The sequence below is a fragment of the Caretta caretta genome, chromosome 24 (genome assembly GCF_965140235.1).
Source record: "Caretta caretta isolate rCarCar2 chromosome 24, rCarCar1.hap1, whole genome shotgun sequence".
NCBI lineage: Eukaryota > Metazoa > Chordata > Testudines > Cheloniidae > Caretta > Caretta caretta.
Window position 1 is genome coordinate 15,953,672 of NC_134229.1, and position 137,636 is coordinate 16,091,307.

Here is a 137,636-nt window from a genome sequence, read left to right on the forward strand (position 1 = left end):
TGCACTTGTCCTTGTTGAAACTCATCAGATTTCTTTTGGCCCAATCCTCCAATTTGTCTAGGTCCCTCTGTATCCTATCCCTACCCTCCAATGTATCTACCACTCCTCCCAGATTAGTGTTATCTGCAAACTTGCTGAGGGTGCAATCCACACCATCCTCCAGATCATTTATGAAGATATTGAACAAAACCGGCCCCAGGACCGACCTTTGGGGCACTCTGCTTGATGCTGGCTGCCAACTGGATATGGAGCCATTGATCACTACCCGTTGAGCCCAACAATCTAGCCAGCTTTATATCCATCATCTTATAGTCCATTCATCCAGCCCATATTTCTTTAACTTGCTGGCAAGAATACTGTGGGAGACAGTGTCAAAAGCTTTGCTAAAGTCAAGAAACAACACGTCCACTGCTTTCCCTTCATCCCCAGAACCAGTTATCTCGTCATAGAAGGCAATTAGATTAGTCAGGCATGACTTGCCCTTGGTGAATCCATGCTGACTGTTCCTGATCACTTTCCTCTCATCTAAGTGCTTCAGAATTGATTCCTTGAGGACCTGCTCCATGATTTTTCCGGGGACTGAGGTGAGGCTGACTGGCCTATAGTTCCCAGGATCCTCCTTCTTCCCTTTTGTAAAGATGGGCACTACATTAGCCTTTTTCCGGTTGTCCGGGACTTCCCCCGATTGCCATGAGTTTTCAAAGATAATGGACAATGGCTCCGCAATCACATCCGCCAACTCCTTTAGCACTCTCGGATGCAACGCATCCGGCCCCATGGACTTGTGCTCATCCAGCTTTTCTAAATAGTCCCAAACCACTTCTTTCTCCACAGAGGACTGGTCTCCTCCTCCCCATGCTGTGCTGCCCAGTGCAGTATTCTGGGAGCTGACCTTGTTCGTGAAGACAGAGGCAAAAAAAGCATTGAGAACATTAGCTTTTTCCACATCCTCTGTCACTAGGTTGCCTCCCTCATTCAGTAAGGGGCCCACACCTTCCTTGACTTTCTTCTTGTTGCCAACATACCTGAAGAAACCCTTCTTGTTACTCTTAACATCTCTTGCTAGCTGCAACTCCAGATGTGATTTGGCATTCCTGATTTCACCTGCATGCCCGAGCAATATTTTTATACTCATCTCTGGTCATTTGTCCAATCTTCCACTTCTTGTAAGCTTCTTTTTTGTGTTTAAGATCAGCAAGGATTTCACTGTTAAGCCAAGCTTGTCGCCTGCCATATTTACTATTCTTTCTACACATCGGGATGGTTTGTCCCTGTAACCTCAATAAGGATTCTTTAAAATACAGCCAGCTCTCCTGGACTCCTTTCCCCCTCATGTTATTCTCCCAGGGGATCTTGCCCATCAGTTCCCTGAGGGAGTCAAAGTCTGCTTTTCTGAAGTCCAGCGTCCGTATTCTACTGCTTTCCTTTCCTCCTTGTGTCAGGATCCTGAACTCTACCATCTCATGGTCACTGCCTCCCAGGTTCCCATCCACTTTTGCTTCCCCTATTAATTCTTCCCGGTTTGTGAGCAGCAGGTCAAGAAGAGCTCTGCCCCTGGTTGGTTCCTCCAGCACTTGCACCAGGAAATTGTCCCCTACATTTTCCAAAAACTTCCTGGATTGTCTGTGCACCACTGTATTGCTGTATTGCTCTCCCGGCAGATATCAGGGTGATTGAAGTCTCCCATGAGAACAAGGGCATGCGATCTAGTAGCTTCTGCGAGTTACCTGGAGTATTGCGTCGTTTTGGTCCTCCCACCACAGAAGAGAAGTGGATAAATTGGAGAGAGGCCAGTGGAAGGCAACAAAAATGATCAGGGGGCTAGGGCACATGACTTAAAAGGAGAGGCTGAGGGAACTGGGGTTATTTAGTCTGCAGAAGAGTGAGGGGGGATTTGATAGCAGCCTTCAATTACCTGAAGGGAGGTTCCAAAGAGGATGGAGCTCGGCTGTTCTCAGTGGTGGCAGATGATAGAACAAGGAGCAATGGTCTCAAGTTGCAGTGCGGAGGTCTAGGTTGAATATTAGGAAAAACTTTTTCACTAGGAGGGCGGTGAAGGTCAGGCTTGACAAAGCCCTGGCTGAGATGATTTAGTTGGGGATTGGTCCTGCCTTGAGCAGGGGATTGGACTAGATACCTCCTGAGGTCTCTTCCAATCCTAATCCTCTATGATTCCATGGTCAATGCCGAATGGTGAAGGCATAAGGCTGCAGGGTTAGGTACTACCGCATAATTCGAGGGTTTGTCTCCTTTGCTGTTTGTAGCCACTTCAGAGATGAGTGGTCAGTTACTAGTACGAAGGGGCCGCCTACATGATAATATAGTAAGGCATCCATGGCCCACTTGACGGCCAGTACTTCCTTCTCAACCACCATATAATTTCGCTCTCGGGGGAACAGTTTACGGCTGATATATAATATAGGGTGTTCTTCCCCATTTACCTCCTGTGAAAGGACTGCCCCCAGGCCCACCTCCAATGCATCGGTCTGTAGCAGGAACTCCCTGTCAAAGTCAGGGCTGAAAAGCACCAGTTCATGCCTCTTGCCAGCCAATTTTGCATTTCTTGGGGTTGGTCATCAGCCCGGCATCCCACAGGGCCCATAGGACAGCGGTGACCTGGTTGAGGTGGTCCTCCCAACAGTGGCTATAAATTATCACGTCGTCAAGGTACGCAGCCGCAAAGGATTGTGTGGCTGTAGGACCCGGTCCATCAACCTCTGGAAGGTGGCTGGTGCCCCATGAAGACCTAAAGGCATTCGGGTGAATTAATACCACCTGGTGGGGGTAGCAAAGGCAGTTTTCTCTCGAGAGCTCAGACTTAGGGGGAGTTGCCAATACCCCTTTGTGAGGTCCAGGGTACTGATGTACTGTGCATCCCCCAGGCACTCTAGTAGTACATCAATCTGCGGCATTGGGTAGGCCTCACATTTTGAAATATTACTGACCCTCCTAAAGTCAATGCAGAAGCAGACCGTCCCACCTGGTTTTGGGACCAAGACGATGGGGCTGCGCCAGTCACTTTGCGATTTCTCAATTACCCCGATGAACTGGAGGTTGGTCCTGGTAGAAATCACCAGGGTCGGAGACCTCCTGGACTATGTCAGGGGGGACTGGGTGGATCCCCGTGCGCTTGGTCGGCATATGGGGCTCTCCACCCTTCCGACCCCGCTGCACTTACACCAGGGGGATGCCTTGTCACCCATTTCTCTCGTCTTCCTGCAGGGGGCCCTGCGAGAGGGTGTTCCCCACCCACCCCTTACCCTGGGCCCTCCAGACCTTTTTATTCAGCCCCTGTTCCATGACCAGCACCACCCCCGGCCTCCCCGCTCCCACACTCCAAGCCGGCTGCGCACCCTGCAGCCGGTTTGGTTCCGGACCGTGCCCAGAGACAAACTGCACATGCTCATGCTCCACACTCTGCATTTCCTCACCCTCGTGTCCCGCCCCGATACCAAATTGCGGGACTATTTACCACCTGTCAAGAGTGAGGAGCCCCGCTGGGCCAGCCTTTATTCCACCTTGGTCCCACGGCCTGCCAGGGCCAGCTTCTATTCCACCTTCATGGAGCCATGAGCACGGGTGTCCACCTGGCGCGGTTCACCCCCATTCCCGAGGCCTGCCCCTTCTGCGTCGTGAGGGAGACCCTGGCGCAATCCTATCTTCAATGTGCCTGCTTGCAGCCCCTATTCGGGCTCAGTGGTTTGAACATTGGCCTGCTAAACCCAGGGTTGCAAGTTCAATCCTTGAGGGGGCCATTTAGGGATCTGGGGCAAAAATTGGGGATTGGCCCTGCTTTGAGCAGTGGGTTGGACTAGATGACCTCCTGAGGTCTCTTCCAACCCTCATATTCTATGATTTGATTCTATGAACCTCTTCCTGGCCCTGGCCAAAGTCACCATCTACAATACCAGCAGGAAGATGCTGGACAAGGGAGTGCTCCGTGACTGTGTGGCCTATTTCCATTCCTCCCTGGTCTCATACATCTGGGCAGAGTTCCTCTGGGTGGCATCCTCTGGCTCCCTTGAGAGCTTTGAGGAGCAGTGGGTGCTGTCCAGGGTTCTCTGCTTGGTGTACCCCTCTGTACCCCTAGTTTTGAACCTATGACTTTCACTCCTGTCCCTGTTATTCCTTAGTTGTCCCCCGTCTTTATTTGGTTCCTGGGTCCAGTGGTCCCTCCTGCTAGGCTGGGGGAGGGGCCTCTAGAAGTCCCAGGATTTCCAATAAGGCCTCACTACAGTTACTGATTGCAGAATACAGTAAATCTGTTGCAAAAAAGTGGTTTATAGCATCAAATGAACCAACCACTATCAGAACTCAATGCAACTATAGTCCACACGCCCCAGGCTAGTCTAAGCAGTGTCAGTAATTCCCAGACACCTGGCCAACCCTAAGCTCAGCCTCAACAAGCAAGTCAGCGTATAAACTCTGCAGCAGTAGCTCAAACTGCAGCTCAGGAATAAAACAAAAATGTGACAGGAGCAATTTAAGAATTTAGTCTCCAGTTGGGGTTTAACAGCCAGATGCTTCCAAACCCTCCCAGGGTACAACTTTTATTATTATTTGCACCAGGGCAGCACCTACTGAGATATGGGTCCCATTGTGCCAGGCGCGGGACAGACCCAGACTGAGATCAGGGCTCCCATTGTATGGGGCATCGTGCAGACCCCATCTGAGATCTGGGACCCGATTGTGCCGAGCTCTGCACAGATCCTGCCAATATCAGGGACCCCATTGTGCCCGCTGCTGCACAGGACCCTGACAGAGATCAAGGACCAACCACATTGCACAGGTCTTGACTCAGATCAGGGTCCTTGCTGGGTGTTGCACAGACGCAGAGTGAGGTTCAAAAGGGATTTTTCTTAATGCCAGGTGTGACACTCTGTACCTCAGAGCAGCACCCTGGAACCCTCATATTCACCTCTGACATATCATTGTGATGTGTTTTGTACACAGTCTGCCTTGTGAGGTATCTTTTTTAAAACTCTTGCTCCGTTGAACATTAATCTCCTGTTGGATTATATGTGCTATCATTGTATGTGAAGTTGTGAAGTATTGCTGGATGTGTTACTGAAATATGTTGTGAGGTTGGGGACACCCACAACCAGCCTTTCAGGCACAACAATGGAGTAGCCGGACAGTGGTTCATGGCTCATCAACACCCACCAAGGAAAGAATCCACTATCCCAGAGACTGTATGCAATGGAGACTTCTCAGAGAGATCACGTAAGCAATGGAAACTGCTTGACCCATGGGGACTGACTGACTCCCATGTAGCAGCATAGATCTTTTCAGTAAGCTGCAAGAAACTATAAAGAGGGGAAGAGAATCATCACTTGGCCTCACTCCCCCCACTACTCAACACTTGGAAACATGTCTGGTGGACAAAGATTTTGAACTGGGCAGGTGGTCCCAAGCTGGAGGAGAGTCCCAGCCTACGTATTCTGACAGGCTTCAGAGTAGCAGCTGTGTTAGTCTGTATCCACAAAAAGAAAAGGAGTACTTGTGGCACCTTAGAGACTAACAAATTTATTTGATCATAAGCTTTTGTGAGCTACAGCTCACTTCATCGGATGCATTCAGTGGAAAATACAGTGGGGAGATTTATATACACAGAGAACATGAAACAATGGGTGTTACCATACAGACTGTAACAAGAGTGATCAGGTAAGGTGAGCTATTACCAGCAGGAGAGCGGGGGGGAAAAACTTTTGTAGTGATAATCAAGGTGGGCCATTTCCAGCAGTTGACAAGAACATGTGAGGAACGGGGGTTGGGGGGGAAAGGGCGGAATAAACATGGGGAAATTGTTTTACTTTGTGTAATGACACATCCACTCCCAGTCTTTATTCAAGCCTAAATTAATTGTATTCAGTTTGCAAATTAATTCCAATTCAGCAGTCTCTCGTTGGAGTCTGTTTTTGAAGTTTTTTTGTTGAAGAATTGCCATTTTTGGGTCTGTAATTGAGTGACCAAAGAGATTGAAGTGTTCTCCTACTGGTTTTTGAATGTTATAATTCTTGACATCTGATTTGTGTCCATTTATTCTTTTACGTAGAGACTGTCCAGTTTGGCCAATGTACATGGCAGAGGGGCATTGCTGGCACATGATGCCACATTGGTAGATTTGCAGGTGAACGAGCCTCTGATAGTGTGGCTGATGTGATTAGTGAAAAACTTTTTCACTAGGAGGGTAGCCTTCAGCAGGTGGGTATTGTAGTTGTAAGAACGCTTGATAGAGATCTTGTAGGTGTTTGTCTCTGTCTGAGGGGTTGGAGCAAATGCGGCTGCATCGTAGAGCTTGGCTGTAGACAATGGATCATGTGGTGTGGTCTGGATGAAAGCTGGAGGCATGCAGGTAGGCATAGCGGTCAGTAGGTTTCCGGTATAGGGTGGTGTTTATGTGACCATAGCTTATTAGCACCGTAGTGTCCAGGAAGTGGATCTCTTGTGTGGACTGGTCCAGGCTGAGGTTGATGGTGGGATGGAAATTGTTGAAATCATGGTGGAATTCCTCAAGGGCTTCTTTTCCATGGGTCCAGATGATGAAGATGTCATCAGTGTAGCACAAGTATAGTAGGGGCATGAGGGGACGAGAGCTGAAGAAACGTTGTTCTAAGTCAGCCATAAAAGCGTTGGCATCCTGTGCGGCCATGTGGGTACGCATAGCAGTGCTGCTGATTTGAAGGTATACATTGTCCCCAAATGTGAAATAGTTATGGGTGAGGACAAAGTCACAAAGTTCAGCCACCAGGTTTGCCGTGACATTATCGCGGATAGTGTTCTTGACAGCTTGTAATCCATCTTTGTGTGGAATGTTTGTGTAGAGGGCTTCTACATCCATACTGGCCAGGAGGGTGTTTTCAGGAAGATCACTGAGGGATTGTAATTTCCTCAGGAAGTCAGTGGTGTCTCGAAGGTAGCTGGGAGTGCTGGTAGCATAGGGCCTGAGGAGGGAATCTACATAGCCAGACAATCCTGCTGTCAGGGTGCCAATGTCTGAGATGATGGGGCATCCAGGATTTCTAGGTTTATGGATCTTGGGTAGCAGATAGAATACCCCAGGTCGGGGTTCTAGGGGTGTGTCTGTGCAGATTTGTTCTTGTGCTTTTCCAGGGAGTTTCTTGAGCAAATGCTGTAGTTTCTTTTGGTAACTCTCAGTGGGATCAGAGGGTAATGGCTTGTAGAAAGTGGTGTTGGAGAGCTGCCGAGCAGCCTCTTGTTCATATTCCGACCTATTCATGATGACAACAGCACCTCCTTTGTCAGCCTTTTTGATTATGATGTCAGAGTTGTTTCTGAGGCTGTGGATGGCGTTGTGTTCTGCACGGCTGAGGTTATGGGGCAAGTGATGCTGCTTTTCCACAATTTCAGCCCGTGCACGTCGGCGGAAGCACTCTCTGTAGAAGTCCATTCTGTTGTTTCGACCTCCAGGAGGAGTCCACCCAGAATCCTTCTTTTTGTAGTGTTGGTAGGAAGGTCTCAGTGGGTTAGTATGTTGTTCAGAGCTTTGTTGGAAATATTCCTTGAGTCGGAGAAGTCGAAAATAGGATTCTAGGTCACCACAGAACTGTATCATGTTCGTGGGGATGGAGGGGCAGAGGGAGAGGCCCCGAGATGATACAGCTTCTTCTGCTGGGCTGAGAGTATAGTTGGATAGATTAACAATATTGCTGGGTGGGTTGAGGGAACCATTGTTGTGGCCTCTTGTGGCATGTAGTAGTTTAGATAGTTTAGTGTCCTTTTTCTTTTGTAGAGAAGCAAAGTGTGTGTTGTAAATGGCTTGTCTAGTTTTTGTAAAGTCCAGCCGCGAGGAAGTTTGTGTGGAAGGTTGGTTTTTTACGAGAGTTTCCAGTTTTGAGAGCTCATTCTTAATTTTTCCCTGTTTGCTGTAGAGGATGTTGATCAGGTGGTTCCGCCGTTTCTTTGAGAGCGTGTGGCACAAGCTGTCAGCATAGTCTATGTGGTATGTAGATTGTAATGGATTTTTTACCTTCAGTCCTTTTGGTCCATCTGTTTGCATTTGGAAAGGAAGATGATGTCTGTCTGTAACTGTACAAGTTTTTTCATGAAGTTGATAGCTTTCCACTCCATATGGCTAAATGGAGCTGCAGCTAGCGAGAGATGTTAAGAGTAACAAGAAGGGTTTCTTCTGGTATGTTGGCAACAAGAAGAAAGCCAAAGAAAGTGTGGGCCCCTTAATGAATGAGGGAGGCAACCTAGTGACAGAGGATGTGGAAAAAGCTAATGTACTCAATGCTTTGTTTGCCTCTGTCTTCACGAACAAGGTCAGCTCCCAGACTGCTGCGCTGGGCATCACAACATGGGGAATAGATGGCCAGCCCTCTGTGGAGAAAGAGGTGGTTAGGGACTATTTAGAAAAGCTGGACGTGCACAAGTCCATGGGGCTGGACGAGTTGCATCCGAGAGTGCTAAAGGAATTGGCGGCTGTGATTGCAGAGCCATTGGCCATTATCTTTGAAAACTCGTGGCGAACGGGGGAAGTCCCGGATGACTGGAAAAAGGCTAATGTAGTGCCAATCTTTAAAAAAGGGAAGAAGGAGGATCCTGGGAAACTACAGGTCAGTCAGCCTCACCTCAGTCCGCGGAAAAATCATGGAGCAGGTCCTCAAAGAATCAATCCTGAAGCACTTACATGAGAGGAAAGTGATCAGGAACAGTCAGCATGGATTCACCAAGGGAAGGTCATGCCTGACTAATCTAATCGCCTTCTATGATGAGATTACTGGTTCTGGGGATGAAGGGAAAGCAGTGGATGTATTGTTTCTTGACTTTAGCAAAGCTTTTGACACGGTCTCCCACAGTATTCTTGTCAGCAAGTTAAAGAAGTACGGGCTGGATGAATGCACTATAAGATGGGTAGAAAGTTGGCTAGATTGTCGGGCTCAACGGGTAGTTATCAATGGCTCCATGTCTAGTTGGCAGCCGGTATCAAGTGGAGTGCCCCAAGGGTCGGTCCTGGGGCCGGTTTTGTTCAATATCTTCATAAATGATCTGGAGGATGGTGTGGATTGCACTCTCAGCAAATTTGCAGATGATACTAAACTGGGAGCAGTGGTAGATACGCTGGAGGACAGGGGTAGCATACAGAGGGACCTAGACAAATTGGAGGATTGGGCCAAAAGAAATCTGATGAGGTTCAATAAGGATAAGTGCAGGGTCTTGCACTTAGGACGGAAGCACCCAATGCACAGCTACAGACTAGGGACCGAATGGCTAGGCAGCAGTTCTGCAGAAAAGGACCTAGGGGTGACAGTGGACGAGAAGCTGGATAGGAGTCAGCAGTGTGCCCTTGTTGCCAAGAAGGCCAGTGGCATTTTGGGATGTATAAGTAGGGGCATAGCGAGCAGATCGAGGGACGTGATCGTCCCCCTCTATTCGACATTGGTGAGGCCTCATCTGGAGTACTGTGTCCAGTTTTGGGCCCCAAACTACAAGAAGGATGTGGATAAATTGGAGAGAGTCCAGAGAAGGGCAACAAAAATGATTAGGGGTCTGGAACACATGACTTATGAGGAGAGGCTGAGGGAACTGGGATTGTTTAGCCTGCAGAAGAGAAGAATGAGGGGGGATTTGATAGCTGCTTTCAACTACCTGAGAGGTGGTTCCAGGGAGGATGGTTCTAGACTATTCTCAGTGGTAGAAGAGGACAGGACAAGGAGTAATGGTCTCAAGTTGAAGTGGGGGAGGTTTAGGTTGGATAGTAGGAAAAACTTTTTCACTAGGAGGGTGGTGAAACACTGGAATGCGTTACCTAGGGAGGTGGTAGAATCTCCTTCCTTAGAAGTTTTAAGGTCAGGCTTGACAAAGCCCTGGCTGGGATGATTTAATTGGGGATTGGTCCTGCTTTGAGCAGGGGGTTGAACTAGATGACCTTCTGAGGTCCCTTCCAACTCTGATATTCTATCATGCTATGATTCTAAATTCAGTGCCTTGCATAATGACAGGCTTCAGAGTAGCAGCCGTGTTAGTCTGTATCCGCAAAAAGAAAAGGAGGACTTGTGGAACTTTAGAGACTAACAAATTTAGTTGAGCATAAGCTTTCGTGAGCTACAGCTGACTTCATCGGATGCATACGGTGGAAAATAAAGTGGGGAGATTTATATTTTCCACTGAATGCATCCGATGATGTCAGCTGTAGCTCACGAAAGCTTATGCTCAAATATATTTGTTCGTCTCTAAGGTGCCAGAAGTCCTCCTTTTCTTTCAGCCTACGTATTGAGGACCTGTTTGTACCATCTGTTGGGGGAGACACCGCTTGATTCAAATCCTGTTTAGTTTGTCCAGGGTAAACTGCAAGTTTATTTTTGTTGCTTAAGTAACCACCTCCGATCTCTACGCTTGCCATTTATAATCACTTAAAATCTTTCTTTGCGTAGGTAATAAACCTCTTCTATATTTTACCTAAAACAATGTGTTTTGGTTGAAATGCTTGGAAAATCTGCTCAGGTTACAAAGGGTGGTGCACGTCCAGTTTCCTTTGTAGAAGTGGTGAACTGGGTAATGAACTCACACTTGCCAGGCTTCTGACCAGGGCAAGACCATACAGCTGTGAGGAGCAAGGCTGGGAAGCTGGGGGTGGGGGAGCTGCTGGAACCTCGCTATTGTTGGTTCATGAGTGGCTGGGAGAAGCATTCATGGAACTCGGTTGGGTATTTCCCTGCCTATGGACGGCTGTGACAGTGCAGTGCCTATCAGAGGTGTATAGCTTGACATCAGCGTCACAGTGGGAGAGGCAGCCTAGGCTGGTGGGAAATAGGGGCTCAGCAGCCCCACACTTCATGTTGCACACCGGGGACCTCATCACCGTAATATCTTGTAGGGAACCATCTTCTGTTGTGGAGGGAGAGAAGCTTTTGCGCGGCTGTTGGATGGACGCCAAGCTAAACAGCTTCAAATGCCAGTCCCTCGCCTGTGTTTCTATGCAAGAATTAAGGTCATCCAGAGTTTTGTTTACTGACTGAGAGCCAGGCCCGTTTCCTGGCTTTCTCCCATTTCTGGGAAAGGGGGAGCTCAGCTGGCAGCAGGAGAGTGAGTTTGTGTGTGTGTGTGTGTGTCCCCGGGAAAAAAAAAGGGGGGGGGGGTGAGAAAGCCTGGATTTGTGCTGGAAATGGCCCACCTTGATTATCATGCACATTGTAGGGAGAGTGGTCACTTTGGATGAGCTATTACCAGCAGGAGAGTGAGTTTGTGTGTGGGGGGGTGGGGGGGTGAGAAAACCTGGATTTGTGCTGGAAATGGCCCAACTTGATGATCGCTTTAGATAAGCTATTACCAGCAGGACAGTGGGGTGGGAGGAGGTATTGTTTCATGATCTCTGTGTGTATATAATGTCTGCTGCAGTTTCCACGGTATGCATCCGATGAAGTGAGCTGTAGCTCACGAAAGCTCATGCTCAAATAAATTGGTTAGTCTCTAAGGTGCCACAAGTACTCCTTTTCTTCTTCCAACCCTGATATTCTATGATCAACTCCCAGTCTTTTTTCAGGCCTAATTTCATGGTGTCCAGTTTGCAAATGAACTCCAGTTCTGCAGTTTCTTGTTGGATTCTGTTTCTGAAGTTTGTTTGTTGAAGAATTGCCACTTTTAAGTCTGTTATTGAGTGTCCAGGGAGGTTGAAGTGTTCTCCAACTGGGTTTTGAATGTTATAATTCTTGATGTCGGATTTGTGTCCATTTATTCTTTTGCGTAGAGATTGTCCGGTCTGGCCAATGTACATGGCAGAGGGGCATTGGATGTTTTCAAGATCAGATTAGACAAACCCCTGCCAGGGATGGTCTAGATAATACTTAGTCCTGCCATGGGTGCAGGGGACTGGACTAGATGACCTCTTGAGGTCCCTCCAGTCCTACGATTCTATGATTCTATGGCTGAGAATCAGCCCAGTGCCTGATTGCCTCAGGTCTTCCAAAGCAGGAGACAGAGTGCCAGGGGTCCAATTCCCCATGTTTCTCTTTGTGCACCGGACCCGGGGTGGGGGCAGAGAATTCAGGGTTTCAGGTCTATCCTCTACTTGGAAGAAGGCTGAGGAAGGGGTTACCAGGTTGCTCTGGGGAGAAGAGAAGAGGACCTCCAATTGCTGAGAACAGAATGATTCACTCTGCTGCTGTGGATAGATGTAACCCTCCTGCCAGTCAGAGTTGGCAGAAAAAAGGGCTGGGCTCAGTATCGAGGGGTTCCTTTTCAACAATACAACACAAAAATGGCTCGAGTCCCCACCCAGTGACCTGGGACAATTACACACCACCCCCTGGGCGCCTTTAAGAGGCAATACTTCCCCACTCGCAAGCACAGAGTCTGAGTGTAGCAAAGAAACTTTTAATAAAAGGAGGGAAGTAACTTGACATTAATTTGGGAAAACACCACAAACAGAGTTCATGCACATAAACCATGAGCAAAAGACCCACCTCCAAGTGGGTTGGCCGGTGTCCTTTTCCTTCACGTTCAGCAACCCAAAAGTCCCTTCAGCCTGCCTGTCCCTTCTCTGCACCCCACTCACAGTTGCTGTCCTTGGTCAGTGCAGCCCCAGAGTTCAGAGGTGCATCTGCAGAGTTCACCTCCCACCCAGGGGCTAGGGTAAAGAGGCCCCTTTCTCACTCTGCTGCCCAGGCACTCACTCACCACTCCTCTCCACTGGCTGCCCTGCTGGATGCAACATCTTCAGCAGAGACGTCCTTAGGATTTATGGGGCCCTATGCAGTATTGTTAAACTGGTGCCCCTATGCCCGACGGCAGCCCGGGCTCACAGCCCAGGGGGGAGAGACAAGGCAGTAAAGGATACCGAGCCACCCGGCCCGCCTCATGGCAGCGAAGAGTCACAGTTCCCCGCAGAGACCCCCGTACCCTCTCCCTCATGCAGAATGTGCGTTGGACTAGATGACCTGCTGAGATCCCTTCCAACCCTCATATTCTATTATTTGATTCTATGAACCTCTTCCAGGCCCTGGCCAAAGGCACCATCTACAATATCAGCAGAAGGATGCTAGATGAGGAGGTGCTCCGTATCAGTGTGGCTTATTTCCTTTCCTCCCTGGTCTCATACATCTGGGCAGAGTTCCTCTGAGTGGCATCTGCAAGCTCCCTTGACAACTTTGAGGAGCAGTGGGCACTGTCCGGGGTTCTCTGCTTGGTGTACCCCTCTGTACCCCTAGTTTTGAACCTATGACTTTCACTCCTGTCCCTGTTATTCCTTAGCTGTCCCCCGTCTTCATTTGGTTCCTGGGTCCAGTGGTCCTTCCTGCTAGGCTGGGGGAGGGGCCTTTAGAAGTCCCAGGATTTCCAATATGGCCTCACTACAGTTACTGATTGCAGAACACAGTAAATCTGTTGCAAAAAAGTGGTTTATAGCATCATATGAACCAACCACTGTCAGAGCTCAATGCAACTACAGTCCACATGCCCCAGTTTAGTCTAAGCAGTGTCAGTGATTCCCAGACACTTGGCCAGTCCTAAGCTCAGCCTCAACAAGCAAATCCGTGTATAAACTCTGCAGCAGTAGCTCAAACTGCAGCTCAGGAATAAAACAAAAATGTGACAGGAGCAATTTAAGAATTTACTCTCCGGTTGGGGTTTAACAGCCAGATGCTTCCAAACCCTCCCAGGGTACAACTTTTATTATTATTTGCACCAGAGCAGCGCCTACTGAGATATGGGTCCCATTGTGCCAGGCGCGGGAAAGACCCAGACTGAAATCAGGGCTCCCATTGTATTGGGCATCATGCAGTCGCCATCCAAGATCTGGGACCCTATTGTGCCAAGCTCTGCACAGATCCTGCCCATATCAGGGCCCCCATTGTGCCGGCTGCTGCACGGGACCCTGGCAGAGATCAAGGACCCAACCACATTACACAGGCCTTGACATAGATCAGCGTCATAGAATCATAGAATCATAGAATATCAGGGTTGGAAGGGACCTCAGGAGGTCATCTAGTCCAACCCCCTGCTCAAAGCAGGACCGATCCTCAACTAAATCATCCCAGCCAGGGCTTTTGTTAATCCTGATCTTAAATACTTCTAAGGAAGGAGATTCCACCACCTCCCTAGGTAACGCGTTCCAGTGTTTCACCACCTTCCTAGTGAAAAAGTTTTTCCTAACATCCAACCTAAACCTCCCGCACTGCAACTTGAGATCATTGCTCCTCGTTCTGTCATCAGCTACCACTGAGAACAGTCTAGATCCATCCTCTTTGGAACCCCCTTTCAGGTAGTTGAAAGCAGCTATCAAATCCCCCCTCATTCTTCTCTTCTGCAGACTAAACAATCCGAGTTCCCTCAGCCTCTCCTCATAAGTCATGTGTTCCAGTCCCCTCATAATTTTTGTTGCCCTCCGCTGGACTCTTTCCAATTTTTCCACATCCTTCTTGTAGTGTGGGGCCCAAAACTGGACACAGATGAGGCCTCACCAATGTCGAATAGAGGGGAATGATCACATCCCTCGATCTGCTGGCAATGCCCCTACTTACACATCCCAAAATGCCATTGGCCTTCTTGGCAACAACGGCACACTGTTGAATCATATCCAGCTTCTCGTCCACTGTAACCCCTAGGTCCTTTTCTGCAGATATGTGCTATCATTGTATGTGAAGTTGTTAAGTATTGCTGGATGTGTTACTGAAATATGTTGTGAGGTTGGGAACACCCAGAATCAGCCTTTCAGGCACAACAATGATGTTGCCGGACAGCAGTTCATGGCTCGTCAACACCCACCAAGGAAAGAATCCACTATCCCAGAGACTGTATGCAGTGGAGACTTCTCAAAGAGCTCACGTAAGCAATGGAGACTGCTTGACCTATGGGGACTGACTGACCCCCATGTAGCAGCATAGATCTTTTCAGCAAGCTTCAAGAAACTATAAAGAAGGGAAGATACATCATCACTTGGCCTCACTCCCCCCACTACTCAACACTTGGAAACATGTCTGGTGGACAAAGATTTTGAACTGCGGGGGTGGTCCCAAGCTGGAGGAGAGTCCCAGCCTACGTATTGACGACCTGTTTGTACCATCTTTCAGGGGGAGACGTGCACCGACGCATTCGGCTCTGTGAATATGAGCCCTTCCTAAGGAGATTGGAGAGCACACTGGGTGTGCGGGAGCCGACCTGCTCTTACCTGCTGTCATGGGCGGTGGGTGAAACTGTCACTCGGGGATGTTAGTTCCCCAGCCCACCTGTGGCCCCGCCCATACTCCACTCCTGCTCCGCCCCAGACACCACTTCACCCGGCAGGCTGGGGCACATACCCCAGTCACATGAGGGGAATCTCTGGGGGTGGAGGCGCTTATCTGATGCACAGTGACATAGGAACCCTTTGGACATATAGTTGCTCTGTGTGTGTGTGTGTGTGTGTGTGTGTGTGTGTGTGTGTGTGTGTGTGTGTGTGTGTGTGTGTGTGTGTGTTGGAGGAGACAAGCCCTTCTCTGTGTGTGTGTTCCTTCAAACTCAAGACACGTGGGGCGGGGGAGTTACTCAGTCTCGTGGTTGTGTCCATGCCAGCCGGCAGTCATGGGAGCTCTGCTCACGCATGTTTCCTGTGAGTCTTAGGTTGCACCTGCATGGAGTAGCGCAGTGGAAAGTGTCTCCACTACTTTGTATGAAGACCGTGTGTGCCTCAGTTTCCCATATGTGCTGCGCTGGCCCCTAGGGGCTGGAAAAGGGCTGTTTTCTCTCGCGCAGGCTGCCACCCAGAGGATCCCTGGCTGTCTCGATTTGGGGCCAGTGTCACTGGCGAGTCCATGAAGACAATGGCAAAGCCAACCTGCCGGGACATTTCTGACCTAGCAACTAATGCCCAGGGTGACCCCCCCTTGCAGGAAGCCAGCTGGAGGAGCGGGAGCCAAGGGCGGACACACTTGGCCCAGGCTGTAGCTTCCGGCTCTCTGGGCTGACCGAGGATTGGCCATGCTGGGTGTAGCCACCTGAGAAACCCGCCTGCCCTTCCCCCACCAGCTGGGAGCCCCAGCTCATGCTGGGGGGGCAGTGCCCCTTTGGGGGTTCACGTCTCCCTCAGGTGCCCGTCTCAAGTGGAGTCGCTGGAGGGAGGGGGCTGGAGGTGCTGAGGTTCGGTCCCAGGAGATGGTGAAGCCGCGTGCCTTCCCCGGTGACAGAGCGAGACCTTAATGGGGGCTGGCCCGCTGTAGGGTGGATGGGTTCTGGTCCAGCCCAGGCAAAGCGCCACGGGCCGGGTCAATGTCCAGACCTGACCATCCCCCCCTGGGGAATGAGCTCAGACTCACACAGCCCCTGGCTGCCCTGTGGGGCTGGACTCCTGAGTCTGCCCAGCCTGGGGGGTAGGAGGTCCCAGAATAGGCCACAGGTTGCCCCCCGGCACACAGAGCGAAAAACTGGACCAAGAACACTTGTGGGTCAAAATTTAGATTTCTGTTTAGATAGATAAGATAGATAGAGGGAGAGAGTGCATGCGGATAGATAGATACATAGATATTTAAATGATGGCTTCAACCATTTGGCAACGGGGACATTTTGGGTTCAAATGGTGGGTGTTCCATTAAAAATATGTTTCCAAAAACTTAAATAAATGGCGGGAGAGCCAGGATCTTCTTAATCCTTCCCCCCACCGCCGTTGGCCAAACACAAAAATGATGGGGGGGTTGACCCAAGGAGCAGAAGGAGAGCAGGACAGGGTGTGTGGGGAGGGGGCATGTTAGCCGACGGCCAAGGATGTTTGGTGAGGTGCCAGCTATGCCCGTTTATACCATCCGTGACTTTAACCGCTAGGACGCACTGTCCCTTCGCGGCGGGCAGCCCGGGCTAGGCTGACGGATGCCCCAAGGTCCTAACCACCCGTGACTTTAACTGCTAGAGCTCAGAGCTCCTTCGCAGCGGGCAGTCAATACTGACTGACAGGTGCCCCAATGGCAGCACTAAGAGCCTCTCCACACCCGTGACTTTAACTGCTAGAGCTCAGAGCTCCTTCGCAGCGGGCAGCCAGGATTGACTGACAGGTGCCCCAAGAGTTTGCCCCGTGGAGGCGGCACAACTCAACGCTAGGCTCTTAGTACTCTCACCTAATGGCCAGGCTTTAGAGCCAAAACGGCTGAGGTTCTTTAATTGTGATGGCTGCTTTACAGTAAACCAGAGAAAACAAGTCAGGCTTATGCATAAATGGTTACCAAATTTATTAAGCTAGATTCTAATCATGTGGTTACAAAATTGCTAGGGCCTACTTATTTAAATGTAGAGATGTTACACACACAAACAAGTTACAAAACTGAAGCCACAATCCCAAAGAAAGAAAACCAAGTATAGAGTTCTATTTCAAAATATGTGTACACTAAAGATAGGAGATCAGGTGTGGGTGCTTCTTACCCTCCTTGCATCTCTCGATTCCAGCGGTGCCAGGCCAGGATCGGTCACTCAATTCCGCGGAAAGACGAATAAGGGACAAGGCGTAGGGACCCTCTTAGCTGCAGAAGCCTTGGGAGGCTGTCACTTATCTGACCAGCAGATAGATAGTGAAAAGCACTCAAAAATCATGGTGCTGTAGGTCCCCTACTTATACCTCTGTACTCCTTTATTCTCTTTCTCCTTTCTTATGCCAAATTGAGGCTGGTCTGTCGGGGTGACGCCAGCTTTTGCAAGAGTAGTTTACACTTGCAAGGGAGAGAAACAATAAGTTTCGACTACTGGACATTTCTTTTATCAGGGTAAATATTTTCCCACCTAGGATGTTGGTGTGTGTGCATCACGCTACTTAGTAGGGGCTAAGAGCCATGTCTGTCACAGGGCCTCTGCCTGCTGTGAGCTTAATTGTCGTATCTGTTCCCAGAGGCACATTGTAGCAGCACACCTGTGCTTCAAAGGCTGTGCTGGAATATATGTTAAGTGCCCTGTTCCTGCTTCCTCCTGTGTTTCCAGCAATGCTGGTCTGGGGGGGGAGGGGCTGGCTGTCTGGCTACAGGGCAGCCTGGGAGATTTGGGGAGCGGGACAAGGGGAGAGGAGGAGATTTGGGGAGCGGGACAGGGGCAGCGAGGGAAATTTGGGGAGGGGGGCAGCGCGGGAGATTTGGGGAGTGGGACGGGGGGCAGCGCGGGAGATTTGGGGAGTGGGATGTGGGCAGCGCGGGAGATTTGGGGAGGAAATGCTGGCAGAAGTGGGGGCAGAAGGCTGGAGCCCGGAGCGAGGGCAATGGGCACCCGAACCAGGAGCTGCTTGAAGCGGATGCCATGTAAACGCCTGGCCTGGGGCTGAAACCACAGAACGGGCCCAGAAGTGCGAGTTGCCAGCGCATGGAGTGCAAGGCAAGGTGGGGGGCTGCGTTGGTGGGGAAGAGCCGTTGTGAGTCAAGCCAAGGGGCGGGAGGGGTCTGTGTAACCCCCATTGGAGGACTCGAGCGGGGCTTGGCCTGTGTTAGGCCCATGCAGTGCTATGGTAATGGGGCAGGGGAGCCAGGAGTCCACCCTGCCCCCTGAGGAGGGAGAGTTGGGTTTGTGCAGAGGTGGGGAGCCAGGACCCGGGACCCGCTCTCGAGCCCCAGGACCCCCCACCTGACACGGGGAGCTGGGGTCTCTGGAGAGCCCATTGCGGGGGTTGGTTCAACGGGGCCGTTGGCAGGTCGTGTTTGTGCTTGGCAGGACGGGGACCAGGGAGGGAGTGTGAACAACGGGACACTTGTTTTGCGGGAGGGGGAGGTTTAGTTGCCTGGCTGACACCAAGCCCCTGATGTCCAGATGTCCGGGCTCCCCGTTTGCACGGGAACCGAGGTGGTTTGGAAAACCTGGGAGAAAACGGGACCCGAAACTGGGACCAAGGGGTCCTTTTCGACGTAAAAAAGAAAAGTCAGGTGAGAGTTTTCAAACTTTTTTCATTTGTTTAAAAAAAAGGGAAGTTTTAAAAAGCCCCAAATCACCAACTTTCAACCCACCCCCCTCCCCTCCAGACTTGTTTTTCTTTCTGTTTTTTTTTGTTTTTTCACTGTCCCTCCCCCCACCAAAAAAAAAAAAAAAAGAGGCGGGAAAAGCAGGAATCGGAATATTTGTGGCTCAGGTTTTTGTTTTCCGGTTAAAAACCAGCAGGTTTCCGTATTTTGAACGTGGCAGGAGAATATTCGCTGCCTTTCTTCCCGATTTCTAACCAAAACCTCGAATGTTTTTGTTTTAGTGGAACCCAAAAATCGTTTTCGAAAATGGCATTTTTGCATTACTCCTGATTTACACCAGGGTGAGTGAGGGGGAATCGGGCCCATTGACTCCAGTGGAGTTACTGCTGACTTAAACCGTGGGGGGAAATGGCATCTTGACACACACGGAATGACTCTGGATTTACATCACACAAGGGGAATTGGCCCTATTGACCCCCTGGAGTTACTCCAGATTTACACCAGGGTGAGTGAGGTGGAATCATCCCCATTGAGTCCAAGGGAGTTCTTCCTGCTTTACACCAGAGGGAGGGGGAATCAGCCCCTTGACACTCATGGAGTTACTCCTGATTTACATCAGAGAGGAGACTTGCCCCCCACGAGTCATTCCTGATTTACACCAGGGGCCGGGAGGGGAGTCTGGTTCGAAGGCGGGTGGGCCAGCACGCCAGCCGGGACAAACCACTAAGACTCAGGCCCACGGTTTTGCTCAGGTCCCTTTATTTGCTGTGGTTCCCGGCTGCCAGCCCCACATGCTGGGCTGTGCCGGGCTCGTTAACCAGCGCAGAGCCCAGGGCAGAGCCTGCCGGTGCGTGTGCCATGGTGAGGGGGGCGCTGTCATGGCTTTGCCTGCGCAGGTCAATGGGCGACGCCGGGAGGATTCTGGCCCGGGCCCTCTCCCGTTCCCGGCTGCTGCTCCGTGATCAGGGCCATGTAGACCTCAGCTGCGGCAGCCGCCAACTGGAAAGACTTGCAGGCCGGTGATAGAGCCCGGAGCGCCTCTTCCAGGTGCCCGGCGGCTGCTGCCAGGGCATTCCTAGCCCGGCGCCCTGTGAGGGCGTCAGGCAGGTAGTCGCCCAGGCTCTGCATCACGCCAGTCCCGGAGAAGGGGCCGTTCTCGGGGGGCCCTGCAGCCGTTTCCCCAGCTGGGCCCCCAGGGGCGACACAAGCAGACACAGCCCTGGCGATCTCCTCACTGCTCCGGCGCAGGGCGTCCATCGGCAGGCGCAGCACTGGGGAGGCCTCCGCCTCCCGCAGAGCCGCCTCCAGCCGCTCGGGGAGGCCGGCGTTCCGCAGCAGCACGGCCACCACGGGGCCACCCACACTGCCGAAGATCCCCAGGGTGGCCTGGTGGAAGTCCCGGACGATGGCCCCCTTCTCCTGCAGCGAGGTGTGGGGGGAGGCCATGCGGGCGTACAGGTCCCGGCTGGTGTTCTTCTGCACGTGTCTGTCCGTCTGCTCCGCCGTGGCGTGCATCTCCTGCGCTGCCCGCAGCAGGTGCTCCAGGTTCTCCCCCACGTCGACGTCGCCCCCCACCGGTTCCAGGGACACGCTGGTGTCAAGGTGCTGGGTGAGGATGCGGAGCAGCATGCGGGTGGCCGAGATGCATCCTTGCAGGGAGTCGAGCAGCGACTGGCTGGCGCGCACGAGCCTCTCCCTTTCGCTCTCTGTGCCGGAGAACAGGGAGAGCATCGCGACGCTGGGAAACAAAGCAGAGAACGCCGGTGAGGGGGTGAAAGAGTTTCCAGGATCCCCAGCGCAAGGACAAGGGGATGTGTGATGGAACCGATAGGGAGCCCCTGTGAAATGGAGTAGAAGGAATGCTGTTTCACAACAACCCTGGGATTTGCCTGTAGAACTCACTGCCTCATGATCTCGCTGATGCCAAGAGCCCAGCAAGACCCAGAAAGGGATCTGACATTGATATGGCTAATGAGGAGAGCCAGAATGACATTAGAAAATAAATTTTTTTGTTAAGTTTGATAAGATTGAACAGTCTCATGCTCCAGGGCATGACCCCACCTCTAACGGCTGTCAGGCAGGAACTGTCCCTGCTGTCAGAATCTCTCTAACCTGCTACTGTGGGGTTCTCTGAAGCATCTGGTACCATCACTATCAGAGACAGGACACAGTCAAAGGGCCTCTGGGCTGAGCCAGTCTGACCAGTCCGACAATCCTAGTTGCGCAAAATAAAATGTCGCCCAACTGCTCTTCCTGATTTCAACGCACTGAAAGTGCCCAGACAAAGCCAGGAAGGCCCAAGACCTCACAAGAAAGCCAGTGGTTTTTGGATCTCCAGCTCAGGCATGTTTTGAGCAAGTTTCAGCACAAGAGAGGAAAGAACAAAGCACCACAAACTTGCCACAGCGAGATGTTTTCCGCCACTCGAAAACGCTGGGGGCCGATTCCCAAAGCACCCAGCAGCGTCATCTTCGCCATGGAAAGAAGGGTCCTGACCTTCAGAGGTATTTCGGCTCCTAACTCCCTTTGGAATCACCAGAAAGGAGGAGCCAAAATCCCTTTAAGCTGACAGCTGCGCAGGCTGAGTTTGGTGATGGGGGGAGCCTCTTGTATCTTTGTTGTGACAGTTCTGTCTTCTGTCCCCAGTGCCTGGAGTCCCAGGGGGATGGGGAACTCCCAGTTACCCCGGCTTGTGGCCCCTGCCCCGGTGTGGAAAACCGCAGGGCAGGGCAGCCCCAGGAAGCCCAGACACCAAGAACCACTAGGCCCAGCCCCACCTGGATTCTTTCTTAAAATCTCCTGGTTTTCAGCCTTCTCATGTGTTTTCCTTAACCTCAGGCAGCAAGGGGCTGCCCAGAGCCAGGGAAGGAGCTGGAGCAGGCCCCACTATACCAGGAGTCCAGTGGGTCCGGCACTGGGCTAGGAGTCAGAGCGGCTGGGTTCTCTTGCCAGTTCTAACACATGGACATTGGGGAAACCCCTTCCTTTCTCTGCTGACCTGCCTGGCCTTTGTCTATCTTGTCTGGACTGCGACCCATTCAGAGCAGGGCCAGTCTCTCACTGTGTCTGGGCAGCAGCCGGCACGAGGGGGCCCTGATCTCAGCTGGGGTAGGGCCGGTCTCTCGCTGTGTGTCTGGGCAGCGCCTGGCACAACAGGGCCCTGATCTCAGCTAGGGCAGGGACGGTCTCTCGCTCTTGACTAAGAATTGGGAATCTCATGGATGGGTCTCTCTGGACTACATTTATTTTTAAAAAAAAAACAAAAATCTAAGAGTGCGTTCAATTAAAGAAACCTGGCTGTCCCTCCTTCCCAGGGTGACTGCCCCACCCGGCAGAGGCCAGCGGTAGTGATGGTGAGGTACAGGGGCACTGCTGGGCTAGAGGGGGGGTGCAAAGCCTGTCAGTGAGTTACCCACTTTGCGGCTGACGTGGGCCCCGAGAGAGCGACGCTGCGAACCGGAGGCCGCGGGCCATTGGGGTGAAGCCCGGGGAGGGCGTGTGGAAACGACAGGGGAGTCTCTGGTACCTCGATACTGAAATAAAAGCCCCGTGGAACGGCCGGTGTCTGGTCTGACTCAGGCTGGGGGGCTAAAAATTGCTGTGTAGACATCTGGGCCAGGCTGGAGCCCGGGCCCTGGGACCTGTCCGCCTAGGCACAGTCCCCGCACTCGGGCTCCAGTCCAAGCCTGCACGTCTACACGGCGAGTTTGCAGCCCGGCAGGCCAGCCGCGGGTGTTTAATTGCAGTGCAGACATACCCGCAAGGGCCTCCACTGCACCCAGGGGGAGGGGGCGGAGGGGGGGGTTCCGGCCCTCCGCAGCCGGCTCCGAGCCTGGGGGAGGGGGCGTTGGGGGAGGGGGCGCCGGCCCTCCGCAGCCGGCTCCCAGCCTGAGGGAGGGGGCGTTGGGGGGGGGGCGCCGGCCCTCCGCAGCCGGCTCCCAGCCTGGGGGAGGGGGCGTTGGGGGGGGGGGGCGCCGGCCCTCCGCAGCCGGCTCCCAGCCTGGGGGAGGGGGCGTTGGGGGGGGGGGGCGCCGGCCCTCCGCAGCCGGCTCCCAGCCTGGGGGAGGGGGCGTTGGGGGGGGGGGGGGCGCCGGCCCTCCGCTGCCGGCTCCGAGCCGGGGGAGGGGGTGATTGGGGGGGGGTGGGCGCCGGCCCTCCGCATCCGGCTCCGAGCCGGGAGAGGGGGTGTTGGGGGGGGTGGGCGCCGGCCCTCCGCTGCCGGCTCCGAACTGGGGGACCCCAGAAAGGGGCCGGGGGCTCTCACCTGTAGCGGCGCGGCGCGTCTGCTGGCCCGGCAGGCGGAGGAGCGGTTTGCGCCCCGCTCTCCGGCTCTCCTTATAAAGCTCCCGCTCGGCCGGAAAGTGAAAGTTGGCCCAAGCAGCCCGGGCTCGCTGGCTCCAGACCTGATTTATCTCCTGGAGCCCCCCCTACTCCCCCACCCCGTGACTGAGGCGAAACCAGGACTTGGAAACCAGCCAGACGCGGTTTCCTGGAAACCACGTGGGGAACTGGAAGCCAGCAGGCCCCCCCACAACAACCCAGCACCCCCCCAACCCAACACCCCCATCCAGCGATTGGCTGCCTTAGCGGTCCTCAGCTTTTCCATCTTCCAGCAGCCTCCTGCTAGCCGGGAGATCCCGCTCCGCCCCTACCCCCCCCCCCCCCCCCCGAGCAGGAGGCAGCTGGAGTGGGGGTCCCCGGGGTCAGTGGCCCCCCCCAGCAGTCAGGAACCTGGGTTTCTGCAGTGAGGAGTTAGGTGCTTATGAACAATCCCATCACCCCCCGCCCCTGAATCCCTTCAGAAAGCCGGCCCTTGTCTCCACCAGTAGCCCCACCAGTGGGTCGTGCGGCCAAGGGACAGCACCGTGCTCCCCCCGGTTTGGCCAATGTGCTTTGCAGTGGCTGGCGGTTGCACTCCTGGGGCTACCCTCGGGGCGTCCTCAGCGGCAGAGGGGGAAGGTCAGGGCGAGGAGGGTTGTCCCCAGCCCCTTATTCCCAGCAAAGGCCGGCCTGCAGGACAGGAGAGGAGGGTGAGGGGCCTTTATTGCCACCCTGGTTATTCTGGACAGTGGCCAACACCCCTGGTTGGGGAATTAGCATCTTCCTCACCTTGGGATATGCCTATTCCTCACATCCCCCTGCTCCAGGCAAGTGCCACCCCGAGAAAGGGAGATCGGGGGAGGGGGGGCAAATGGCAAACAGGACATCAGGAAACTGGGAGGGCTCAGAGAAGAGCGATGGGGGCTGGAAAACCTTCCTGAGAGCCAGAGACTGAAGGAGCCCGATCTACTGAGTTTCTCCCAGAGAAGGTGCAGATGGGACGAGATTCCTGACGATCAATATGTCTGTGGGGAGGAGGTTTTGGGGAGCGAGCAGAGGCTGTTTAACCTAGCAGACAAGGGCAGAGCCCGAGCCCACAGCTGCGGGATGAAGTCAGACAAATTCAGACTGGAAATAAGGGGCAGATTTTCTCCCGAGAGGGGAATTAACCCTGGGAATGAGTACCCCAGCAATGGGGCAGAGTCTCCATCCCTCTGAGTCTTTCCATTGAGATTGGGCATCTCTCAAAAACTCTCCTCTAGCTTCAACCCTCAGATATGGGCTTTATGACACTCTGTACCTCAAAGTAGCACCATGGAACCCCCATATTCACCACTGTCATATAATTTTGATATTGTAGTGGTTCCTCACTCTTGTGTGGGGAGGGAGGCTGCTGGGCCTCACTACAGGCAGACAATAATCAGTAGTCTATGGGGAAACTCTGGCACTCGGGGCAGGACACAGCCACAAACAGTCTTTAGCCCACAGCCTTCTGGCTGGTGTAAGCCAACAAGACAGCACTGGCCTTTGGGCCAAAAGGTGGGGGTTCAGCCATCACCCCAGGGGTGAGGTCAGTGGCAGAGGGGTAGAGGAACCCAGGCCCACCCTACTCTACCAGGTCCCAGCCCAAAACCCTCATAGCTTCAGCACCAAGCTCCCCAGTTCTCCTTTAATATTTCCCGTCCCGCCCCGGGACTGAGGAAGGTGGGGCACATTTAGCTCCACCCACCAGGGGGAATGTAGTTGTCCCTCACGCTCCAGTTTGGAGGGAGGCCACGCTGCCTCACTCCAGGTATGTTGTGTACAAAGTCTGCCTTGTGAGGTATCATTGTAAAAGCCTTGATCTGTTGAACATTAATATCCTTTTGGGTTGTATGTGCTAGCCTTGTATGGGGAGCTATGAAGTATTGCTATGTGTGTGTTACTGACATACATTGTGAGGTTGGGAACACCCTCAACTAGCCTTTTAGTGGCAAGAGAAGGAGTAGCCGTCAATAGGTAGATGGTCATTAAGGGCTCATCAACACCCAACCCACTATCCAAGAGACTCCTTGAAAGAGACACGTAGGCAATGGAAACTGATTGACCAATGGGGATTCCCTGACCTCCATATTACAGCAAGGCTCTTTCTAGCATCTTGGAGAAGGTATAAAAGAGGGAGAGTGACATCATCACTTGCCCCCCACCCCCCAATCTCAACACAGGGAAGATTGTCTGGGTAAGACAAAGACTTGGAACTAGGGAGATTGGTTCCAGGCTGGAAGTGAGTCCCAGTCTGTGTACTGAGGAACTGTCACCTGCTTGGACCATCTGCAAGGGTGAGACAGTCCTTGATTTAACTCTTACTTAGATTAAAAGTTTAGGATTTCGAATGGGTGTTTACCTTTTATTTTCTTAAGGTAACACCCTCTGACCTTTTACCTACCACTTATCATCATTTAAAATCGATCTTTCTGTAGTTAATAAATCCGTTTTGTATTTTACCTAAATCAGTGCGTTTTGATTTAAGTGCTTGGGAAATCTCAGCTCAATTTACAAAGGTTGGTATGTGCCCAGTCCACCCTGAGGTAGTGGTGAACTACTTAAGGAGCCGGCATTACCCAAGGGGGCCTTGAGCAGTGTAAGATGGTACAGTTCTGGGGTGTAGGGCTGGAGCTGGGGGCAATTGGCTGGAGCCTCCCTGTTGTTGGTTCACGAGTGGCTGGGAGACCATTCATGGATCCCAGCCGGGTGTGTCCCCGGGGCCTGTGGATGCTCTGCAACTGCAGCCCCTGTCAGGGGGTTGTAGTTTGACATCAGCATCCCAGGGTGAGAGGCAGCCCAGGCTGGTGACTTTGAAGGGCTCAGTGGCCCCATAGCGCAGTTTGCACCCCCAGGAACCTGTCACAGGCCTGAAATCTACAAAGGGGTGGAGTTAAGGGAGCTCTAGCTCCGCTCCCAAATCAGGGCTGCAGGGAGTCAGAGAGAGGTGAAGGTGACTTCCCTACAGTCATGCCGTGACCTGGGAAGTCCTGACTCCCAGCCTCCCTGCTCTAAGCCCTTGACCCCACTCCCCTTCCCGAGCGGATGATGGAACCCAGGAGTCCTGACTCTGAGTCTGCCCCCTTTCACCTCTCTCCCTGCACTGTCCAGTTCTGCGATGGGAGAAGCCTGGGGCCTCCCTCCAGGGAGGATGGATGGACTCCGAGTTGCGCTGGTGGAAGCAATTCCCCCGGCCAAGGCCAACTGCAGGCGCTTGCAGCCAGGGACTGCCTGGGGCTCGCTGGCTCATGGATTGATTAAATCCTGGATCTTTCCGCCCCTGGTGACTGAGAAGAAAATCAGGACTTGGAAACCAGCCAGACTCGGCTTCCTGGAAACCACATGGGGAACTGAAAATCAGAAGGCACTAAGCAACCAGCTGAGCCCCAGTAGCAGCCCCTTTAAGGACAATGTGACGTCTGCTAGCAGCGTGCTCCTGACCATAGCTGGGCTCCGGGAATGTGGGGAGGCTGACTGGGAAAGTGAAAGCAAGGATCCGCTCTCCTATAAAGGTGAGAGTCCCTGCTCCGCTGTGCACAGAGCGGCCGGGGAGCTGCAGCATCACAGCGAAGGGATCCTCTCTGGAGAGCCCAGGCTGCTGCCCGCGGAGCTGAGTTGATCTGCCCAGGCGAACGGCTCGTCAACTTCCCAGGCGCCCAGCGGGCAGGTAACTCGCCCCACCGGACAGGGCAGAGGAGACACGCATGGGAGCAGGGGTAGTGCCCTGAGAGCCCCCCGGATCGCTAGGTGAACTGAGCCCCTTCTAACAATGGGGGTTTCATGCAGCCCCTGGCAAGGTGCCAGTCCCCCACAGGCTGTTGGAGGGGGGGGTGTCCCGACTGTAACCGATGGGGCGGGGAGTTGTGCTTTCCAAGGGGGGACCCTGGTGAGCTGCAACTCTAGGAAGGACCCAGGTGTCCTGGTGGTTCCAGCCTCCTGTGAGCCCCCCAGAGGATGCTGTGGCTAGGCAGGCAACAGCCACCCTGGGCTGGGGAAACTGGTGAATAGCGAGTAGGAGCCAGGAGGTGGGATCCCCTCCAGATAGCCGAGAGACCCTGACTGGAGACTGCACCCAGCTCTGGGGAGGAGGTGAAAAATGAAACTATTCCCAGGTGCCCCTTGAAGCTGCCCAGCTGCGCACAGCTCCAGCCCTGGCATTTTGTGCAAATTACTTCATGGGCTAATTTGCAGACAGCCAGAAACTGCAGCTTCTGACCCACGGCCGGGTACCCCGGGCAGCAGAGGGGAGGGAGCAAGTCATGCAACTGCCAAGAACTGGGAAACTCCATGGCTGGGGCAGGGGGTGGCCGGGTAGATGGGGCATGCTGCCGCGCTTCTGGGGTGGATGGACTCGGGGTGCTGGGGCGGGGGGCTGGGACAGAGGTCTGGGGAATGTGGGGAGGTAACGTGCGGGAGGAGAATTGAGGGTGTCTGGGGCAGTAGCTGGGACACTGCTGAGGTGAGGGGCATCTCTGGCAATTTAGGCTCTGTTGGGGAGTGGGGCTGAGAGTCCCGAACTTACTTGGGCAGATTCTCCCTCTCGCAGCCGAGGCTCTGGCTGGCTCCTCGCTGCACTTTCCTCCTAAGGCCACGTGGTTTGGTAAGATGGGGAGCTTTTCGGGGCGGGGGCCCACTGGCCAAGTCCTTCTGCCCTAGAACCTCCAAGGTGTTTAGGCGCAGAACTCCCACGGGTTGACGGGGAATTAGGCACCTAAAGACCTTTGGGGATCGGAGCCCTGGAGACTTTTTTGTTGTAATGGCAGCTGAGTCTCTGCACTAGTTAAGTCTGTGATTCGGGGGGGGGGGGCGCAGTGGGGAGCGCTGGCTAACGCCTCCGTCTTCTTCCTGTCCTGGCAGCTCTCTCAAGAATGTCCTGGAGCGATATCCTGTACCCTGGCAACCCAGAGCGGCGGGAGACGGTGGTGCGGTTACACCAGGAGCTGATCAACTGCATAGAGCTCAATTTTGATACCACCAACGAGCTGATTGGAGCCTTAAACGAACACTGTCATTGCAAGTTGCACCCCATTAAGATGAACATGAAGGGCACCATCCGGGACAACTGCAACTTGCTCCTCTCAGCCATCAAGTCCATCCAAGACATTCTGCAGGCCATCGACGCAAGGTTGAAGAGCAACCTGGAGCCAGATCTCTACCGAAAGCTTCACGATTTCCAGGAGACAGATGCCAAGAAGATGCAGATTCTGCGCTCTGTGGCCACGGTGGTGAGCGGGCTCACTGGGACAGTGGCCATGGGGATCTTCATCAAGCTGGCGTTATCGCAGGTGGTGAGCAGAGTCCTGAGCCAAACGACCATGATCTTGGCCAAGGTTGGTGCCTCTGTGATCGGCGCCGTGGCTGGCATGTTACTGGGCATGGGTGTCGACCTGATTCTCAGCGCGATCCTGGGTGCCATAGAGAGAGACCAACTGGAAGAGAAGATTCAGGAGCTCAAGGCTCTGGTGAGCGAGTTCAAGCCAGCCTCCAAGGAGTATAACAAAACCATCCTGAAGACCATCTGCATGCTGTCATAGCCGGAGGAGAATCAGCTGCTCAGATGACTCCAGACCAAGCTGCAAGTTACCATTTCTTGTAAAAATAAGGCTGTAGGGATCAGATCCCATCTAGCTTGACATAGCCCAGCACCATTAAAGCAGGAACAATAAATGATTCTAGCTCTTACGCAGTGCTTTTCATTAGTAGAGCTCAAAGCGCGTCAGGCTTCATTAATGTCTTTATCCTCCCACCACGTCTGGGGATAGGACAGGGCTATTACCCCCGTTCTACAGATGGAGAAACTGAAGCCCAGAAATTCAAAGCACTTAACTTCCATTGATTTCAGAGCAATTGGCTCAGGCTCTCTGCAGACTCAGGCAACATCACTGATTTCAAGGGAAGCTAGGTGCCTAAAGTGACTTGCCCCAACCCATACAAGAAATCTGTAGTGTAGTAGAGAATTGCCTGAGTTTCCCAAGTCACAGACAAGTGCCCAACAACCACTGGGCCATCCTTCCCCTCTAGCTGGTGTTTTTCATCTGTAGATCTCCAAGCGCCTCAGTATCAATACCCCGATTGTACATGAGGGAAACTGAGTCACAGACAGGGACTCAGCCAGCAGGCCAGGAATAGCCCCTGGAATAAGATCAAAATAATCCATTTAGACTTTCCCCTGTCAAAACCAACACGTCCCCACCAAACATTTTGATTTTGACTAAACAGCCTTTTCCAACAGAAAACTTTTCTATCAAAAGCTTTATGGCTAGCTCTGTGCCCAGCCCAGGCTGGAGAACCTACCTCAGGGTTTTCTGCTCCAGCCCAGATCTGGGAGTTGAGCTAGAGCGGAGCTCAAAGGTACAATAACTTCCCCAACATTTGCTAGGGTTTGTCAGGTGTTTAAATTCAGGGTCTCTTCTCTGAATCCGAGACTAGATAGGAGGGGGGATTCCGGGACCATAGTGAGCTGAGACACTCCGGCCTAGGGAACCAGATGGAAAATGTTACGGTCCTAAAGGGCAGTAAACCCATTCTAGAGCAGGGGGGGTCTCCAACTCTTTTTGGGTGGGCCCACTTTGAAAATATTTCAGTTGTGACAACCCCACTCCACCCCCACAAAGTGACAGCAAATCACTGGACATACTCAGAGACAGGGCCATCCTTAGGCACACACAGCATATGCGCTGCATAGGGCACCCCAAAATTTGGGGCACCATCCTCGCTGGCTGCTGCATGGGCTCCTCTCTGGCCACCCTCCAACATTGGGCCAGTGGGTTTCTCCCCTCCCCTCCACCCACTCACTCCTCAGCCAGCCTGAGGGCTGGGGCTGGGACAGGGCATCACGGGGCCAGGAGCAAAATTTGCATGTGAGTGAGCAGGGGGAGCCAGGCAAGGCTGGGAGCAGAACCAGGGGGATACCTGGAGGCTGGGAAGAGAGTGGGGGGAGCTGAGCTGCGGGGGTAGAGCTGGGAACGGGACTTCAAGAGTGGGGGGAGGCAGAGGTGGAACTGAGCTGGGGATGACTGGGGGGAGCTGGGCCAGGGGCAGGGGAAGGGGGAAGGGGGCAGGCAAGGCTGGGAACAGAATGGGGGGACACCTGGAGGCTGGGCAGAGTAGGGGGTGAGCCGAGCTTGGGGGCGGGGGGTAGAGCTGGGCACGGGACTTCGGGGAGTGTCAAGCGGAAGAGGAACTGGGCTGGGAAGGGAAAAGAGTGAGGCGGGGCAGGGCGGGGCGGGGGGATTCTTTGTCTGGCTCAGTGAGCGAGCAGTGAATGCACTTGGGCCTTCTGGGGAGCAGGGTGGTGGCCCTGGGGGAGCAGCTGTTCCGAGCAGCCCCCCACTGTACCTGCCCCTCTTCTGCCCACGTGACCTGCCCCACCGGCAACTCCCTGCAATCTCTCTGCTAGTCTCCTTTCCACTCCACCTCCCTCTGCTCTGAAGTTTAAGCCCAGACGCTGAGGATCCCCTTTGGACCCTTTCCTCTCCCTTCCCCAGCACGGATCAGCAGCAGACAAGGGCTGGGAGGAGGGAGCGGGACACACACCACCAGGCTGGGTGGGAGGGAAAGTTAAGGGTGGTGTTTGCTTTTCCTGCCCCATCACAATAGTCCAGGGCCAACAGGAGGAAACTGACTCTCAGACAATGGGAGGAAGGGGACGTATCTGGAGCAGAAAAGCAGCAATCGAGACCTTTTGCATGAAGCATATTCCAGTTACATTATATTCACACTCATTTCATAAAATCATCGAGATTTGCAACGTCACAGGGGCTGCTGGGCATAAGGGGGTGGGGGTACTGGGCAGGGGGGCGCTGTGGCGGGGCAGGCTGGCAGCGCAGGGCTGGGTTGGGGGCACAGGTGAGAGGGAAGAGCAGGGTTGGGGTGAAGGCGGCACAGTGTTTAATAAAGTGCTCGTGGCAAGTTTCCAACATTGAGCGTTATGTTTGTGTTGCTAAGAGCAAGTTGGGCACAGGGGCAGCAGTTTACTAATCTTGTGTCGGGCCCCATAAATCCTAAGATCGGCCCTGGGTACAAGAACACATCGGCCCCTCGTAAGATAAGGACTGGATGACAGGACAGTGGGTGAGGAGGTTTTGTTTGAACTAGCTGGTGCCAGGAGAAGGGTGGTAATTAACAACATCTGGAGTGTGATACGTAACTCGATTGTATCAATATAGAAAAGGAGAAGTCCTGGAGGGGCATCTTTGAACTGGCTGAGGGGACAGTGTCCTGGTGCCCAGTCTGAGCCTTTACCTTGTGATGGGCACACATGTGTTCGTGTCCCTGTGACCCACTGGACAGGGCACTAGTCTGTGCTTTGCTGACAGTAAACGCGGCTGAGCACCTTTGCCACCGAACCGAGCCTGTGGGCTCTTTATGAATAACACCCAGGCCTGCGGAATCGGGAGCTTCCTTCCCTCCTCGTGCTGCCGACACAGGAATTCCAGGAACAGCGGCGCTGAGCAGCCGTAAGAAATTTAAATCCCTGAACCACTCTCCACAGCCCCTGAACCAATCTCCGCAGCCCCTGAACCAATCTCCGCAGTCCCTGAACCACTCTCCACAGCCCCTGAACCAATCTCCGCAGCCCCTGAACCACTCTCCGCAGTCCCTGAACCACTCTCCGCAGCCCCTTAAGCATGCTCCACGCCCCTGAACCATGCTCCGCGCCCCTGAACCACGCTCCACGCCCCTTAACCACGCTCCGCAGCCCCTGAACCACGCTCCGCAGCCCCTGAACCACTCTCCGCAGCCCCTTAACCACTCTCCACAGTCCCTGAACCACTCTCCACAGCCCCTTAACCACTCTCCACAGCCCCTGAACCACGCTCCACAGCCCCTGAACCACGCTCCGCAGCCCCTTAACCACTCTCCACAGCCCCTGAACCACGCTCCACAGCCCCTGAACCACGCTCCACGCCCCTTAACCACGCTCCGCAGCCCCTTAACCACTCTCCGCAGCCCCTTAACCACTCTCCGCAGTCCCTTAACCAATCTCCGCAGCCCCTGAACCACGCTCCGCAGCCCCTGAACCACTCTCCACAGCCCCTTAAGCATGCTCCGCGCCCCTGAACCACGCTCCGCAGCCCCTGAACCACGCTCCGCAGCCCCTGAACCACGCTCCACGCCCCTGAACCACGCTCCGCAGCCCCTGAACCACGCTCCGCGCCCCTTAACCACGCTCCGCAGCCCCTTAACCACGCTCCGCAGCCCCTGAACCACGCTCCACAGCCCCTGAACCACTCTCCTCAGCCCCTTAACCACTCTCCGCAGCCCCTTAACCACTCTCCGCAGTCCCTTAACCAATCTCTGCAGCCCCTGAACCACGCTCCGCAGCCCCTGAACCACTCTCCACAGCCCCTTAAGCATGCTCCGCGCCCCTGAACCACGCTCCACAGCCCCTGAACAACGCTCCGCAGCCCCTGAACCACGCTCCACGCCCCTGAACCACGCTCCGCAGCCCCTGAACCACGCTCCGCGCCCCTTAACCACGCTCCGCAGCCCCTGAACCACGCTCCGCAGCCCCTTAACCACTCTCCGCAGCCCCTTAAGCATGCTCCACGCCCCTGAACCATGCTCCGCGCCCCTGAACCACGCTCCACGCCCCTTAACCACGCTCCACAGCCCCTGAACCACGCTCCGCAGCCCCTGAACCACGCTCCGCAGCCCCTGAACCACGCTCCGCGCCCCTGAACCACTCTCCGCAGCCCCTTAACCACGCTCCGCAGCCCCTGAACCACGCTCCGCAGCACCTTAACCACGCTCCGCAGCCCCTGAACCACGCTCCACACCCCTTAACCACGCTCCGCAGCCCCTTAACCACTCTCCGCAGCCCCTGAACCACGCTCCACAGCACCTTAACCACGCTCCGCAGCCCCTGAACCACGCTCCATGCCCCTTAACCACTCTCCGCAGCCCCTTAACCACTCTCCGCAGCCCCTGAACCACGCTCCACAGCACCTTAACCACGCTCCGCAGCCCCTGAACCACTCTCCGCAGCCCCTGAACCACGCTCTGCGCCCCTGAACCACGCTCCGCGCCCCTTAACCACGCTCCACAGCCCCTTAACCACGCTCCGCAGCCCCTGAACCACGCTCCACGCCCCTTAACCACGCTCCGCAGCCCCTGAACCACGCTCCGCAGCCCCTGAACCACGCTCCGCAGCCCCTGAACCACGCTCCACAGCCCCTGAACCACACTCCGCAGCCCCTGAACCACGCTCCGCGCCCCTTAACCACGCTCCGCAGCCCCTGAACCACTCTCCGCAGTCCCTTAACCACGCTCCGCAGCCCCTGAACCACGCTCCGCAGCCCCTGAACCACTCTCCGCAGTCCCTGAACCACGCTCCGCAGCCCCTGAACCACGCTCCACAGCCCCTTAACCACTCTCCGCAGTCCCTGAACCATGCTCCGCAGCCCCTGAACCACGCTCCACGCCCCTTAACCACGCTCCGCAGCCCCTTAACCACTCTCCGCAGCCCCTGAACCACGCTCCACGCCCCTTAACCACGCTCCGCAGCCCCTTAACCACTCTCCGCAGCCCCTGAACCACGCTCCACAGCACCTTAACCACGCTCCGCAGCCCCTGAACCACGCTCCATGCCCCTTAACCACTCTCCGCAGCCCCTTAACCACTCTCCGCAGCCCCTGAACCACGCTCCACAGCACCTTAACCACGCTCCGCAGCCCCTTAACCACTCTCCGCAGCCCCTGAACCACGCTCCACGCCCCTTAACCACGCTCCGCAGCCCCTTAACCACTCTCCGCAGCCCCTGAACCACGCTCCACAGCACCTTAACCACGCTCCGCAGCCCCTGAACCACGCTCCATGCCCCTTAACCACTCTCCGCAGCCCCTTAACCACTCTCCGCAGCCCCTGAACCACGCTCCACAGCACCTTAACCACGCTCCGCAGCCCCTGAACCACTCTCCGCAGCCCCTGAACCACGCTCTGCGCCCCTGAACCACGCTCCGCGCCCCTTAACCACGCTCCACAGCCCCTTAACCACGCTCCGCAGCCCCTGAACCACGCTCCACGCCCCTTAACCACGCTCCGCAGCCCCTTAACCACTCTCCGCAGCCCCTGAACCACGCTCCGCAGCCCCTGAACCACGCTCCGCAGCCCCTGAACCACGCTCCACAGCCCCTGAACCACACTCCGCAGCCCCTGAACCACGCTCCGCGCCCCTTAACCACGCTCCGCAGCCCCTGAACCACTCTCCGCAGTCCCTTAACCACGCTCCGCAGCCCCTGAACCACGCTCCGCAGCCCCTGAACCACTCTCCGCAGTCCCTGAACCACGCTCCGCAGCCCCTGAACCACGCTCCACAGCCCCTTAACCACTCTCCGCAGTCCCTGAACCATGCTCCGCAGCCCCTGAACCACGCTCCACGCCCCTTAACCACGCTCCGCAGCCCCTTAACCACTCTCCGCAGCCCCTGAACCACGCTCCACGCCCCTTAACCACGCTCCGCAGCCCCTTAACCACTCTCCGCAGCCCCTGAACCACGCTCCACAGCACCTTAACCACGCTCCGCAGACCCTGAACCACGCTCCACAGCCCCTGAACCACGCTCCACAGCACCTTAACCACGCTCCGCAGCCCCTGAACCACGCTCCGCAGCACCTTAACCACGCTCCGCGCCCCTGAACCACTCTCCGCAGCCCCTGAACCACGCTCTGCGCCCCTGAACCACGCTCCGCGCCCCTGAACCACGCTCCGCAGCCCCTGAACCACGCTCCGCAGCCCCGTCCCACCGCTAGGAAATGAGAGTGGAATGGCAGCGACACCAGAGCTATGGGGATGGCAGAGTTTAATTAATTGCACACCCCCAGCCCCCCATCGGCTCTGCCCCCCAAGTCCCACTGCTGCTCCTCCTGCATTTCTGGGGGGGGTCTTCTCCCCTCTCCCCCTCCCCTCCCCAAACACTCCTCTGCCTCCTGCGGGGAGGGGGAGAGAGCTGCCTGTCTCCCGCAGCAGCTCTGATTGGCTGCCCTTCCCCAGGAGGTGGGGCAGTGGGTATTTCTGATGGAGCAACAGTGACTCCTGGTGGCCAGTCTGGGTAACGTTTCCTTCAATAGCACAGCAGTGGCACCTGGTGGCTAATTAGGGTAATGCACAGAGTGTATTTACTAGGTGGAACAGCAGGGACTGTGCATTGCATGTTACTGCTGCTTCATTAAGTAATAAAATCTGAATGTAGAGCGGGAGCGCTGGGAGCCAGGACTCCTGGTTTCCACTGTGAGCTCGATGTCTGCAGCTGTTGTGCAATCTTGAGCAAGTCACTTATTTTCTCTGTGCTGTGAAAGGGGGAATCCTGCTCCTTTGAGGTCTGTGGCACAAATCCCGCCAGCTCCACTGGGAGCAGCGCTGTGCCCGAGGGGGCTGACAGGGTTAATTCGTATGTAGAAAGCTCTGTGGTGAAAGGCTCAGGAGGGAAGAGTTCATTATTAGGCAGGAATTATGGGGCTGTGGGAGCAAGACAAACAGTTCACAAGACGGTGAGAAATCGGGTGTGAGGAGATGGGACCTTAATTTTGTCTTATGATTGAAGAACAAACCTGAGTACGCGACCGGGAGATTCTTCCCCTGAGACTCAGGCCGGTTTCTGTGATTCCCGGACCAGACTGGATTCTCTCCAAGGTCCGATCCCGACCTCATCCCCCGGGGATCCGAGCACTCTCCGGTCGGGTGCTAACTGAGGTGACGGACGTCTGTCACGTTGATTCGGTGCCTCTCATCCTCTCTCTGCGCTGTGCGTGCAGTGGGGTGGTTTGTTCTGGGAGGTGTCACAGGCTGGCCGACCCTTTGAGGCAAGCCAAGCTCAGCCTGGCCTGTGAGCTGGCAGCTAGCCCCCAGCTGGTGGTGATAGGGCGACTTAATGATAATTAGTGACCCCAGCTGGGCCAGGGCCAGGAGGAGATGATACAAGGGATGGGGAACCAGTTAGGGGCAGACCCAGGGGGGAGGAGTGGGAGCCCTGGGGTCTGAAGTCCATGAGAGAGGCAGGTACCAGAGGGAGCTCTCTGCTGGCTTCTGCTGGAGGGCAAAGGGACTGAGTGAGGCCGTAGCTCGTTTACATATCAAGTGTGGATGGTTTGGGGACACTGGGGTTAAATGTAGCTACTTTTTATACTTGGGCTGATACTCTGGAGAGTTCCCTGGTGGGAACCAGCTGGGCAAAGCCTGAACAGTGACTGGGTTCAGGGTCTACGTTCACCTAAAGACTCTGGTGCAGGCTCCCTGTCCGAGCTGCTGAAATCATCCTAAGAGCCCCAGAACGGCGGAGCGATGGCAGCGTTAGGTTTAAGGTCCAACGGACGTGTCCCCGCACACGTGCCCCCACTTCTGACCTCATCAGAGCAGGACGGGGGTTGAGCCCCAGGGACCCTGATTCTCCTGCAGCCACAGACTGTGAGCGAGGGGCTGGGAGGCAGAACAAACTGGATCAGCCGCTCAGGGGCCAATTGGTCGGGGCTGTGACAGATGCGCCCTGAGACAGTAGCTGGGGAAGGTGTTGAACTGTAAACGTTTGTCCCAGCTCACCCCGTCCTTCCTCTTCCCTCTGCCAGCAAAGTTCTTCTGTTGAACCCTCTGTTGACTGTGCTGGCGAGTGGGTGCAGATTTGCCCAGCAAAGGTGCCCCGAGGGGATACAGGTTCCCAGACTACTGGGTGGGGGCTCGAGTCACTGTGAAGGAACTGCAGAGAATCCCCAAAGGTAAAGACCAGACCCTTGTTGCTGGTGTCACGGGGTCACCAGGCGATGCTCTGGAACTACTCCATACGAAGCCAGTCAGGACTCTGGGGGAGCCTCCTCTCTGTGAGCAGACTGTCCCCAGGGCAAGACACTCACACAGCTTTGACCTTCCTGGGGCTGACCTCGGAGTATTCAGCATCCCCTTCCACACCGTGCGCTTCCCACAGCGAGTCCACACAGGCCGGGTCCTGGGGAAGCCAGAGGGGCCTACACCCCAATTCCACAGTCAGGCGTGACTCTCAGCCAGCCAGTAAAACAGAAGGTTTTTTAGACGACAGGAACATGGTCTAAAACAGAGCTTGTAGGTGCAGAGAACAGGACCCCTCAGTCAGGTCCATCTTGCGGGGCAGGGAGGCCAGCGCCCCATCTGGGCCTCCCTCCTTTTCCCCAGCCAGCTCCAAAACTGAAACTCTCCAGCCCCTCCTCCGGCCTTTGTCCCTTTTCCGGGCCAGGAGGCCACCTGATCTCTTTGTTCTCCAACACCTTCAGTTGGCACCTCTGCAGAGGAGGGGCCCAGGCCATCAGTTGCCAGGAGACAGGGTGTCAGCCATTCTCTATGCAGACACCATCACACTGGCCCTTTAGGGCTCTGCGACAATCGCACCCTTATCCCCCCACCTAGATACTTAAGAAATGCATAGGGGAAACTGAGGCACCCACCCAGTATTCAGCGAAAACATTAAGAACATTCCCACTTCATCACAGCTGGTGACACTGCTGCTTCAGGGTTTCGCTTCTTCTCCTCCCAAACACCCTACGGATGCATTCCTCCCCCCCTTGTTAAACTCCCCAATTAGTAAAAAGAAAAGGAGTACTTGTGGCACCTTAGAGACTAACCAATTTATTTGAGCATGAGCTTTCGTGAGCCCAATTAGTGACACTCAGAGGGAAGAGCTCCTGTCTAGTCAGAGCAATGCCCTTAAACCATGGGCCTTTAGCAGTGGTGAAATTCAGAGACACAGGCTCTTAGTCCAGATTAAATGCAGGTTTATTATAATTGAAATATTAAATCATTTCTACAAGACAAGAGGGGCCCGTTCTGGAGGTGTGAAAGGATAGCAGAACTGGACTGCTAATCATTATGAAAACAAAAGCAACAAATGAATGGGTTATTGAGGAAAGGCGGAGATTGACACGCTGGCTATTGACTGAGGAATAGATATGGCCAAACCAGCCTCAGTGTATCCGAGTCTCCAACTGCTCAAATGAAATTGTTCAATATGGGAAACTGCTGAAAAATTCACAATACCATTTGATTGCATCACTGTGTTTGTGACCAATAATGCCATGTACCTGGGGAAAACTTAGGATTGAGGTTTGAAACCTTTGTTTTAAAATGTTGTACACCTTACATGAATGGCACATTTGCTTAACGTTGTGGGAGATCTGTGGCAACAGATACTTTTGAAAGTTAAGGAATTAGTTGTGGTTATACAATGTGCTTTCAGTGCCTGCCCTGCAAGAAAAGCCTGGTTCTGCAAGTTTCTAATGGAAAGAGGGAAAAGTCCTTCTGTCCCACCAACCCCACAAGAACTAGCTGGAACAGCTGGTTCAGTGTTTCTCTTTATCACAGTGAACACACTGAGGATCCAGTTTCATTTTTTACAGAGGAGAATGGTCACAGAAGCAGTTCAAGTGTTCAAGAGAGTGTTGATCTTTGCCAATCCGCAGCAGTCACTGAAGAACTCCCGGCTCTAAAAGAGTTTCCACCTTGAATCAGGAACACGCTTCCAGCTTATGAAGAGCCCACAGTTCATGAGCTTGCCTTGTGGGCAGAGACCTGCTCTGAAACTTGCCAGCACCCAACGGCAAAACCAACACTCTTGGAAAGCTCAAACAAGGAAAAGTCAGACACGGTCACTGATTGAACCTTCCGCTTTTGCCAACCTGGTGCTGCTGTCTTCACGGCATGCTGTGTATGTGAGTCAAATCAAGTCAAATACCTTGACATTTGCGAGACCACAGTATTTGGAAATAGACCCCTGCTTGAAGAGAACATTGCAGCACAGACAGAATGTCGGTCTTACTGGGAGCAGTTCAAGAATTGAGGAACGAGGACGTTTTGCCGCTTTTGCAGATCCAGGCTAACACGGCTACCCCTCTGAGGCTTGACTTCCTGTTCTGGAGAAGCACGAAGGATACATTTCCAGCTCTGCCAGAAGTTGCCCTGCGATGCTTAGCAGTACCTGGCTACAGAACGCTCCTTCTTGTCTTATACAAATGTGCTTGGGGACAACAGACGCCGCATAAAAAATAACACTTTACCAACCTGTAACTTGTTACACGGTTGCAAAAGGGCCTTTACTAAAAAGAATCCGTTATTTTTGTTATATAGTTTTCGCTCTTTTTGTTTGAAAAATGATTGCACGGTATGCATCTATCACTTCAAAATCGTTTACCTTGACAAGGAAATGAAAGCTGTTGCATGAACATTGTTTCGTGTAAATGTGACACTGGAATACTTTATTGTTAAATTGTTACACGTTTTGTTGCCGTGACCGTACCCTGATTTTGTACCTTTTTACCATGACTGTTCTGTGAATTTTGCCTAATTTTACCATGACAAAAATCCTATCCATAACTATTATCGATCTTACAGCAGCACCAGGGGCTCCCAGTTACACACTCATGCTCACAGAGTTATAGATTGTAAGGCCAGGAGGGACCCTTGTGGTCCTCTGGTGGGACCTGCTGTTTATCACAGGTCAGAGAGTCACAGGTCAGTGCCCCACGGTGCTCAGTGCGATACAAACCCATAACACAGGGAGATGATCCATGTCCCGTAGAGGTTACAGAAACAAAACAACAGGTGGGTACTGTGACAGTGCACCCCATATTCTGCACACGGGAGCAGAATTCACACCCGGAAGAGCAAAAGTGTTTAGCTCTCAAAACAGGCATCACATGCCTAACCGCTGAGAGGCCCGGAGGGTTTATAGCCGCGATTTGGAGATCATGGGGCAGGGGTGCCGGAACAGGGAGGGCCGGTGGCCGTGGCGCTCCCTCTTTTTACCGGCTATAAGGATGAGCAATGGGAGCGGGTGGTTTTGTAGGGATCTTGGGGGGAAGAGGCAGTGTGGGAGCGGAGCCTGGGGGGAAGGGGTGGTGTGAGGTCAGGGGCTTGTGGAGAAGGGGCACGTTTGGGGCAGGGCCTCAAGGGAAGGGGGTGGTGTGGGGGGCCTCAGGGAAAGGGGCAGTGCGAGGGCAGGGGCTCAGGGGGAAGAGGTGTTGGGAGGGTGGGGCCACAGTTCAGGCACCAGTGGGGGCCCCCCCGGTTAGGAAGCTTCCGCAGCACCTGTGTGAGGTGGATGTTTCAGCTGTTGCCGGCACCCAGTGCCGAGAGGCTGAACAACAGCTTGAGTGGTTCGTTACCCGGTGTGCTACACCCAATAATCACAACGGGGCGGAGAAGCAGAAAAGTTTATTTGCAGCTGCAAAAAGGTACAGGGAGAATAAAATCTCAGATCCTGCACACAGAGCAGGAAGTTACACAGGCTTTTATACATCCTTTTTCCCAGCATACTTATCCAATAGAAAGCTGCCCCAAGTTTCCATATAGCCAGCCAATCCAGTTCCCAGCTAGTTCCCTGATTCTCTGTATCATTTGTTAAACTATACATAAAGCTGCTTTATTCAGCATTGTTCTTCCCTATCTCCCCTGTTTGGCCTTGCTTAGTTTCAGGCAGTCTGACTCTGCAACATACTGTTGCAGATTCTCAGCATAACTGCTGTGTGTGCCTCCAGACGGGGGGGCCAAAGACACTTGGGCCTAGTACGCAGAGCTGCTGCGAGTGCCTCCAGGCAGGAGGGGGGCCAAGGACACCTGGGCCTAGTGAGAGGGGGCTTCATCGACACTCGTGGTCTTCCATCCCCTCGAGTTACCTAGTGGCCATGCCCCAGTGTCCCCAACACAGCCGTCAGACATAACACCCAGGTCCTGAGTTCAAATCCACCCCAGGGCTGAGCTCCGAAAAGAAACAGGAAGCTACACGAGCAGTAATTCTTCTGCTCTGCTCACCCGTGTCAGAGCGACAACGTGCCTGGCCTGCCTCAGGATTTCACGTTAACACCCCCCTTTTCCTCGAATGCAGACAAAGCCCTCGCTTTCTCCGAAAGCCCTGAAGTGTGTGTGTCCCTGCTGCGTGGGGTGAGTGCTGCTGTGTGTGTGTGTGTGTGTGTGTGTCCCTGCTGCGTGGGGTGAGTGCTGCTGTGTGTGTGTGTGTGTGTGTGTGTGTGTGTCCCTGCTGCGTGGGGTGAGTACTGCTGTGTGTGTGTGTGTGTGTGTGTGTGTCCCTGCTGCGTGGGGTGAGTACTGCTGTGTGTGTGTGTGTGTCCCTGCTGTGTGGGGTGAGTGCTGCTGTGTGTGTGTGTGTGTCCCTGCTGCGTGGGGTGAGTGCTGCTGTGTGTGTGTGTGTCCCCCTGCTGCGAGGGGTGAGTGCTGCTCTGTGTGTGTGTGTGTGTGTGTGTGTGTGTGTGTGTCCCTGCTGTGTGGAATGAGTGCTGCTCTGTGTGTGTGTGTGTGTGTGTGTGTGTGTCCCTGCTGTGTGGGGTGAGTGCTGCTCTATGGGTGTGTGTGTGTGTGTGTGTGTGTCCCTGCTGTGTGGAATGAGTGCTGCTCTGTGGGTGTGTGTGTGTGTGGGTGTGTGTCCCTGCTGTGTGGAATGAGTGCTGCTCTGTGGGTGTGTGTGTGTGTGGGTGTGTGTCCCTGCTGTGTGGGGTGAGTGCTGCTCTGTGGGGGGGGGTGTGGGTGTGTTCTCAGTACACACTCTCACCCCCTGATTCCATGGTGACATTTAGGGCTGTGTGTCCACCTGGAACTGCGCGGGGGGGGGGGGGGAGAGGGATCTAGGCCCCACTCTGCCCCTCCCCTATTACCCCCCACAGCCGGCTGGGGTGAGGCCTGGCCCTGCTTCCTCAGCCAGCTGCTGCTTTCTCTGATCAGGAGCGAGCCAGGGCCTGAGCGAGGGCCGCAGGAGAGAGCCGGGGGCCCAGCCAAAGGCAGGCAGGGGAGGCCCCCGCACAGAGAGGGGGCGGCAGGAAGAGGGGGAGCGAGGAGCCCACAGACGGTGACAGCAGCTGAGACACTGCGGACGGGACGGGGTGAGCCGTGTGCCCACAGATTGCTGCCCCTTCCCAGGGACCATCAACCCCCCCTGAGCGCAGCCCAGCCTGGGGGACGGTAAGAGATTCCCCCTGCTTGGGATTTTCCTGCCCCCCCCCCCCCCCGAATTCCCCCTGCACGCACACACCCCTTAGTGCTCTGTTGCAGTGTTGCCAATTTAGCCATATTCCAACCCCCCTGTACACTGGCACATCCCCTCTCCTGTCAGTTCCTGGGGAACACCCGGCCCCTGGGCCCCCTTCGCGCCTCCCCTGGTGTGGCTGCAGTTCGGGGCTGTGTTTGGGGCAGCTGCTAAGCCGCCCTGCAGAGGAACTCGTGCTGGGGATGGTGTCCGGCCTGCATGCATCTGCGTTTTTCACCTGCAAAAGCTGTGGCTGAAAAGACTGTGCCCGTTCCTCAGACTCTCCCTTGGCATCAGTAGAAATAGCTGGGCCGCAATGCTGGTGTCCTCTGTTCCTGTGCGCCGAGCTGGGATGGGGTCCGAGAAAGCCGTGTGCTCCCCGTCTTCCTGCCAGGCCTTTTGGACGAGCGAGAGCGGCTGCAGGGCTCCCCACGGCTCCTCTGACCTAGAGAGCAGCCAAGGGAGAAGGCTGGGTCTGCGCATGGCTCTGCCTATTCACAGATGACATATTGTCCCTGTCAGCAGCAGTGCGCTGGGCTGGCTTGAAAATCTCCCCACTCATTTCCAGGAGTTCATGGAAGCTGAGATCTTGTGAAAATTCTGTGGGGCTGTGCAGTGCTCAGATAATGGAGGCCCTGATCTCAGCCAGGATCTGTGCAGGTGACCAGCTTGGCTTAACAGTGAAATCTTTCCTGATCTTAAACACAAAAAAGAAGCTCACAAGAAGTGGAAGATTGGACAAATGACCAGGGAGGAGTACAAAAATATTTGTCGGGCATGCAGGAGTGAAATCAGGAAGGCCAAATCACACCTGGAGTTGCAGCTAGCAAGAGATGTTAAGAGTAACAAGAAGGGTTTCTTCAGGTATGTTAGCAACAAGAAGAAAGTGAAGGAAAGTGTGGGGCCCTTACTGAATGAGGGGTGCAACACAGAGACAGAGGATGTGGAAAAAGCTAATGTACTCAATGCTTTTTTTGCCTCTGTCTTCACGAACAAGGTCAGCTCCCAGACTACTGCACTGGGCAGCACAGCATGGGGAGGAGGTGACCAGCCCTCTGTGGAGAAAGAAGAGGTTCGGGACTATTCAGAAAAGCTGGACGAGCACAAGTCCATGGGGCCGGATGCGCTGCATCCGAGAGTGCTAAAGGAGTTGGCTGATGTCATTGCAGAGCCATTGGCCATTATCTTTGAAAACTCATGGCGATCGGGGGAAGTCCCGGACGACCGGAAAAAGGCTAATGTAGTGCCCATCTTTAAAAAAGGGAAGGAAGAGGATCCTGGGAACTACGGGCCAGTCAGCCTCACCTCAGTCCCCGGAAAAATCATGGAGCAGGTCCTCAAGGAATCAATTCTGAAGCACTTAGAGGAGAAGAAAGTGATCAGGAACAGTCAGCATGGATTCACCAAGGGCAAGTCATGCCTGACTAATCTAATTGCCTTCTATGACGAGATAACTGGCTCTGTGGATGAGGGGAAAGCGGTGGTCGTGTTGTTCCTTGACTTTAGCAAAGCTTTTGACACTGTCTCCCACAGTATTCTTGCCAGCAAGTTAAAGAAGTATGGGCTGGATGAATGGACTATAAGGTGGATAGAAAGTTGGCTAGATTGTCGGGCTCAACGGGTAGTGATCAATGGCTCCATGTCTAGTTGGCAGCCGGTATCAACGGGTCCGTCCTTGGGCCGGTTTTGTTCAATATCTTCGTTAATGATCTGGAGGATGGTGTGGATTGCACCCTCAGCAAGTTTGCAGATGACACTAACCTGGGAGGAGAGGTAGATACACTGGAGGGGAGGGATAGGATACAGAGGACCCTAGACAAATTAGAGGATTGGGCCAAAAGAAATCTGATTAGGTTCAACAAGGACAAGTGCAGAGTCCTGCACTTAGGACAGAAGAATCCCATGCACCGCTACAGACTAGGGACCGAATGGCTCGGCAGCAGTTCTGCAGAAAAGGACCTAGGGGTTACAGTGGACGAGAAGCTGGATATGAGTCAGCAGTGTGCCCTTGCTGCCAAGAAGGCCAATGGCATTTTGGGATGTATTAGTAGGAGCATTGCCAGCAGATCGAGGGAAGTGATTATTCCCCTCTATTCGGCACTGGTGAGGCCACATCTGGAGCACGGCGTCCAGTTTGGGGCCCCCAACTGGAGAGAGTCCAGCAGAGGGCAATGAAAATGATTAGGGGGCTGGGGCACATGACTTATGAGGAGAGGCTGAGGGAACTTGGGTTATTTAGTTTGCAGAAGAGAAGAGTGAGGGGGGATTCGATAGCAGCCTTCAACTACCTGAAGGGGGGTTCCAAAGAGGATGGAGCTCGGCTGTTCTCAGTGGTAGCTGATGAGAGGACAAGGAGTAATGGTCTCAAGTTGCAGTGGGGGAGGTCTAGATTGGATATTAGGAAACACTATTTCACTAGGAGGGTGGTGAAGCCCTGGAATGGGTTCCCTAGGGAGGTGGTGGAATCTCCATCCTTAGAGGTTTTTAAGCTCAGGCTTGACAAAGCCCTGGCTGGGATGATTTATTTGGGGTTGGTCCTGCTTTGAGCAGGGGGTTGGACTAGATGACCTCCTGAGGTCTCTTCCAATCCTAATCTTCTATGATTCTCCCATGATTGCTCTAATTATTTGGACACTGAAAGTTCCCAGAAGCAGGTAAAGCCAAACCTTACACTGGAGTCTCATTTTAATTAAGTGGCATGTTTTGTTTGCGTTTCTTTTATCCCTTCTACAATATACACTGCACCTGTCCTGGGATAATGCACATTCCTCCCACAGTTTAACTCCTATAACATTAGCCATATCAATTTTTACATATGGTGTAACTGTTTCTTTTGTGCTTACAGAGTTTTCATGTACCCTTATCAAAGTGACAGTCTGATTACTCAGAGCCACCTTAAGGCTCAGTGTTTTTAATGTTGCCTTTTTTATTTTGTGCACCTCACCCTTGCTGTTACTCCAGAGGGGCACAGCCTTTTTTAAAAAAAATTATTATTTTACTACAGCTTTTATTTGCTATTTTGTTACCACAAAACAAATCTAGAATTTCTTCCCATTCTTCTGGTTTTGACTGCCCTGCTGCAGCCATGACTTTGGTCTTTGAGAAGATGTTATAAAGCATTGAGGTAACTTAAGGGTTAAATGCTAAATACCAAAGCCAGACAACTCTAGTTACCTGTGTCTGGCAAAAAGTGTTTCTCAGTTTTGCAATTCTGAATGAAAGATTCAAATGGATTTTAGTGGTATTACTTAAAAACAAAAGAAAACCAATTCATCTTAAACCTACAAAACAAGAGTTTTACAAACCAGGAGTGTTGGTTTAGGTCCTAAACACTGCACATATTTACACAATATATTTATACTCACTCACAGATACATACATACTGTTTTCCTTAACATCCCTTACACTGCTTTAATTTTTACACAGCTGTACATAGATTACATTTGTATATATTTGGGGGCAATTAAGTTCCAATAGAAACCCTTTAAATTCTTTTAGTGAATTTGACTAAATTGTTCATAGTCACATGATTTAAATCAGATTGTCTCTTTGCCTGGATTATTTACAGACATTTCTTTGGAAAAGGGCCCACTTTCCCTTCAGAATGGCTGCAAAGAAACCAAGAATTCTCTTTCTAACACTTTTTTTAAAAAAATTTTTTTTACAACGTTCAACTGCTTAATTCTCTCCAGCCTCTGCAGAGTGAACTTCTCACTCTCTTTCCTTAAATCACTTATTTTCCAAAATGACACCTTCATCAACTCAGATTTCACTATTCCAAGTATTGTCCAGGGATGTGAATTCCCCATGCCTGTACTTACTGCTTCCCTTACTCATGACACTATGCCGCTCAGGGCTCCCACCCTGTTTTCCAATCTCTTTATTTGTTGCTTGCCTGCTTGTCCGGGCCCGTTCCTGCTTTCCTCGCTGAACTGTCCCTTCCATGGACACAGACTGTAATCAATTCTTATTTGATGAATGCTTGTTTTCTTAAATTGTTTTGCTTATTTTGTTTTTTTATTAAGTCTCTTAGGGAGTTACCCCATGCTGGTTTTGATCACAGCTATCTTGTCCCCGTTGGTAGGTGCCTGTCTTACTTTTAGAGTCGTCTATCTGCCCTCTTCTGACATTTCAATAGGGTCGTGTTGTAATTTTCTGGTGCCCTTGCGTCTGCCGCGGTTCCTCCCTAGAACATCTGGTTCGGTGATGGCCTTCCCACTTATCTTCTAACACACACATTCCTTATTCGCACTCAAAACAGGATGGATTTACACAGAGCATTTGAACGGGAACATCAAATTGCAATGCAGGAGAACAATCGTGGCATTCTTTTATTTTAAAATGCTAAACCTACAACAAAATGGTGACCCTACAGGTCTGTCACGGCCTTAAAATCAGCTTCAGACACAGATGCTGGCTGATGCAGCTCTACCAATGGCCCATTCGGCCCATTCCTTTCTGCTATTCAAAAAGGGTGGTTGGCAGAATATAATCCAATCATACACCAACACATTTAATACATGCTACATTATTATTCTTTATTCTAAATTATATAAAATACAAACATTAAATCCTACTGCTACGTGGGGCTCTGTGCAGACTCAGGCAGCATTGCTGATTTCAAGGGAATCTTGATGCCTAAAGTGACTTGCTCCAGCCCGTGCAGGACGTCTGTCGTGCAGCAGAGAATTGCTCGAGTTTCCAAGTCCTAGAGCCGTGCCCGAAAACCACTGGGCTATCCTTCCCCTCTAGCTGGTGTTTTCAATCTGTGGCTCTCCAAGCGCATCAATCTGCCCCTATTAGAGAAGGGGACACTGAGTCCCAGAAAGGGCCTCAGCCAGCAGGCAGGAATAGCACCTGAAATGAAAATGTCAGAATAATTCATTTAGACACCCCACCCCACACCTCCCCACCGAACATTTTGGTTTTGACGAAATGGCCATTTCCAACGGCCAAGAGAACCTACCTCAGGGTTTTCCGCCTCCAGCCCCGATCTGGCAGTTGAGCTAGAGCGGAGCTCAGAGGTACAGTAGTTTTCCTGATCTTTGCTAGGATTAAATTCAGGGTCTATTATCTGAAACCGAGACAAGGTAGGGGTGGGGAGGGGGGCCTATAGGACCATGGTGAGCTTCAGTGCAGAAAAGACTTGAGACACTCCGGCCTAGAGAATCAGATGGAAAATACTGTCCTAAAAGGCGGCTGGTGGTTTAAACCCATTCTAGAGCAGGGGTCCCCCTTTGAAAATATGATTACACCCCCCCCAGCAAGACGTGACAGCAAATCACTGGACATACTCACAGGAGCAGTAAATGACGCATGTCGGCGTTATCCCTGCAATCAATGGCGCTGAATCCCCTAGTGGCTTCCCTATCCTGCCCAGGCTGGAGATCAGCTCCCTCACCCAGCCTAGGGCTGCCAACTCTGACTGAAGCTATTCTGGAAAAAAATTTTACCCAACGTGACGTAATGTCATTTTCTTAAAATATCCTACTTATAATTCCCAGATCGCTTTCAATGGTTACGGGGAGATGAATGTCAATTCCAGGAGACCCCAGGCCAATCCTGGAGGGTTGGCAACCCCAACCCAGCCATATCTGTCTGGGCACTGGTTGCGCACTCCACCCCTGGTGCCTACCTGGTCTCTGGACCTGGGCTGGTAGGAGCCTGCACTGGCTTCAGCTCTGTCCCCGTCTCTCTCTGGCCTTGTGTAGCCAATGATTTTAGTTTATTGTTCATTTATTGTGTGATGTTCTGACTAGCTAACATGTTATGGCCTATATAATCATTGTATGCTAAACAGTTACATTGTAGGATTATAGAAGTCTAAGACGGATCAGCATGTAGAGGGAATAATCATGTATTAAGTATCTGAGTAAGTAGGGTCGAAACGCAAGGCCTGCAGGCTGAGGCCTGCAAAATTTTAGCTTCGCTATTTTAGGCCTTGGAGTTAAGAAATGCAGATATAAGTAAGTACGTGAAGAAAAACCCGATGCCCTAAGATGATGGGGAAAAGAAGGGTCAAGGGGTAATGAGAAAAATTTTAAATCCTAAAAATGCTGCAAAGGCATATCTGTTTCCAGCACGTGCCTTCGCCACAGAATACAGGCTGTGTGTCAATGCGAATGAGAATGAAGAGAGCCTACGCGACCTAAAGAAATCAGGCTCCCTTAAGTTTGTAGGGGACAGATAAGGGAAAACAGGGGTGACACTTTCATGTCCATTGCAGAAGGTCGCTATAGGCAGAATCACATTATAAAACCAGGATGCCCAGAGCGGGAAAATTGAGCTTGCTATGGGAATCTCCAGCAGAAACCATCCCTCTCATCAAACCGTGAGACCCATCAGACCGAAGACTATTGGAGAGGACGAGAATGTAACAATATTTGTAACTTGTGCACAGGTCTATCTAGAATTGCGATCGGCTTGGGTAATAACTTTAACAAAGCCTATAAAACAGACTAGACCTTGTACTTGCGAATGCCTGCGTGGTCTCTACCCTTGGGGTCTTTGTGTTCCGAGAGACTCTACAGCGAAAGCAAGTCGCCGAGGTGACGTTCCTTCTGTTGAGCTTGAAACCGTCCCTGCTAGATCTAAACGCACAGGGGTGCGATACATTACAAAATTCACGTGAAATGAAATAAAAGGCTACACTGGCGTGCAAACTGTCCTCCTCCGTCCCTACTTCGCGCTTCTTGCTGCTGAGTTGTAATAAAAGTGAAACCTTGTCCTCTCCTAGATGCCAACCTTGCTGCTGCTCGCGGCAGCACTGCCTTCAGAGCTGGGTGGCCAGAAAGCTGTACCCACCCCCACACCAGTTCCCCTTTTCCCCTGGCAGCATCCTTCAAATATGGTACCCCTAGGTCTCACAACCCCCCTATAATAGCCTTGCCACCCCCTTCTGGGGTTGGGAATTCCTGTTCTAGAGAAGAGATGGAAATTGCATCCCCGCTATAGAATGGGAACGGCAGAAAAAGGTTCCGACCCACCATTCAGTTCTACAGGATGGACTGACTAAAAATCATTTCTGTCAAAATCTTCTCATCACCTCTGACCCTTGTGGTCTGAACCAGGCTATCGGTGAGCCGCCAAAACCTTGGGGCTGTGTAAATCAGTCCACACATGCTGTAGGTTTCCCCTGCCCCAAGACTTTCAGGAAAAATTGACCCAGCCTAAATCAGACTGAAAAGTCCAAACTCTCTAATATTTACATGAGAAAAACTTTTTCTTCAGTGCCAGTCCCTCAAGCAGTTTCCTCTCAATCGTTTTGAAATATCTTATCTCAAGTTTGGACCTTTGCCCCCTTGACGTGTGAATTTTCTTAAGTGCCCGTCCGGCTTTTTGTTAGAGGATTGCCAAAGATTACAGATGCTGTTTACCCCGTGATTTCTTCTTCAGCAAACAGTTTTATTATCAGCTCTTTCACATGTCCTCGTAATCTCCTGGTACAGGAGAGAACCATGCGCCACTTGTTCACACTGAGCACTTCTCATCCACAGTTCTCCAAGCAGTTTACAAAATATAAGCTGCATTATCTCAATTCTGCGGGGGGGGGGGGGGAATGAGTCACAGCAAGGTAAAAGTGACTTACCTAGTCACACAGTGACTTGGAAATAGAACCCGGGAGTACTGGCTCCCAGCCCCACTTCTCTAACCATGAGACCCCACTCCCCTCCCAGAGCCAGGGAGAGAACCCAGGAGTCCTGGCTCCCAGCCCCCCTGTTCTATCCTATTGGATCCCACTCCACCCCGCCCCGGAGCGGGGCTGTGGACAGGAGCACGGCTGTTCTCAGTGGCACACCCCACACCACTTCAGAAGTTCAGGTCCTGTGGGCCCCTCAGCTCCCGTCTGCCCCACGGCTCCTTGTCTGTCCCCAGCTCCCCCTGAGGCTCCTGCTCCTCCGGCGGCTCCCCCTCGGCCGGGGCCCCCAGGTGCCTGAGCTCCTCCTGGGTGAGGGGCTGCCCGTCCCGCAGCTTGTCCCGCAGACGCCGATGCTTGCCGATACCCAGCTTGGGCAGGCCGCGGTCGAGCCCCTCCAGCAGGACGCAGGCCTTGCACAGGGTCTGGCTGGCCACATAGCCGCAGCGCTGGCAGGTGCCGCGGGACGGCATGCGGAGGTCGGAGCGCAGCAAGAGCCGTTCACCCGAGTGGCCCAGGTCAGCCACGGAGCTGGGCCGGACGGCTTCCAGATCCTTGAGCAGGGCGCGGGCGTAGCCGCGGTAGGCCTGGGGGGCGTAGACACACTCAGTGCTGAAGTAGTCCAGGCCCTGGAAGTAGGCGTAGAGGACGATCTCCTTCTCGTAGGCATGGCGCAGGGGCTTGCAGCGGGGCACGGCCCCCTCCCCCCCCGCCGGCCCCACTCCTGCCCCCCGGCGCAGCCGGCCCACGTCACCCCGCAGGAAGTTCATCAGCACCGTCTCGGCCACGTCGTCTGCATTGTGCCCTGCGGGGGGAGAGCGGAAGGGTCAGGCCGGAGCGGGCCCCCGGGTTGGACCCTGCGGTGACTCCCCCGCCCAGTACAGAGTCCCCCAAAGCAGACCCCATAGCACCCCCTCCTCCAGCACAGAGTCCCTCCAGATAAGACCCAACAATGCCCCCTTCTCCCCAGCAAAGCCCCCTCCCCGCAATTCAGACCCTACAGCTCTCCCTGCCTCCATCCCACAGGACCCCCCCCCCCACACACCCCCCACACCCCTGGGGAGATGTTGTACATGCTGAGCAGCAATCCTCCAGCTGACACCCCACCCCCAGGGCAATCCTGGCCCCCGCTCTTTCACGCCAGATGCTCCCCATGGACTCTCCTGCCCCCGTGACCATCTTGCCCCTCCCAGCAGCAGGGCACCTGGTGGCTCCCCCCCCCGACCTGTGGCGATCTTGTCGGCGCCCATCAGCAGGGCGCCCCGGTCGAGGGCCTGGCGCCGGAAGACGCCGCAGAAGGTGCAGTTGTTGCGGGGGCCGAGGTGGCGGGCGATGCGGTCCATGCTCCAGCCGTAGAGCTGGCGGTAGGAGACCACGTGCAGGGGCAGGCCGGAGCGGCGGTGGTGTCGACGCACGGCGGCCAGGGAGGCATCGCGGTAGCCGGCGATGCCCTCGTCCACGGAGAGCAGCAGCAGGCGCAGGCCGTAGCCGTGGCGCTGGTCAAGGAGCTGCAGCAGGTGGGCCAGCACCGTGGAGTCCTTGCCGCCCGAGGCGCCAATGGCCACGGTCTCGCCGGGCCGGAAGAGCCGCCCGGCCACGATGGCCCGGTGCGTCTCCTCCTCGAAGGCCGCCAGGAAGCAGGCGCGGCACAGGGCGTGGCCCGTCTTGGGGCGCCGCAGGGCAGCCGGGCTGGCGCAGCAGGCGGAGCAGGTGGCTGGCATGGCAGGGGGGCTGGGATAGATGGAATGAGGGTTAGAGGGGGAGCCCCCGGGCCAGCTCCCCAACTCACCCAGCCCCGCCCCCCGCTGCCCTCCGCCCGGCCCCCAGCCCAGCCCAGCCCCCACCATCCGCCAACTCACCCAGCCCCCCACAACCATAAACAGCCTCCCGCCTCACTCAGCCCCCCACCATCCCCCTCCAAACCACCCCACCACCCTCCGCCCAGCCCCCCAACCCCAGCCCCCCACTGCCCTCCACCCAGCCCCTAGCACAGCCCCTCCACCCGCTGCCCAGCCCCCCCCCCCACCTGCAAACCTCCACCCACCCCTCAGGCCCCCACCCCCACCAACCACCCCCTCCCCGTAGCGCCCAGCCCCAAATCTCTCCCCACACCCCGCCCCCCCAAGTACCAGCCCCGATCTCCCCGCGGGGCGCACACGCAGAGCCGGGGGGGGTCGGGGGGGTTTGACTCACCCGCTGTCGGAGCTGAAGCCTCTGCTCGTCCTGCACGGCCCTCTGGCCAACTCCCAGCATGCACCTGCCTGCCGCTCCCAGCATGCACCTGGCCACAGACTGCATCTCCCGGCATGCACCTGCCTGCCGCTCCCAGCATGCACCTGGCCACAGACTGCATCTCCCGGCATGCACCTGCCTGCCGCTCCCAGCATGCACCTGGCCACAGACTGCATCTCCCGGCATGCACCTGCCTACCGCTCCCAGCATGCACCTGGCCACAGACTGCATCTCCCAGAATGCACCTGCCTACAATTCCCAGCATGCACCTGCCCGAGACTGCACCTCCCAGCGGCCACCCGCAGAACAACAACCCCTCTCCCCATTGTTCCCTGCGCATCCCAGCCCTGCCCTCCCCGTCAGCCCTTCCTGCGCTCCCCCTGCTGCTGCCTGCCAGCCCCGGGCCATGCCCTGCAGCCCCGGCTTCTTCTGCCCTCCCAGTCCCTTGCCCCAGCACTAGGGGACGAGATGGTGCCCAGGGGCAGCCTGGGACCTGCCGGGGGAGCCAGACGTGGGGGGACCCGGCGGGGTGTCTGTCCTGCCCAGACCCCTCCCCATGGCAATCACTGCAGGCCCCAATGGCCCCGTTCAGAGCAATGGGGTGCCAGGCCACAGGCAGTGGGGCAGGGGACCCAGCAGGGGGCGCCATGCCGCAGGGAACAGGGCGGGGGTGTGCTCTGCAGGGGGTGCTGTGCTGCAGGGAGCAGGGCGGGGGGCTCAGCTGGGGTCGCCATGCTGCAGGGGGCTCAGTAGGGGTCAGTGCAGTGTTGCTCTGCAGATGTCAAACAGCTGCCCCTCCCCAGGGGTAGCTGCATTTCAGCACAGCACAATTCTAAGCACCCCATGCTGGGACATCGGGCTGGTCCTGATCCCCACGTCCCGCCCCACTGAGCCGTCCCTATATGCACAAACCGACCCTAAACTAAAGTGGCGTCTGGCCACATTCAAGCTCTGGAAGAAGCAGGCCTGGGTGGGAGATGCGGGGTGAATCTCTCGCCAACTATTTATAAGAAGCACATGTGGGACGGAGCTGTGTGTGGGAGGGGGGAGAAGAGAGTTTTCTGCGCCCTCCGGAGCTGTCTCTGGGTAGGAGCATGGGCCATGCAGGGCGGAGCTGGGATGTGGAGAGTTGCAGGGCAGGGTTTCACCTATCCAGGGAGGGGACAGAGCCACACGCCCGGCAGCATTCAGACACATGGCCTCAATTGGGACAGGATATTTCAGGGACAGGGACATGGAGACGTCGCCCAGATCAGAACAGACCCTGATCTATCCCTAGCCTGGACAGACGTGAGGGAAATGCAGCCAGCTCTGGTGCGGGGCAGCTGGGAAACAACCACATGGGGATGGCTCACTCAGCACTGAGGTGCAGCCAGCTCTGGGCGGGGTAGCAAGGGAACAGCCACACATAATGCCGCATGAGGAGGGCTTGCCCAGCGCTGAGATGCAGCCACCTCTGGGGTGGGGCAGCTGGGGAACAGCTGCATGGCAACGCTGCACAGTAATTAAGTACGGGAAGTGAAGAATATGTGAAACTCCCTGCAGCCCGCTCCCTGCTGAGTCCCCAACCCGCTCCCTGCAGCATGGTGCCCTACTGAGCCCCCACCCTGCTTCCCGCAGCACAGTGCCCCCTCTGAGCCCCCACCCTGCTCTCTGCCACACAGCACCCCAACGGGACACTGGGGTTATTAGCACTTAGTGTAGGAGGGAGTGTCCCTATCCCTGGCCAGCTGGCATCATGTCCTGCTGCCTCGTGACTCCCGCTCCCTCCCCCCCCCCACCCCGACCTGTGGAGCTGGGGCCCAGCTGCTCCGCAGCTGTTTCCTGTTGTTCCTCCATCTCCCTGGCCCAGGGCCGGCTGGCCTCTCATTTCCACCCCTCATGGCCTCAAGCTGGGGGCCTGCGTGATGGGAATCAGGATGGGGGGCTCCCTGGTCAGCTCTGGCTGGGGGGGAGGGGGATGTAGCTGCTCTCCACAGCAGCCATGGGGTGAGATCAAGTCCAGATGCCATTTTGGAGGCAACTGCCGTCAGGGGCCAGGAGAGAGATACCTGGCTACCACAGCCGGATGGGACCATCTAGTTGGACTCCCGGACCAAGGAACTGCCCCCCAAATCCTCCATCAAGCAGATCTCTTTGAGCAACACCCCGAGGGGATTTTAAACCCCACACTGCTAAAAATTCCCCTCTTATTACCCTGGATTCATCTAGCTTCAAATCCCAGCGGTTGGTGGGTGTTGCAGGTGCCCCTGGTGGCTCAAAGAGCCCGGTATTAAATATTCGTCCTCCATGTAGGTGTTCACGGACGGGGATCAGGTCCCCCCCGTAACTTTCCCTTTGTTTGGCTCAATAGATGGAGCTGCTGGTGTCTCTAGCCCGAAGATAGGGTTTCCATCCCTGAAATCATTCCCCCTGGTTTCTTCTCTGACCCCCTCCCCAACTCATCAGCAATCGGGGACACCAGGTCTGGGCCCGGTTTGCCAGCCCAGTCACCCCAGGGCCAGATCCAGAGGGAAAATAACCTCTCTGCTCCCACTCATGTGTCCCCAGTTTGTGCAGCCCAGGAGAGCCTCAGCGTCACCCCGGGAGCATCGTGTGCAGCTGCTGAACCCCCACAGCCCCCCCAATCTTTCTCAGCAGCGCTAGTTCCCAGGGTGAAGCCCCCCAGTCCATGGGTCTGGCGAACGCGCTTTGCTCCAACAAAGAGGGGATTTGCTGCAGCATTCTTTGCCAGGCCACTGCGTGCCTCAGTTTCCCCCACGTTTCGCACAGTTCCCCCGGGGTCGGGTGATGGGCGAGGAGAGAAAAAGGGGCAAGCTAGAGCTATGGGCCTGAGCAAGGGGTAAAAATCCAGACACCCTCCCCTCCCAGCTGCCCGCCCCCGCGTAGATAGTTGGTCTCGCCCCCTCCCCCGCTTTGGATGGTCTTCCCCGCTTCAGATGGCCCCTTTCCCCAGGTTGGTCTCTCCCGCCTCGCCCAGGTTGGTGTCTCCCCCTGTGGATGGTCTCTCCCCGCGCCCAGTTGGTCTCTCCGAGCCCGGCCCATGTCTGACGCGACGGCCAAGCCCCGCCCCCTCTCCCGGCCAATGGGAGCCCAGATTCCCCGGTGACGCGGGGAGTCCAGCCCCCGTCGGGGCAGGGAGGAGCGGGAGCGCGCAGCGGGCGAGTGCCCGGCCCGGCCGTCTGGAGACAGAGAGGGGGTGAGAGCCGGGCCCCGCCCCGCCCCGCGCCCCACGGGGACCCCCTCCCCCTGCCCCCCCTTCCCCTGCCCCCCACGGGGACCCCCCTCTGCTGTGCACCCTGGGGTGCCCCCCACCACTGCTTCCCCCAGCCCCGCCCCCCACGGGGACCCCCCTTCCCCTGTGCACCCGGGGTACCCTCCGCCCCTGCTCCCCCCAGCCCGCCCTGCCCCACGGGGACCCCCCATCTCTACCCCCTGATCCCCCCTCCCCTGTGCACCACAGGGTACCCACCGCCCCTGCTCCCCCGGCCCCGTGCCTCATGGGTACCCCCCCTCCCCTGTGCACCCTGGGGTACCCCCCGCCCTGTGCCCCACGGGGACGCCTCCTCTGCTGTGCACCCCGGGGTACCCTCCGCCCCTGCTCCCCCCGCCTGCCCCGCTCCCCACCGGGAGCCCCCCTCCCCTGTGCACCCTGGGATAACCCCCTGCCCTCCTCCCCCAGCCCGCCCTGCCCCCCACAGGGAGCCCCCTCCCCCATCTCCTCCGCCTCCTCCCCTGTGCACCCCAGGGTACCCCCCAAGGAGAGCCCCTTCCCCCCCTCTCCTCCCCCTACTCCCCCCTCCCCTGTGCACCCTGGGGTACACTCTGTCACTGCTCCCCCCAGCTCTCCCTGCCTCCCATGGGGAGCCCCCCTCCCCTGTGCACCCTGGGGTACCCCCCGCTCCCCCCAGCCCGCCCCGTGCCCCATAGGGAGCCCCCTCCCCTGTGCACCCTGGGGTGCAGCCCGCCCCTGCTCCACCCAGCCCATCCCACGGGGAGCCCCCTCCCCCTGTCTCCTCCCCCTACTACCCCCTCCCCTGTGCACCCCTGGGGCACCCTCCATCCCTGCTCCTCCCACCCCGCCCCGTGCCCCATGGGGAACCCCCTTCTCCTGTGCATCCCCAGGGTACCCCCCACCCCTGCTCCCCCTAGCCCGCCCCTCCCCCCATGGGGAGCCCCCCTCCCCTGTGCACCCTGGGGTACCCCGCCCCTGCTCCCCCCAGCCTGCCCCGCCCCCTCATCTTCTCCCCCTGCTGCTCCCTTCCCTGGGCACCCCTGGGGTACTCCCCCTCCTGCCCCCTATGGGGAGCGCCCATCACTGCATCCTCCCCTGTGCATCCCAGAGCATCCCCGCACCGCCCATCTCCTCCCCCTGCTGATCCCTCCCCTGTGCACCCCGGGGTACCCCTGCTCCCTACGGCCTGCCCCCCATGGGGAGCCCCCTCCCCTGTGCATGCCCAGGGTACCTCCCACCCCTGCTCCCCCCCCGCCTGTCCCCCATGGGCAGCACCTGCTCTCCCTACTCCCCCTCCTCTGTGCACCCCCAGAGTATGACCTGCCCCCCCCATGGGAATGCGCACCGTCTCCCCTGTGTACCCTCTGGGTACCCCCCACCCCTCCTGGCTACTATGGGGAGTGCCCCTCGCCTGTTCAGCCTCGGGGTATCTCCCGCCCCCTGCTCTTCCCAGCCCATCCCCCACATGGATCGTCCCCTCCCCTATGGGAGTATGGGGGGGGGCACGCTCACCCCCACCAGGGGAAGGGTGATGAGCTAGGGTGCTCCTCGAACCCCATGAGCGTAGCGTTCGGCTCTGCCCCATGGGGCTCCACATGCCAGCCCTGCCCCCGTGCCTGTTGGAGGGGCCGGATCAGCCCTTTGGGCCCCTCTGGCTGGTCTCTTGCCCCCTCCCTGCCCCCCGGGTCAGACCGCACGTCTAGGCGGTTTCTCACCCGCGCCGGGGCCCCTCCAGCCTGCTGCCCCTGTCCTCTCGGGCTGGGCAGAGAGCGCAGGTCCAGGAAGCATGGCGGTGTCTGGTGGGTGGCACTGGGGGTCTCCGGGTGGCAGGGGAGATGCTCGCCCAGCCCTTGGGGTGCTGAGCTACTAGATTTGCAGTCCTGGCACCCCTGCTTCTGACCCACTTGACCCCCACTCCCCTCTCAGAGCTAGGATGGAACCCAGAAGTCCTGGTTCCCAGTTCTCCTGCTTTAACCCACTAGATCCCACTCTCCTTCCAGAGCTGGGTCCATCTAGGTCCCAGTCCCACCCACCTAGCAGGAGGCAGTGCTGGCTGTTCCACTAGAAGCTGCCAAGCCCCTTGTTCTTTAGCAGCCTGTGGAACTCACTGCCACTGGAAATCCCTGAGGCCAGAAACGAAGTGACTCCAAACGGCCAGCGCCATGTGCACAGGGGGTTTTATTCCTTCCCGACCCAGTTTCATCCACAGACGCTGCTGGATGCCAGCAGCACGCAGTTCTGGCATCTCCCTCCCGGTGACTGCCAGGCCACGCAGGTCTGAGGAGCTCCTCAGGACTCCTGGGTTCTGTCCCCAGCTCTGGGAGGGGGAATGGGATCTAATGGCTAGGGCGGGGGCGGAGGGGAGTCAGGACGCCTGGGTTCTGTCCCTCTCGCTGGGAGGGGAGTGGGTCTGGTGGTTTAGAACGGGGACGGATGAAGCTTGAACTGTCTCAGCGTGCAGTGGGCTGGTTCTTCAGCTTGTTGGGTCGGTTTTTCAGCCTGTTGGGCCGAGATTTTTGCAGCGGAGCTTCCACTGGCCTCTGCTTTTTGCCAGCGCTTTCGGGGCGACGTCTCCCTCTGTGCGCGGCGGGGTGAGACCAGCGCTGCGCCTGGTGCTGGGGGGGCGCTCGTTGACAGGGGTGGAGGAGAGACCCCGCGATGATCGCGGGGCAGGAAAAGAGGCCCGGTAGTGAGCCGTCGCAGCGAGGACGGAGCAGCGATGGTCAGGGTGTGGAGAGGAAATGGGAGGCACCATGGGGCCGAGTCGGGAGCTGGCGGGACCCCCGGTGTTGCCGCACCACTTCCCTTAATAAAGCTGCCAGAGAGCTCAGCGCTTTATGCAAGAGGGGAAGAAGAGTTATCCCTGCCTGATGGCTGGGGAAACTGAGGCACGGAGCAGGGGAGTGGCTTGGCCTTGCTCACCCAGCTTCCCTCCCTCCCCCACATTCCGCCCCATGCCAGCACTGCCCCCCACACACTGGTCTGTCTCACCCTCCGAGCACTGGTTCTCCCTCTCCAGGGCTAGCTCAGCACTGTCGTGACCTCCCATCTCCAGCTGAGGGTCCCGGGACTCCCCCCATGCACCCCGTGGGCACCCATTCGCCGGGCGGGTGCTGTCTGGGCGTGGACCTGGCTTTGTTTCCGAAAGGGCCTGTGTCATGCTGTTGGCTTGAGCCTGGCTCGATGCCCATCTTCCAGCTGGCTCTGTGCCCTCCTGGGTGCAATCCCCATGCGGCGCCCAGCTGCCCAGGTCCCGCTGGCTGTTAATGTGCCATTGTCTGGCTACGGAGCCTGCTGGCGGCTGGCTGGAGCAGAGTCGGTGGAGCAGAATCCATCCCTGCCCTGGGGATGGATCGGGGCCGGCGCCCACTAGAGGAGAAAGGGCCCCATTCCACCCCCCTGAGCCAGCCAGTCCCCTGGCCTGGGGCCAGATTGGGGTCCAGGGGCTGGGCTGGCCTGGCCGGGGTCCTGGCTGGCCTCGCTGTGCGGAATGGTGCCAAGGGCCATGTTGTTGTTGGCTCATCCCCCTGATGTCAGGTCTGCGCACGGCCAGCGCTTGTGTAAATGCCACATTAGTGCCGGTGCATGGGGGAGTCAGCTGAGCTACCTGGGGGTGCTCAAAGAGGTCACCCATGGGGCAAAATATGGGCTAGCGAGTTAGAAGTGGTGGGGCTGGGAGCCTGGACTCCTGGGTTCTTTTCCCGGCTTTGCAAGGGGAGTGGGGTCTAGTAGTTAGATCGCGGCGGCTGGGAACTAGGACTCCTGGGTTCTATCCCTGTCTCGCATGCCCATTCCTTCCCTGCAGACTTGCAGTCCTTCCTGGGGTGGAGCCGGCTCAGGAAGGGGGGTTGAGGTGTACGAGGGGAAAGACATTGGCTTGTTTCACCTTGCGGCTTCGTTGGTATGTGGCTGAGGAGCCGGGCACAGCTGGTTCCGTACACAGACGGAGTTTGAGCAACCTTGGACTTCGATCCTTCCCTGTGTTTCTCCTCTGGGCACGTCACTGTCCCAAAACCGCAGTGTAGAACAAAGAGAGGCCGGGCTGCACCAGGACACGAAAACTTGCTGGTCCTGCCCTGGTGACGTAAATCCACCCGCAGCTCTGCGGGGTAAAGGGCTCTCCGCTTCCTGTCCGAGATTGCAGGTCACTGGGTTCCCCAGCTGCCCCACCCCAGAAGTGGCTGCATCTCAACACTGGGCGAGCCGTCCCCCTGTGACCTAGGTAACCCAGACAGGAACTGAAACGTGCCAGATCTTGCTTTCTTCCTCTAGCAGCTGGCTGATGGCTGCTGGGGGGGTGGGGTCTGTGCACATGCCTCACTCTGTGAGGAAGGGGCGTCTGGCGGGCACCCTGTGATGGGGTTTGCTGCTTTCCAAGCCTCGGGGCCCTTTAAGAGGGATGAGGAGTGACTGCCTGGCAACCCCTGGTTGTCTAAGCAACAGCACTCTGGCACTCTGGCTTGCCCAGCAACTGGGGGGGGGAGAGGGAGGGGGGGGTGCTGAGTCCACCAGGCTCTGTGCCTGCCCCCTGGGGTCCAGGCCGGGTCTCTGGGGCCCTGGCATGTCCCATGCCCACCTTGGTGTGAGAGCCCGGGTGCCCTGGCATCTCACGGTATGCAGGGCTGGGGTCCAGGTCATGACATGGAGCTGGGGGCTCAAGTAGGGGGTGCCGTGCTGCAGGGAATGGGGCAGCTGTGGGGGCTCATTTTCTTTTCCCTTAGGAAGCCCAGTTTCCCCAACCCCTGCCCCATTTCCCCTTGGACGTTTTTCTCCTTAACAACCTGGCGCAGCGGTGCTGGGGCAGTGGCCAGGTGCTGCACTCTCCCCCAGAGGTGGCTGCCTTTCAGTGCTAGGTAAAGCGGTGGGATGGAAAAAGGGGGTGGATCTTTTGTCTCAGTCCCCAGTCCACTCCCCTGCCCACCTTCCCTGTTTTATCCTTCCTGCTTCCTCTCACGCTCTCCTCCTCTTCCTCCCCCTAGGCGCACCAGGGAGCCTGGAGCCCCAAGCCAGCTGCAGGGAGTGAGAGCCGTCCCGGCGGAGCTGGCTGGGGGGCGCTTCCCATCTCGAGGTAGGTACCCTGGATTTCTCTCCCTTGGGCTGGGGGACCCCAGGCTCTGGAGCAAACTTGGGGGTTGGGACACGGGGCCTTTGCCCTGTATGGGGTACTGGCTCTGTTCCAGCCCCATGGAGGTGGGGTTGGGGAGTCCCTGGACCCCTCCTGCCCTGACGTGGGCAGAGTTTGGGCACCAGCATCAGTCCGGAATCCGGATCAGAGCAGCCAGGCCCTGGAATTTCAGAAGGCTGGTCAAGCCGGAGAAACCAGTTCCCAGACCTAGGGAGCGGGGGCAGGGGACACCATGGTGGGTGGGGGCTGGGAGCCAAGACACCTGGGTTCTATCCCTGGGTGAGGGGAGTGAGGTCAAGTGGGTAGAGCCGGGGAGGGCGGGGCTGGGAGCCAGGACGCCTGGGTTCCCTTGGTGCTGTTGGCCCTGTGGCTGGAATGATCCCCTCCCCCTAACAGCAGGAGGCCCAGGGACAAAGGGTTCCTGCGAAGTATGTGAAACATCCAGCCCCTGACACATGAAAGCAGCTGCCGCCCAGCTCCGTCAGGGCCTGGAGGCTGAGCTAGGTACAGCTGAGTCCCCGAGCACCCCACGGCCAGGACCCAACCGGGCCAGACTCAGTGCTAACCAGCGCATCCCCGTCCCAGAGCAGGGGATAGAACCCAGGAGTCCTGCCTTCCAGCCCCCCCCCCACCCCACTCCACTCCCAGAGCTGGGATAGAACCCAGGAGTCCCGGCTGGCTCCCAGCTGTCTGGCCGGGAGTGGCAGGGAACCTGTGAGGGGGGGGCGGGGGCCGGATCTGTTCCTGGAGACACTTGTTGAGTCAGGGGCTGGCTGGCTTTTGTCTTCCCTGATTTCCCAATTCCTGCCAAGCCTCCTGCAGCGACTGGCTCACACCTCAGGCAGGTGAGGTTGTGAGAGAGAGTCCAGGACGCCTGGGTTCTTCGCCAGGCACTGGGAGGTGAGTGGAGGCTCAGGGGCTAGAGCAGGGGGGCTGGGAGCCAGGACTCCTGGGTTCTATCCCTGCTCTGGGAGGGAAGAGGGTCTAGGGGGCTAGAGCAGGGGGGGCTGGGAGCCAGGACTCCTGGGTTCTATCCCCTGCTCTGAGAGGGAAGAGGGTCTAGGGGGCTAGAGCAGGGGGGCTGGGAGCCAGGACTCCTGGGTTCTCTCCCCAACTCTTGGGGAGCAGTGGGGTTGGTTTACAGATGGCACAGGGGCTCATGTACCTCCCTCCCCCAGGTCTGTCCCCAGGAGGGCGAGCCACAGCCGTCCCCGCCCGGGCCCTGCCCACCCGCCGGCCATGGCTAGATGATCCCGGCCCCGTGCCATGCTGCAGTCCCGCGGCCGGTACCTGCTGCTCCTGCTGGGGGTGCAGCTGGTGGTGATGGCGCTGCTCTACCATGAGGGCTACCGCCGGCGGGTCGCCTACTTCCTGGGCATCTTCTACAAAGGGGGGGCCCCGGCCGGGCTTGGGGGGCCGCAGGGCGCCGCCCACAACGCCTCGCTGCCCGGCGATGTCTACGCCAACCTCAGCCTCATCGCCCGGCCCCTGCTGCGTCCCGAGGAACTGCCCTACTGCCCTGAGACCTCCCCGTTCCTAGGTAAGGGGCGCCCGGAGCCCTGGGTCCTCGCCCTGGCTTCAGGAGGGGTGGGGGGGGGGGTGCTGGGGTCAGGACAGCTGGGTTCTATCCCATCTGGGAGGGGAGTGGGGTTTAGTGGGTAGAGCGGGGGGTTGGAGGCAGGACTCCTGGGTTCTCTCGCTGGCTCTGTCGGGGGAGTGGGGTCTAGTGGTGAGATCAGGGCGGCTGGGAGCCAAGGACTCCTGAGTTTTGTCCCTGGCTGTGGGAGTGGGGCAGAGATTTGGGGGCTCACACGGATTTGAAGCCTCTCTGTGGGTATGGGGGCGGCCCCCCCAGAGCTGTGAACCCCAAGTTTCCTGGGGCTCAGGCGTTTGTTCTGCCCTGCAGGGGGCCCGATCCGGGTGACCTTCCCCCCAGGGCTGACCCTGGAGGAGATTGTCCGCAAGAACCCCTATGTGAGGGCCGGGGGCAGGTACCAGCCCCCCGACTGCGACCCCCTGCACCGCACGGCCGTCGTCATCCCCCACCGCAACCGGGAACAGCACCTGCGCTATCTTCTCTACTTCCTGCACCCCTTCCTCCAGCGCCAGCAGCTCGCCTACGGCATCTACATCATCCACCAGGTGCCCCGGATGCTGGGGTCCGGGGGGGTCGGCTCTTTGGGGTTAGAGCGGGGCGGCTGGGAGCCAGGACTTCTGGGTTCTATCCCGGCCCTGGGAGAGGAGGGGGCTCTAGTGGTTAGAGCAGGGAGGCTGGGAGCCAGGACTCCTGGGTTCTATCCCAGCTTGGGGAGGGTAGTGGGGTATACAGGTTAGAGCAGGGGGTTTGGCAGCCAGGTCTCCAGGGTTTTATCCTGGCTTGGGGCAGGGGGAGGTTAGAGCAGGGGGGCTGGGAGCCCGGATTTCTGGGTTCTATCCCGGCTGGGGGGGGAGTAGTGGGGTATACAGCTTAGAGCAGGGGGGCTGGGAGCCAGGTCTCCAGGGTTCTATCCTGGCTTGGGGGCAGGGTAGTGGGGTATACAGGTTAGAGCAGGGGGGTCGGCAGCCCGGTCTCCAGAGTTTTATCCTGGCTTGGGGCGGGGGTGGGGGGATTAGTGGGTTATACAGGTTAGAGCAGGGGGGTTGGCAGCCAGGACTTCTGGGTTCTATCCTGGCTCTCGGAGGAGGGTGCGGGCTAGTGGTTAGAGCAGGGGGTTGGCGGTAACCCTCCATTGTCGTCCCACCCTCCAGGCAGGGAACTACACCTTTAACCGGGCCAAGCTGCTGAATGTGGGGTTCAAGGAGGCGATGAAAGATGAGGACTGGGACTGCATGTTCTTCCATGACGTCGACCTCATCCCCGAGGACGACCGCAACCTGTACACCTGTGACCGCTTCCCCAAGCACGCCTCCGTCGCCATGGACAAGTTCGGATACAAGTGGGTTCCCGCGCCCTCCCCCATCTCCATGCTGGGCGAAGGGTGCCCAGATAACCAGCCCGCCACGTCTTCACGCCGGGCGAGGGATCCCCTGGATAACCAGCCCCTGCACCCCACCCCAGAGGTGGCTGCCTCTCCATGCTGGGCGAGGGGTCCCTGAATAAGCACGCCCTGCCCCAGAGGTGGCTGCATCTCCATGGTGGGTGAGGGGTGCCCAGATAACCAGCCCGCCATGTCTTCAGGCCGGGCGAGGGGTGCCCTGGATAACCAGCCCCCGAGCCCCACCCCAGAGGGGCCGCATCTTGCCAGGCACGGGGTTCCCGTATAACCAGAGCTCGTGCTCCACTCCAGAGGTGGCCACTGTCTCCATGCTGAGCGAGGGGTACCTGGATAACCAGCCCCTGGTGTCCCGCCCCAGAGGGGCCACATGTCTGCGTCGGGTCCCTTTATAACCAGCCCCTGTGCCCCAGGTGGGCTGCATCTCTGGCAAGTGTGATTGACCGCCTGGATTCCCCTCCCCGCCCCATCACTGCCCATCTGGAGTGCCCCCTGCTGACGCTGCCCTCTCTTCCCGGTAGGTTGCCCTACAAGACCTACTTTGGGGGGGTGTCGGCTTTGACCCCGGAGCAGTACATGAAGATGAACGGTTTCCCCAACAACTACTGGGGCTGGGGGGGCGAAGATGATGACATCGCTGTGAGGTAGGGGGCGGGGCTGTGGGTGAGGGGGCGGGGCCGTGGGCAGCCTCACAGCCAGTCACCCCTTTGGGTTTTCCCACCCAGGGTGTGTGCGGTGGGGTGGGGTGAGGATTCTCATGTGACACCTGCTGGGCTAGCCCAGGTTTATGGGAGGGGGCCACACAGTCTCTTCTACAGGTGGGGAAACCAAGGCACGTGAGCAGCACAGCCGGGGAGAGAACCCAGGAGTCCTGGCTCCCAGCCCCTCTGCCATGAGGCTGGATGGGCCTGCGGGTGTGATGGGCGGGGCGGATGACAGGATGCCAGGCTAGATGGGCCTGTGGTTTTTAACCCTGCCTCCCCTCCCCCCAGGGTGGCGCTGAGCGGGATGCTGATCTCCCGGCCCTCCATCCAGCATGGCCGCTACCGCATGATCAAACACGGCCACGACAAGGGCAACGAGCAGAACCCCAGGAGGTGATGGGGGGAGGGGAACGGTGGGGGGGAGGGATCCGCTCAGTGGGAGAGGGGAGTGGTGTGAGGAGTTCAGGGGGATCCTGGCAGCGGGGGAGGGGAGCAGCATGGGGGGGATCCTGGCGGCGGGGGAGGGGAATGGGAATGGGGCGGGGCTTGGCGGGTGGTGGTGGGGGGTCGTGCCGGGGGAGGAGATCCGGTGAGGAATTGGGCAGCATCCCGGCAGTGGGCAGGATGGGGGGGGTGTCCTTGTCCAGCTAACCCCCGCCCCCCCCCCCCAGGTTTAACCTGCTGGCCAAGACGCGACGGACCTGGCGCCAGGATGGCATGAACACCCTGGAATACCAGCTGCTGGCCAAGGAGCGCCTGCCCCTCTACACCAACATCACCGTCGCCATCGGCACCGAGAAGGGCCTGCGCCGCCCCACGTGACCTCTCCGCCCGCAGGGGGGCCGGGACTTGGGGGGGCGTGGCTGGCCCCCATTCCCCCCGATCCACCCTGGACTGAGCAACCAAAGATGCCCAGCTGGAGGGGGTGGGGCCTTGGGCTGGAGCTGCTGGGGGGAGGGGGAGGGATTGGGCTCATGAGCTGAGGCAGGGGATGTGGGGTAGAGCGGGGCCCTGATTGGGGGGCCCCCAAGCTGGTGGGGGCCCTGTCAGGGGATGGGGCCCCTGATGCCCCTGCTGTTGGGGGAGGGAGTCAGGCCCTGACTCCCCCCAGAGCCATTCGCCAGGGCTGGTTTTTTATACAGATGTCTCTTGGGGGGGCGGGGTTTGTCTCTTGGGGGGCAGGGTTTGCTGTCCTGCCCGCAGAGGGGGCTGCCCCCCTGTGCACAGACTTTCTTATTAAAGTGCAATTTATTTTACTGCAGCCGTGTTCCCCTCCCCCCAGCCTTGTTTGTTCTTGGGCGGGAGAGGGGGCCATGGGCAGGGCCGGGCCACCTGGCTGCTGTGGGGGGCCACCGGCCACGCTGGGCCCATGGGGAAGGGGATGCATTGGCCTTGCCACAGGGCTGCCAGCACATGTGTTCCTCTGCTCTACCCCCAGGGGCTCCCCAGAAAGCCGGGCCCCCAGTGCCCAGCTCCCTCCTGCAGCAGGGGGTCCCTGGGTCTGGTCCCCATGCAGCAATGAGAGTTGCTGGAGACCCCCTCTCCCCTGGGCTGATAGGACGAGTGGGGCGGCGGGGGGGGTTGTGAGACTCTGGACCCCCTTCCCTTCCCCCACAGCCCCCATGCAGCGCATGGGGCCTGGAGTTACCTCCCCAAATGTAGAGGAGGCTCCTGGTCACGCAGCCATAGGTGTGGGGAGGGCTGTGGGGCTGGGACAGCTGGGGGCTGCGGGTGGGGATTGAGGGGAGCCCAGGGCTGGGCAGGGAAGGGCAGGGCTGGTGTAGCAGGGGCTTGCAGGTCAGGATTGAGGGGAGCCCAGGGCTGGGTTATCTAGGGGCTGTGGGTGGGGATTGAGAGGCACTGGCAGAGCCGGGGGGGGGGGGGGGGGGGGAGGAGAGGGGGGGCAGGAGATCTCAGGCCTGGGTTTTTCCGGAGGCTGCGGGTCCCCCAGTGTCACCACAACCCTAAACTGCAATTCTTTAGCAGGGCTTATTCCCTGCAGGAAGATCTGGGCCCCGGGGCCCATCACCCTGGTCTCCTGGCCTTGGGGGCAGCTTCAGAATCTCAGCCTTCAGTTAAAAAAAAATTCTGCTTCGAGCCCCCGCAAGTGGGGAGAAAAGCTGAAAACTGAATCTGCCGGGAGCTGCCGGCGTCTGCCGAGAGCCTGAGCCCAGTGCTGGGAGAGGGGGGAGCTGGCCCAGGTGTGAGCAACGCTGCCTGCGTCTGCCAAGAGCCTGAGCCTGAGCCTGGCGGCAGAGTTGGGCCAGGTCCCAGGGGCCCTGGTCCTGGGGGAGGAGGGGTGTCACGGGGTCCCATTCGGGTACTGATCTGCTGGGCCTGATCCTCAGTGAGCTCAGGAAGCCGAGACAGTTCCTGATCCTCCAGCCAGCTGCATTTCAGGGATGCCACGTGTGGCCACCCCCTCTGGGCCCCTGGTGGCCTGCCCCTGGTTGCCATCAGAGTTTCTGCAGGCCCTGTGCCCCTTCCTGGCTGGGGGTGCCTAGGAATACCCCAGCTGGTTGAAGTGCAGGGGGGTGGTGTCCCCAGCTGGGCTCAGAGAAAGCTACGTGGTGAGGCTGGCCAGGGCCCACATGCAGCCTGTTCACCTATGGCAAGGGGGCAGAGGGTAGTGGCCAAACCGGCGATAAAGCCCAGGAGTCCTGGCTCCCATTTGCCTCCCCCAGCTCTGACCACTAGACCCTACTCCCCTCCCAGAACTCGGCTAGAACCCAGGAGTCCTGGCTCCCATCTACCTCCCCCAGCTCTGACCACTAGACCCCACTCCCCTCCCAGAACTTGGCTAGAACCCAGGCAGGAGTCCTGGCTCCCGGCCCAGGGCTTTAGCCCTCCCTCTCAGCCTTGCCAGGTGGCTTATCATGTTCTCACCCCAAGGCAATGCCAAGCAGCCCAGCTGCTGGGTGGGGTCGCCTGGCCCCATGGCTGTTAAAGAGAAACATAACACAGCCTGGGAGGAGTCTCTTCAATTCTTTAGCTCTCCTGGCAGGGCAGGAGGGGGGCAGGGCAGGAGGGGGGCCTGTGCTCCACCCAGAGACGGCTGCGTGCCAACGGGGGACTAGCTGGGGAGTTTATCTGCTGCCTTTGGGGAAGGGGGATTTGAATGGCCCCACTTCGCTCACCCTACGAAGGGCTGGGTTTGGTCTGCGATCGGCGCTATCGCAGCCAACCACCAGGTGGCGCTGTTGTCCCCTGTCGCCTCCAAATCTTGAGTTCTCTTCAGGATGCCTGGGTTCTATCCCTGGCTTTGGAAAGGGAGGGGGTCTGGTGGGTTAGAGCAGAGGGGCTGGGAGCCAGGACTCCTGGGTTCTGTCCCCAGCTCTGGAAGGGGAGTGGGGTCTGGGGGGGTAGCATTGGGGATCACGCATGCATTGTTGTTGGCCTCTGTGTGCCGTACCCATGCAGTTTTCTTTCCATGTTGCAGCCGGAGCACGTGGGCGTGCTTTTGCACCTGAGCTTTTGGAGCAGAGTGTGCGGTTCGGTGCATGGGGGGGGTGCATTTTTGCACGAATCCGTGTGCATACGTGTCACAGATCCACAGGAGAACTCTGCAGCGGGCCTGGATCTGGCGGGTCCAGTCGGACTCGCTGCCATAATAGTGGGGGTGGGTGAAATGTACTTTGTGGCAGGTGGGCAAATACCCCAGGCTGCCATGATTTGCAGGAACACACGAAAGCTCCGGTCAGTTTGGCAGAAAGAGAATCTCAGCAATGCCAAGCAAGTCTGTCTGTTAAAATGAAGGTTTTCGTACTTCAAGTTAAGCGAGGGATAGAAAGAGATTTCCTGTCTATTATAACAGGCATTCCAGTGTGTATGTACATGGTTTAACCAAGTTTTGTTTTATTCTTTCAGTGGTAAAAATTGTGCCTGAGTTCCGTTTATGTAGATATCTTCACCGATCGGTTTTATGTTGGGTTTTTTTAGCAGCCTGGGGGGGATCTGTCTTTCTTGCGGGATTTGCGGGATCTAAGATTTTTGGGACGAAAATGGAAGAAATGCGGGAGCAGGTGGGATGGGAGCGGGGTTAAAAAAGGAGTCCCGCGCAGGGGTCTATCGTGTGTGTGTTGTCGGCCGCCGTGGCCCATGCGTGAATTTTTCCTTGCACGTTGCCGCGGGAGCGTGTGGGCGTGCGCTTGCCCATCCGCGTTTGGAGCTGAGCGGGCATCTCGGTGCGTGGGGGGGTGTGCATTTTTGCACGGATCCGTGTGTGTATGTGTCACAGATCCACGGGGCCAGCCCTGGGGAGGCCTCCTTCAGCGTGTCAGTCCCCCGCCCCCCTCACTGGGAGCAACCACCTGGCTTCACCACCTCCTGGGACCTAACCTTAGAGTCTTCCACACCCCTGCCTCATGCCATGAGCTCCCTGCAGCGAGTCTGCCTGATTTGGACACCGGAGGGAGACGTGTACCCCCAAAGGGAGCAATGTGCCCCAACCTCCTTAATCTGGAGTGACTCTCGGGCAGTGGTGTAAAAGCAGGAGGGTTATGAGCTTCCTGGAACCTGGAAAAAGCCCTTAGTTAACACCGAGAACAGAAAGTTAAGGCCTGGTCCATCTGCGTCAGCCCAGAGACCTCTGGCCTCTGGCTCTGACCCCTCTCGCTTCCAGCAGCCCCACACCTAACAAACCCACCAGACCCCTCCTCCACCCTTTGTTCCCCGGCTGGTCAGACCCTCCTGGCTCCAGGCTGCGGGGGGCCACCCAAGGGTATTGCTAGGTGCCAAACATCCAGGCAGTTGGCATGGCCAGTGTCTTCTCAGAGGCTCCGTGAGCGTGGGGCCCAGGCAGGTAGGTGTCAACCACACCCGGGTTTCTGCAAAGAGTAAACAACCTTTTCCCACCACCTGGGGAACCATGCACCACTGAGGGGAAACTGAGGCACAGACAACATATTCCCACAAAATATGTCGGAAAAGTGCCCTGCTGTCCCAGCCCGTTGCTGCAGCTGCATGGCTGGCGGTGCGCATTGGTAAGATAAGGCTGCGTGGGCAAGTATTTGTGCCTTTATGCAGGCAGGGAACTCAGTGGTTTGAGCATTGGCCTACTAAACCCAAGGTTGTGAGTTCAATCCTTGAGGGGGCCATTTAGGGATCTGGGACAAAAATTGGGGATTGGTCCTGCTTTGAGCAGGGGGTTGGACTAGATGATCTCCTGAGGTCCCTTCCAACCCTGATAGTCTATGACTTTGTGTGTGTGCAAACACCTGCATTTCTGTGCAGGTGTTTGTGTGGGTAGGTGTGTTGTGTTGTGCATTTGCAGAGGGGGATGTGGCATGCAGTTTTCTTGGTGCATTTGTGAAGGGGGTGTGAACATCCCTGGGGGGGGTGTTTTTGTGAGTGTGTGTGTGTATTTGCAGAGGCATCTGGGCACAAAGGTGTGTGCATTTTTGCTCTGCTTTGCACTTGTATGCATCTGTTTGTGTTGGCAGGTGCATGCATTTGTGCTTGAAGGTGTGTGCACCGATGATGTGTGTTTGCATCCATTGGGGGGGTGCGTTTTGTGCCGGAGGGGTGTGGGCATCTGGTGTGTGTGCCCTGTGCATAAGGGGGGGGTGTATTTTTGCACACCATTGTGTGTGTATTAGCTCATACACATTGTGTGTAAGTGCATCTGTGGGCATTTGTTTCTGTCCCCATACGTGTGATGCTTTTGTGCCAGGCTCCATGTGCGTGTAGCACGGGTGTGTTGCTTTCCGCACACACCAACAGGTATTTTGCACGTTCACTGGTGGCTGTACGCAACCTCACACGCACTTTAGCATTTGTCGGTGTGTGTGACGGGTGTGTTACTGCTCACACCCTTTCTCCTCCCCTCTTCCTCCTCCCCCCCCCCCCCGTGCCCCAGGCAGGGTAGGGGTCTGGGTGTGGAAGTGGCTGCAGGTTTCCGGTGACCAGGCTCAGTTCCCAAATGGGGAGGGGCTTGGACTAGGCTCTGCCTCCTCTGGGGCAGTGGGCGGGGTGGGGGGGGGAGTGCAGTTATGCAAGGTGCAGTGGCTGTGTGGGGCTGGTGCCTGGCAGAATGGGGTCTCGGGGGGGCAGTGAAGTGTGAGGATGCAGTGGGGTGCAGTGTGAGTGGAGGGATGCAGTGGAGCACTGTGCAGGGGCAGTGTGGGGGCGTGAGGTTCCATGAAGATGGGGGATGCAGTGACCGGTGCAGTGGAGAGCAGTGTATTGGAGTGGGGTGCAGTGCCCAGTGCAGTGAGGCATGGGGGTGCAGTGATAATGCAGTGTAGTGCAGTGACCAGCACGGTGGGGCGCAGTGAGGCATGGTGTGCAGCGGGGTGCGGGGGTGCAGTGCCCAGTGCAGTTAGACATGGGGTGCAGTGATGGGTGCAGTGATGCAGTGCCTAGCACAGTGGGGTGCAGTGAGGCACAGGGTGCAGTGCCCAGTACAGTGGATTGCAGTGGGCCGGGGGTGCAGAGGATTGCAGTGAGGTGAGGGGGTGCAGTGCCAGGCACAGTGGGGAGGAAGTAGTTAACGCTGTGCGGGGGGGGGGGGGGCGGGCTGTGTCCTGCGGTCTCTAGCTCTCCCCCCCCCCCCCAGCCACTTCCCTTCCTCTTTTCGAGGATTTCCCGTCCGTGCTGTCACTTGGCTCCATCCGCAGCACCCGGCCCCTCCCGCGGGTACCCCAGCGCCCAGCAGACGCCCCAGCCAGACATCTCTACACCCCAGCACCATGGGACCTCTGGGCCCCCCAGCCCTCCGCGCCCTACTGGGCTTGGCCTGGGCACTGTTGGGTGAGTCTGACCCCCCCACCCCCAGCTCCCCCAAACCTCCCCTGCATCGCAGCTCCCCCAGATCTATCCTCTCCCACTCACAGCCCCCCAGATCGATCCCTTCCCCCCCCCTCCACCCATTAACACGAGATGTCCCCCAGGACCTGCCTTTCCCCCCTACTCCCCCCTTCATCAGAAGAGCCCCCCACAGTGTCCGCCAATATCTCCCAACCCTGCCTTGGCAGAATACCATCATCCCCTATAGTGCCCCCCCACACCAATTCTCCGTCTCCCCACCCAGCTGATGCCCCCCCCAGCCCAGCCCTCCACCAATACAATCCCCAGCACCACAGCCCCGGCCGGTCTGCCCCTCCCTCCAGGAACCCCTAGACTCCCCCACCAATCAACAGCCCCCAGCACTCCAGAGGAGCATTGCCCATTGACACCCACGGGATGCTGGGGACCCCTCCAGGGCTGTGGGGGCAGGAATGGGGGTCCCAGCAGGGTCCTGTCTCCTCATCCAGCCTGCCCGCCGCTCTGCTGTGGGCTTTCCAAGCCCCTCCCCGCAGCGATACCCCTTCTGCACCCACTTCTGCTTCCCCTTTCCAAGGAGAGACTCAGCAAAAAAACAACACAAGGGGGGTGGGCAAGGCCAGGACGCCTGGGCTCTGGGAGGGGAGTGGGGTCCAGTGGTTAAAGCCGGGAGTGGGTGCTGAGAGCCAGGACTCCTGGGTTCTCTCCCTGGCTTTGGGAGGGGGGTGGGGTCTAGTGGTTAGAGTGGGGGGGGGGCGGGCCTGGGAGCCAGCTAGGAGCAGGAGTGTGTGAGGTTGGGGCAGGGAGCCTTGGCTCCTGGGTTCCACCCATGCCAGGCCTTGATCAAGTCCCTTACCCTTCTCCGTGCCTCAGTTTCCCTTGGCTGAGTGGTGTTAATGGGATGGCACAGAGGGGGGTCACAAGCTGTCTGGGTGCCCTGTGGGGCTCAGGCTCCTACTTATGGGTCTCCCCTCCCCCCACACTTCTCTGTATCCTTCCTCCTTCAATCTCCAGCCATGGCGTGCTTAAAAATACCCAGCCACGGGACTCGAGCTTCCGGCCGCCTCAGCCTGGCAAGCCCTGGTCACATTAACGCAATGGAACCCAGGAGTCCGGGCTCCCAGCCCCCTCTGCTCTAACCACTAGACTCTACTCCCTTCCCAGAGCCCTGATAGAACCCTGGAGTCCTGGGGCCTGCCCCAGGGGTTTATGGTACATGGGAGTCATTGGTACAGCACCCCAGTGGCATGGTGACCTCAGGGTATTAGACATAGTGAGCCTAAGGGGGGGACAGAGGATGGGAGATGGGCGGGGGATCCTGCTGTTCCCCCCTCCCCCTCCCCCCAGTACAAACCCAGAGCAGGGGCAGGCCTCAAGCAGAGAAACCAGAGACGTGAAACTGACCACTGGGCCCTGCAGCAGCTAGGCGAACTGACCGGAAACACATCACGTGCAGAGCTGGGGGGAGGGGTGCAATGGGGGGGCAGAGTCACTGCACAGATACCACATGGGAGCTCAGATCAGAACCCAGCCCTGCCCCCCCCCCCGCAGCAATCAGGGAGTGACTCTGGATCAACTCGGGGGGAGCCGAGATCAGAACCCAGCCCTGCCCCTCCCATTGCAGTCAGGGGTGACTCTGGATTGATCAGAACCCAGCCCTGCCCCCGCTGCCGTCAGGGGGTGACTCCGGATCGACCCCGGGGGAGCTGAGATCAGAACCCAGCCCTGCCCCTCCCATTGCAGTCAGGGGGTGACTGGATTGATCAGAACCCAGCCCTGCCCCCGTTGCAGTCAGGGAGTGACTCCGGATCGACTCCTGGGAGCTGAGATCAGAACCCAGCCCTGCTCCTCCCATTGCAGTCAGGGGGTGACTCCGGATCGACCCCTGGGAGCTGAGATCAGAACCCAGCCCTGCCCCTCCCATTGCAGTCAGGGGGTGACTGGATTGATCAGAACCCAGCCCTGCCCCCGTTGCAGTCAGGGAATGACTCCGGATCGACCCCTGGGAGCTGAGATCAGAACCCAGCCCTGCCCCTCCCATTGCAGTCAGGGGGTGACTCCGGATCGACCCCTGGGAGCTGAGATCAGAACCCAGCCCTGCCCCTCCCATTGCAGTCAGGGGGTGACTCCGGATCGACCCCGGGGGAGCTGAGCTCAGGACAGTCTCCGAGATCGGAGCTTCGGAAGTGACTTTGCCCAAGGTCTCACAGCGAAGCTGGAGCTGTGTCCATCCCAGGTGGATGTTAGCGCGGGGGGCGGGGAGGGACATTGTTATTGGATCGAGGTGCACTGGGGAGCGAGGAGCGAACCGGGGAGCCACGGGCCCCTGGAGACGGGCCCTGCGGAGCTCGACCGCTCGGCTCCACCCAGCAGCCCCTGGGTCCATAAGAGCGATTCCCTCCCTGGCCCACCTCCGCACACTAATTATCCAAGTTACACAGTAGTTCTGGGGCAGATCTGGGAAGAGAACCCAGGAGTCCTGGGTCCCAAACCCCCTGCTCTAACCACTAGCTCCCACTTCCCTCCCAGAGCTGGGGAGAGAACCCAGGAGACCTGGCCCCCAGACCCCCCTGCTCTAACCATTAGACTGAAGGTCCTTTTCTTTGTCTTGCAGGTTCTGTTAACGCACAGAGAGGTGAGGAGCCGCCCCACACCTAGGGACTGGATCTCGGGGTGCTGGGGCCTGGCCGTGCCCCCTGGCTTGAGGGGGTTTCCAGGCTTTCCAGTTTGGTTCAGTGGCTCTCAGCTGTCCCCCACACCCCCACTTTACAAATTGTTCCAGCCCCCACCCCGCACCCCATTCCTTCCCTGCCCCCCAGCTCATTTCCCTGCCCCCCTGCATCTCTACTCCCCCACCCCTCCTTGCCCCCTCCCCTAATGCCTCTAGTCCCCCACCCCCCCTACCCCCACAGCTCTTCTCTGCCCCACCACTCTGGTCTCAGCCCCCTGTTCCCCACCCCCCCTCGCCTTTTTCCTTCCCCCTGCTCCATTTTGTGCCCCCTTGCCTTCTCTCTCTGCCTCCCTCCCGCAGTCCCACACAACCCCCACCCCTCCCCTCATGGCCCCCACTCCCAACCTCCCTCTCCTTCTCTCCCTGCCCCCCCACTCTCCTTACCCTTCTCTCCCCCACCCTCCCCCTTTCCCACCCTCTCTCCTCCCCCACCATACTCCACAGATCCATTGCTCGATGCCCATCTCTCTCTCTCCCCACGCCCTCCCAGATTGCACCGGCTGCCCCGAGGTGAGTGGGGGGCTGATCGCGGGGCTGGTCATGGGGGACCTGCTGCTGACACTGTTCATCGCGCTGGCTGTCTACTTCCTGGCCGGCAAGATCCACCACCAACGGGAGAGCGCACGGGGTATGGCACTGGGGAGCGCGCCGGGGCTGGGGGGTGCACAGGGGATGGGGTTGGGGTCATACAGGGAACAGGGGGGCATCCAGGGGAGGGGGCAGCCAGGGAGTGGAGCAGGGGAAGAGTTGGGGGACAGCCAGGGTACGCGATTGGGGGTCATACAGGGAACGGAGGGCACCCAGGGGGTGGGGCAGGGAGGAATTGGGGGCAGCCAGCGGATGGGGTTGGGAGTCATAGAGGGAACAGGGGAGCACCCAGCGGATGGGGCAGGGGAGAAATTGGGGGGCAGCCAGGGGATGGGGTTGAGGGTCATACAGGGGCCGGGAATGGGGGAGCACCCAGGGGGTGGGACAGGGGAGGAATTGGGGGCAGCCAGGGCATGAGGTTGGGGAAGGATGCCGGGGCTGGGGTTGGGTGGATGCCAGGGACACCCAGGAAAAGTGGGGGGCTCCCAGCGAGAGGGGGACATCTAGGTTGAGTGGGACTGCACGGGAGGGGGGGTGTCTCTTCTGCCACCTGCTGGTGGGATTGGCCCTGCTCTTCCTGTGTCCGTCTGTCCCTGATCACCCCCCGCACGCACAGACGGACGTTTATTTCTTTCCCCCACAGGGGAGGTCAAGAAGTCCCCCAACGCTGAGATGGAGTCACCCTACCAGGTGAGCATGACCTGCTGTTTCCCCTGGCCCCAGCCCCTCACCCCCACAATGTATCACGACCGGGGTTGTCTCAGCCACGTGTCAGGGCCCCTGCACTGACCAGAGAGCCTGGGGATTTGCCCTCAGTTACAGCCACTAGCTGGCAGGGATCTCAGCTCCTGACTGATACTAATGATCCACAGCACCATCACTTACCCACCCCCCGACCCTGCACACGGGGGGGCAGGGAAAAGAGCATTAGCCCTGTTTGATATGATGGGGAAACCAAGGCACAGATTAGGATGTGATTTGAATCAGTGGCAGAGTAGGGGATAGAACCCAGGAATCCTGGCTCCCAGCCCCCCACTAACCACTAGACCCCACTGCCCTCCCAGCACTGGGGTAGAACCCAGGAATCCTGGCTCCCAGCCCCCCACTAACCACTAGACCCCACTGCCCTCCCAGCACTGGGGTAGAACCCAGGAATCCTGGCTCCCAGCCCCCACTAACCACTAGACCCCACTGCCCTCCCAGCACTGGGGTAGAACCCAGGAATCCTGGCTCCCAGGAGCCCTCTCTGACGCTCTCCGTTTCTCCTCTTGTAGGAGCTCCAGGGTCAGAGATTGGATATTTACAGTGACCTGAAGAAGTCGGGAGCCAATTATTAATGCCCCCTCTCCGTCCCACGCCCGCTCGGCACCCAAGTGGCTGGTGCCAGGGTGTCAAACTCATGCAGCCGTCACAGTTTATCTCCCTGCCACCCGCTCTGAGCACCATTCTGTGCAAACATGCAGTCCCCCTCAAATCTCCAGCATTGATCCCACCCTGCAGCTCTTCAGAGATGCATTTCCTCTCTGCTGGACTCATTTAATCTCCAGTTGAAGCATCCTGCTTGTCTCTGGATGAGCGGGTTACAAAGACCCCAGCCCTAGTCCCGGGTTGCGGTTTTGCGATCTTAACAAAGTTTTTTGGCTGGGAATTTCCTTCCTTGCTATTTTTCTCCTCACCGTTATTGGTACAATTTCAGCTTTAGCAAAGTTGTTTCTCAGGGAATTTTCTTCGTTGCTTTTCCTTCATCGAAGTTATTGGTACAATTTCAACGTTAGCAAAGTTTTTTTGCTTGGAAATTTCCTGACTTGCTCTTTTTCCGTTAAAGTTCTTGGGTTGACGTTAGCAAAGTTTTTTGGCTGGACATTCCCAAAGTTGCTTTTTGCTTTCCTGAAAGTCTTTGTCCTGTTTCTATTTTAAGGAAATTTTTAGCTCGTGAATTATCATAGTTTTTCTCTCTTCCATTCCGGTTGCCATTACTCGTCCTAGGTCAGTGTTTACGTGTTTTTGACTGGGAGGTTTCTTGGTTGCCATTTTTTCCTGGTGAAAGCTATTGGTACAATTTTCACGGTAAAGGTTTTTTGGCTGGGAATTTCTCAAACATGTTATTTTTGTTGGTGTTGAAGTGCTTGGTACGATTTCAAGTTTAATAAACCTTATTTGCTGAGAGTTTCCTCAGAGGCAGATGCATCTCAGCACCTGATGAGCCATCACCATGAGGTGTTATGTGCGGCTGTTACCCTGCTGCCCCGCCCCAGAGGTGGCTGCATCCCAGCAGTGGGTGAGTCATCCCTGTAGCTAAGATCTCTAAAGTGCTGGCTCCCCCTACACAGGAAAGGCTCCGTGTCCCATTCCCTGCACCCCTGAGCCAGCCAGACCTAAACCCTGGGGCTGGACGGCAGCCAGTGGCCCCAGAGGGGAAAGGCCCGATGTCCCATTCCCCACGCGCTGAGAGCCAGCCAGTCGCCGCCCTGGGACAGGATTGGAGCCAGTGACCCCCAGAGGGGAAAGGCCCCATGTCCCATTCCCCACGCGCTGAGAGCCAGCCAGTCACCGCCCTGGGGCGGGATTGGAGCCAGCGACCCCCAGAGGGGCACTGAGCTGCAGAGAACAGGGTGGGGGCTCAGCAGGGGGTGCCAAGGGAGTCACAATAAAGCGCGACTGGAGTCAAAGTAAACAGGCCACTTGTTTTAATAGTAAAGATGAAGAGAAGCAGTAGGGTGGCCTATAGCCCCAAACCCTTTAATGCTTGGGGCTGATGGGGGCCAGGTGGGGGCAGAAGGGGGTGTCTTCTGTTTCCTCCCCTCATCCCTGGGGGTGGCCGGGTAGCACCCCCAAAAGTCGGCCCTCCCTCAGCGTTAGCCCAGGAGCTCGCTGGCTCCCTTTCATTGCCCCCTAACGTGAGCCGCTGCCCAGCTCTGGGGTGTCCCTCTGGCAATCGGGGTGTTCCCCCCCAAAATCCAGCCCTTCCCCTGCTCAGAATGGAGCTAAATTCTGCACCCCCTGAGCTGGTCCCAGAGTCCCCCCTCCAGGGCTCAGCCCCCCCAAACGACAACCCCCCCAAAAAGGGGAATGCGAGCCCCCAAAATGACTGCCTTTGCATTCACCCCCAAACTGGGGAAAGCCCTTGGGATTGGCCATGAAACTGGGAACCCCCAGCAACCCCCAAACTGGGGCTAGGGCATGTGATTCTGTCACCAATCAGCAGGGGGCACCGGGGAGCCAAGATTCCACCTGACTGTACCCAAATCGGGGACCACATCAGACCCCCCAAGACAGTGCCCCTTAGAGGGAAAAGGCCCCTTTTCCCATTCCCCTCACCCCCACCCCCAAGCCAGCCAGCCCCCAATCTGGGGCCAGATGGGAGCCAGCACTGCCCAGAGGGGAAAGGCCCCGTATCCCATTGCCCGCCTCGGAGACCCAGCCAGTCAGCACCCTGGGGCCAGATTGGAGCCGCGTCACCTAGAGGGAAAAGGCCCCATGTCCCATGTGTTGGGGCAAGGAAGTGCTGGTATCTGCGGAGAATGTCTATCCCCCAGTGGTGAGGATGGTGTCAGAAGTGGGATCAGCTAGGTACTGAGGAGGAGGCCGGGGGGAGGGTCAGTTGACTCTTCCAGGCATGTTCATATAAATATTCTGGTCTTCTACAGAGAGAGACAAGCAAAGAGCTTCTGTTAGCAAACAGCCAGTCTGATTCGGGGTGGGGGGGGGTTCTGGCAGCGGGGCACGGGGTGGCATGGGGGGATCCAGTGAGGGAGTGGGTGAGGTGGGGCACACAGGCTGGTGGGGATCCCAGCAGCGGGAGAGGGGGTGGCGGGGGGGAACCCAGCAGCGGGGGAGGGATCGGGGGTCTCGGTCTCCGCCCCCCCCCCCCCACTCACCGCTGTTGCCGGTGGGTTTGCTGCAGCGCTTGGTGCAGTGATACACCCCGGCGATGAGGAACAGGGTGAAGACGAGGTCTCCGAGCACCACCCCGACGATGAGGGACGCCTGGATCTGGTAGCAATCCCCACACTGCCCTGCAGGAGAGCGGCTGTGAGCCCCACAACGCAGCACGGCACTGGGGACACCGGCTGCGGGGAGCGGGGTGGGGGGTGTCAGCGAGGGGCGCTGTGCCGCGGGGAGCGGGGCGGGGGGTGTCAGCGAGGGGCACTGTGCCGCGGGGAGCAGGCGGGGGCTCTGCGGGGGGCGCTGTGCCGCGGGGAGCGGGGCGGGGGCTCTGCGGGGGGCGCTGTGCCGCGGGGAGCAGGCGGGGGTGTCAGCGGGGGGCGCTGTGCCGCGGGGAGCGGGGCGGGGCTCTGTGGGAGGCGCTGTGCCGCGGGGAGCAGGGCGGGGGGGTGTCAGCGGGGGGCGCTGTGCCGCGGGGAGCAGGCGGGGGCTCTGCGGGGGGCGCTGTGCCGCGGGGAGCGGGGCGGGGGTGTCAGCGGGGGGCGCTGTGCCGCGGGGAGCAGGCGGGGGCTCTGCGGGGGGCGCTGTGCCGCGGGGAGCGGGGCGGGGGTGTCAGCGGGGGGCGCTGTGCCGCGGGGAGCGGGGCGGGGGTGTCAGCGGGGGGCGCTGTGCCGCGGGGAGCAGGCGGGGGCTCTGCGGGGGGCGCTGTGCCGCGGGGAGCGGGGCGGGGGTGTCAGCGGGGGGCGCTGTGCCGCGGGGAGCGGGGCGGGGGCTCAGCGGGGGGCGCTGTGCCGCGGGGAGCGGGGGTGTCAGCGGGGGGCGCTGTGCCGCGGGGAGCAGGCGGGGGCTCTGCGGGGGGCGCTGTGCCGCGGGGAGCGGGGCGGGGGTGTCAGCGGGGGGCGCTGTGCCGCGGGGAGCGGGGCGGGGGCTCAGCGGGGGGCGCTGTGCCGCGGGGAGCAGGCGGGGGCTCTGCGGGGGGCGCTGTGCCGCGGGGAGCAGGGTGGGGGGTGTCAGCGGGGGGCGCTGTGCCGCGGGGAGCGGGGCGGGGGCTCTGCGGGGGGCGCTGTGCTGCGGGGAGTGGGGCGAGTGGGTGTGTTTGCTGCCCCCTGCTGGAGGGGCTGAGCCCTGTGCTGGGGGGGGCTCCTCCCCCCCGCCGTCCCGCTCTCCGTGGCTCGGATCCGTCCGGCTCTCACTCACCCTGTCCCTGGGCGGAGACGGCGTCTGCTGCGGAGAGAAAGGAAACCGGCTGTGATCCAGCTCCAGCCCCCCTGCTACAAGCGTCTGCCCCTGAGCCCCCCACAACGCCCCCTTGGCCCCTGCCCCGTCCATCCAGCAACGCGGCCATTCCCTGTTGGCTTCCTTCTGCTCCGCCCCACTGCAGCCCCTCCCCCCGGCCACAGCTCCGCTGGTGCCCCTCACTCCCGACCCACAGCCCTGGGCTCCCCACCCCCCAGCTCTGACCCTCAGCCCCCCTTGCTGTACAGAGCAGTACCCGGGTTCCTTGCCCAGCTGTGGGGGGCTCTGGCTGTGGATATGTGGGGGCTAAGGGGTGGGGAATGGCCACTCTGGGGAGAGGGAGGAGCCGGGGGTGTGCACGACCCCCCCCCCCAAGGCAGCATCTGCTGGGGTTCAGCCGTGAAGAGGAAGCAAAAGTGGCATTTGAGACACTTCCCTAGGCTGGCCCTGGTCCCAGCCTGGGGATTGCACAAGGGGATGTGGCTGGAGCTGGACCGAAACTTCTTCCCCGGGGAAGATTGGCCTGACCCCCTCCCTGCTGCCCTCCCTGCTGGGGGCCAGCCTCTGTCCCCAACCCGATCCCCTCGGGTCACAGCCCGCCATGCCCACGGCTCCCCCCATCTGTTACTTAGTACAAGGGGATTGTCCCCAGAGCCTGGGAGCCTGGACTCCTGGGTTCCTCCCAAGTGTTGCCAGCAGAGAGGGTGTCTAGTGGATTAGAGCGGGGGCGGAGGAGTTAGGAGCCAGGACTCCTGGGTTCTGTCCACAGTGCTGGGAGGGAAGTGGGGTCTAGTGGATTACAGTGGACGGGGTGGGGGCTGGGAGCCAGGACTCCTGGGTTCTGTCCCCAGTGCTGGGAGGGGAGTGGGGTCTAGTGGTTTAGAGCAGTGGGGCTGGGAGCCAGGACTCCTGGGTTCCATCCCTGGCACTGGGAGGGAAGTGGGGTCTAGTGGGTTACAGTGGACAGGGCGGGGGCTGGGAGCCAGGACTCCTGGGTTCTCTCCCCAGTTGCCAGGTGGACACTCACCGATGAGGAGGCAGAGGAAGGACAGGGCAGGGCCCCACATGGTGAGCTCGCCTTGGGCAGGCCTACGGGCAGCGCAGTCAGCGCTCAGCCACTCTCCCCTCCAGCAGCGGCCCGGCGATTGCTACGTTTGTTGTGAAGTTCCCTCTAGGGCCCAGCGCCCGCCTCAATCACCCACATCCGGGGCTGGGGGCGAGGCCAAGGCAGACCATGGTAAAGGCACACAGGATGTGTGGGAGGGAAGAGCACAGGGGCTGAGTCACATTTGCCATGTGAGGCTGTTGCTATGCCCACCTCGCCCTGCTCTAACCACTAGACCCCACTCCCCTCCCAGAGCCAGGGTGAGAACCCAGGAGTCCTGGCTCCCAGACCCCACCGCTGTCACCCCAGACACCGGCTGAGGGTCTGGCCCCACTGACTCCAATGGGGCTCCGGCCGCTTGCTGCCCGCTGGCCTGTGCCCGTCTCTCCTTGCACCACGCGAGCTGAGCCCTTGTACCGGCTGGGAGCAGGTTTCCATTTACAAATCGACTTCCCCGAACGCGCCTCACTCGGCTGGCTTAGAAATTCGCTGTGACCCTTTGCCCGCGCCCTCCCCGCCCAGTCACAGACACACCCTGGCCCTGAGCAGGAGCCCTCACCCCTCGGACTCTTCTCCTGCACCACGGACAGAACCCGGCGTTTATGCACCGGTACCGCCCCTTCGCCCTTGGGCGCACCCCATGGCAAGAAAACCCCCGGCCCCACTGCGGACACAACCTAGCCCACGCAGCGCTGCTAAGAGACATGCCAGCCCTCACAACATACGTGTGCGCCCCTTTCCTCTGATCCCACACCCGGGCAGGGGGCACGGAGAGCGGCTCACAGACACTCCCCAAGGAGTGCAGGGCCCCCCAAGATCACCCCATGCCCCAATCACAGCTCTGCCAAGCTGCTTCCTTCAGCTCACCCACCTGAGGAGGGAAATTCCAAGAGGAAAGTGACTGGGAAGCCAGGAAGCGATTACTTACACTGCACATCCACGGAGACAGGCATAGACTGTCCATAGCTGATCACGTTCTGAGCCGCACAGCTGGAGCGACCGGACCGCTCCTTTGTAGCGGGGAAGGTCAGGATGCTCTCTTGGGTCTTCTGATACTGGCTGTTATCCTTGTACCACATATACTTGGTCACCGGGGGTTACTGCTGCCCACGGAGCAGTTCAGGATCACAGAGTCGCTTTCCAATATGCTCTGGGGGTTTTGAGGGTGATTCGTACCTCCTTGGGGGTGTCTGGAAAAGAATCCAGGTCGGGGGTGTGTCTCGGTGTTCGGGGGCAGGAAATAAAAAGGAGAAAGCTTCCCCAAGCGTAGCTGACCCCTGCCTGAGTCTGGAGGTCAGAGAGGGGGGATCCATCCCCGGGCATTAACGCAGTCTCAGGAAAAGTTCTAAACCCTGGATATATTTGGGGGATTTTTGTAAAAAAAACCCCCGAAACAAACCTAAAAATATGTTTGTTTTTTCAAAGTGTCACTTCCCACCCCACAAAACCAAACCAATTGTTCAGTGAAATGAATTAGCTGTCTGTGGTAAAACTTCCAAAAGATGCGGGGGGGGGGGAGCGCGAGTGCTTTTACTTTTATTCTTCAATTAAAATTCTTCTTTTAAGAACCTGATTGTTTTTTCATTGTTCCATGTCAGAGTTATGGGGTAGTCAGGTCAGTGATAGGCTACGGAGCAAATCACATGGGCCAGGGTTGACTCCCTGAGCTCACTGGGTGGTTGGATTTGAGGAGCTGGAGGCGAATCTGTGTCAGAGGGACAAAGGGGAAAGTTATTAAGGACTCCTTAATTATTTATTATTAACACTTTATTATTAGGTGGTATTAGATGTTCGGTTGCGTGTGTGTTCTCTCTGTGTGCTGCCCCAGCTCTGCGCAGAGAGCCGGCACGGCAGACCTCGAGCAAACAGCCCAATGACCACAAGATCCGTTAAGGGACGAAGGCACCAGGCCAGGTTTATTGTTCACGAAGCAGGGTAGTACCACCTGGAAGACTCTCCGAGGATACTAAGACATGGATGCCCATGACAATGGACGCAGCTCAGTCCATGGTGGGACTTTCCACTGCCCCCTTAGCTGGCCAAAGATTCTCTCTCTGAGGCTGTGCGTACCCTGGAACTTTGTCGGCAAAACTTTTGTCATTCAGGGGTGTTAAAAAACTCACACGCCCCGAACGACCAAAGTTTTACCGACAAAAAGTGGTGGCGTGAACAGTGCTTTGTGGGCAGGAGTGGCATCCCGCCGACAAAGCTGCTGCCGCTCGTTGGGGTGGAATTTTTTTGTCGGCGGCAGAGCTCTCTCCCTGCTCGCCTTTGAGTGGCAGGGCTGTAACGCCACAGCTGTGTCATTGAAAGGTGCTTAGTGTAGACAAAGTCTTGGACACATCTTTATACCCTGCTGTAAACAAGTTCCATACTGTCAGCCTGAGCTTATCTGCTAGGAGGGGTCGTGGTGTTCCCGGTATCCTGGGGGAAGGTTTTTGTACCTTCCTTGGTACCACTTAATATTGGGCTGTGGTTGCGTGAGTGCTCTGTGCCCAGCACTTCTGCAGGATCAGCCCTGTTCTTGCCACATTCTGTGAGCAGGGCCTGCCCCATACCAGGCCTCTGATACACGGGCTCACGTCTCAGGCTCTCTTCCTACTGCATTAGGTGTATTACAGTAGAGTCCCTGCCCCAGGTGAGATCGGGGCCCTGTCGGGCCAGGCGCTGCCCAGACACAGCAAGAGACAAGCCCTGCCCCAGGTGAGATCAGGGCCCTGTTTGCCGGATGCTGCCCAGACACAGCGAGAGACAGGCCCTGCCCCAAAGAGACCACAGTGGAAATAGGCAAAGGATTATTCTCCCTGATTTTCAGGTGGGGAAACTGAGGCACAGAGAGCTGGAACGACGTCCCCTGGGGCATCCGGGGGAAAAGGGAAAACATGAAATAACAAAACCCAACCCCCGACATCCCTCCTTGTGCTGCACTTGGAGTGAAAAGGGAATAAAAAACAAGTGGAAAAATGAAATTCAAAATTTGTGGGTAAAATATTTCAGGAGAAATGTGGAAAAACACCATAAAATGGAAACAACTTTGAAATTTTCCACCCAAACCGTTGTTCTGTTTTGATAGAGGCTCTGCTGAGCAGCACGGAGGATAACAACCTACTGCTTCCGCTAGGTACGGACCCATCTCCTTGAGCTCGACTGGCAGAGGTCGGTGCTGTTCTCATGCAGAAGGGGAGTTCGAGGCTGGGTGTAGCCCCAGACTTTAGCGAGAGTCGTTACCTCATTAAATGGATGGGACAGAGGAGGAGAAAATAGGAACAACCGGCCTGGATGTCCCCAGTAACGGCAGCTGCCAGAGCGGGGTCTAGTGTCTTGGGGGGCCGGGAGCCAGGACTCCTGGGTTCTGTCCCCAGCTCTGGGAGGGGAGTGGGGTCTAGTGGTTAGAGCAGGGGATTGTGGGGGCGGGGCGGACTATAAGTCTTTAGTCTGTTCCTGCAAGGAAGCCCAGGACTTTCCCTCTTACCCATCACGTTCACATTGATAAGTCACCCACGTCTTCTCCTGCTTCTTCCTGGGGTTCGAGGCGATCAGTCTCAGCCCGTAGGAGCCGTTCTCGCTGGCCCGCAGGTCACACCGCTGCAGGCTGCAATCTCTCTCCAGGTCCCCCAGGAACCTCACGTGCCCTGCAAAGGCTGGGCTGATGGCGGCGTTGTGTTTATAGAGGACGGTGTCACTGAAATCTTTCTTCTCAGGGTCATAGCCAGGGTTCAGGTACCAGGTCAGGGAGTTGATGGTCAGTTTGTTTGTCCTCCTGGGGTTCAGGAGGCAGGATTTATAGCGGCACGGGATGGACAGACAGGCCCCCATCCAAGCGATCAGGGACGCGGGCACCTTGGCGGGTTGCTGGCCACATTGACACAGGAAGCCTGGAAGCAGCAGAGTGACAGCGATGGCAGCGAGACGCAGGCTGGCCGGGTGCTTCTGGTGTTGAACTGGGACTCAGGAGATCGGGGTTTGATTCCCAGCACTAAACTCCCTGTTCAGCTCATGGTGTGACTCTGTGCCTCAGTTTCCCCATGGGCACACTGTGAAGAACCCAGGAGTCCTGGCTCCCAGCCCCCCCAGCTCTAATCACAAGACCCCACTCTCCTCCCAGAGCTGGGGATAGAACCCAGGCATCCTGGCTGCCAGCCCTCACCACCACCTGCTCTAACCACTAGACCCCCTCCCCTTCTAGGGCTGGAGAGAGAACCCAGGCGTCCTGGCTCTCAGTCCCCCTGCTCTAACTCACCAGCTCCTGCCAAAGGCAGAAGAAATAGCTGCCGGATGAGTTTGTCACGCATGGCACGGTGCAAAGGGCGTCACATTTACATAGGGGAGGCAGCTAAACGCAGGGCAACCATTGCCCACCCCACTGGGCTGGGTTCTGTTATTGCAGGTCTTGGTATAACCCCCCCCACACACACCCCGGGAGCTCACACCGGATGCCTCTAATTGGTTTGGGCGTGGGGGCTGGAAGCCAGGACTCCTGGGTTCAATCCCGGCTCTGGGTGGGGAGCAGAGTCTAGTGGTTAGAGTAGCAGAAGAGCCCAGACCTCTGAGCCCACTTGTGTATGAGGTTCTTTGATTCACCCCCCGTGCCTCAGTTTCCCCAGATGTGCAGCAGGAACCCAGATGCACGCTTGCTGTCAGGCTGTGTGCATGGCTGCAGGCCGGGCATGGCGCAGTCCAGAGTCAAAGGCCGCGGCTGCTCCTCACCTATGATCCCCCATTTAGGGGATGGGGGACAAAGAGCCCTGAGAACGCCCCTCCCCCGCTGCTGAGCAGGGCAGGGGCCAGAGCAGCTGTTTGTCCCGCGTCAAGGGCCGCTGGCTGGGCCTCGGCCGGGGTAGTTTTGTCACAGAGACGCTGCCCCTTCCTCTGGGCTTTGAGCAGACCAAGGTCGGGGGAGGACCTGGGGGAGCAGCCGCAGTGTGAGAACCGGCATTGACCATCCCTGCCCTGCCCACTGCTGCACAGCGCCCCCTAGTGCCCCCACCCTGCCCCCTACAGCACAGCGCCCCCTAGCGCCCCCACCCCGTGCCCTACAGCACAGCGCCCCCTAGCGCTCCACCCCGCAGCACAGCGCCCCCTAGCGCCCCCACCCCCAAAGTGCCAGGGAAAGTTCATGGCCCCCAAGAGGAGAGACCTATTGATTGGGGGTGGGGGGGGGGCAATCGACCAACCAGATGTGGGGAAATGGGGCACACACAGAGCCCCCCACATCTGGTCAGAGCAGCCACAGCTCCAGCCGGCTCTGAAATTAACGACAGATCCGAGAACCGGCTAGAGGCACCACTGAGGCCTTCCTGCCTCCTCTCATCACGGTCCCGCCACCTTTCAGCTTCAGCCCTCTCTTCAGCCCACCACTTACTCTCTTCAGCCCACCACCTCTCCTCCCGGTCATTTTGTGCTTTCCTGCACTCTCACATTGTCTGCCTCCACGCATTCGTCTGTGCTCTGTCAGTGTGGGAGGACAGCATGAGCTCAGAGAACATTTCATCACGAGTGCGTTTTTTTCGCCTTCTAATCTTCACTAGCCTCTGGGAAGGAGAAGATCCTGTGATCCTTGAAACACAGGCAGCTGGTGGAGAAAAAAAAAGGGACCATGGTATTTAAAAAGACACATTTTCTAGAACAGTGGCTACACTCTTTCAGGGTAAACCTTGCTGTTAACATTACATACACAGCACATGGGCTTTCGTTCCAAGGTCGCATTTTGCCTCCCCCCAGCGCGTGGCTAGCCCCTCACCTCCCGCCCCGCCCCACCATGGCTAACAGCGGGGAACATTTCTGTTCAGCCACAGGCAAACAGCCCAGCAGGAACGGGCACCTCTGAATGTCCCCTTAAGAAAAGCACCCTATTTCAACCAGGTGACCATGAATGATAGCACTCTCCTGAGGATAACACAGAGGATAACAGAGAGATAAAGAACGGATGTTATTTGAATGCCAGCAAACATACACTGCAATGCTTTGTTCTACAATGATTCCCGAGTACGTGCTACTGGCCTGGAGTGGTAAAGTGTCCTACCATGGTGGATGGAATAAAGCTGCCCTCCCCAGAAACCTTTTGCAAAGGCTTTGGGAGTACATCCAGGAGAGCCGCAAATGCCAGGGCAAATTAATCATTAAACATGTTTGCTTTTAAACCATGTATAGTATTTTAAAAGGTACACTCACCAGAGATCCCTTCTCTGCCTGGCGGGGCCGGGAGGCAGCCTTGGCTGGGTTCGGGGGGTACTGGCTCCAGGTCCAGGGTGAGAAACAGTTCCTGGCTGTCGGGAAAACTGGTTTCTCCTCTTGCTTGCTGTGAGCTATCTACAACCTCATCACCATCATCTTCCTCGTCCCCAAAACCTGCTTCCCTGTTGCTCCATCTCCATTGAAGGAGTCAAACAACACGGCTGGGGTAGTGGTGGCTGAACCCCCTAAAATGGCATGCAGCTCATCATAGAAGCGGCATGGTTTGGGCTCTGACCTGGAGCGGCCGTTTGCCTCTCTGGTTTTCTGGTAGGCTTGCCTCAGCTCCTTAAGTTTCATGCGGCACTGCTTCCGGTCCCTGTTATGGCCTCTGTCCTTCATGCCCTGGGAGATTTTGACAAATGTTTTGGCATTTCGAAAACTGGAACAGAGTTTTGATAGCACAGATTCCTCTCCCCATACAGCGATCAGATCCCGTACCTCCCGTTCAGTCCATGCTGGAGCTCTTTTGCGATTCTGGGACTCCATCATGGTCACCTCTGCTGATGGGCTCTGCATGGTCACCTGCAGCTTGCCTGTAGCCAGACAGCCAGCCCCCCCCCCTCAGACCAGCATTGCTGGAAACACAGGAGGAAGCCGGAACAGGGCATTTAACATATATTCCAGCACAGCCTTTGAAGCTGTGAAAGCACAGGTGTGCTGCTACAATGTGCCTCTGGGAACAGATACAACGATTAAGCTCACAGCAGGCAGAGGCCCTGTGACAGACATGGCTCTTAGCCCCTACTAAATAGCGTGATGCACACACACCAACATCCTAGGTGGGAAAATATTTACCCTGATAAAAGAAATGTCCAGTAGTCGAAACTTATTGTTTCTCTCCCTTGCAAGTGTAAACTACTCTTGCGAAAGCTGGCGTCACCCAGACAGACCAGCCTCAATTTGGCATAAGAAAGGAGAAAGAGAATAAAGGAGTACAGAGGTATAAGTAGGGGACCTACAGCACCATGATTTTTGAGTGCTTTTCACTATCTACCTGCTGGTCAGATAAGTGACAGCCTCCCAAGGCTTCTGCAGCTAAGAGGGTCCCTAAGCCTTGTCCCTTATTCGTCTTTCCGCGGAATTGAGTGACCGATCCTGGCTTGGCACTGCTGGAATCGAGAGATGCAAGGAGGGTAAGAAGCACCCACACCTGATCTCCTATCTTTAGTGTACACATATTTTGAAATAGAGCTCTATACTTGGTTTTCTTTCTTTGGGATTGTGGCTTTGTTTGTGTGTGTAACATCTCTACATTTAAATAAGTAGGCACGAGCAATTTTGTAACCACATGATTAGAATCTAGCTTAATAAATTTTGGTAACCATTTGTGCATAAGCCTGACTTGTTTTCTCTGGTTTACTGTAAAGCAGCCAACACAATTAAAGAACCTCAGCCGTTTTGGCTCTAAAGCCTGGCCATTAGGTGAGAGTACTAAGAGCCTAGCGTTGAGTTGTGCCGCCTCCACGGGGCAAACTCTTGGGGCACCTGTCAGTCAATCCTGGCTGCCCGCTGCGAAGGAGCTCTGAGCTCTAGCAGTTAAAGTCACGGGTGGTTAGGACCTTGGGGCATCCGTCAGCCTAGCCCGGGCTGCCCGCCGCAAATGGACAGTGCGTCCTAGCGGTTAAAGTCATGGATGATATAAACGGGCATAGCTGGCACCTCACCAAACATCCTTGGCCGTCAGCTAACAGAATTGGCGTCACGAACAGGATTGTGATATAGGCTGCACTACAGTAACACAATGAAACCAGTCATGATAAACACCACAGAATTCCCTGAGCTAGAGAAAAGTTTGACCCAAGAGGGATGGGGAAATCCTCTGTGGAGCAAAGAACTGCTGGAGAAATATTGGGGAAAACCAGCAGAGATCTGGCAGCATTTCTGTAACTGGAGAACTGCCTGCAAGATGAAGAAAGGGAAAGGAAAAGGTGCTTGTATATGGCTGCTTACTAACATTTGGCAAGCTGCCTGTAAGGATTATCATAGTCTGGCAATAGAATTTAATAGGCTACAACAGGAAAGGGACACACTGCGCCAGGAATGCCAGAATTTAGATACCAGAGTAAGAACACTGAATAGGGATATGGAACATCTTCAGAAAAGATTACTTCCCTTAATTGAGAAAGAAGGGATAGAACGAAGGGAAAAGCTGGAGACTAAAACACGCAGTATCAACCGGGCTAAAGTTGAGACTGCTCTCTGGCTAGACCCTGAGGAATGGGATGGAGACATTTGGGATTCAGCAGATGAGTCCCCCTCCTCTGAGGAGGAAGGTCCCTCTGTAAAATTAAGACTAGCTATCACACATCACAAATCAGAAGAACATGAGGAAAATTTGAGTGGGGCAGAGCTGGGTGAAGAAGGGGATGACAATTATCCATCCACCTCTTCAAAAACAAAGAAGGGAGGTAAAAAGGGAAAAGGGAGTAAAGCTCCAACACACTTTACCAAAATTACCACCCGCCAATATACTCCCATGGAGATAAAAACAATCCAGGGAGATTTTGCTAAAAAGCCTGAGGAAGGTATAATAGAGTGGCTGGTCCGCCTCTGGGACACTGGGGGTGGATATATACGCCTGACAGCCCAAGAAACTGAGCGCCTTAACTTAGGTGCAGGAATATTCCTGGAACATTCAGAGGGGAACACCCTGTCACGGAGTCCCTGGGCGATGCTCTGGAACTGCTCCCCATGAAGCCAGTCAGGACTCTGGGGCAGTCGCCTTTCTGTGAGCAGCCTGTCTTCAGGACACACAGCTCACACAGCTTCCACCTTCCTGGGTCTGACCTTGGAGCATTCAGCATCCTCTGCCCCTCCGTGCGCTTCCCCCCAGCGAGTCCGCTCAGGCGGGGCTCCTGGGAAAGCCAGAGGGTCCTGCCCCCCAACTTCGCAGTCAGACGTGACTCTCAGCCAGCCAGTAAAACAGAAGGTTTATTAGACGACAGGAACATGGTCTAAAACAGAGCTTGCAGGTGCAGAGAACGGGACCCCTCAGCTGGGTCCATTTTGGGGGGTAGTGAGCCAGACAACCACGTCTGCACTTCACTCCATGTCCCAGCCAGCCCCAAACTGAAAACCCCCTCCAGCCCCTCCTCCTCTGGGCTTTGTTCCTTTCCCGGGCCAGGTGGTCACCTGATTCCTTTGTTCTCCAACCCTTTAGCTCTCACCTTGCAGGGGGGAAGGGCCCAGGCCATCAGTTGCCAGGAAACAGGGTGTCGGCCATTCTCTGTGTCCAGACTCCTGCACACACCTGCCCTCTAGGGCTCTGCAATGATCATACACCCTTACCCCACCCCCTAGATACTTAAGAACTGCCTAGGGGAAACTGAGGCACCCCCACACTATTCAGAGGAAACATTAAGAACAGTCCCACTTCGTCACACACCCCTAAAACACTTTGGTCTCTGGCTTGTCGATGGGCAAGAGGAATTTACCCAGCAGACCGAGATGAACCCACAGTAATGCACTGGACCAACATAGATGAGGTAAAAACAGCTCTATTAACTGTGGCTGTCATTAGCATGCTTGGCCAAAACCCTCAAGGGTTAGCCTATGAAAGCCCATGGGAGGGTCAGGTAGATGTAGATGATCTCAGACCCCTGCTTAAGGGAGTTCCGAGTAACCACAGGGCTATGGCACTGTCCCTTAGATCAGAAGCTGCAGCACATAACCGTACCTTTCGGGCACTGCTAAACCTTCTGGTGTCATACTTTAGAGAATTCGGAGACATCAGAGCACTGACAGGCAAAGCTAAGATGCGTTCCCTTCAGGGAAACAAGGGGGCACCATCTAAAGGACATAAAAACAAGCGAGAGCCAACCCAGGAGGAAAAGGAGCTTAGAGCCAAGTTGTGGAGACAATGTCTGGCTTTAGGTTATCCCAGAGATGTGATAAATGGACTGCCCACAGAGCGGCTAAAATTATTCACCACCTTTAAAAGAGCTGACTGGGAGACAACTAATGCTACTCCCAGTGCACCTCTGCAGCTCTCTCCTCTTTCCCCACCTGCAGACACCCTGTATACTCCATTGCTGCAGCAACTGCAAGAGTTACCAGAGCAGGGAAACTAGCTTGCGGGGGTCAATCTCCTCTCCTAATAAACCAGCTTAAATCCAAAGAGGAGAAAACAACAGCAAAAGACCCCCGGATACATGTAACTGTAAATGACAAACACATTATTCCTTTCTTAATGGACACAGGGGCTCAAAGGTCCATGATTAAGCGAGAAAGTTTTCAGGGCTCGCCACCTACTGGCGGAAAGCAGGTACTTGTTACAGGGGTAAATGGCAGTACCATAACTTACCCATTAGTTAAGATAAAACTGGATATCCCATTGCAACCCCACCATCAGCCCCGAAAATATGAGGTGATTTTGGGCAATGCCAACATACTGGGCATGGATGTTTTAAGAGGAAAGAAGGGAAGGATTAATGGGGAAAGATGGGCTTTTGGAGTCAGTTCTGTTCCTCATGCCACCCACCTGGAAGAGGAAAGCCCTCCCCACTATTCTGTAAACTTACTTAGCAGCACGCCTGCTCTCCCGCCCTCAACAGTAACAAACATAAAGCAGTATAATGTCCCAGCTGAGGCCATAAGCCCTGTTACTGACCTGATCAAAGATTTGGAACAGCGAGGAATTTTAATTCATACCCACTCTCGCTTTAATTCTCCTGTGTGGCCCATCAAGAAACCAAATGGCAAATGGAGACTCACTATAGACTATAGGAAGCTAAACAGTAACACTGGACCATTAACTGCAGCAGTCCCTAGCATAACAGATATTGTAAACACCATACAAACCTGGGATAAACCCTGGCTAGCAGTATTAGATGTAAAGGACATGTTCTTCATGGTCCCTTTGCAACCAGCTGACCAGGAAAGATTTGCTTTTACTTGGAAAGGTGTACAATACACTTTTACCCGAATGCCACAAGGGTTTAAACACTCAACCACTATTTGCCATGGGGCACTGGCAAAGGTCCTAGATGACCTTATCCTGCCACCCAATGTACAAACTGTGCAATACATTGATGACATCTTAATGAGTGGGAAAACCTCAGAAGAGGTACAGGAGGCTATGAATCAAATCAAAGGAGCACTAGAAGCCCTTAATTTAGTTTCATATTCTCTGTGTATATATAAAGTCTGCTACAGTTTCCACGGTATGCATCTGATGAAGTGAGCTGTAGCTCACGAAAGCTCATGCTCAAATAAATTGGTTAGTCTCTAAGGTGCCACAAGTACTCCTTTTCTTTTTGCGAATACAGACTAACACGGCTGTTACTCTGAAACCTTAATTTAGAGTTACCAGCTGAGAAATGCCAAGGTCCCTCCCAAGAGATAAAGTTCTTAGGTACTGTATGGATGGGAGGTAGGAGGTCTGTGCCTAATGACACTGTGCAAGAGCTAAATCAGGTACCCTCCCCTGAAAGTAAAGATCAATTGAGACAGATTTTGGGAACCCGGGGATTTTGGAGAAAACATGTACCTGGCTTTGCCATTATAGCCAGACCATTGTACAATTTGTTAAAGAAAAGTGCTGCCTGGGAATGGGCTCCTGCCCATGAGGAAGCCCTCAGACAACTGATAGAGGAGATACACACCTATCAGGCTCTGGGTCCCATACATCCTGAAGCCCTACTCCATTTGTACCTAACTGTGGGAGCCACTGGAATGTCTTATGCTCTCTGGCAAGAAAGTGACGCTGCTCCCAGACGACCAATTCAGTTTGGTTCCAAGTCATGGCAAGGGTCACAGGCTAACTACACGCCTTATGAGAAGGTGCTTCTGGCAGCTTACACAGCCTTGAGAGAAACTGAGGAATTAACTCAGGATAAGGACATCACAATTCACACTCCTCTTCCAATCATTAAACCTATATTGGAAGGGAAAGAGTTACCACCTGGTGTAGCACAAAAGATGACTATCCAAAGATGGGCACTTTACATACACCACAGGGTAGGGAGTGCAGACACTGCACAAAACCGCACTATGATTCAGGAATCCCTATGGAAAGTAGGAATGCCTGATGAATACCGCCTACCTCCACAGCAGTCTCCCATTAAGGATGCTGCCCCATTTGATCCTTCTAAGCCTGAGGGAGTATGGTTCACTGATGGCAGTGCCAGGCTGGTCAAAGGCAAATGGAAGGGAAAAGCTGCAGCAGCGCCTGCAGACCCCTCTGCAGCACCCCTAACTGCTGAAATTGATGGGTCAGCACAACTTGCAGAATTGGCTGCAATTAAACTGGCCTGTGAAGCAGGAGCCACCGCAGTATATACGGACTCCTATGCGGTATGGGCAGGTGCCACTCAGTGGATCACTAACTGGAAAAATAACCACTGGGAAATAGGAGGTAAACCAGTCTGGGGACTGGAATACTGGCAGTGGTTATATCAGCATGCCCTGTCTATAGGACATGTCTCAGCTCATCAGAGGAATAATACCCCAGCTGCACAGTTAACCAATTTAGCCGATGCAGCTGCCCAGCTCTTTACCACACAAGTAGAATGGGAACGCTTATATTCATGGTTACATGATAATTTAGGACACACAGGAAGTGATGAGTTAGTGCGGCAAGCACATATCAGGGGGTGGCCTATTACCCACAGACAGGCTAGAGACCTGGTGCAAGCCTGCACTATTTGTGCTGAGACTAGAAAACATATAGCAGAAGGACAAAGGTTTGCCAGGCTACGAGATGGAAAAACACTATGGGCAACCTGGCAGGTCGACTATGTCGGACCACTGCCCACTACAAGGCAGAGGTGGAAATACATCTTGACTGGGGTAGAAATTGTTTCAGGGATTGGTTTTGCATATCCAACCCGATTGGCAACAGGGTTGTCCACAGTTATGGGACTAAACCGCTTAACAGCAATTGTCCCAATGCCTCAAGAAATCCAATCAGATAATGGTTCGCATTTTAAGAATAAACTTGTAAGGGAATGGACCCTTAACCATGGAGTCCAATGGACCTTCCACCTTCCATATCGACCTCAATCTAATGGCATGGTCGAGTGCTGGAATGGGTTAGGTGAGAGTACTAAGAGCCTAGCGTTGAGTTGTGCCGCCTCCACGGGGCAAACTCTTGGGGCACCTGTCAGTCAATCCTGGCTGCCCGCTGCGAAGGAGCTCTGAGCTCTAGCAGTTAAAGTCACGGGTGTGGAGAGGCTCTTAGTGCTGCCATTGGGGCACCTGTCAGTCAGTATTGACTGCCCGCTGCAAAGGAGCTCTGAGCTCTAGCAGTTAAAGTCACGGGTGGTTAGGACCTTGGGGCAGCCGTCAGCCTAGCCCGGGCTGCCCGCTGCGAAGGGACAGTGCGTCCTAGCGGTTAAAGTCACGGATGGTATAAACGGGCATAGCTGGCACCTCACCAAACATCCTTGGCCGTCGGCTAACATTGCCATGCTGGCCAAACAGGAAATTGAAATTCAAAAGTTCGCAATTCTTTTCCTGTCTACCTGGCCAATGCATCTGAGTTGAAAGTGCTGTCCAGAGCGGTCACAATGGAGCACTCTGGGATAGCTCCCAGAGGCCAATACCATGTAATTACGTCCACAGTACCTCAAATTTGACCCAGCAAGGCCGATTTCAGCACTAATCCCCTTGTTGGGGGTGGAGTAAGGAAATCAATTTTAAGAGCCCTTTAAGTCGAAAAAAAGGGCTTTGTCGGGTGGACGGGTGCAAGGTTATATCGATTTAACGCTGCTAAATTCGACCTCAACTCCTAGTGTAGACCAGGGCACAGAACAGCCTGGGGACTATTCTAACTGAGCCCGGCCGAGGTCCCTGTGAGCCGTGGTCCCCTCTGTGCTGCCAGGACCCTGAACCCCATGAAACTCCACCATCAATGCCCCTGGCCTGTGTTCACCCTCCTTTAGGAGCCGGGAAAATCCTCTGAACCAAGCTCACGTCCACAGCTTGTCCCCCAGCGGGCTGCGAGCCCAGCTGCAGCCCAGACCCCACTTAGGGCTGGGAATTGCTGCTGTCAAATGCCGGGTTCTCCTAACTTTGACTTGACCCTAGAATTTCCTGCCTGTCTCCTCTTTGGGATTTGAAATCTCCCTTGTTCCCCTCTCCTTTGCTCCTGGGCATTGCTCAGCATGTATCACCTTTAACCCCAAGTTAACCACTGTTTTTTGTCTTGGGATTTCCACTATTTTTTATAAAGTTAATCTCGAAAAAGAATTACCCAATCCCTGCTGTGACGAAGTGGGACTGTTCTTAATGTTTCCTCTGAATAGTGTGGGGGTGCCTCAGTTTCCCCTATGCAGTTCTTAAGTATCTAGGGGGTGGGGTAAGGGTGTATGATCATTGCAGAGCCCTAGAGGGCAGGTGTGTGCAGGGGTCTGGACACAGAGACTGGCCAACACCCTGTTTCCTGGCAACTGATGGCCGGGCCCTTCCCCCCTGCAAGGTGAGAGCTAAAGGGTGGGAGAACAAAGGAATCCGGTGACCTCCTGGCCCGGGAAAGGGACAAAGCCTAGAGGAGGAGGGGCTGGAGGGAGTTTTAGTTTGGGGCTGGCTGGGGATGAGGAGTGAAGTGCAGACGTGGTTGTCTGACTCACTGCCCACAAAATGGACCCAGCTGAGGGGTCCCGTTCTCTGCACCTACAAGCTCTGTTTTAGACCATGTTCCTGTCGTTTAATAAACCTCTGTTTTACTGGCTGGCTGAGAGTCACGTCTCACTGCGAAGTTGGCGTGCAGGACCCTCTGGCTTCCCCAGGAGCCCCACCTGGGCGGACTTGCTGTGGGAAGCGCACGGAGGCGCAGAGGATGCTGAATGCTCCGAGGTCAGACCCAGGAAGGTGGAGCCGGGTAAGCTGTGTGTCCTGCAGACAGGCTGCTCACAGGAAGGCGACTGCCCCAGAGTCCTGACTGGCTTCATGGGGAGCAGTTCCAGAGCATCGCCCGGGGACTCCATGACACCTGCATTGTGGAGCGATTTATTCCCAGTCGAGTTCTCCAGTAGAGTGATGGCCACATCACCCCAGCTGGGGGTCTGGCCCCATTCATTCCAATGGAGCTACAGTCACTTGACCCCAGCATAGGCGTCGACTCCATGGGTGCTCCGGGGCTGGAGCATCCATGGGAGAAAAGTGGTGGGTGTTGAGCACCCACTGGCAGCCCCCCATTAGTGCTTCCCCCTCCTTCCCCGCTCCTCCTGCCCACAGGGGCACAAGGGAGAGGAGCGAGGATGCAGTGCGCTTGGGGGTGGGAAGAGGTAGGTTGGGAGCAGGGCAGGGGTGTGGCCTTGAGGGAAGGGGTGGAGTGGGGATGGGGCCTGGGGCAGAGCCAGGGCTCGAGCACCCCCCGGCACAATGGAAAGCCGGCGCTTGTGGACCCTGCTGGGACCTGCCCCCATTGAGCGATGGCTTCTCTTTGTGCAGCCGTGCAGAGGGGTCTCCGGCTGGTCGGGATTTCGGCAGAGCTCAGTAGGAACCAGCTTCGGGATAGACCAACTGGCTGTAAATATCCTGGGTCCGTCCTTGGAGTTCCTGTAGGCCCAAACAGAGAGCCAGTGAGATCCCTGCTCAGTGGGACCCAGGGCCAGTGGGGTGGGTGCTGCCAGGACCGGACACTCTGTGGCTGGGGGAATCTCCCCTGAGCCGGTAGCAGGACGGGGTCTGACACACACACGTAGGCAGCGCCGGTTCCACCCAGCAGGGGGCAGGGATTTGCAGTGCGGGGGGAGATGGGGAGGCTGCAGCCACACCCTGCACCCAGCCAGCAGGGGGTAGCGAAGTCCCAGGGGAAGAGTAACAGACCCTGCACTCACCTCATAGCGTGACTGCGTCTCTGGCCTGTGGGAAAACTCAGCACCTCATGGGAAAGGGAAAATGGTTTCTGTTATTAGATCTGGGTCCCCCGAAACCACCTGCCCCCCTGAACCACCAAACCCCTACCCCCAACTCCCCCCAAATGTTTCCTACGAGCCCCCCCACACCACCAGCCCCCTGAATCCCCCAAGTGTCTCATGAGCCCTGCAAACCATCAGCCCCCCGACCCCTGTAGCCTGTATGTTTATTTGAAGTGAATGCCAGCGATGTGACATTACAGCAGTGAGGGGCCGGCACTGGTGGCTACCGTCTCCGTTCAGCAGAGCTCCCTCGGCCTGGTTTCGATCCAGCGCTCACCGGGACACAGGGAGGCCCAAGCCAGTGACACAGACAGTCGTGGGAACAAGGTGCCCTGTCTCATCTCAGCTGGATTAAAGTCACCAGCTAAGTGACGACTGTCCCCGCGTATCCAACTCCTAGAGCGATCCATGTACCTGTGAGAGCTACACACGTACTCGCAGCTTCCCACACGGGGCGAGGGGCTCCTGGGGCCCCCGTGGATCGATGGTCAGGAGAGGGATGGTTCCCGCTGGAGTTTCCCCAGAGGAAGCTCAATGTCCCCGCTCTGGGCCCCCCCTTTTTATAATGCGAGTCTGCCTAGAGAGACCTTCTGTGCATGGACCTGAAAGTTTCACCCCATTTTCCCTTATGGGTCTGGGTCCCCATTGTTGACCAGGAAATTGACCAAAATGGACGTGAATTGGGGAGGGCCCTGGCTATAGGTTGTGTCGATTCTCTTTGTTCTCGTTAGCACGGACACACGACCCGTAGCCGGGGCTGCAGACACACGCTGGAGCCAGATGTGCCGCTACGGCGTTTCTGCGATTGAAAGTTCATCCTCCGGCTGATGGTTTGTCACATTATGTATTTCTCTCCTTGCCATCGTGTGGCTGTGAACACAGAGCTGTTCTCCGGGCTCGCCGAGTCTCAGCTGGTGCAGTCCATCGTTAACACTGCCCATGCATCTCATTGCAGGCTGCGAGCATCCCGGCTGCTGCTGGTTACCGTGAAGGGCCTGGGAGCGAAGTGGCGAAGAACCTCATCTTGGCAGGGGTCAAAGGCCTGACCATGCTCGACCATCAGCAGGTAGGAGCTCTTGACTTGTCTCCTCTTGGATTTCTGAGCACACAGGTCCCAGCAGACTGCCCCGCCCCCCCGAGGCACGGCCATGCTGGAGCAAGCGGAGGGGGAGAGGTTGGTTCTCGGGGGTCCTTACGGCAGGCTTGTTGCAGGTTGGGGCAAGAAGTTCCTGTCTCGGTGCTTCTCTGACCCCCGTCATGGAGTGTCTTAATGCCTCACAAACACACATGGATTCTAACCCCACCCACCCCTGTGTGCGCCTGGATCTCTGTTTGGGGAGCCACGGGGCAGAGATAAGTGACTCCCCAAGGTCACACAGGAAGTGCGTGGCGGGCCTGGGAATTGAACCAAGGTCTTCCCCGTCCAGCACCCGATTCCCTAGCCCTCCCTCTCAAACTGTCCGTTGGAAACCCTGCTGCTCGCCCAGCTGGGGCCATGCTTCCTTGTCGCTGCATCATGCTGGCATCCGATGTGACGAAGTGGGATTGTTTTAAGGGGGGAGGGGTAGCTCAGTGGTTTGAGCATTGGCCTGCTAAACCCAGGGTTGTGAGTTCAATCCTTGAGGGGGCCATCTGGGATCTGGGGCAAAAATTGGGGATTGGTCCTGCTTTGAGCAGGGGGTTGGACTAGATGACCTCCTGAGGTCCCTTCCAACCCTGATATTCTATGATTCTAATGTTTCCAATGCACAGCTACAGACTAGGGACCGAATGGCTAGGCAGCAGTTCTGCGGAAAAGGACCTAGGGGTGACAGTGGACGAGAAGCTGGATATGAGTCAGCAGTGTGCCCTTGTTGCCAAGAAGGCCAATGGCATTTTGGGATGTATAAGTAGGGGCATAGCGAGCAGATCGAGGGACGTGATCGTCCCCCTCTATTCGACATTGGTGAGGCCTCATCTGGAGTACTGTCTCCAGTTTTGGGCCCCACACTACAAGAAGGATGTGGATAAATTGGAAAGAGTCCAGCGAAGGGCAACAAAAACTATTAGGGGTCTGGAACACATGACTTATGAGGAGAGGCTGAGGGAACTGGGATTGTTTAGTCTGCAGAAGAGAAGAATGAGGGGGGATTTGATAGCTGCTTTCAACTACCTGAGAGGTGGTTCCAGAGAGGATGGTTCTATTCTCAGTGATAGAAGAGGACAGGACAAGGAGCAATGGTCTCAAGTTGCAGTGGGGGAGGTTTAGGTTGGATATTAGGAAAAACTTTTTCACTAGGAGCGTGAAACACTGGAATGCGTTACCTAGGAGGTGGTAGAATCTCCTTCCTTAGAAGTTTTTAAGGTCAGGCTTGACAAAGCCCTGGCTGGGATGATTTAATTGGGGATTGGTCCTGCTTTGAGCAGGGGGTTGGACTAGATGACCTCCTGAGGTCCCTTCCAATCCTGATATTCTATGATTCTATGATTCCTCTGAATAGTGTGGGGGTGCCTCAGTTTCCCCTATGCAGTTCTTAAGTCTCTAGGTGGTGGGATAAGGGTGTATGATCATTGCAGAGCCCTAGAGGGCAGGTGTATGCAGGGGTCTGGACACAGAGAATGGCCGACACCCTGTTTCCTGGCAACTGATGGCCTGGGCCCTTCCCCCCTACAAGGTGAGAGCTAAAGGGTTGGAGAACAAAGGAATCCGGTGACCTCCTGGCCCGGGAAAGGAACAAAGCCCAGAGGAGAAGGGGCTGGAGGGGGTTTCAGTTTGGGGCTGGCTGGGGACATGGGGTGAAGTGCAGACATGGTTGTCTGGCTCACTGCCCCCCAAAATGGACCCAGCTGAGGGGTCCGGTTCTCTGCACCTACAAGCTCTGTGTTAGACCATGTTTCTGTTGTCTAATAAACCTTCTGTTTTACTGGCTGGCTGAGAGTCACGTCTGACTGTGAAGTTGGAGGGCAGGACCCTCTGGCTTCCCCAGGACCCTGCCTGGGCGGACTCGCTGTGGGAAGCTCACGGAGGGGCAGAGGATGCTGAATGCTCCGAGGTCAGACCCAGGAAGGTGGAAGCTGTGTGAGCTTTGTGTCCTGCAGACAGGCTGCTCACAGGAAGGCGACTGCCCCAGAGTCCTGCCTGGCTTCATGGGGAGCAGTTCCAGAGCATCGCCCGGGGACTCCGTGACATCTTCCCATGTTTGTTACCGCTCGGGTGCATAGCCTTTGCCCAGGTGGCTCTCTCTGACCTGGTGCCAAGCGAAGCGGGGCTCGAGGGGGCCCGTGCTGTCTGTCTCCCGCCGTCCTTCTTCGGTATTACCCGGGGCACGGGGGAAGAAAAGCAGCGAGAGAGCCCCCCACCCGCTCTGCTGCTGGACTCCCCTGGGTGTCACCTGGAGCACCAGGGAATGTGGGGAGAGAGGTTCGAGGGAGGTGCCGGGGGGTCTTTACGGCCCCTCTCGCCCTGCCTCTCTCTCTCCCGCCGGTTTTGCCCCTTGGTGCCTCTTTGCCCAACATCTCAGGGCATCGGGGTTTTCTTCGCTCACTTCTTTCTGTCAGCGTCTCTTCGCTCCGAGGCCCAAAATAGCGAAGCTAAAACCTTGCAGGCCTCGGCCCACAGGCCTTGCGTTTCAGCCTTCCTGCCTGAGCTCTCGAACACAGCGGTTCTCAGACTGTGGGTCAGGACCCCAAAGTGGGTCGCAACCCGATTTGAACGGGGTCGCCAGGGCCAGCATTAGACTTGCTGGGGCTCAGGGCTGAAGCTGAAGCCCCAGCTCCAGCCCCACTTGGAATGGCAGGGCTCAGACCGTGGCCCCCTCTCTGCCCCGCTTGGGGGGGGGGGCCTCGGGCTCTGCCCCCTCCCTGGGTCATGCAGTAACTCTGTGGTCAGAAGGGGGTCATGGTGCAATGAAGTCTGAGAACCGCTGCTCTAATACATGGTTATTCCTTCTAAACACCGATCAGTCTCAGACCTCTATGGCTTTGTTTTTCCCTCCCCCCAGCTTTTGAAAGTATCTTGTCTCCTCGTGGCTCATTTTGGTCAGGGGCCAGCGAGGTTATCCTAGCTTCTTAACCCCTTACAGGTGAAAGGGTTTTTCCTCTGGCAAGGAGGGATTTTAAAGCTGTTTACCCTTCCCTTTATATTTATGACAGCTCCCACCTGCCTCCGTCCTCTCCCGAGCAGGTAACAAGCCCCCACGTTCAGGAGGACAACAAGGAGCAGGATGGCAACCACAACGCCGGCCATGAGGCTGGGGCTCAGACATTGGGACCTGCCATAGCCTAAGGGAAGACAGGGGCTGGTGTCACCGGTGTGGGGTGCTGACAGCCCGGCCCAGCATGGCCCGACCCAGATGGCACAGAGCCCGGCAGGATCAGAACTCACAGCCCAAGGGTTTGCCAGCCTGCGTGTTGGGCATGCCCCAGCCAGACCCCGTGGGGTACCAGGGACTCCCAGGACGGTAATGGGGGGTGAGCGATATTCCCCAGCGTGCCTGGCTGTGACGCCTTGAAGCGTCAGCTCCGACTGCGACCCCCCCAGCCTGGCCTTATGCTTGTCCCAGGCAAGGGGACGTCGACGGGGACACTGCTGCTGAAACGGCAGGTTCAATTCACCGGGTCCCCTTTGGGCAGGTCAGCGCCGGGTGTGGCCGCGATGTTCGCGCCTTTCGGGGTGTCTAGAAATGGAGGGAGAAATGGGGTTGTTTGTCCCAGGGTGGTGTCGCTTTAAATAGGCGGTGAGCCTCGGGGGCGCTCACCGTGTTCACGCTTTAGAAAGCAGCCGTGTGTGCGGGTAGCTCGGCCTGGCTGCCGCGTGTGGTTAACAGACACGTGTATTGGGGCCCTGCTGGCTTGTGGGGTCCCTCCCTGATCATCGTCACTGAAAAGCAAACGACACTTGAACGAGTGGGAGGGGCTCTGGGGCAAATGGGCACTTTTCAGAGACAGAGTGGGGGGACCTGGCCCAGAAAGGGGAAGGGTTTCAGGGCAGGGGGTGAGGGGCAGGGCCTGGCCATGTGGCTCCAGAGCACCAGAACTGGCAGGGGGATAAGGAACAGGGGGTCCCCCAGAAGGGTCAAGGTAGGTGGGCAGGGAGTGGGGGGGTAGGGCCTGGCCCAGACAGGAATGGGGCCCCAGGTCAGGTGGGGGAATGAGCTGTGGCCCGGAGGGGGTTGAGGGCCCTGGGCCGGCATGTGCGGGACATAAACGACATTTGTTGCTGCTGGGCCCAGCCGTAGGAAAGATGCATAGAAAAGATCCAGCCTGGAGCCAGCGGCAAATGTGACCAAATGTGGTGATTAGGAGGCGTGGGAGGAATTTGACGCCGAGGCGGGCGGGGGACGAAGCAGGGGGGACAAACTGGGTGGGGCGAAGCAGAGGGGACGAGGCAGGGGCACGCGGGGCTGCTCCAGGAGGCCATATGGGGAGTATCGGGGGCTGCGAGGGAGGAGGCTCTCGCCAGCCCTCGCTGCTTACGCTGAACTTCGACCGATTCCCTCGCAGAGAGGCTCAGATACCCCCAGCCAGGGCCGGACACCCAGACCCCGCACGCGTAGCTCCCTTCGTCGGAAATGGCTGCCTTCTCAACACGTAAATCCTGCCCGGCTCCTGGCAGCCACACGTCCCCGTGGGACCAGACGTACCCGGCGACAGGCCGCAGGGCAGCAGCCTGGCAGCGCAGGGTAAAACCGTCGCCTTCCCTTAGTGCTGCCTTCCCTGCCGGCCACGAAACCTCGACCCTGGGCACGTTGGAGGCGACTGAGGGGAGAGTTGGGTGAGAGTTTGTCAGCGGGGCCCCGGGACTGAACAAAGGGGCAGGTCCCTCCCCGTCCAGTCCTTCAGGGGGAGAATACTTGCTAGAGCCAAATGAGAGTTTTTTTCAAGCAATAAAACCCAGGAGTCCTGACTCCCCTCCCGCACCCCGCATTCACTCACTAGACCCCACTGCCCTCCCAGTCTCAGGGGCAAAACCCAGGAATCCTGATCACCAGCTCGCCCCGCCCCTCCTCTAACCATAGTCCCTGCTCCACTCCCCGTGTCACGGATAGAACCCAGGAGTCCTGGCTCCCGCCCCCCCTGCTCTAACCATGCCATGCGTAGAAGCAGAGCTCACTTGTCCCCAGGGGCTGGGATTGGTCAGAGTCACACTCATCCCTGTATCCATCCACCTGGCATCGATCAGCACCGTGCTCGGGGTCCAGCTGGGACGGGGATATTCGCAGCTCGGTCGCCCCAGCCCTGCCCGGGGTTTGCTCTGGGCTCCGCTGCGCGCCATATCGGTCGTACCAGGAGGGGCGATGGGGGCACTTGGCCCCCACGGAGCAGGTGAGGGAAGGTCCCGGTTGTGTTCGGCGCCCCAGGGAGGGCTGGCACAGATCGTCTGTGAGGAGAGGAGGGGTCAGGAGCCATTGAACCCTGCTGGGGCCTTGGGCCTGGCAGCGCTCCCAGGGGCCGCGGCCTGGCTGCAGAGCGGGGAGCAGCCCCCAGGGTGTGGGCGTGACCCAGGCTGGGACCTGGGTGGCCGGGGCAATGAGGGCTCGTGGCAATGGGGGACAGCAGCAAAAGTTGGCCTGAGACATGGGGAGCGCTGGGTCTGCCCGGAGGGGCGCAGCCGCCAGTCTCAGACTAGAGCCCTAAGTGGGACTGTTTTTAATTATGTCCTGTTCCTGTTACTCAATTTCCCTGCTTTGTTTTTTGCATTTTCATTCCCCTTCCAGCCACAACAACCTTAGATCCCGCAAATCCCTCAAGAGAGACAGATTACCCCAGGCTGCTAAAACCAACCAACCAACAGACAGAAACCAGTGGGTGACGGTCTGATCTGTACCCATGGAATTCTTACCTCTGAAAGAAGAAAACAAATCTTGCTTGAACCAAGTACAAACACACTTCAACTCCTGTTATCACAGAACGGGTCTGACCTGACTTGGGCGGGTGCATTTCCCCAGATTTGGAGCGAGGGAGATAAACACGGAGAGGAAAGAGAAGCTCAAACAAAATATTTAGCAATTTCCCCAGTAGGCGACTCTTGGTACATTTATGAGATTTAGTGTTTCCTGCCAAATACCACAATCTGTTTTTTTGCCCATCCGATCCCACCCACAACAAAGCACATTTTACCCACTCCCGCTGTTCTGGGGGGGTCCTGCAGGGTCCCAGTCCCACTATAGGCTCCACCTGAGAGCCCCTCACGCCTGCTGCATTACGCTGGCTGCAGGGTCAGTCTCAGCGGCTCTTCAGCGCAGGCCAAGGGTTAGACAGAGGGACGGGGACGCGGATCTGACAACAGCCTAGGAGTCTGACCCACAAGTCCCCCCTGCGCTAACCACTCCCCCCCCTTCCCCTATAGCTGGGGAGAGAACCCAGGTTTCTTGGCTCCCACTCGGATTTGAGAGCAAGGCAGAAACGGTTTGTGTGTGTGTGACAACCCTCTTCCGTGTGTGCGCACTTGTGTGTGGCAAGCGTGAGTGACCCAGGGTTCCTCGAAGGAAGCTGGTTACCTGAGACATTAAGCCGCTGTCCTGGGCGGAGGCGCCTGCTGGGGACAGGAATCGGGGCGCCCGGCCCCAGCGAGTTGGGGAACCCGCCCGCAGGCTGGGCTGCCGCACAGATCCCGCCGGGAGAGACCAGCATCAGCTCAGCCCCCCAAACCAGGGGCTTTAAAACACAATTGGGGATGTTGTGTTGTGTGGCTGTCTGAGCCCCCTGCCCTCTCCTGGCTTGGGGGTGACAGAGAGCCCGGCCAGCGCTCCACTGTGAATTGGGGAAGGGGAGTTTGGAGATGCCCCCCCGCAACATCAACCTGTCCCCTGCCCAGCAATTAATCACCCCAGCCCCCGAATCACTCCTGTCCCCCCGAGTTCTCCCATCAGTCCAGGCTGACCCCCCCCCCCCGCATCTGCCCAGCCCCACTTCAGTCTAGTCCATCCTCTGCATCCCACTTCAGTCCTCCTAAATCTCTGCTCAGTTCACCTGCTCCAGCCACCCCCTTCAGTCCAGCCTCCCTCAGTTCACCTCCGCATCCCCCCTCAATTCAGCACCCCATATCACCCCTCAGTACACCCCTCATCCCCTCTCAGTTCAGCCCCCTCATAGCTGGGTGTCTGGCCCTTGGGCCAGAGGCCGTGACCGCAGGATGAGCCCCACTGGTGGTCAGGTTATGGTTCCCAACTTTGGTTGGACAAATTCCTGGAGGTTTAATAACATGACCATTTTTAAATAAAGATTAATCTTTCAATCCTGGAGGGTTGGCAACCATAGTTCAGGCACTTCCCCCAAGATCAAGGAGCCTGGTGCGGACGCAGGCGGGGCCCAGCTGGGCCAGAGAGGGGTGATCTGGTAGTGCAGGAAGCAGAGCTCTCCAGGCCGGCCCAGGAGACGCCCCAAGAAGCCCCGAGGCAGGACGTGGTGCAGGGAAAACGGCAGCCCGGGGGAGGAGAGTGGCTGAGGCCGTCGCTGCTCAGCCCAGGGTGGCTGGGGCTAGACCAGGCTGACTCTGCGTGTTCTTCACCAGGGTGAAACCAGCAGTGAGGACCCGGCCTCTCAGGGTCAGGTTCAAGGCCAGACACCCCCTAGGCTTGAACTGGAGCCGCTGGCGTGAGTGGCTGGGACTTCCCTGTGATGGAACCCGGTTCCGAGCACCCTCCCGGCAATGTAGACGCACTCCCAGGGCTGGGGAAACGGTCCCCACCCGTCCCCTGGATGGCAGCGCGGCACGTCTGTGTGAATTACTCACCGCTCAGGAGGCAAAAGGCAGGGACCAGCACCAAGGCCATCTCCGTCCAGCGCAGAGCACTCAGCCAGCCGGGGGATCGGCTGCGTGACCAGGTATTTTACACCTAAGGCCCTTCATAAATTAATTTCATAACCAGAAGGGAGTAAAGCTTGGAGATTGGCCTGAAGGAGCAAGGACTGGTTGCATTTCTATCCAAGTGTGTTTTGCGGACTGTGCGTGCAGGGCTTACAGCCTCAGGGTTGAAATGCAGCCACCTCTCGGGAGGGACACGCGGCTGTTTGGCAGCTCACAGCAACGCAGAGGGCAGTTTCAGGGCAGGACCGGAAGACGGTTCCTATGTAGAACTGGCATGTGCAGGGAGAGTCAGGGAGGTGGAATGGAACAAAGCACTTTGGGGTGTGGCAGGGACCCCAGGGGGACATTCTGACCCCTTGGGAGAGAGCCATGTGGAGGAGGGGTAGCACAGGCACAAGGGGGGCAGGGTCGGGGTTCAGTTTCTCATCTGGATACAGCAAAGCCCCAGAAACAGAGATCAGCCCTGACCGTGAGGGGAGAGCCCCCGCTACAGAGCCCCCATCCTTGCAGCACCGCCCCACCTAGCGCCACCCTGGGGCATTGGGGCCAGCCCTGACTGCGAGGGGAGAACGCCCCCGACTCAGCCCCCCTGGCCCATCCTGCAGCTCTGCACCGCCTAGAACTTCCTCTGCTGCTTCTTCTCCGATAACTGGATTGTTTATTGGGAACCCGTCTCTGTGTGTATCTGTGACCAATGTTACCCAACCGCTCCGAGAACGTTCGCTCTGGGTCATGGTGCAACAGGCCAGCAAGGGTCTGAGGGCCCAGTTGTGGCTGAAAATAAATTTCCCTTTGCAGATCTGGGACTAGAACCAAGGAGTCCTGGCTCCCAACTGCCCTCCTTTAACCCACTAGCCCCCACTTTGCTCCCAGAGCTGAGATAGAACCCGGGAATCTTGGCTCCCAGCCCCCAATTCTACCCCAAACACCATACTCCCTCTCTGAACAGTTGATCAGTCTAGCGTGGTCTCCCCCACGTGATCTCAGACACCTTCACAGCCTGCCCTGTTGTTGATCTTTTCAACCCACAGTGAAATGCAGCCTGCTCTGGGGTAGGGCACAGCAGCTGTTTAACAGCGCAGGGTAATGTCACCCTGCCGTGTTCAGTCCCCATATCTTACATCATGAGCTCGTCAGGCGGAGCCTGGCTCTCACGCTGTGCTTGGGAAGTCCCCGATGTATTTTCAATACTATCCCCAGTTATGGTGTGACAGTGTGGCCCAGTGGCTGGAGCACAGCGGCGGGACACAGAGCCCCGGGTTCTACTCCTAGATCTGTCATGGATCCACCATACAATAGCCGGCCAGTCACTGCTCCGCCCTGTGCCTCAGTTTTCTCTCCCACCTATTGTCTATTTTAATTATAATTTCTTTGGGGCACGGACTGTCTCTGGCTGTGTCTGGGCAGCCCCTGGCACGATGGGGCCCTGGTCTCAGCTGGGGCCCCTCCCATAAGAAACTCTCACCGTTTAATCTCCTTTCAGTCCTTTAGAGATGCAAAGAATCATTCTCCCCAACTCTGGTTTTTTGCCCCAAAACAAGGGAAAATGGCTCTTACCTGGGCCCTGGGACTGGGTTAGTGGCTGAGACTCTGGTCTGATCCCACCCCTGACACTAACAGGAGAGCAGGGAGGTTGGGGGCAGGTAAGGAGGAATCATCTTCATCTACATCTGTGGCAATAGCCCCAGGCGCCGTGAGTGGCTGGTGGTTCAGGGGAGGAAAGGGAACCGTGACAGTTTGTTGGCCTTTAAAGGCAATGCACTTGCTGGTTTGGTAATCAGGACTTCTGATGTTCATCCCCAGCTGGGGGAGGGGCGTGGGGTCTAGTGGTTAGAGCAGGGGGCTGAGAATCGGGACTCGGGGGTTCTGGCTCCACACACCATTTTTTCCGTGGGAGTCTTTCACTTTGTCGTCTGGCTGCCACAGAGAAACTTCCCCAGTTTTTTCCCCAGGAAATTGCGAAAGCTCAGCCCCAGCGCTGGTTACAACGGGGGGGGGGGGTGGTGTGGTGTTGTCTGTTCCTTTTAACCCCGTCCAGCCCCAGAGACTCCCCAGCCACAGGCCAAACGGGCCCGCTGGGTCAGAGTTCGAAGGACCACGACACCCGTGCTCGGAGAGACCCTGGTGAAGGGATGAGGCTCGGTCCTGTTCTAGCGCTGGGCAGCTGGGATCTCAAAGCATCTGAGGAGCCGCTCAGCCCTCGGAGCGAGAGGAGGGTCCCCATCCCCCATGGGCAAAGGGGCAGAACCAAGAATAGAACCCAGGAGTCCTGACTCCCAGCCCCACTGCTCCAACCCACTAGACCCCACTCCCCTCCATAGGTGCCGACCCCGTGGGTTCTCCGGGGTTCTCCCCCCACCTCATCTCCGCCTCTGCTCCGCCTCCTCCCCTGAGAGCGCCGCAGCTCCGCTTCTCCCCCTAGCTCCTAGTGCTTGCACCGCGAAACAGCTGTTTCACGCGGAAAGTGCTGGGAGGAGGGGGAACGCGGCGCGCTGGGGAAGAGGCGGGGCCGGGGCAGGGATTTGCCCAATAGGGGCAGGGTGGGGGCAGAGTTGGGGTGGGGACTTTGGGGAAGGGGTTAGAATGGGGGTGGGGCAGGGGCAGGGAAAGGGTGGAGTCGGGTGGGGCCAGGGGTGGGCGGGGGCGCAAGTGCCCACTGGCTCTGGGGAAAGTTGGCACCTATGCACCCCTCCCATTGCTGGGGATAGAACCCAGGAGTCCTGACTCCCACCCACTCTGACGGGTTCCCTGGGGTGCAACCTGGAACTGGGGTACCGCTGAGCCCTCTGGCTTACCAACCTGGGCTCCCTCTCACACTGTGATGCCGTGACAAGCTACAAACCTCTGGCACCTACAAACCTCAGGGATCTGCCCCACCATCCCAGGAAAGAAGCAGTGGAGAGGTCCTCCAAGCAGGCTAGAGTGGCTGAAGGGGAAACAGCCAATCAGGGTACAGGAGGGCTATATAAAAGGAGCTGCAGCCCAGAGCAGTAGTTAGTTCTTGCATGGAGCAGGACAAGAAGGGGGTTGTAGGTCTGGCTGTCTGGAAGAGCAACAGGACTCTGGGCAGCTAAGTCTGCTGGTAGGGACTGGGGGAGCGAGAGGTTCCTGGCTGGCTGCTAGGGACTGAGTAAGGTCTGAGCCTGGGGAGGGCTGCAGGAGGATAGTGTCTCCAGGGAGGAAGCCCTGGGGATATGGTCCCATACCAGGGCTGGGCTACTTAAAGACTCTAGCCCAAGGAGGGCCCGAGAGAGACACCACCAGCGGGGTCCTGAGATAGGCCCTGTGGACTGTATCCCCCGGAAGGGGTTTGCGCCGGCTAACGTACAGACAGTGTGACTCGGCCGCAGGGCTGAGTCACTGCAAACCTGCCTGAGAACCACCGAAAGGGGGTCTCCAGACCTAAAAAACGCAGACACGCCCAATCAGAAACGGGCACTCGTGAGAGGTGGGTGCCAACCCCCGGCACACCGATCCACCGCTGCCACAAAGGAAAGTGGACGCACACCTGCCTTTGCGACCTGAGCAGATTTCCCAGGCACTTCAACCACAGCGCAGGGTTTTAGGTACAGTGAAAACCCACTAGAATGTGATAATTGGGGGTCCAAAAAATTTGATTGTGATAAAGGCGGGGTTGCATTATAGCTGGGTTATGAAAATTTATGGTTTCAAGCTGGTCAATTTCTCTTGGGTAGCAGCTGGGGCTCTCAGCAGGGAAGAGGTGCAAGGAGCAGAGGAAGAGGGAGGAGCAGCTGGGGAGGAGAACAGTCGCTTTTTAATTAATTTATTTATTTGGTGCTGCCACCTTATGATTGCGTTATATCCGAATTCATGTTACTGTGGGGTGTGTTATAGCGGGTTTCAATGTAAAATATGAACCAGCTTTATTAACTACAGAACGATGGATTTCAAGTGATTTGTAAGCAGCGAGCGTAGAAATCAAAGTTGGGTATTTGAGAAATAAAAGTAAAATCATAATCTGAGTTCTCTAAACTAGACAGGATTTGAACCAAGCCATGTCTCGTGCTGATAGACAATACAAGCAAGTCACATCTCCTCCACACACCACTTGGGCCTCCCCTTCCCCAATTCAGTCTTTGTCCTCCAGGCATGTTTCCAGGTGTTGGATTGTGGAGGGAGTGAGACCAAGTGATGACATCACTTCCCCTCCTTTAGAGTTTCTTCCAGTTTGCTGAAACCATCTTTTGCTATGACATGAATCAAGCAGCCTCCATTGTCTACTTGCGCCCTCTCAGAAGTCTCCATTGTATACGGTTCCTGGGATAGTCCCTGGGAGTGTGGATTCCTTTAATGCTCCATCAGCCTGTCTGGCCCCTCCACTGTTGTAGGTGAAAGGGTGGTTGGGGGGGGGGGTAACAACTTGCCTATGAAGGGAGCTACTCCATCTCAGAGCAAATGTCTGTGAACAGCCATGTGTGTTGGGACAAGGGAAATGAGATCCCAAGCTGTTTGTCTGGTAAAGGGGAATGTTTCTCCAGCTCTTTTCTGCCTGTAAAGCTGATAGAAGAAGCCTGTCCGCCTATAACGGTTGAAGCTTTATCAGTTAACCCAGAGCTGATTCTGGATACAACTAAAGCCCAGGAAGGAAGTGGTCCTGAACTTGTGTCTGCTAGGGACGATGATATTGTAGCTAAGTTGCATCCAGTTGATGTCATAAATAGCTCCCAGAGACCAAGCAATTCTGGTGCTTCTGTTTTGCCTGTGGCAAGTGTGTTGCTGGGTTAAGATATGACCACCTTGTCTGATCAGGGTACTATCATAGCCAGGACACAAGGAAAGCATGAAGGTGATTTGATTGTTACCCGCTGACAGCGTGGAAACTTGTAACAAGGAAGAAAATGCTTCTAATCTTTTGACTAAGAAGTCTAGCAGCTTACCTGAAAGGGGGTTGTGTAAAAATCTTCCTGATCAGCCGAAGGTGATTCTGGATGTCTGAGAAACGCAGAAGGAGGTTGGTGATTTGTCTGTTTTGCCAAAGTCAGTTCTGGACATAAATAAAGCTCAGAAAGAACCTGTTGCAGTGCATGATATCGCAAAAGAAAAGGAATTTCTGGGTGAAGTTTTTGAGGTCTGTGAAAAGGAATTGTTTCCATTGATCCTTAATGGGCCATTGTTGGTCGTAAACAGTCTCTCTTCTGGAGAAGGTGTGGTGGTACCTAGTGGCCAAAGTCTTTCAAATGAAAATGAATCCACTGAATTTGCTTTGAAAAAATCCAGTGTGGATAGCTTTGAGGAGATTTCAGATGGAATAAAAATTATTAGGGAGTTTAAACAGCCCTATAAGCTTAACCAGCTTGTCGGGGAGACAATGGTGTTGGGACAGGACTGTCTCCATGTTGATTCTTTGCGTAAACAGTCTGTATCTGAGGTTCAGAGGGAAGACTGGACAGCTGAATCTGCGGAGCAGGAGGACAGTTGTGCAGTGAATCTCTTGAGAATACAGGGGATGGCAGGAAAAGTCTCATCTCGAGGTATTTTGGGTAGGTCTTGTTGTCTCTTAGTGGACTTGACATCTGATTCTATGTGGAAGCTGAGGTTGGTAAGGGAAGAACAAAAAACCTTGAGTCTAACATATTTGTGAAAATGGATGGTATTGCCGGTATCAAGCGGAGTACCCCAGGGGTTGGTCCTGGGGCCAGTTTTGTTCAACATCTTTATTAATGATCTGGATGATGGGATGGATTGCACCCTCAGCAAGTTCGCAGATGACACTAAGCTGTGGGGGGAGAGGTAGATACACTGGAGGGAAGGGATAGGGTCCAGAGTGACCTAGACAAATTGGAGGATTGGGCCAAAAGAAATCTGATGAGGTTCAACAAGGACAAATGCAAATTCCATGACTTATGAGGAGAGGCTGAGGGAACTGGGCTTGTTTAGTCTGCAGAAGAGAAGGGTGAGGGGGGATTTGAAAGCAGCCTTTAACTATGTGAAGTGGGGTTCCAAAGAGGATGGAGCTCAGCTGTTCTCAGTGGTGGCAGATGACAGAACAAGGAACAATGGTCTCAGGTTGCAGTGGGAAGGTCTAGGTTGGGATATTAGGAAACACTATTTCACTAGGAGGGTGGTGAAGCACTGGAATGCGTTCCCTAGGGAGGTGGTGGAATCTCCTTCCTTAGAGGTTTTCAAGGCCCGGCTTGACAAAGCCCTGGCTGGGATGATTTAGTTGAGGATAGGTCCTGCTTTGAGCAGGGGGTTGGACTAGATGACCTCTGAGGTCCCTTCCAACCCTAATCTTCTATGATTCGATAGATAGATAGAGGGAGGTGTCCTGAATTGATACACTCAGTTGTGTCCCACCAGAGGCAGCATCGTTACACCCTACTGAACAGGGAGGAAGGGAAGGATTAAACCTTGCAAATAAGCCACAGGTTAACCCTAAAATACCAAAACCCAAGGAAGTGCTTAAACTGAAAGCCGATGTTAAGGAAGACCCTGAGGTCAAGAAAAAGCTACAAAGATTCAAAAGGGATATGGAACAAGCTGACCTAAAGAATGATTTGTCGAAACCAAAGGCTTGGCATGACAAAAATTGTAAATGTTCACGTGTGATAGAGCTGATGTTAATGTTGCTGCTAATTATTGTAACTAACTTGTTGCTGATACCAAGAACTGTAAAAATGTAGTGTGCGCACGGTCTTTTGGAAAAACCCTTCAACATGCTAAGACTGGTGCATAATAGAAACCCTTGTGATTATGCTGTTTGGTTCAACAAGAGCACACTTTGTGTTTAAAAAGCCTAATGTTGTTGAGGCTTCACAGCTAATGCATAGACATATTTCTGCAACTTTCCACAGCAGGAAAAACCACAACAAGCTTGAACGGCTGGGCACAAAGGGAAACTGAGGTACAACACCTCCCTGCCTTCATGGCTGAATACCAGAATAAGTGCTCTCTGAAGAACGTTAATGGCTAGGTTAAGTTAGCACCTAGACCAAACTCTGGAATCATTAAAGTGTTTCACAAAGTATGGACTAAGTTTTTGGCTGGGGCCAAAGCGTGCCTCAATAATTTGGCCTTACAAAGAATTCAATATAAACACCGCTCCTATCAATGTTGGAAGGTCCTTAAGGTGTATCCAGGAGCTCTCATTTCACCCTTCCACACCAGCCTCACCTTGGGGGCGTGACCCATGGCTAGAAAGGGTTAAACATCCTGCAAAATAACATCCCTCAAAAGACATATAGGGAGATAATGTTTGTGTTTTTGTGTATTTACATATGTATGAGTAGGGTCTACAATTGTAATCAACAGTCCCTGTCTATGAATTGTAAATGAACTGTGAACACAGGATATCTTGGAATTCATCTCTCTTTGAAATGTACTGTGAATAGTGGAGGAAAAAGCAAATGGCCTTATGATCATTCATATAGCTAAGTACCGGTGATGGACCTCCTTCAAAGTCATCCTAATTTCCTTTTGTTCCCTGAGGAAATCCCAACTTGTCAAAGAGGACATGAAATTGTATAAAAGATCCTTGGGTCCTGATTCCGTCATCTCAGATCTGCTTAAGCTTCTTCAGGGGAAGTTTGAGTCGCAAGATTGAGGTCCCAGTTATGCTGGTGCGCCCTGAATGTGAGATTTGGACAATGAACTATTTCTGAAAAAACACTTTGCAGCTACAAAGCTCAGCATCTCTGCTCTGAATCTGCACCCAAAGGAATTGAACTCAGGTCTGTCTGTATATGGATCTTTTAACCAGACTCTCTCTCTTGTTTTTTAATAAATTTTAGTTTAGTTCATGAGAATTGCCGGGAGCGTTTATTTGGGTAAGATCTGAAGCATTCCTTAACCTGGGAGGTGATGCGTCCGATTCTTCGGGGATTGGTAGAACCTGTTCTTTTATACGATGAAATGCGATTTACAGAAATGTTTGTCATATTTGACGTGGGTACCTGGATGGAAGCCTGAGGCTGGGTCACTTTAAGGGAACTGTGTTTGGACGGCTGAGTAACCCGTGAGGTAATAAAGAAGCTTATGCTGGCTTGGTGAATCTAAGTGTTGGAATATCCACCAGTTTTATGGGGATTGTCTGCCCCATTCTTTGCAGTTCACCCTAATTGAGTGACCACAGCTGGCTCCCTACTAGGACCCTGGTCACAGCCATGAAGACACTATCGTGGTTCTTTCCTGCCCTGAACCACCAGCCACTCACCGCGCCTGGGGCTACTGCCACAGATGTAGATGAACACGATTACTAGTTACCTGCCCCAAGCTCCCTGCTCTCCCGTTAGTGTCAGCGGTGGGATCAGACTGGAGTCCCAGCCGCTAACCAGGGCCCAGGTAAGAGCCGCTGTTCCTTGTTTGGGGGCAAAAAGCCAGATAGAGGCAGAATGATTCTTCGCATCCCTAAATCACTGAAAGGAGATTAAATGGTGAGAGATGCTTATGGGAGGGGCCCCAGCTGAGACTGGGGCCTGGTGAGCAGAGAGCTACATGGACACAGCGAGAGACAGTCCCTGCCCCAGCTGGGATCAGGTCCCTGTTGTGCCAGGCACTGCCGAGACACACAGCCAGAGACAGCCCCTGCCCCAAAGAACTGGCAATTAAAATAGACAATAGGTGGGAGGAAAAAATTAAACACAGACCAGGGAAGTACAGCAAGGCCATGGCACATCTAGGAGGAGAACCCACAGTCCTGGGTCCCAGTCTGTTCTAGCCACTAGCCCACAGCAGCTTGTGCTAGCCCTGTCAATATACAGGGTGCTTCCCAAACATGCCGTGAGAGCCAGTCCCTGCCTGATGAGCTTGTGGCGTAAGATACGGGCACCGAACGTGGAGGGGCAATGTCGTCCTGCACTGTTACATGGCTGCCGTGTCCCACCCCAGAGCAGGCTGCATTTCACTGCTGGTTGAAATGCTCAATGGCTGGGCAGATTGTGAAGGGACCTGAGGTCGTAGGGGGGGAGAACACGTCAGGTGGAGCTACTGTTCAGAGAGGGAGCATAGTATTTGGGTTAGAGCTGGGAGCTGGGACTCCTGGGTTCTATTTCCAGTTCTGCAAAGGAAAATTTTATTTTCAGAGACACGTGGGCCCTCACACCCTTGTGTTGGATCATATTAAAGAAGTTCTGTATTAAAATCACAAATGAGTTTGATTCCCCATAATTTAAATTCCAGGGTATTACTAATTAAGAGGTCTCTTGGTTTTTGGTACTGTTTCTCTCCCTCTTGCAAGTCCCTCAACAAATCCTTCAAAAATGCTAATTGCATTAGTACATTCTAAGACAGAGTCTGTTCTCAACGCAATTCTTTGTAACAGCAACTACTCTCGCAGAGAGACTCAAAGCAATATTCTGTAACGATAGGAACAGCAGCCAGAGACTCCCCGCCCTTTTGTTGTATTCATCTTGCTTTGTTAACAATTGTGATTAAAATAGAGATAGAGGATGTAGGTGGAAGGATGCTTGGTGTGTATAACAACTGAATGATCAGGAAGGTGCCAGCCTAAGAATCCAGTGTCCATCGTCTGAAGAAGACGTCAAGTGGAAATAACCAGAGGACCCCCGGAGGGCAGACTGGAATCCACCCAACAGCCTCAAGAATGGGAGAACCAAAGACCAAGATAACGTCTGGCAGCACAGAGCTGTCAGGAATGTGCCATCTGCTGATTGATTCAGAAACAGCATGATGAAGCAATTTCCATAGACTGGCCTAGGAAGAAACTCCTATAAAAATGGCCTCTAGAAAGTGAGAACTTTGGGGTCTGATTCTGCAAACCAACTTCCAGGAGCATCAGATGAGCATCTGACAAGGCCCTGCTCCCTCCTCATGTCCAGGCCACCTGGCCAGTGGCTTGGCATGAGCAACTCTAAGGCTGGTAACTATGATAACAACCTTGCAGAACCTGTGTGTGTGGGTGTGAATGAATGAATGTGTGAATAAATTTGAAATTGAATGGAGTATTATAGCTATAACTAACTGCTTACTATGATTCTTTCTATATTCACAATAAATGTAGTGTGTTGCCTTTTCCCCTCTAATAAGATCCTGCTGGTTTTTATTTTATTGGTATAACATTTTGGTGGAGAATTGCGAAAGGGGGAATATTGGTAAAAAAAAACCCAGTTATTGTAAATATTGGTGTGTACACCGCCAGCTCTATTGACCTAGGCATTTCTATTAGGGTAGCAGGGGACCCGCTGGCCTCCGGGAAGGTAGCAGGGGAAAAACGCATAGATTAATCTATGATTTCAGAATCTAGGCTGTCAATTGCTAAGTAATATGAGGAGTGACAAAGAGATTGAAATATCCATGTTAAGATGTTTAAAAGAAAACAGGGTAAGCCAGTACCAGAGAGAGGAATGGAGTCAGAAGGAACTCCAATCTCACCTTTTGTTAAAGAAATTACACCTTTTCAACAAATCCTTCAAAAATTTGGACACAGTCCTTGGGCTAAACAAGCCCTAGCTGCTGTCTGCGCTATTTCAGACCTGGAGGATAGATGGACTCGGTATATCCTCATATCCAAACCTTCTCGTGCTGCCAAGAGAGATGCAGCAGCAATTTGGTTGTTGTGGGAGGCATGTAAGGATTCTTCCCTCCGCTTCTCCACTTGTCTTCATGTAAAGAGGAAAAGGCACAAACGGAAAAGGGAGCAGACAATTGGAAGGTGCTGGCTACAAATACCCAAAGCCAGCGGAAAATAGTGAAAGAGGCACTCCAGTAATCCAAAAAAAGAGTGAAAAAGTTCACTCTGCAGAGGCTGGAGGGATGCAGGTGAAGGGGGAGAAGGTCCTGTATAGGGCACCCCCAGGCATAATGACAAAGAGAAAAGAGAGTAAAAAAGTTAACTCTGCAGAGGCTGGAGGGAATTAAGCAGCTAAACTTTGTGAAAATGTTAAAAAGGAAAAGTGTTAGCGAAAGAGAATTCTTGGTTTCTTTGCAGCCATTCTGAAGGAAAAATGGGCCCTTTTCCAAAGGAATGTCTATAAATTAGCCAGGCAAAAATAAACTATCTGATTAAAATCATTTGACTGAACAATTTAGTCAAATTTGCTAAAAAAAAAAAAAAAAACAGAAGGGGGTTCTATTGGAACTTAACTGCCTCAAATGTATAAAGGAATGTAAGATTTAAAAAAAACCAAACAGCAGAGTGGAAGGGATGTTAAGGAAAAGAAAATGTGTGTGTAAATATGTAAAGTTCTAAGGACCAATTGGTTTTGTTTTTGTTTTAAATAATGCCACTAAAAATCCATTTGACTCTTTAATTCAAAGTTACAAAACTGACAGACATCTTTGCTAGACACAGGTAATGAGTGTTTGGCTTTGGGATTTGGCATTTAACCCTTAAAAGGTAACTCAATGCTTTACAAAATTTAAAATGTTTTTAAGTTGTGGCTGCAGCAGGGCAGTCAAAATCAGGAGAAGAAAAAATTCTGGATTCTTTTTGTTTGGTTGGTTGGTTTTCGTTTGGTTTTGTAACAAAATAGCAGATGAGAGCTGTAGAAAAACAAAAATAAGAAATTAAAAAAGACAGTGCCCCTCTGAAGCAACAGCAGGGGTGAGGTGCACAAAACAAAAAGAAGCAATGTTAGAAACACTGAGTCTTAAAATGGCTCTGAGTAATCAGACTGTCACTTTGATAAAGGTACATGAAAAAAAAAAAAAGATAGTGACACCTTATGTAAAAATGGATCTGGATCATGTTATAGAAGTTAAACTATGGAAGGAATGTGCATTTGCCCCAGAACATGTGCAGGGTATATTGTAGAAGGGGCAAAAGAAATGCAAACATACCATGCTACTTAATTAAAATGCTATTAGGGCTCCAAAGAGAGCCACAATAGGTTGGGATTTCTTTTTCAGATTGCTGTGTGTTTTGGAAGCAGAAGTTAAAAGTGAGCAAAACTCTGTATGCATCCGATGAAGTGAGCTGTAGCTTACGAAAGCTTATGCTCAAATTGGTTAGTCTCTAAGGTGCCACAAGTCCTCCTTTTCTTTCTGGTGAAAGTTGATTGTGTCCCTTTTAAGATCGAGTCTCTGAGCTGCTGATGGCTTTAAATTCAAAAGCAGGAAGCCTCTGTGAAAATGCAAATTATCTAAATGATAAGGAAGGAAAGAACTAGCAGGACAAAGGAGCTGCAGATAAAGGACATACCTGGTCAGCAAACAAATTGTCTAATAAAAGGCATGGGATAAGATAATTTTAATAAATTTAATAAGTACCCCTGTAACAATGTATACTGTGTACGATATTTGGAAAAATCCTTTAAGGTCATATGGTAATGATGCTTCTCAGCTATTACCTGTAAATAAACTTAAAGCTTAACACAGCAGGAAAACCATTATCAACTTGGTCTGCTGTATAAGAAGGAAAACTGAGGTACCCTACCTCAGGGATTTAATGACTAAACAGTGGGATAATTTCCCCATAACCCTTAAAAGATAGATGCCATTGAAACCTGACCTGCCTCTAAAAAAAAAAACAAAAACAAAAAAAAAACCAGGAAAATATGGGGGTAATTCCTCTGTTTTGCCTGCAATCAGCAAGGGTATTTGTAAAAGAAATGTCTTAAGCAATAATCTGCCACCCCAAAAAGGGGTAAAAACATGTTTTTGTTTTTTTTGTCTTTCAGGAAAAGCTGATGCCAGCTGAAGAGCAACCCAATACCATGAATCTACTGTCACAATAGAAATTGTGTTTTGTGTTCTATGTTTTGTCTTGTTGCTAGCACTGTTGGGTGTTTAAAAAAAAAATACTGAGGACCTGCAGGTACTTAAAAATAAATTAAACTCTCTGTCCCAGCTACAGGACAGCCTGATACAAAACCAAGTACATGCCAATGTAGACTTGGTCCAAATTGGTCTGGGTAACCTTAAAGCCCGATGGAATCTTTGGCAATGGCTTAATACTACCACATGGCTTATGCATAAAACAAAATAAATTTAGAAATAGGAAACTACACAGCCATAGCTCTGGGATGCACTGAAATGCAGATACTTCCCTAGTTACTTTGGAACACAAAATGTTCTGGGCCATATTGGGGAAATATTAAGGGTTTTGATGCATTTGTTAAAACAAAGAAAGAGATCATTGTTTGACACTTATCAATATGAATGGATGCAATACATTTCCAGTATTGTAAAACCAGACTTGTTAATGGGAGAAATTGTTGTCAAAATTACACACCAACAGTCCCTGGAGGTAAAGGTATTGAAGGTTAGCCCACTCCCCATATTACATATGGGATCCTTCTAGCTACCCTGGACCTCGAGCCAGTGGGCTGGGGAGGGAGGGAAGCTATTGGACACAAGAGGTTGTACTGAATGGACTCCTCAAAAGTGGGTGTGCCTCACCTTGCCTGTTGCCCCAGAACCTTGTAGTAAAGATACATCACTAGGATCATGTATGTGGCATGAATTGGAATCACAAACTCAAATTGCCTCACAGTACCTTCTCTTGAATAGGCTACATAGAAAGTCACACTGATGATTATGACAGGTTTCAGAGTAACAGCCGTGTTAGTCTGTATTTGCAAAAAGAAAAGGAGGACTTGTGGCACCTTAGAGACTAACCAATTTATTTGAGCATGAGCTTTCGTGAGCTACAGCTCACTTCATCGGATGCATACTGTGGAAAGTGTAGAAGACATTATATATACAGAGACCGTGAAACAATACCTCCTCCCACCCCACTCTCCTGCTAGTAATAGCCCATCCAAAGTGATCACTCTCCTTACAATGTGTATGATAATCAAGGTGGGCCATTTCCAGCACAAATCCAGGTTTTCTCACGGCCCCCTCCAAAAAACACACACACAAACTCACTCTCCTGCTGGTAATAGCTCATCCAAACTGACCACTCTCCTTACAATGTGTATGATAATCAAGGTGGGCCATTTCCAGCATAAATCCAAGTTTAACCAGAACGTCTGGGGGGGGGGGGGTGTAGGAAAAAACAAGGGGAAATAGGCTACCTTGCATAATGACTTAGCCACTCCCAGTCTCTATTTAAGCCTAAATTAATAGTATCCAATTTGCAAATGAATTCCAATTCAGCAGTTTCTCGCTGGAGTCTGGATTTGAAGTTTTTTGTTGTAAGATAGCGACCTTCATGTCTGTAATTGCGTGTCCAGAGAGATTGAAGTGTTCTCCAACTGGTTTACGAATGTTATAATTCTTGACATCTGATTTGTGTCCATTTATTCTTTTACGTAGAGACTGTCCAGTTTGACCAATGTACATGGCAGAGGGGCATTGCTGGCACATGATGGCATAGATCACATTGGTGGATGTGCAGGTGAACGAGCTTCTGATAGTGTGGCTGATGTTATTAGGCCCTGTGATGGTGTCCCCTGAATAGATATGTGGGCACAGTTGGCAACAGGCTTTGTTGCAAGGATAAGTTCCTGGGTTAGTGGTTCTGTTGTGTGGTATGTTGTTGCGGGTGAGTATTCGCTTCAGGTTGGGGGGCTGTCTGTAGGCAAGGACTAGCCTGTCTCCCAAGATTTGTGAGAGTGTTGGGTCATCCTTCAGGATAGGTTGTAGATCCTTGATGATGCGTTGGAGGGTTTTAGTTGGGGGCTGAAGGTGACGGCTAGTGGCGTTCTGTTATTTTCTTTGTTAGGCCTGTCCTGTAGTAGGTGACTTCTGGGAACTCTTCTGGCTCTATCAATCTGTTTCTTCACTTCCGCAGGTGGGTATTGTAGTTGTAAGAATGCTTGATAGAGATCTTGTAGGTGTTTGTCTCTGTCTGAGGGGTTGGAGCAAATGCGCTTGTATCGCAGAGCTTGGCTGTAGACGATGGATCGTGTGGTGTGGTCAGGGTGAAAGCTGGAGGCATGGAGGTAGGAATAGCGGTCAGTAGGTTTCCGATATAGGGTGGTGTTTATGTGACCATTGTTTATTAGCACTGTAGTGTCCAGGAAGTGGATCTCTTGTGTGGACTGGACCAGGCTGAGGTTGATGGTGGGATGGAAATTGTTGAAATCATGGTGGAATTCCTCAAGGGCTTCTTTTCCATGGGTCCAGATGATGAAGATGTCATCAATATAGCACAAGTAGAGTAGGGGCGTTAGGGGACGAGAGCTTAGGAAGCATTGTTCTAAGTCAGCCATAAAAATGTTGGCATACTGTGGGGCCATGCGGGTACCCATAGCAGTGCCGCTGATTTGAAGGTATACATTGTCCCCAAATGTAAAATAGTTATGGGTGAGGACAAAGTCACAAAGTTCAGCCACCAGGTTAGCCGTGACATTATCGGGGATAGTGTCTGACGATTATAAATCTTAGTGTCAAAAGGGGGATTATGTTGGATCATATTAAAGAAGTTCTGTATTAAAATCACAAATGAGTTTGATTTCCCATAGTTTAAATTCCAGGGTATTACTAATTAAGAGGTCTCTTGGTTTTTGGTACTGTTTCTCTCCCTCTATGTGTGAAACTTGCAAGCTGCTAATTGTGTTAGTACATTCTAAGACAGAGTCTGTTCTCAACGCAATTCTTTGTAACAACAACTACTCACAGAGAGAGAGAGACTCAAAGCAATACTCTGTAACAACAGAAACAGCACCCAGAGACTCCCTGCCCTTTTGTTGTATTCATCTCGCTTTGTTAACAATTGTGATTAAAATAGAGATGGAGGATGTATGTGGATGGATGCTTGGTATGGATAATAACTGAATGATCAGGGAGGTGCCAGCCTAAGAATCCAGTGTCCGTCGTCTGAAGAAGGCGTCAAGTGGAAATAACCAGAGGACCCCCGGAGGGCAGACTGGAATCCACCCAACAGCCTCAAGAATGGGAGAACCAAAGACCAAGATAACGTCTGGCAGCACAGAGCTGTCAGGAATGTGCTATCTGCTGATTGATTCAGCAGCAGCAATTCCCATAGACTGGCCTAGGAAGAAATTCCTATAAAAATGGCCTCTAGAAAGTGAGAACTTTGGGGTCTGATTCTGCAAACCAACTTCCAGGAGCATCAGATGAGCATCTGACAAGGCCCTGCTCCCTCCTCATGTCCAGGCCACCTGGCCAGTGGCTTGGCATGAGCAACTCTAAGGCTGGTAACTATGATCACAACCTTGCAGAACCTGTGTGTGTGTGTGAATGAATAAATTTGAAATTAAATGGAGTATTATAGCTATAACTAACTGCTTACTATGATTCTTTCTATATTCACAATAAATGTGGTATTTTGCCTTTTCCCCTTTAATAAGATCCTGCTGGTTTTTATTTTATTGGTATAACACTTGCTGGCCCGTTGCACCGTTACCCAGAGAGAATACACTCAAAGCGGTTGGGTGACATCAGATACTGGCTCTATCCAGGATGTGGTCACAGAGACGGGCCCGCGATAAACAATCCAGGTAGCGGAGAGGAAGCGCTAAGGGGTGCGGAGCTGCAGGATGGTCCACGGGGGCTCAGCAAGGGGCGCTCTCCCATTGCAGTCAGTGGTGGCCCCAATGCCCCAGGGTGGTGCTAGGGGGGGCTGTGCTGCAAGGAGGGGGGCTATATAGGGGGCACCCTCCCCTCACAATCAGGGCTGATCTCTGCTTTTGGTCCTTTCCTGTTCCCAGCTGAGACATTGAACCCCGACCCTGTCCCCTTGTGCCTGTGCTACCTTCCCCCCCCATGGCTCTATCCCAAGGGATCAGAACATCTCCCTGGGGTCCCTGCTGCACCCCAACGTGGTTTGGTCCCTTCCTTCTCCCTGAATCTCCCTGCATGTGTCAGCTCCACACAGGAACCTTCCTCCGGTCCTGCCCTGAAACCATCCTCCCCGTTGCTGTGAGCTGCCAAAGAGCCATGCGCCCCTCCCCAGAGGTGGCTTCATTGCACCACTGAGGGGTGAGCTTTGAATATACGGCCCACAAAGCATGCGGGAATGGAAATGAAATGGATCCATCGGGCCAGTCTCCAAGCCTGACTCCCTTCTGGTTAGGAAATTCTTTTACGAAGGGTGTAAAATAGCTGGTCGTGCACCCGATCCCGCGGCCGGACGCCATCGCCCGGCGCAGACGAGCTGTCACCCAGAAATGCTGCAGGTGAATCATTCCCAGCCCCTTTCCCCTCCCAGGCCGGCTGAGCGCTCTGCCCTGGACGGAGATGGCCTTGGTGCTGGTCCCTGCCTTTTGCCTCCTGAGCGGTGAGTAATTCACACAGACGCCACGCGCTGCCAGCCAGGGGACCGGTGGGGAGCGTTTCTCCAGCCCTGGGAATGCGTCTACACCGCTCGGAACCAGGTTCCATCTCAGCGAAGTCCCACCAACTCGCACCAGCGGCTCCAGTTCAAGCCTAGGGGGCGTCTGGCCTTGAACCTGACCCCGAGCAGCCGGGTCCTCGCTGCTGGTTTCACCCCGGTGGAGAACACGCTGGGTTCTCATGGCAGAGTCAGCCTGGTCTAGCCCTCGGCCACCCTGGGCTGAGCAGCGAGGGCCTCAGCTGCTCTCGTCCCCCGGGCTGCCGTTTTCCCTGCGCCACGTCCTGCCTCCAGGCTTCTGGCTGTCCCGGCGAGTCGGGGTGTCTCCTAGGTCGGGCTGGAGAGCTCTGCTCCCTGCCCTGTCCGTCCGCCCAGCTCCGGCCCGGCTGGCCCCTGCCCGCATCCGCACCCAGCTCCTGGTGCACGGGAAGAGCCTGAGCCCTTGCTGGTGGGGCACGTCCTGCAGTCAGGGCCTCTGGAGCCTGCGGAGCAGATACCCAGCTCCAGGGGTGGGGGGGGAGTTGAACTGAGGGTGGATATTGGGGGCTGAATTGAGGGGAGATGGGGGTGAACTGTGGGAGCAATGGGCAGCTTAATTGAGGGGAGATATGGGGGGCCTGAACTGAGAGGGGTTAAACTGAGGAAGAATGAGGGGCTGGGTGAATGGGGGTTGAATTGCGAGGGGCTGGACTGAAAGGGGGGGGCTGGGAAGCTGAGCTGAGTGGATTTGGAGGGCTGAACTGAGGGGGGGGTGAACTAATAGATGCAGAGAGTGGACTGAACTGAGGGTGTCTGGGCAGATGCGGGGGAGGGGGTCGGCCTGGACTGATGGGAGAACTCGGGGGGACAGGAGTGATTCGGGGCCTGGGGTGATTAATTGCTGGGCAGGGGACAGGTTGATGTGGGGGGGGCACCTCCAAACTCCCCTTCCCCAATTCACAGGGGAGCGCTGGCTGGGCTCACTGTCACCCCCAAGCCAGGAGAGGGCGGGGGGCTCAGGCAGCCGCACAACAGAACATCCTCAATTGTGTTTTAAAGCCCCTGGTTTGGGGGGCTGAGCTGATGCTGGGTTCTCCCGGCAGGATCCGTGAGGCAGCCCAGCCTGTGGGCGGGTTCCCCAACTCCCTGGGGCCGGGCGCCGGCCTGATCCCCGATTCCTGTCCCCGGCAGGAGCCTACACCCAGGAGTGGAGCGTGAGACTCGCACCAGGGTCCCTGGCTGGAGGGGCCGGCTCCTGCGTGACCATCCCCTGCTCCTTCACCTACCCCGCGGGGCGGACGGTCTGGGCGGTGAGCTGGACACGGGACAAGGATCAAACCGTCTATGACTCGGACGAGGCTCGTGTCCACACGGAGTTCAAGGGGCGCGCCCGCTATCTGGGGGACCTGCAGCGCGACTGCTCCCTGCGGGTGTCGGGGCTGCGCCCCAGTGATCAGGGCACCTACCGCTTCCGCTTCCATGCAGCGGGCGATGGCAGGACGGACACGTGGGGGAGTGAGCCAGGACGGCGGCTCAGTGTCTCTGGTAACCAGGTTCCATCCAGCACCCCCAACTCAATGCGCGTGTACACACACACACGGCGCATGTCGGCCTTGCTCTGAAATCCTTTTCCCAGCTCCGTGCAGCCCCGTTGGGCCGAGTGCCACGCAGACACAGGGAGAGATGGTCCCCGCCCTCTTGTGCTCCCAAGTTAACACAGCCCCTTAGGGTGCACCAGGCTGGAGAAACGTGGGACTCCGTGAAACCTCTTTACCCTTAGCAGAGGCTCTCTGTGACCCCCTTTTCCCTCTGTACCAGGGTCCCCCAATATAACCACTAGGCCAGGGGTCCTCTGGAGACCCCACTCCCTCTTCCCCCATACCAGCTTTCCCAATGTCAGGGGCTCAGTCTGCCCCCACAATCCAGGCCCCCCTCTCATTAGCTCCCCATGCCAGGGAGCTGTGGGACAATGGACGGAGATGAGCTGCTGGGGGGGGGTGGGGAGGCTGGAAGGCCGGTCCTCAGATCTACCGTCAATTTCACTTTGGGGTGCCGTGCTGCAGGGAGTTGGGGGTGGGGGGGCTCTCCCTGGCAGTCAGGGCTGGCCCCGATGCCCAAATGTGAATCAAACGGAGCAAAGGCTTGAATCTGGGTCTCCCACAGCGCCAAGGAGGCGGGATGGCCTGCCCCACCAGCCCGTTGGCTGCTTTGGGTCTGTCTCTCTCTGGGGTTTTTTATAAAAAAAACTGGACTCAGTTTCACCCCATCGCAGAACAAAACCAAACACCAAGCCCCACCCCAGCCCTGCACACGGGATCCACACGAGGCCGCCCCCTTGATCTCTAGATCTCAACACGAGCCCATTCCCTGGCGTCCTCCCCATCCTGCGCCCTGTGCAGCCCGAGATCCTTCGCTCCTCGGACCCCCAGCAGAGGGCACCGTTGAGCTGCCCCCCAGCCCTGGATTCTCACCTCCCCCAGGGGTCTGGGAATTGATTATTTTGGTGCTGCCCCGCGAGGCGCCACCTCCAGGCCTGATTTGGAGCAAACGCCCCAACGGCCGAAAACCGAGCCCCTCTGCAGCCGCTGAAGTACAGCACCCCACAAATTAAACCACCCCCAGGATTGCGGAAAATCCTGGGGCAATTTCTCCTGTCCAGACAGCCCCAGGACTCGCTGGGCTGCTCGTCGGGGCAGGGGAGCGGGGTTTTGCTCTGTGTTTGTACAGCGCCTGGCACGCTGTCTCACGTGCGGTGCGCCTACGTGTTACCCCCATACACCGAATACACAATACTCGGGGGTTAGGAAATACACTGGGGCCGGGCTCCGTGTCTCCCCTTTGGCGCTTTATGCGGAAGCGGGAAGAATGACAGCCGGCGGGGGATCCAGCCTCCTGCAGGATGAGGTGAGCCGGACACGGCTTAGCGCGGAAATCTTAGCCCTGGACAATGAACTCATTGAGCCAGAGAAACCCGTCTCTCCCCATTAGATAAGCCAGTGGAAGTGACTAGCCAGGAACTGAGGGATAATTTGCCTGCTGTTGCTACACTCCGGTAGGTGAGTGAGAGACAGAAGGAGACGGAGCTGTTCAGTTTCTCTCAAAGGCGGCAGAGAGATGCCTTGGTCCGGGTCTATTAGCACCTGTCTGGGGAGGGGATTTTGGGGAGCAGAGGCTGGTTAACCCACCCCACAAAGGCAAAGTGAGCTCCGATGGCTGGGGGATGAAGCCAGACAAATCCAGACTGGACATAAGGGGCAGGTTCTTCCCAAGGAGAGGACTTGACCCTCGCAACAACTACCCCAGGGAGGGGGCAGGTTCTCCAAACCTTTGAGTCCTTCCATGGCGATCAGGTATCTCACTAAAAGCCCCGCTCTAGCTCGACCCCCAGATCTGGGCTTGAAATCTCCAAAGGGGGTGGAGTTAAGGACACACATGCAAAGGGATGAGTTAATGGCGCTCTAGCTTGACCCTCCCCGCCCCCTCCAGATCTGGGCTGGGTGCAGGGAACCCGGGAGAGGTTCTCCGGCTCAAGCTAGGCACAAGGGCAAACTGGCCGTGCAGAACAGTCCCTTGAGATGCATGGATTGATTCACCAAACCCTCTAGCCCTGCAAACTGCTACAGTTTGATTGAAGGCTATTTACTTTGTAGATTTCAACACGTGATGTTGCCCGTTTGTGTTTTAAGAGAGATGAGGTGGGGGAGGTAAAATCTTTTCCTGGCCCCCCGTGGGGGGAGGCGCTCGGTGAGCCGCAGTTGGATCCTAGCGCTTAATAACAGCATATTCGCAGGTGAAGTCGGCGACAGGCTCCGCTCTCCGGGTGGGAGGCTGCAGCTGGATGGCCGAGTAGTGGATCTCATCCGGGTCACCCTAGGGCAAAGAATAATAATGAAAATGCCCGGCTCTGACGGGGAGCTTTACGTCAGCAGAGCTCAAGGCATGGCTGGGGAAACTGACGCACCAGAAGAAGTGACTTAGCCAAGGCCACCCACCAGGCAGGTGGAAGAGCCAGGAAGAGAACCCAGGTGTCCTGTGTCTCAGGCCAGTGCTCTATCCACTAGGCAACGCTGTCTCCTAAAAAAACCAACTCCCCCCCCCCACAATTTTAGCCTTGATCATTACATCGGGCCTTCTGGAGACCCCGTATATCGACACAAAACACATCAGCTGAGGGCGTCAGCTCTGTAATGGGAGATACACATGGAGGATAACAGCCCTACCACTGCTGCTGGGTAATGGAGCAACTCCTTCAGCTCCACCTTGGGGGTAACAGCTCTGCTCCTCCTGCCATCGAATGGAGCAACTCCACCAGCACACGGCAATGCTGCTACTCAGGCACCAGCAGTTGGATCAGAGCTGGCCCCTCTACAGGGGAAAGGCCCCAGGCCCCATTCCCTGTCCCAGCCGGTGGACGAGATATTGCTGCACACGCCAGCTGCCCAGGGCTTGTCCCGCTGCCCCCGGCGACAGAGAGGCCCCCCAGCATGGCGCTCGCCTCTTCATGTCACCCCCCAGCCCCGTCACTCAGCGTCCCGCCCACCGCTCTGCCCTCCAGCTGCTGGGCGATGCTCCCTGCCCTGCCCCGCAGCTGTGCTCACCCTGACCCAGAGCGCCCAGCCCAGCCTGGTCTCGCTGCCGCTGGGAGCTGATCTCACAGGGGGAAGAGCCGGGACAGAGCCCAGGAGACCTGGCTCCCAGCCCCCTGCCCCCGCTCTAACCACTAGACCCCACTCCCCTCCCAGAGCCAGGGATAGAGCCCAGGAGTCCTGGCTCCCAGCCCCCTACCCCCACTCTAACCACTAGACCCCACTCCCCTCCCAGAGCCAGGGATAGAACCCAGGAGTCCTGGGCCCCGTATACACAGAGTCACTCACCTGCAGTACTCTGCCCATCTTCATGGGCTGGCTGTAGATGTGGGATTCCCCGGTGCCATCCGGAGAGCCCGGGCACACATCGGTGGGCGTGCTGCCAGAGAAAGAGAGAACATTACGCGGGCTGGGGATGGCCCGAGGGCATTTGGGTTGCTAGTGTTCGGTCGGCTGCAGCGCCGTGGCTGGGGATTGGTCAGGCTGCGTCGGTCAACAGCGTACAACCCCTGTGGGTCAGTGGCTGGGGGTGGACCCCTGGGCTAAAGCACCCCAGACCAGACATGAGTCATGGATTTGGGGAATGGGAAATGGGGCCTTTCCCCTTTAGGGGACACTGGCTCCAGTCCAGCCCCGGAGTGGGGGACTGGCTTCCTCGGGAGGGAGGAGGGCAAAGAAGGGGCCTTTCCCTTCTGGAGCAGCAGTCCCCAAACTGTGGGGCACACCACCCTAGGAGGACCTGGAGGAACTTTCCGGGCAGCGTGGACGGGCCAGCCCCCATGGGGGGCAGGGAGGGGGCAGCACCCAGCCCCGCTTTGCCCCACCCGCAGCTCCAGCCCTAGTCCCAGCACCAGCCTCGAACCCAGCTCCTGACCGCATCTCTGGCCACGCTCCCGGCAGGGGAGGGGGAAGGGGTGCGGACAGTTTCCATTAAGGATAAGGAAGGGCGTGACAGAAAATGTTTGGGGACCCCTGTCGAGGGAGTGCTGGCTCCGATCCAGCCCCTGCCCCAAACAGGGCTCATCCCTCCAGCAGGGGGCGCCAGGGACACACACACACCTACACCCCAGCAGGAGGCGTATCAAGCTCACCCTTGGCCACGCTCTCCTAACATGTGGGCACCGCCCCACACCCAGCCCCTACACAGTAGCTCACAGCCAGGCCCGGCTGTTACCTGGGGGCCCTGGGTGGGGCCAGGCGGGCTGCCTTCCCCATGCCATAGTGCTGGGTGTTCTCATAGATGCGTTCAGACATCGGGGTCTCCCCCGGGCCCGGCTGGTCCTGCAAGGCAGGGAGAAGTGAGGCCGTGAGCCACTGCTCTGGGACTGCTCGGTGATGTTTAATAACAAAGGAAAATGTACATAGACCCCCCCCGGATAAACTACCCAGGGGACTGGAAAGACCTTCTGTCCTGCTCGGGGGAGGGGAGTTTTATTATCATGTTTTATGGAGGGGTAACCTGAGGGACAGAGCTCATCTGAAGTCATGCAGTGAGTCAGCAGCAGAGCTGGGGATAGAACCCAGGCGTCCTGGCTCCCAGCCCCATAGATGCACTTACCGGATCGCTGCTCAGCCCCTGGCGTTTGCTCCGCCTCTTCCTACAAATAAAGGAGACCAACAGCTCAGAGGCAAAACGACATCTGCTTCGGTTCAGGAGGGGAAGGAACAGGACAAAGGCTCCCACAAAATAGAACCTCCTGCCTGGGCTTGACCCCTGCTCTCCTGACCACCAGCCCCGCCGTGTAAGCAGGAGGCCATCCAGCCCTTCCCAGGCCCCTGCGGGTGTCAGGTATCTGTGTGGGACCCAACCACCACCATTCAATCACCTCCCCCCGATTGGGTTTCTGTGCATCCGAACTGGCTCTGCAATTCTCACTCCCGGATTGCGCGGGGTTCTCCGGCAAAGGCCAGGCGGGAGGAGCTGGGGATGGCCAGACGACCCGAGACGCGGATATCACCGGTTTGCAAAGCAAGCGCAAATACCTCCACGCTATGACGCCGACCAGCCCCACCAGCAGCAGCAGGACGAGCACAACTGCAGATCCCAGGATGTACGCGGGAGCCTGCACAAGGGGGGTGGCTGGAAAGGAGAAAGGAGGGTTCTTGGATCAACCCTGCAGCAGATTTTCGAACCCCATTTGCTGAGGGACGGCAGCCGGGTAACAAGCCCACAGTGAGGCTGCATGGGGCTGGATCATTAAACGTGGTGGCTTTGGAGTCAGCAGACCTGATGCTCAGACGCAAAGCCCTCCCGTCCCAGCGCCCCCAGCCCCCTCTATAGGCTGTGCTGCCCAGCTGGATGACATTTCCCATGATGCACCACTATCTCCCCTCTTGGTGATCAGAAGGGTGCCTCATAGGAATCCATAGTCAGGGTGCATCATGGGAGATGTAGTTTCAGAGCCTTGTATCCTCATTCTCTACCCTAGGCCAAGGTGTCTGTCTGGACTACATCTCTCATGGCGCACCACCAGCCCCTCTCTTGGTGCGGGAAGGGCATGCATCACAGGAAGGTGATCATGGGAGATATAGATCATGCCAAGGTGCATCATGGGAGATATAGTCTGGCTACAGATCCTGGCCTACAGAAGAGAATGGAAGCACAAGGCACTCAAACTACAACTCCCATCAGGCCATTTTCAATTGAAATATTTCGGTTTTTGACATTTCTATGAAAAGTGGAGCTTTCCCACTTGGGAAAAAAAAACCCATTTCGTGGCCATCTCTACTAGAAACTTTGGTTTTTTTAAATGAAAACCAAGATCTCACAAAATCCCATCATTCCATGTGTGTCATAGGAGTCCTTCGGTGTGGTGCATCATGAGACTTGCAGTACCTGTTCCTCACGCTCTCAGCCTCCTCTGTCGGCCAGGCTGTCCGGCTGAACTACATCTCCTATGATGCACCACCTGGTCCCCTCTTGGTGCGGGGAGGGGCGCTTCATTGGAATCCCTGGCTATGGTGCATCATGGGAGATGTAGTCCAGTCCCTGCCTGTTTGATTAAAGGGCTGGAGGAATCACAGCCAGCCTCCCCAAGACCTCGGGAAAAGGCAGTGATGGGCCTAGGGAAGGATGCTCCATAAAATCTAAGGCCAGATGTGACACAGGCCTCAGGACTCCCCTGAATTCATTCCCATTTGACAGAGAGCAAATACTTTATCAAAACATCCCAGCTTGATTTAAAGATTCCCCGGGACGGAGAATCCACCATGTCCTGAGATCGTTCTTTCAATGGCAAATTCTCCTCCCTGTTCAACATTTGCACCTTATTGCCAGTCTGAATTCGTCTAGCTTCAGCTTCCAGCCCCTGGATCTCTGTCTCCTTGGCCGCCGGGCCCACTATCAATGTTCTCTTCTCGGCGTAGGATCTTCCAGACACGGCTCATGTCACCCCTTCCCCTTCCCTTGGTTCAGCTAAACAGACGGAGCTCCTGGAGTCTCTCACCCTGGGGCAGGCTTTCCAACCCCTGACTCCTTCTCATGGCTCTTCTCTGACCCCTCCCCAGCTGATCAGCACCTCCTGGGAGTGCGGGCCCCAGAACTGGGCACAGGACCCCAGACGTGGTTGCACCAGGGCGAGATCCAGAGGTAAAATCCCCTCTCTGCTCGATTCCAGATTGCCCTGTTCCTGCACCCCGGGATGGCGCTAGCCCTGCTGGCCACCGCGGCACTGGGAGCTCCTGGTGAGCTCGTGATCCACCGCGATCGCCACAATGACCCTCCCCCGCTGGGCCTACGGCACAAAGGCACAACCCCTGCCCTTCCCCCACCCCAGAGGTCTCTTTTCTCACGTCCCCGGCACTTACACAGGACGGTGATGTTGATGGGGGGGGACGGGGACTGGCCGATCCCATTGTTGGCCTGGCAGCGATACTCCCCAGCCTGCTCCGCCGTGATGCTCTTCAACACCATTTCCTGCTGGGATCCTTTCAGCTGCTGGTCGCCCCGGTACCAGGTGTAGGAGTTGGGGGCGGGGAGGCTGCTGGTGTAATTGCACGTTAGCGTCACCGATGCCCCTTCCTGCGTGCTGGTGCCCGGCGCTGCCGTAACATGGACACCTGTGGGGGCATCTGGGGGCGAGACGGAGACACGGGGCGTGAACGGAGAGAGACAGAAAGGGGGGACATGGCCCAGAGGGGGGAAGGGATCCAGGGCAGGGGGTGAGGGGCAGGGCCTGGCCCATGTGGCTCCAGGGGGCGAGAACAGGCAGGGCGGCATGGGGATATGGGGGAGGAGTCCCCCAGAAAGGTCTGGGAGCACAGGGCAGTTGCGGGGGAGAGGGTCTGGCCCAGAGCAAGCTGGGGGCCTGGAGCAGGTGAGGGGTGGTACAGGGCCTGGCCCACATGGGGCTGGGAGTCTGGGGCAGCTTGAGGGGGGGCAGAGACTGTCCCAGAGGGGTCCGGGGACACAAGGCAGATGGAGGGGCAGGGCCTGGCACAGAGGCAGCTGGACACCTGGGAAGGTGGGAGGGGACGGGGCCGAGCTCAGTGTGGAATGGGGCCCCGGGACAGGTGGGGGGATGGGCAGTGGCCCAAAGGGGGCTGGGGCCCCGGGGCAGGTGGGGGGGACACAAACTGAATTTGTCTCTGCTGGGCCCAGCCACGGGAGCAATGCAGAGGAGCTGGGGGCCCAGCCCAGAGACAGCAGCACTGGGTTGAGCAAACCCAGTTATGAGGAGGCGGGGGCGGAATATGAGGCTAGGGCTCACAGAATACCAGGGTTGGAAGGGACCTCTGGAGGTCATCTAGTCCAACTCCCTGCCCAGAGCAGGACCAATCCCAACTAAATCATCCCAGCCAGGGCTTTGTCAAGTCTGACCTTAAAAACTTCTAAGGAAGGGGATTACACCACCTCCCTAGGTAACGCATTCCAGTGTTTCACCACCCTCCTAGTGAAGAAGTTTTCCTAATATCCAACCTAAATCTCCCCCACTGCAACTTGAGACCATTACTTCTTGTCCTGTCATCTGCTACCACTGAGAATAGTCTAGATCCATCCTCTTTGGATCCAGCTTTCAGGTAGTTAAAAGCAGCTATCAAATCCCCCCTCATTCTTCTCTTCCGTAGACTAAACAATCCCAGGTCCCTCAGCCTCTCCTCATAACTCATGTGGTCCAGTCCCCTAATCATTTTTGTTGCCCTTCGCTGGACTCTCTCCGATTTCTCCACATCCTTCTTGTAGTGTGGGGCCCAAAACTGGACACAGGACTCCAGATGAGGCCTCACCAATGTCGAATAGAGGGGAACGATCACGTCCCTCGATCTGCTGGCAATGCCCCTACTTATACACCCCAAAATGCCATTGGTCTTCTTGGCAACAAGGGCACACTGTTGACTCCTATCCAGCTTCTTGTCCACTGTAACCCCTAGATCCTTTTCTGCAGAACTGCTGCCGAGCCATTCGGTCCCTAGTCTGTAGCGGTTCATGGGATTCTTCCGTCCTAAGTGCAGGACTCTGCACTTGTCCTTGTTGAACCTCATCAGATTTATTTTGGCCCAATGCGCTGGGAGGGATGAAGCAGGCAGGAGGAGGCGGAAGAGGGCAAAGCGGGAGGGACGAGGCGGGTGGGGCGAAGCAGGGGGGACGAGGCAGGGGCACGCGGGGCTGCTCCAGGAGGCCCTGTGGGGAGTATCGGGGGCTGCGAGGGAGGAGGCTCTCGCCAGCCCTTGCTGCTTACGCTGAACTTCTACCGATTCCCTCGCAGAGAGGCTCAGATACCCCCAGCCGGGAGCGGACACCCAGACCCCGCACGCGTAGCTCCCTCTGTCGGAGACAGCTGCCTTGTCAAAACGTAAATCCCGCCCGGTTCCTGGCAGCCACACGTCCCCGCGGCACCAGACGTACCCAGTGATGGGCCGCAGGGCAGCAGCCTGGCAGTGCAGGGTAAAACCGTCGCCTTCCCTTAGTGCTGCCTTCCCTGCCGGCCACGAAACCTCGACCTTGGGCACGTTGGGGGCGACTGAGGGGAGAGTCGGGTGAGAGTTCGTCAGCTGGACCCCAGGACTGAACGAAGGGGCAGGTCCCTCTGCATCCAGTCCCTAGGGGGGAGAATATTTGCTAGAGCCAGATGACTGTTTTTGAGGGAATAGAACCTAAGAGTCCTGATTCTCATGCCCCCTGCTCTCACCCACAGATCCACTTCCCTCCCAGAGCTGGGGAAAGAACCCAGGAGTCCTGGCCCTGAGTCTCCCCCACTTTAACCCACTAGAACAGCCCCCTCCCAGAACTGGAGATAGAAGCCAAGAATCCTGATTCCCTGCTCCCCCACTCTAGCCACAAGTCCCCAATCCCCTCCCTGTGTCAAGGATAGCACCCAGGTGTCCTGGCTCCCGCAGCCCCTGCTCTAACCATGCCATGCGTAGAAGCAGAGCTCACCTGTCCCCAGGGGCTGGGATTGGTCAGAGTCACACTCATCCCAGTATCCATCCACCTGGCATCTCAGCGCCGCGCCAGGGTCCAGCTGGGACGGGGATATTCGCAGCTCAGACGCCCCAGCCCCGCCCGAGGTTTGCCCTGGGCTCCGCCGTGCGCCATCTCGGTCATACCAGGAGGGGGGATGGGGGCACTTGGCCGCCACGGAGCAGGTGAGGGAGGGTCCCGGTTGTATTTGGAGCCCCAGGGACGGCTGGCACAGATCGTCTGTGAGGAGAGGAGGGGTCAGGAGCCATTGAACCCTGCTGGGGCCCTGGGCCTGGCAGCGCTCCCAGGGGTCACGGCCTGGCTGCAGAGCGGGGAGCAGCTCCCAGGGTGTGGGCATGGCCCAGCCTGGGAGCTTGGCTGGCCCCAGCAATGAGGGCTCGTGGCCAGGAGGGAGAGCAGCAAAAGTTCCCCTGAGACACGGGGAGCGCTGGGTCTGCCCGGAGGGGGCGCAGCCGCCAGCTGGGGGCACCACACGTCGGGCCTCAGACTGGAGCCCTAAGCGGGATTGTTTTTAATTCTGTCCCGTTCCTGTTATTCAAGTGCCCTGCTTTGGTTTTTGCATTTTCATCCCCCTTCCAGCCACAAAAACCTTAAATCCCACAAATCCCACAAGAGAGACAGATCCCCCCAGGCTGCTAAACCAACCAACCACCCGACAGAAACCGGTGGGTGACGGTCTGATCTGTACCAACGGGATTCAGAGACAATTTTTACCACAAAGAGAAGAAAACAAATCTTGCTTGAACCAGGTAGAAACACACTTCAACTCCTGTTATCCCAGAACGGGTCTGACCTGACTTGGGTGTGTGCATTTCCCCAGGTTTGGAGCGAGGGAGATAAACACGGAGAGGAAAGAGAAGCTGAAACAAAATATTTAGCTATTTCCCCAGTCGGCGACTCTTGGTACATTTATGAGATTTAGTGTTTTCCGGCCAATTAACGCAGCCTGGTTTTTTGCCCACCCTCAACAAAGTTCATTTTACCCGCTCCCGCTGTTCTGGGGGGTCCTGCAGCGTCCCAGTCCCACTATAGTCTCCACCTGAGAGCCCCTCACGCCTGCTGCGTTACACTGGCTGCAGGGTCAGTCCCAGCGGCTCTTCAGCGCTGGCCAAGGGTTAGACAGAGGGACGGGGACGTGGGTCTGGCAACACAGCCTGGGAGTCTGACCCACAAGTCCCCCCCCGCTCTAGCCACTCCCCCGCCTCCTCTGGAGCTGGAGAGAGAATCTGGAGTCCTGACTCCCAGCTCTAAGCACTTGGATTTCCCAGCAAGGCAGAAATGGGGTGCGTGTGTGTGTGTGTGTTGCTGTTTTGATTTACTCGACCATCCCTCACTCGTGCCAGGGCCCTCTACTTCGAAGTGGAAGCTCGCGCCTGTCTGTGTGTGTCCGTGTGTCCGTGTCCCGGTGCTGCCCCCTGCTGGAGGGGACAAGCCCTGCTCGGGGTGTCTACGCTGGCGTGTGGGGCCCACTCTGAGGTTCTCCTCGGGCCCTGCCTTGACCCGGGGGTGCTGGACGGAACCTGGTTACCGGAGACATTGAGCTGCTGTCCTGGCTTACTCGTCCAGCCATTGCCCGCTGCTCTCATCGTCCATCTGTCACTGCTGCCAGTGCGCACTGCTTCGAAGCGGAAGCGGTAGGTGCCCTGATCGCTGGGGCGCAGCCCCGACACCCGCAGGGAGCAGTTGTGCTGCAGGTCCCCCAGATAGCGGGCGCGCCCCTTAAAGTCCGCATGGACACGAGCCTCGTCCCGGTGATAGACGGTTTGATCCTTGTCCCGTGTCCAGCTCACGGCCCTGACCGTCCGCCCCGCGGGGTAGGTGAAGGAGCAGGGGATGGTCACGCAGGAGTCGGTCCCTCTAGCCAGGGGCCCTGGTGCGAATGTCACACCCCACTCCTGGGCGTAGGCGCCTGCCGGGGACAGGAATCGGGGATCAGACCGGCGCCCAGCCCCTGAGAGTTGGGGAACCCGCCTGCAGGCTGGGCTGCTGCACGGATCCCGCCGGGAGAGGCCAGCATCAGCTCAGCCCCCAAACCAGGGGCTTTAAAACACAATCGGGGACGATGGGTTGTGGTTCTGTCTGAGCCCAGCGAGCGCTCCCCTGTGAATTGGGGAAGGGGAATTTGGAGATGCCCCCCCCCACATCAGCCCATCCCCAGCAACTTATCACCCCAGCTGCTGAATCACTCCTGTCCCCCCCGAGTTCTCCCATCAGTCCAGGCCGACCCCCTCCCCGCATCTGCCCAGCCCCGCTTCTGTCTAGTCCGTCCTTAGTTCACCCCCCCTCGCTTAAGTCCCCCTCAACCCCGGCTCAGTTCACCTCCCCATCCCCTCTCAATTCAGCCCCGTATATTGCCCCCCAGTGCACCCCTCATCCCCTCTCAGTTCAACCCCCACCCATAGCAGGGTGTCTGACCCTTGGGCCAGAGGCCCTGACTGCAGGAGGAGCCCCACTGGTGAGGGGTCAGGTTAGGGTTGCCAACTTTGGTTGGACAAATTACTGCCGGTTTCATCACATAATAATCTTTAATTAAAATTTAATTGTTAATTCCTGGACACTCCAGGACAGTCCTGGAGGGTTGCCAACCCTAGGTCAGGCACTTCCCATGCACAAGGAGCGGGAGCGGACGCGGGCAGGGTCCAGCCGGGCCGGAGCTGGGCGGACGGACAGGGCAGGGAGCAGAGCTCTCCGGGCCGGCCCAGGAGACACCCTGACTCGCTGCGACAGCCAGAAGCCCGGAGGCAGGACGTGGCGGAGGGAAAACGGCAGCCCGGGGGACGAGAGCGGCTGAGGCCCTCGCTGCTCAGCCCAGCGTGGCCGAGGGCTAGACCAGGCTGACTCTGCCATGAGAACCCAGCGTGTTCTCCACCGGGGTGAAACCAGCAGCGAGGACCCAGCCGCTCGGGGTCAGGTTCAAGGCCAGACGCCCCCTAGGCTTGAACTGGAGCCGCTGGTGCGAGTGGCTGGGATTTCCCTGCGATGGAACCCGGTTCCGAGCACCCTCCCGGCAATGTAGACGCACTCCCAGGACTGGGGAAACAGTCCCCACCGGTCGCCTGGCTGGCAGCGCGTGGCGTCTGTGTGAATTACTCACCGGTCAGGAGGCAAAAGGCAGGGACCAGCACCAAGGCCATCTCCGTCCAGGGCAGAGCGCTCAGCCGGCCTGGGAGGGGAAAGGGGCTGGGAATGATTCACCTGCAGCATTTCTGGGTGACAGCTCGTTTACGCCGGGCGAGGGCGTCCGGCCGCGGGATCGGCTGCGTCACCAGGTATTTTACACCTAGGACCCTTCGAAAAAGACCTTCCCTACCAGAAGGGAGTAAAGCTTGGAGATTGGCCCGACGGAGCAAGGATTGGTTGTATTTCTATCCCCGTGTGCTTTGCTGGACATGTGTGCTGGGCTCACGGCCTCAGGAGTGAGGTGCAGCCACCTCTGGGGAGGGGCGAGTGGCTCTTCGGCAGCTCACAGCAACACAGAGGGCAGTTTCAGGGCAGGACTGGAGGACAGTCCCTATGTGGAGCCGACATGTGCAGGGAGAGTCAGGGAGGTAGAACAGAACAAACCGCTTTGGGGTGTGGCAGGGACCCCAGGGGGACATTCTGACCCCTTAGGAGAGAGCCATGTGGGGGAAAGGTATCACAGACACAAGGGGCAGGGCTGGGGTTCAGTGTCTCAGCTGGGAACAGCAAAGCCCCAGAAGCAGCGATCAGTGTGGTCTTCCCTATATGATCTCAGACACTTTCACAGCCTGCCCAATTGCTGGTCTTTTCAACAGGCACTGAAATGCAGCCTGCTCTGGGGTAGGGCTCGGCAGCTGTTTAACAGCACAGGGTAAAGTAGCCCTGCCGTGTTCAGTCCCCATCCTACACAATGAGCTCATCGGGCAGATTGGCTCTCACACCGTGTTTGGGAAGCCCCAGTGTATTTCCAATGCTACCCCCAATGACGGTGTGACAGTGTGGCCCAGTGGCTAGAGCACGGCTGTGGGACACAGAGCCCTGGGTTCTCTTCCTAGATCTCTCAGGGAGCCACCATACATTAGCGGGCCAGTCACTCCTTCTCTCTGTGCCTCAGTTTTCCCTCCCACCCATTGTCTATTTTAATTATAATTTCTTTGGTGCAGGGACTGTCTCTGGCTGTGTCTGGGCAGCGCCTGCCTCACCAGGCCCTGGTCTCAGCTGGGTC

The 137,636-nt window shown here is 56.0% G+C and overlaps 7 protein-coding genes across 9 annotated transcripts; 3 read left to right on the forward strand and 4 right to left on the reverse strand.

Annotated features, from left to right (window-relative positions):
* Positions 1-19,596: 19,596 nt before the first annotated feature.
* On the reverse strand, positions 19,597-23,298 carry C24H12orf60 (chromosome 24 C12orf60 homolog). Its single transcript, XM_048828874.2, has 2 exons — positions 23,119-23,298; positions 19,597-20,592 (listed from the first exon to the last, which is right to left on the reverse strand). Exon 2 carries the CDS (start codon positions 20,583-20,585, stop codon positions 19,752-19,754), a length of 834 nt encoding a protein of 277 aa, XP_048684831.1. The 5' UTR covers positions 20,586-20,592; positions 23,119-23,298; the 3' UTR covers positions 19,597-19,751.
* A 3,030-nt stretch (positions 23,299-26,328) lies between these two features.
* Positions 26,329-28,877, forward strand: LOC125626161 (single-pass membrane and coiled-coil domain-containing protein 3). 2 transcript variants are annotated; one of them, XM_048828872.2, is made up of 2 exons: positions 26,329-26,707; positions 28,053-28,877. In XM_048828872.2, the coding sequence occupies exons 1-2, from the start codon at positions 26,347-26,349 to the stop codon at positions 28,727-28,729; spliced, it is 1,038 nt and encodes a 345-aa protein (XP_048684829.2). In that variant the 5' UTR covers positions 26,329-26,346; the 3' UTR covers positions 28,730-28,877. The 2 variants fall into 2 exon arrangements, with proteins under 2 accessions (XP_048684829.2, XP_074979155.1); XM_075123054.1 differs by lacking the exon at positions 26,329-26,707 and adding an exon at positions 26,714-26,862.
* Positions 28,878-49,569: 20,692 nt separating this feature from the next.
* Positions 49,570-52,103, reverse strand: CTU1 (cytosolic thiouridylase subunit 1). The gene is made up of 3 exons (XM_048828527.2): positions 52,016-52,103; positions 51,048-51,553; positions 49,570-50,627 (listed from the first exon to the last, which is right to left on the reverse strand). The coding sequence occupies exons 2-3, from the start codon at positions 51,541-51,543 to the stop codon at positions 49,996-49,998; spliced, it is 1,128 nt and encodes a 375-aa protein (XP_048684484.1). The 5' UTR covers positions 51,544-51,553; positions 52,016-52,103; the 3' UTR covers positions 49,570-49,995.
* A 3,059-nt stretch (positions 52,104-55,162) lies between these two features.
* LOC125625903 (beta-1,4-galactosyltransferase 3-like) lies at positions 55,163-65,372 on the forward strand. The gene is made up of 8 exons (XM_048828525.2): positions 55,163-55,253; positions 60,269-60,357; positions 61,593-61,954; positions 62,321-62,556; positions 63,163-63,350; positions 63,929-64,051; positions 64,400-64,504; positions 64,783-65,372. Exons 3-8 carry the CDS (start codon positions 61,681-61,683, stop codon positions 64,931-64,933), a joined length of 1,077 nt encoding a protein of 358 aa, XP_048684482.1. The 5' UTR covers positions 55,163-55,253; positions 60,269-60,357; positions 61,593-61,680; the 3' UTR covers positions 64,934-65,372.
* A 5,320-nt stretch (positions 65,373-70,692) lies between these two features.
* TYROBP (transmembrane immune signaling adaptor TYROBP) lies at positions 70,693-76,358 on the forward strand. Its single transcript, XM_048828664.2, has 5 exons — positions 70,693-70,861; positions 73,488-73,508; positions 74,095-74,232; positions 74,836-74,882; positions 75,467-76,358. The coding sequence occupies exons 1-5, from the start codon at positions 70,801-70,803 to the stop codon at positions 75,527-75,529; spliced, it is 330 nt and encodes a 109-aa protein (XP_048684621.1). The 5' UTR covers positions 70,693-70,800; the 3' UTR covers positions 75,530-76,358.
* A 504-nt stretch (positions 76,359-76,862) lies between these two features.
* On the reverse strand, positions 76,863-80,494 carry HCST (hematopoietic cell signal transducer). 2 transcript variants are annotated; one of them, XM_075122824.1, is made up of 4 exons: positions 80,341-80,494; positions 79,275-79,301; positions 78,071-78,208; positions 76,863-77,833 (listed from the first exon to the last, which is right to left on the reverse strand). In XM_075122824.1, exons 1-4 carry the CDS (start codon positions 80,378-80,380, stop codon positions 77,790-77,792), a joined length of 249 nt encoding a protein of 82 aa, XP_074978925.1. In that variant the 5' UTR covers positions 80,381-80,494; the 3' UTR covers positions 76,863-77,789. The 2 variants fall into 2 exon arrangements, with proteins under 2 accessions (XP_074978925.1, XP_074978926.1); XM_075122825.1 differs by having other exon boundaries at positions 79,275-79,298; positions 80,341-80,484.
* Positions 80,495-126,066: 45,572 nt separating this feature from the next.
* Positions 126,067-135,036, reverse strand: LOC142070067 (B-cell receptor CD22-like). The gene is made up of 9 exons (XM_075123043.1): positions 134,979-135,036; positions 133,406-133,669; positions 132,708-132,989; positions 130,837-131,100; positions 129,013-129,109; positions 128,588-128,627; positions 128,204-128,310; positions 127,318-127,408; positions 126,067-126,313 (listed from the first exon to the last, which is right to left on the reverse strand). Exons 1-9 carry the CDS (start codon positions 135,034-135,036, stop codon positions 126,206-126,208), a joined length of 1,311 nt encoding a protein of 436 aa, XP_074979144.1. The 3' UTR covers positions 126,067-126,205.
* Positions 135,037-137,636: the final 2,600 nt, after the last annotated feature.

Bases quoted from the DNA above. Each gene is read 5' to 3' on its own strand.
- CTU1 (XM_048828527.2), bottom strand. From the start codon at position 51,543: ATGCCAGCCACCTGCTCCGCCTGCTGCGCCAGCCCGGCTGCCCTGCGG. The intron at 50,628-51,047 runs GTCGGGGGGGGG...CTCCCCCCGCAG, and splicing joins CGCCGACAAGATCGCCACAG to GGCACAATGCAGACGACGTG.
- LOC125625903 (XM_048828525.2), top strand. From the start codon at position 61,681: ATGCTGCAGTCCCGCGGCCGGTACCTGCTGCTCCTGCTGGGGGTGCAG. The intron at 61,955-62,320 runs GTAAGGGGCGCC...TCTGCCCTGCAG, and splicing joins TGAGACCTCCCCGTTCCTAG to GGGGCCCGATCCGGGTGACC. The intron at 63,351-63,928 runs GTGGGTTCCCGC...TCTTCCCGGTAG, and splicing joins ATGGACAAGTTCGGATACAA to GTTGCCCTACAAGACCTACT.
- HCST (XM_075122824.1), bottom strand. From the start codon at position 80,380: ATGTGGGGCCCTGCCCTGTCCTTCCTCTGCCTCCTCATCG. The intron at 79,302-80,340 runs GTGAGTGTCCAC...TTCTCTCCGCAG, and splicing joins CTTCCTCTGCCTCCTCATCG to CAGACGCCGTCTCCGCCCAG. The intron at 78,209-79,274 runs GTGAGTGAGAGC...GCTCTCCTGCAG, and splicing joins CGTCTCCGCCCAGGGACAGG to GGCAGTGTGGGGATTGCTAC.
- TYROBP (XM_048828664.2), top strand. From the start codon at position 70,801: ATGGGACCTCTGGGCCCCCCAGCCCTCCGCGCCCTACTGGGCTTGGCC. The intron at 74,233-74,835 runs GTATGGCACTGG...TTTCCCCCACAG, and splicing joins CCAACGGGAGAGCGCACGGG to GGGAGGTCAAGAAGTCCCCC. The intron at 74,883-75,466 runs GTGAGCATGACC...CTCCTCTTGTAG, and splicing joins AGATGGAGTCACCCTACCAG to GAGCTCCAGGGTCAGAGATT.
- LOC142070067 (XM_075123043.1), bottom strand. From the start codon at position 135,036: ATGAGAGCAGCGGGCAATGGCTGGACGAGTAAGCCAGGACAGCAGCTC. The intron at 128,628-129,012 runs GTATTTGCGCTT...CTTTATTTGTAG, and splicing joins GTCGGCGTCATAGCGTGGAG to GAAGAGGCGGAGCAAACGCC. The intron at 127,409-128,203 runs GTAACAGCCGGG...TTTCTCTGGCAG, and splicing joins GCCCCACCCAGGGCCCCCAG to CACGCCCACCGATGTGTGCC.
- LOC125626161 (XM_048828872.2), top strand. From the start codon at position 26,347: ATGGATGGACTCCGAGTTGCGCTGGTGGAAGCAATTCCCCCGGCCAAG. The intron at 26,708-28,052 runs GTGAGAGTCCCT...CTGTCCTGGCAG, and splicing joins GGATCCGCTCTCCTATAAAG to CTCTCTCAAGAATGTCCTGG.
- C24H12orf60 (XM_048828874.2), bottom strand. From the start codon at position 20,585: ATGCTCTCCCTGTTCTCCGGCACAGAGAGCGAAAGGGAGAGGCTCGTG.